Source organism: Eleutherodactylus coqui, chromosome 4 (genome assembly GCF_035609145.1).
Source record: "Eleutherodactylus coqui strain aEleCoq1 chromosome 4, aEleCoq1.hap1, whole genome shotgun sequence".
NCBI classification, from domain to species: domain Eukaryota; kingdom Metazoa; phylum Chordata; class Amphibia; order Anura; family Eleutherodactylidae; genus Eleutherodactylus; species Eleutherodactylus coqui.
Window position 1 is genome coordinate 267,780,507 of NC_089840.1, and position 144,179 is coordinate 267,924,685.

The 144,179-nt window shown below is 46.4% G+C and overlaps 1 protein-coding gene across 1 annotated transcript; it reads left to right on the top strand.

Annotated features, from left to right (window-relative positions):
* Positions 1 to 3,299: 3,299 nt before the first annotated feature.
* LOC136626336 (ovostatin-like) lies at positions 3,300 to 121,013 on the top strand. The gene is made up of 39 exons (XM_066601310.1): positions 3,300 to 3,447; positions 6,012 to 6,065; positions 6,644 to 6,685; positions 18,372 to 18,573; positions 21,695 to 21,851; positions 22,337 to 22,389; positions 23,482 to 23,502; positions 25,602 to 25,770; positions 31,047 to 31,131; positions 33,782 to 33,911; positions 37,226 to 37,340; positions 40,270 to 40,385; positions 41,277 to 41,435; positions 43,335 to 43,613; positions 46,937 to 46,994; positions 47,228 to 47,370; positions 48,202 to 48,351; positions 50,107 to 50,274; positions 52,861 to 52,969; positions 55,432 to 55,461; positions 57,087 to 57,156; positions 61,442 to 61,673; positions 70,292 to 70,415; positions 70,523 to 70,641; positions 72,538 to 72,589; positions 74,371 to 74,454; positions 77,391 to 77,567; positions 79,513 to 79,591; positions 79,990 to 80,143; positions 82,439 to 82,513; positions 86,138 to 86,300; positions 90,669 to 90,865; positions 91,197 to 91,412; positions 95,629 to 95,753; positions 100,860 to 100,950; positions 115,147 to 115,215; positions 115,309 to 115,414; positions 118,535 to 118,584; positions 120,689 to 121,013. Exons 1-39 carry the CDS (start codon positions 3,383 to 3,385, stop codon positions 120,695 to 120,697), a joined length of 4,497 nt encoding a protein of 1,498 aa, XP_066457407.1. The 5' UTR covers positions 3,300 to 3,382; the 3' UTR covers positions 120,698 to 121,013.
* Positions 121,014 to 144,179: the final 23,166 nt, after the last annotated feature.

Here is a 144,179-nt window from a genome sequence, read left to right on the forward strand (position 1 = left end):
TCTGACCCTGAGGAATGTGGGCGCAAACTAAAATGTAGTTTACAACTCTAACGGAACGCAAAAATGCCTTACGGTCACCAGAAAAAAAGTCAGGTAAAGTCGTCTTAGGTTCACAAATGGGTATGGGCCCTCGTGATACCATTGCTGAAGACCCCGCCACCGTCTGTTCCTGGTGCGAGGGACGAGTCGACAAGTCCTATACCACCTCAGTCAAATTCTGGACCTTTTTTAAAACTGCTGTAAAAGCCTCCATAATGCCCAGATGTTCGGGGTTCACCTTCAGCCCTGAATCTTTGCATAGCCGGTGTTTCTGTCAGGGTCGGTTAGGAACGGAAGACTGGCAGTCCCTACAACCAACCCTCTCCCCTGTCCCTACCCACTTGCCCCCCTGGGCAACAACTGGGCGGTAGTCCCTACTCTGCACTGATGGGGACCCCAGGACAAGGACAGGAGAGACCAACTAACCAGAGAGACAAAATGTACAAATAACAGAGGACTAGAGCACCAAGTAACCAACAAAGAAGAAACAAGGAACAGACTAAATCCAAGTCAGAGCAAAACCGGGTCAGCAGACTGGGGAGAAACCTGAGCGGGTGTTAGCTGGAGAACAAGCAAGCACTGGCAGGGACAGACAGTATTTGTGGAGCTAAATACCAAAAGCCCCGCCTAAGTCGAGGCGGGACTTTGTGACACGCTGGCCGGTAATGCATATAGACCGGCCCTCCTCCGGTCGTGCCCCCTAACAGGGGAACTCTGAGCCCGGCCGCAGAGGCCCAGCTCACAGCGCCGCGGACCCCACGCCTGACCCCAGACGAGATGCCAACCCGACCAGGCGACCTCCGGGCAACACCACAATGGCCCCCGGCGGTCCCGGGCACGCCACCATGCTAAGAACCTTGCATTTTTATGTGGTTAGTATGAACAAGAGTTGAGCAATTTTATTTAGATATTAAATGTGTGTGACTGCTGAGACATGTGTTTTATTACTGTAATGGTTGCAGCCATGCCTTATATACACCTTCTCTCCAGGGAGTCAGTGCCCGTGTGGTTCACTTGTGAGGTGCAGGGCAACCCCCTGGGCTGAATCATACGAGGTGTCATTAAAGGGGTTTTATAGGCAGCGCTCACTGGGATACACCAGGGTCAGAGTAGAGGCACAGTAGTCAAAAGAGGCACAGTGTCTTATTTTCAGAGGGGGTTTAATAATACTCACCTACCGCTGGTGTTCCGGTCCTCGCGCTGGCCTCTGTCGCTGCTGCAGGCTACCGCGTCCTCCTTCAAGCCGGCAGAGCAGTTCTTCATGGAAGCCGGGCTTGAATACCCTGCCTCCAGGAAGCTAATGCTCTGATAGGTTAATCGAGCGCTTCGTCAGTCAATAAGAGCCTAAACTCGATTAACCAATCACAGCCGTTCAATGACATAATTGAACAGCTGTAATTGGTTAATCCAGTGCCAGCTTTCATTGGCTGACGCGGCGCTGGATTAACCAATCAGAGCATTAGCTTCCTGGAGGCCGGGTATTCAAGCCAAGAGGCCAACAGCAATATTGAAGGCTCTGCAGGAGTTTCTGGCAAGTACTGGTTGTCTAGTCATGTGACAACCATCTCCCGTACTTTCCATATATCTGGGCTTTTGGGGTGGGGGTGGTGGGTGAGATGGAAGCCTTGGCTAACAAAGATGAACATCCAAGCCCGACTATGTTTTGCCAAAACCTCAATCAAGTTTGCCAGATGGAAGCCTTGTCTAACAAAGATGAACATCCAAGCCCGACTATGTTTTGCCAAAACCTCAATCAAGTTTGCCAGAAGTCTGTGGGAGAATCTGTTATGTCTGATGAGACCGAGGTCAGAATTTCAGAAGGGATGTTTGGTGTTAAAGCCAACACTGTGCATCACCAGAAGACCACCAACCCGCAGTGAAGATGGTGGAGGGGGCATTATGTGTAGGGATGGTCTTCCGCTGCTGGAACTGGGGCTTTAGTCAAGGTGGAGGGAATTATGAACAGTTCCAAAGACCAGTCCATTTTGGCACAAAAGCTTCAGGTGTCGGCTAAAAAGCTGAAGATGAATAGGAATTACACCTTTCCGCACAACGATCCAGCACAGACAGAAAAAAATCACCAAGCGAATAGCTTCAACAGGAGAATATCACAGTTTTGAATGGCCCAGCCAGAGCCGAGATCTGAATCCCATTGAAGATTTGTAGGTGACCTGAAGAGGGCGCTACACACGAGATGCCCTCGCAATCTGACAGGTTTTTTTTAGCACTTTTGAAGAGTGGGCAAAGATTGCCAAGATGTACCCTGCTGATAGACACAAACCAAAACAGACTGAATGCTGTCATAAAGTCAAAGCGTACATCAACAAAGTATTAGTTTAAGGCCCAATGTCCACAAGCGGCCTTGAATTGCGGAATCCGCGCAGAGGGTGATACACAGTTCAAGCCACCCATAGAGAAACATGGGCGTCCGCAGCTGAATTAAAGCAAGCTGATTTGTTTTGCAGACATTTTGGTCCAGAAAACAAATCACAACATGCTCCATTTCTCTGCGAATCCCACATAGATTGCTAATATTGAAGTCAATGGAAGCTGTCTGATCCTTAACCCGTCTGCAATTCAATTTCAGATGGGCGACGGATTCCGCGGAAAGCAGGGGCTTAAGAAAAAACCTCCACTGCATATGTGCGGCAGCAGTGAAGAAAATAGAAGACCCCAAAAGGCACGCAGAAGACTGGGACGGGTAAGCACTGCCCTCAGCCGCGGGTAGGGTCGGATTCCACTGCGGGCTCCCACATGCGGAGTCCGATCCGCCCATGGACATTGGGCCTTAGGGTGTGCATATTTATGCAACCACATTATTATAATTAGGTTTTTTTCTACCCGAAAGAATTTCAGTTTGCTTTTCAATGGAATTGTACAGATAACGGGTCACTGAGGGTGGAAATAAATCTAAAAGGATTCATCTTTGTCGGATATTTTAACATAACATAAACATGGCATTTTAACAGGGGTCTGTAGACATTCTTTATATCCACTGTACATGAGCCATCAATCTTTAGCAGCCTCTGTATTTCTACAGTAGACCTCTTACCTCACCAAGCTGCCCCCCCCTCCTGCTCTACACCAATAAGGAAAACAAAATCTCCTCAGCACAATGCTTCCTCGTTTGCTATTTACATTTATTGGCCCTTTGCATTTACTAAGTAAAAGTTCCTTATTGCATAATAGGCTGAACAAACACCTAACGTCTAATTTTGCCTGGGGCAGTTTGGCTCCTGGAGTGATGAAGTAGTGCGCAGATGTGGAAGTAAAGTCCTCAGGTAGGTCTATAAAAATCGACCACTCCATCAGGTTCGTTAGGCAGTGATCACCGGCTCTCAGAATGTGGAAGATGTGGCTTGTGAGCATCGCCCTCGTGAGTCTCATTGGCACAGCCAAGTCACAGTGGTAAGTTATACGCTGATATAAGATATTTAATAACCACATAAGAAATATTATGATTGTATACTGAGCACACAACATGCAGTAAGTAAACATAACCAATTTGTTTCTAGTTCACATTGACTAGGCCTGTTTGCACCTAAATGACGAAGCCAAATTTTGGAAATCCGACGTGTTCCTTTAACATAGAATAACTCTGTTAAGGTTTTGCATATCCCAGTGATTCTAACATTGTTTTTTTGCCACATGTTGTACTTCATTTAGGTGGAAAAAAAGAATTTGTGTATATTTATTTAAAAAGCTCCAAAATTGGGAAAATTTGGAAAACATTAACATTTTTGCACATTTTCAACTGCAATATATCAACTATGTTGAAACCTATTTTGATAAGATATATATTTCCTTCTGTTTACTTTATTCTGGACACACATTTGATTATTCACTGAGGCAGAGGATTCAGTTATATGCTATACACTTTTACTGGTCTGATCCCCTAAAGGAGCAATATATAAAATATAACTTTTATTAATTAATTATTATCCCCTTTCTTTAGAAAGTTTACTGAAGTTTACTACAGGGGTTATTATCATTATCCCCTCTCCTCGAAAGGGGATAATTATAACCCCTGTAGTAAACTTCAGTATCAGTCTCCTCCTACATTATGCTTCTATTCAATGCACTAAGGACCTGAGTACTGAAGTAACCATCTGACAAGTGTTCTTGCACTATAGTGTGTTCAACAATAGAATCTCACAAAATCACCGTACGATCACATGTGTATACACTCTTTATGAGAACTGCCTCGTTTTAATCAGTTCATGGGAACACCACACATTGAGGATGTTAACTTAGTGGGGGTGCATCATTACCCCCTACCAAAATCGATCCTGGGATTTTTTTCTTTATAGTGTTTATAGGGTTTCATGACTAGATATACAAGTATAGACTTTTCAGGTGTAGCAACATCAAAGCACCTGAGTTAAGGCCTCTTTAGACCCAATGATTCTCGCTCAAAAATCGCTCAAAGCTGTCTTTTGAGCGAGAATCGTTGGGTCTAACTGCAGGGACATCAAAATCACTGAGGCAGAGGGAACTTATATAGTTTTAGCCCTATTCATAGACGAAGATCCCTAAAATTAATTCTTTATTAGTATTCAATTAAAATTCTGGGCCATGGACTAACATTAAGGTAAACAGAGAAACAAAAATCAAATGTATTAATATACGTGTCTGTGTATCAACAATGGATTCTGCATATGGCTGTCTCAAAATCAATAACTCTTCATGCTAAATTGCTGGTAATACCCCCATTAATACCATATCATAACTCTCCTTAAGGGCTAAAGGTCAGACCACACTTTATCCCTAATCTTGTACCCAGATTATATAGTTGGGTCACCTCATGGAGAGGGGGAAAATAATAGGACCTGAGAGATCAGCCCACCTTAATGGAATAGTCTGGGCTAACCAGCTAGAGAGAACTAATAGAGCTAGCACTAGCTTAGCCTAAAGGAGTCAACCATTGGATAATGGTGATCACATGACCGGGGACCACTCAATGGAGCCTCCGGTCACTGCTTCAGGCTCTTGGCTCTTAAATTTCCCAAGCCCTCCCCAACTTCTGCAAATGCGTCCGCCAGTTTGCTGGTGGGCGCATAAGCAGAAGCGGGAAAGGTCCGTGGAGAATAACCACGTTGGGAGACAAATGCGGAGGCTTTCAGTAAGGGGTTTCATCTCCCCTCACTGATCTTGTCAATGAGGAGATGAAACTTTAATTTTTTTTTAACTTCAACGTGATCGCCGTTATCCGATAACGGTAATCACATGACTAGGGACCGCTCACCGTGGCCCATGATCACTGCTCCAGGCTCCTGGCTACCTTTTGCCGACAGGCACATGTGCAGAAGATGGGAAAGGTCTGTAGATAAAGATCCTGCCGGGGGACAAATCCAGTGGTCTTAGGTAAGTAATTTCATCTCCCATCACTACTAAGTCCCACTCTTGCTTTTATGTATTGCTAAGTTAAAATAAATTTCCTGTTTTAAGACAAAGGTCTGTCCCAGGCCAGAGGGGGAGGAGGGTACATTATCTGCAGTTGTTCTTCTCTGCTGTACCTCTGATTGGCCAGTTCCAGGCCCTGTTTTCAACTATCCAAAATAAATGACCAATGCAATCTTTAGATTACCTAAATCACACAGTGCATTGGTAGTGTTAGACTACCAATCTACTATACCTGCTCGCTGATTGGCCCAGAGTTGCTCACATGGTAAACACTGGCCAATCAGGGAGCAGGTATAGTGTGCATTAGGTAACTAGAAATTTGCTGTGGCCATCCTGGATGGCGAAAAATGGGATCCAGAATCAGTGGACTGGAGGAGCAGCAAAAAAGAACAACTGTACTTTATATTCCCCCTCAACCCCTTTTGTTCTTGGGACATAATTACATAATTTAGTAATGGAACCGGACAGTCGTTCTAATTAATATTCATTTATATTTAGAAATTCTTAAAATAATAACTATTTCTACAATTTTTTTTACTCTTTTCCTCAATTTTCCTTTCCTCTCTTAGGTCTGGAGAAGGCTCTGTGCCGGATTCATCGAATAATGAAGATGCAGTCCCCAGGTACGGTCATTGCCAAGCTTGGGGAGGGTTCTTTTTTTATTCTATCTCAATATCTATTGTGTATTTTTTTTGCTTCTGTTTTACAAAAATTGTGCAGTCAGCTTCTCTCCATCAGGCTCAAGTTATATACAGTGGGTGACACAGCCTCCAGTTCAAGACAATGTTTTTGGCAATTCAAAATAGCTGATGCAATCTTCTGACCTTGTAATGCCAACAGTGCATTGGTAGTATTTGGTTACCAATGCACTATACAGGCTCTGTGATTGGCCAGAGCTGCTTGTGTGATCAGCACTGGCTAATCAGAAAGCAATACGCAATGTACAGTAGGTAGTTAGAAAATACCGTGGTCATCCTGGATAGCCAAAAACAGGAACCCTCAATTGGTGGATCGGAGAGGTGGCGGAGAAGAACAACTGTGGTAATATCCCCCTGCCCACTCTCTCTTGGAACAGAAGTTTGTCCTGAAAACCCAGGGTTACTTTAATCAATATTCATTTTTATTGTCATGTCTTGAAATATTTATTATTTCTACAATTTATTTTTGCTCTTCTTTTCCTTATTTTTCTCTTCCTCTTTAGCTATGACTCACATTCATTTGGATGTGACGAAATCCAACCAAGGTACTGTATTTATTGGGTTTGGGGAGGGTTTTTTTTAAATTCTACCATCTTTTGTGTATTTTTCTTGTTTCTGTTTTACAAAAACAATCAACGCCCTTCTGTCCATTAGGCTGAAGTTACAGAAGGTGACATTGTGTTGCTATATGCAGTGTTGCAATGGTGCCAGACAACCAGTCATTGTTTGGGCAGTTACCATCATTTGCTTTTCCTAATGTAATGTATTGCTATATAAGAAAAAGAACTAACATCACAAACACAATGATTGTTTTTTTAATTATTTTATATTGAGCTTTATAACAGAAAGGTACAGAGACTGGAATGGGGGACACAGGCCTAGTAAACATTCAGCCATAGTACAACAAGTAAAAATAATAGCATAGGCTGAAATCTGATGCTGTATACCCATATAGTGTGTCGGTCAGGAAAAAACACTGATATGTTGGCGCAACCTTTTGGACACGTGTGCATTTGTTTGTGTTTTAAAAGGAATATCTCTTTTTCTCATAAAAAATCAGCATGAAACACCGAGCATCTGGAGGCACATGCGCCTCTTCCTCAGTCTCGCTGGACACACCATATACAGTTCACATTGTGATACAAGATTGTGAGGGCATAATAGTACATAATATGGATGCATAACTTGATAAATAAGTAGTAAATAGGAAATGGATATGAAACAAAAGGAGAAAAAGAACAAACACAGGAAGGGAAAATGAGGAGGAAAAAAAAATATATATATTGTATATACTAGGTATATACTCGGTATATTTTTGTGCTGAAAAAGCCCCCCTCGGCTTATACTGGAGTCAAGGAAGGCTTAAAAAAAACCTCCATACTCATCTCCCAGCCGGTGTCTGTGTCTACGGCGGCTGTGCGGTAGGCTGCTTGAATTCTCTCTGCTGTCAACCCCCGCCGTCCTCTTTGCTCGACTCTGTTATCCCCCGCCATCAGCGCTGTGTAAGTAAGAGCTGTGATTGGATCAAGCGTCAGCCAGTTACAGCCAGTGCTCGATCATTCACAGCCAATCAAGCTGCTTTAGAATTCTCCCCACTGTCATCTCCCTGCTCAGCTTTCAAATCCCCTGCTGTCAGTGCTGTGTAAGTAAGTGCTGTGATTGGATCGAGCACCGGCTGTGATTGGCTGACGCTCTATCCAATCACAGCGCTTACTCACACAGCACTGACAGAGCCAAGCAGAGAGGACGGCGGGGGACAGCAGGGAGAATTTAAGCAGCTTGTCGCACAGACGCCGGCCGGGAGGTGTGTATGGAGGGGTATTTTTTACCTAGTATATACTCGAGTATAGCTCGGCTTATACTCGAGTCAATAAGTTTTCCCAGTTTTTAGTGGTGAAACTTATTGTCTCGGCTTATACTCGGATCGGCTAATACTCGAGTATATACGGTATGTAAAAATAATAATAAATAAAAATAAATAAATGAAACATGAATATTAATTAAAAATAATAATGCATATGAAATAAAATTAAGCCAAAATCATAAACATCATAAATATTGAGGTATTTAGAGCTGAAAAGATATATAGAAAATGGGGCAGGAGGCATAGATAGTTAATTAAAATCTATTACCCGATAGATACATGTTTTAGGTGGGTATACGAATATGCAAATATTACTTTTTAGCTAAGCCTATGACATAACATTTACAGCATATCCATTTCCTATTTACTACTTATTTATCACTGTTGTTACTAACTTTATGCACCCATACTATGTACTATTATACCATCACAATCATGTATCACAATGTGAACTAGCAGTTGCTGTTCGGGTCCCTCCCGCTGGCCGCCGATGCTGCGGCAGGCTTTCGTGTAGTCGTCAATTCCGATGGAGCATCACTTGCTGGAGATGGGGCTTGAATACCCTGCCTCAAGCAAGCGATTGCTCTGATTGGTTAACGAGCATCGCCTCAGCCAATCAAAGCCGGTGCTCAGTGAACCAATCACAACCATTCGATGATGTCATTCAATAGCTCTCTGTGTTGTCTCCAAAAATCACCCAGAGTAGGGCAGGAGGTGAAGTAAACACAAATTTGGAGGGAAAACTCTCAGCCAAGCAGGGGTCAAAAGGTCAGCTCAATGCTAATTATGAAAATCCAATGCATTTTGTATGGTGTTTCCATATTTTTGTCCAATATATATAAGGACAAAGTGTAAACAGATGCCATTGGTCTGGAGAATCCTGTCAGTAACATGCCATCTGAAGGACGAAGGGGTTCTGACTAGAGATGAGCGAACACGTTCGTCCGAGCTTGATATTCGTGCGAATATTAGGGTGTTCGGGATGTTCGTTATTCGTAACGAACACCATGCGGTGTTCTGGTTACTTTCACTTCCTTCCCTGAGACGTTAGCGCGCTTTTCTGGCCAATTGAAAGACAGGGAAGGCATTACAACTTCCCCCTGTGACGTTCAAGCCCTATACCACCCCCCTGCTGTGAGTGGCTGGGGAGATCAGGTGTCACCCGAACATAAAAGTCGGCCCCTCCCGCGGTTCGCCTCAGATGCCGTGTGAGTTAGATGAGGGACAGTGCTGTTTGTACCGGAGCTGCTGTAGGGAAAGAATTGGTAGTTAGTGTAGGCTTCAAGACCCCCCAAAGGTCCTTATTAGGGCCACTGATAGCTGTGTGTTGGCTGCTGTTAGCAGTGGCAAATTTTTTTTTTCTCAAAATCGCCTCTGCAGACCGTTGCACCTGGCATTAGGGACAGAAGTGCTGCATAGGCAGGGAGAGTGTTAGGAGTGAGTGTAGCCTTCAAGAACCTCAACGGTCCTTTCTAGGGCCATATTTATCCGTGTGCAGTACTGTCCAGGCTGCTGTTAGCTGTGCTGCATTTTTTTTTGCTTCTCAAAATCGCCTCTGCAGACCATTGCACCCTCCATTGATACTGCAGGGAAAGAATTGTATAGGCAGGGCCACAACACAGTTATTATTCATAGAATATACTCAGTGCTGCCTTTTGGTGGAAAAAAACTGAAAACAAATCTATTTGTCCAGCCTCTGTCCGTCCTTACGGGCGGTGGACACGTGTGAGCTGCTTGAACAACATTGCTAAATCAGACGCACCCAGCTACGCTTTACTGCTGGCTTCGCCATTTGCTTTCCTTAATTGGGAAAAAAATACCTGCTCTCCAAGAGTTATAATAACTCTGCTACCCTCACGTTCTGTGACACATAAGCAGGGACACAGCACAGTTATTAAACTTCTCATGTTCATTAAATATACGCAGTGCTGCCTTTTGGTGGAAAAAAACTGAAAACAAATCTATTTGTCCAGCCTCTGTCCGTCCTAAGGGCGGTGGACACGTGTGAGCTGCTTGAACAACATTGCTAAATCAGACGCACCCAGCTACGCTTTACTGCTGGCTTCGCCATTTGCTTTCCTTAATTGGGAAAAAAATACCTGCTCTCCAAGAGTTATAATAACTCTGCTACCCTCACGTTCTGTGACACATAAGCAGGGACACAGCACAGTTATTAAACTTCTCATGTTCATTGAATATACGCAGTGCTGCCTTTTGGTGGAAAAAAACTGAAAACAAATCTATTTGTCCAGCCTCTGTCCGTCCTAAGGGCGGTGGACACGTGTGAGCTGCTTGAACAACATTGCTAAATCAGACGCACCCAGCTACGCTTTACTGCTGGCTTCGCCATTTGCTTTCCTTAATTGGGAAAAAAATACCTGCTCTCCAAGAGTTATAATAACTCTGCTACCCTCACGTTCTGTGACACATAAGCAGGGACACAGCACAGTTATTAAACTTAGATAATTCATTCACTAGAGGCAGTGGGGCCTTTCGTTTTCCAAAAAGGGCAAAAATTATATTTGGCCTGCAGTCTTGCGCCAATTTATTTCCTGCCTGTGAAATCAAATCACTGGTAATACAGCATGCTGAGGGGTAGGGGTAGGCCTAGAGGACGTGGACGCGGCCGAGGACGCGGAGGGCCAAGTCAGGGTGTGGGCACAGCCCGAGCTCCTGATCCCGGTGTGTCGCAGCCGACTGCTGCGCGATTAGGAGAGAGGCACGTTTCTGGCGTCCCCACATTCATCGCCCAATTAATGGGTCCACGCGGGAGACGGTTATTAGAAAATGAGCAGTGTGAGCAGGTCCTGTCCTGGATGGCAGAAAGTGCTTCGAGCAACCTATCGTCAACACGCAGTTCTGCGCCGTCCACTGCTGCAAATCCGAATCCTCTGTCTGCTGCTCCTCCTTCCTCCCAGCCTCCTCACTCCACTACAATGACACCTGCTCAGGAGCGGGAACACTCCCAGGAACTGTTCTCGGGCCCCTGCTTAGATTGGGCAGCAGCGGTTCCTCTCCCACCAGAGGAGTTTATCGTCACTGATGCCCAACCATTCGAAAGTTCCCGGGGTCCGAGGGAAGAGGCTGGGGACTTCCGCCAACTGTCTCAACAACTTTCTGTGGGTGAGGAGGACGATGACGATCAGACACAGTTGTCTTGCAGTGAGGTAGTAGTAAGGGCAGTAAGTCCAAGGGAGCAGCGCACAGAGGATTCGGAGGAAGGGCAGCAGGACGATGAGGTGACTGACCCCACCTGGTGTGCAACGCTTACTCAGGAGGACAGGTCTTCAGAGGGGGAGTCAAGGGCATCAGCAGGGCAGGTTGCAAGAGGCAGTGCGGTGGCCAGGGCCAGGGGTAGAGGCAGGGCCAGACCGAATAATCCACCAAGTGTTTCCCAAAGCGCCCCCTCGCGCCATGCCACCCTGCAGAGGCCGAGGTGCTCTAAGGTCTGGCAGTTTTTCACAGAGACGCCTGACGACCGACGAACAGTGGTGTGCAACCTTTGTTGCGCAAAGCTCAGCCGGGGAGCCAACACCAACAGCCTCACCACCACCACCATGCGCAGACATATGATGGCCAAGCACCCCACAAGGTGGGACGAAGGCCGTTCACCGCCTCCGGTTTGCACCCCTGCCTCTCCCCCTGTGCCCCAACCTGCCACTGAGATGCAACCCCCCTCTCAGGACACAGGCACTACCGCCTCATGGCCTGCACCCACACCCTCATCTCCGCTGTCCTCGGCCCCATCCAGCAGTGTAGTTCAGCGCACCGTTCAGCCGTCGCTTGCGCAAGTGTTCGAGCGCAAGCGCAAGTACGCCGCCACGCACCCGCACGCTCAAACGTTAACCGTCCGCATAGCAAAATTCATCAGCCTTGAGATGCTGCCGTATAGGGTTGTGGAAACTGAGTCCTTCAAAAGTATCATGGAGGCGGCGGCCCCGCGCTACTCAGTTCCCAGTCGCCACTACTTTTCCCGATGTGCCGTCCCAGCCCTGCACGACCACGTCTCCCGCAACATTGTGCGCGCCCTCACCAACGCGGTTACTGCCACGGTCCACTTAACTACGGACACGTGGACAAGCACAGGTGGGCAGGGCCACTACATCTCCCTGACGGCACATTGGGTGAATTTAGTGGAGGCTGGGACAGAGTCAGAGCCTGGGACCGCTCACGTCCTACCCACCCCCAGAATTGCGGGCCCCAGCTCGGTGCTGGTATCTGCGGAGGTGTATGCTTCCTCCACTAAAGCACCCTCCTCCTCCTCCTCCTCTGTCTCGCAATCAAGATGTGTTAGCAGCAGCATGTCGCCAGCAGTCGGTGTCGCGCGGTGTGGCAGCACAGCGGTGGGCAAGCGTCAGCAGGCCGTGCTGAAACTACTCAGCTTAGGCGATAAGAGGCACACGGCCCACGAACTGCTGCAGGGTCTGACACAGCAGACCGACCGCTGGCTTGCGCCGCTGAGCCTCCAACCGGGCATGGTCGTGTGTGACAACGGCCGTAACCTGGTGGCGGCTCTGCAGCTTGGCAGCCTCACGCACGTGCCATGCCTGGCCCACGTCTTTAATTTGGTGGTTCAGCGGTTTCTGAAAAGCTACCCACGCTTGTCAGACCTGCTCGTAAAGGCGCGCCGGCTCTGCGCACATTTCCGCAAGTCCCACACGGACGCTGCCACCCTGCGCACCCTGCAACATCACTTTAAGCTGCCAGTGCACCGACTGCTGTGCGACGTGCCCACACGGTGGAACTCTACGCTCCACATGTTGGCCAGGCTCTATGAACAACGTAGAGCTATAGTCGAATACCAACTCCAACATGGGCGGCGCAGTGGGAGTCAGCCTCCTCAATTCCTTTCAGAAGAGTGGGCCTGGTTGGCAGACATCTGCCATGTCCTTGGTAATTTTGAGGAGTCTACCCAGGTGGTGAGCGGCGATGCTACAATCATTAGCGTCACCATTCCTCTGCTATGCATCTTGAGAAATTCCCTGCAAACCATAAAGGCAGCCGCTTTGCGCTCGGAAACGGGGGCGGGGGAAGACAGTATGCCGCTGGATAGTCAGGGCACCCTCCTGTCTATTTCTCAGCGCGTACAGGAGGAGGAGGAGGAGCATGAGGAGGATGAGGAGGAGGGGGAAGAGACAGCTTGGGCCGCTGCTGACGGTACACCGGCTGATTGCCTGTCATCCTTTCAGCGTGTATGGCCTGAGGAGGAGGAGGAGGAGGAGGAGGAGGATCCTAAAAGTGATCTTCCTAGTGAAGACAGCCATGTGTTGCGTACAGGTACCCTGGCACACATGGCTGACTTCATGTTAGGATGCCTTTCTCGTGACCCTCGCGTTGCACGCATTCTGGCCACTACGGATTACTGGGTGTACACACTGCTCGATCCACGGTATAAGGAGAACCTGCCCACTCTGATTCCCGAAGAGGAAAGGGGTTCGAGAGTGTTGCTATACCACAGGACCCTTGCGGACAAGCTGATGGTAAAATTCCCAGCCGACAGCGCTAGTGGCAGAAGGCGCAGTACCGAGGGCAAGGTAGCAGGGGATGTGCGTAGATCGAGCAGCATGTACATCCCAGGCAGTGCAACAGTCTTTAAGGGCCTGGCCAGCTTTATGGCTCCCCACCAAGACTGTGTCACCGCTCCCCAGTCACGGCTGAGTCGGCGGGAGCACTGTAAAAGGATGGTGAGGGAGTACGTAGCGGATCGCACGACCATCCTTGGTGACGCCTCTGCCCCCTACAACTACTGGGTGTCGAAGCTGGACATGTGGCCTGAACTAGCGCTGTATGCCCTGGAGGTGCTTGCTTGTCCTGCGGCTAGCGTCTTGTCGGAGAGGGTGTTTAGTGCGGCTGGGGGAATCATCACAGATAAGCGTAGCCGCTTGTCAACCGACAGTGCCGACAGGCTAACACTCATCAAGATGAACAAAGGCTGGATTTCCCCAGACTTCTGTTCTCCACCAGCGGACAGCAGCGATACGTAAGCAATACGTAGGCTGCACCCGCGGATGGAAGCTACGTTCTCTCTCACCATCCAAAACGGGGACATTTCTGCTTCATCAATCTGTGTCTAATATTCCTCCTCCTCCTCCTCCTGCTCCTCCTCCTGAAACCTCACGTAATCACGCTGAACGGGCAATTTTTCTTAGGGCCACAAGGCTCACTCAAATAATTTTTCAGAACAATTTTTATAAGTTTCAATGCGCTTAAAAGCATTGGAACTTTAACTTGAACCAATTTTTCGTTACACTGGGCTGCCTCCAGGCCTAGTTACCACTTAAGCCACATTAACCAAAGCGATTAATGGGTTTCACCTGCCCTCTTGGCTGGCCATGGCCAATTTTTGGGATGTACATTAGTACTGTTGATACAGCAATTTTTGTGGGCCCTCGCCTACAGTGTAATCAAATTAATTTTTAGGCCACCTGCATTACAGCTGACGTTACCTCAGCTGTGTTGGGCAATGCAATGGGATATTTTTATGTACCGCCGGTGGGTTCCAGGGAGCCACCCATGCTGTAGGTGCACACTGAGTTTTTAATACATCTGTACACTTCTAAAGAACCCGTCTGACTGGGGCATGCAGTGTGGGCCGAAGCCCACCTGTATTACGCACGACATTACTACCTCAGCTGTGTTGGGCAATGCAATGGGATATTTCTATGTACCGCCGGTGGCTTCCTGGCACCCACCCAGGCAGTGGTTCCACAGGGAGTTTAACCTACATGTGTCCACTTGTAAAGAACCCCAGTCTGACTGGGGCATGCAGTGTGGGCCGAAGCCCACCTGCATTAAGCACGACATTACTACCTCAGCTGTGTTGGGCAATGCAATGGGATATTTCTATGTACCGCCGGTGGCTTCCTGGCACCCACCCAGGCAGTGGTTCCACAGGGAGTTTAACCTACATGTGTCCACTTGTAAAGAACCCCAGTCTGACTGGGGCATGCAGTGTGGGCCGAAACCCACCTGCATTAACCCTTTCCAGTCCACTGTGTGACCTGTGAAGACATTAGGGTTTAAGGCTGTACAGCTCCGTTGTTGGTAGACGTCCGTCGGGGTTCTCTTACTGTATATTGCCAGCCTCTCTGCTGTCGGAGCCTATCCTACGTGTCAGCTCATGCAGTACTGGCTTTAGCCAGCATATAGCGCCGTTGTATAACAGCAGAAAAAGAGTAAGCCCCCTAGGAAAACCATATACAAATTGGATTGGAAAGGGTTAAGCACAACATTACTACCTCAGCTGTGTTGGGCAATGCAATGGGATATTTCTATGTACCGCCGGTGGCTTCCTGGCACCCACCCATGCTGTAGGTGCACACGGAGTTTTTACTACATCTGTACACTTATAAAGAACCCCAGTCAGACTGGGGCATGCAGTGTGGGCCGAAGCCCACCTGCATTAAGCACGACATTACTACCTCAGCTGTGTTGGGCAATGCAATGGGATATTTCTGTGTACCGCCGGTGGGTTCCAGGGAGCCACCCATGCTGTGGGTCGACAGGGACTTCACAATAGGGAGTTGTACCTGCCTGTGTCTATGAATTAAAAAGCCCGGTCTGACTGGGGCATGCAGACACCTTGACAGAATGAATAGTGTGTGGCACATAGGTTCCCCATTGCTATGCCCACGTGTGCAGCTCCTGATGGCGGTGGCACAGGATTCTATTTCTCATTGCTACTGTACAGCATTGTGGGCTATCGCTCCGCCACTTTTAAAGAGGGTCGCTGCCTAGCCGTGCCAACCTCTGCAGTGTGTGCCTGCGGTCCCTCGTCATGGCAGACGCAATTCTAAATAGACATGAGCGTGGTGTGGCATGAGGGCAGCTGAAGGCTGCCCAGGGACACTTTGGTGTGCGCTGTGGGGGGGGAGGGGGGGCGGTTGGGCAGAATGTAACCCAGGAGAAGTGTCAGTGGAGTGTCATGCAGGCAGTGATTGTGCTTTGTTGGAGGTAGTGTGGTGCTTAGCAAAGGTATGCCATGCTAATGAGGGCTTTTCAGAAGTAAAAGTTGTTGGGAGGGGGGGGGGGCCCACTCTTGCCGGTATTGTGGCTTAATAGTGGGACCTGTGAACTTGAGATGCAGCCCAACACGTAGACCCTCGCCTGCCCTATCCGTCACTGTGTCATTCCCATCACTTTCCTGAATTGCCCAGATTTTCACACATGAAAACCTTAGCGAGCATCGGCGAAATACAAAAATGTTCTGGTCGCCCATTGACTTCAATGGGGTTCGTTGTTCGAAACGAACCCTCGAGCATCACGGGAAGTTCGTTCCGAATAACGAACACCCGAACATTTTGGTGTTCGCTCATCTCTAGTTCTGACATGTTTTCCCCAACAATAATGGGTTCATGAGAGAACCAATATAATAACATTGTCCAAAGATAGCGCATCACTAACATATACTGACTAAAGTGTTAACTGACGCTATCAGTGTAAAGCAATCTGCCAGGGAGAGTGACGTAATCACACAGCGTATTTCATTACGCTGTGTGATTACATCAGAGGCTTTCGTCACAGCTGCCAAAGACAGCATTATAAAGGGACAAAAAAGGGACAACACTTTGGGTTATTTCTGCTGAAGTCCTATTGGTTTATGACTTTCTTCTCTCCATGTGGAATTTCTATGCTGGATGTAGCCGCAGGGTGCATTTTTCAACACTGGTGGCTGTTTCTTACCCTATCCCTTTGTCTTGAGTTCAAGGGAGAATAGGGAGAGGTCATGAGAGTGGTGTTGCCCTTATCAGTGTGGTATCCCTGCTCAGGTAATATTGTATAAGGGATTTAATAGGTTTTTCCCCCCTAAGTTAAAAATTTTTAATCTTATAATTAAAGCTTAAGTTTTATGAATACAGAGGTTTTCCTTTCTGTTGGTATTTCTTATGTAAGAAAAAGGTAATAATGTAATGGTGTAATATTGGGACAACAGAATGGATCATGTGGCCCCAACTTCATGAAGATATTTGATGATATTAAATGATTAATATTCTGCTAGATATACAGCGCTATGCTTTCGTTTTATGCAGATGTGAAAAAATGCGGTAAAGTAAGAATGCTTTCGATTAAAAAATGCAAAGTGAATGAATAAAAGAGAAATCTAAATCAAATCACTATTTGGTGGGATCGCCCTTTGCCTTTAACCCCTTCCCGCTTCAGGACATACATTTACGTCATGGAGTGTTGAGGTATGCAAAAAGAGATCTCGGGGCGACCTCTCTTCATACAGCGCGGGTGTCCGCTATTTATTACAGCTGACACCCGCAAGCAATAGCCGCAATCAGCCGCGCAGCTGATTGAGGCTGTTAACCCTTTAAATGCCACTGTCAATTTTGACAGCGGCATTAAAATCCCCCAAACAATGTTCGCGGGTCTCGTACGGTCCCCCCGCAGTGAAATCGCAGGGAGCCGTATGGGTGTCATGGCAGCTGGGGGCCGTCTGAAAGGCCCCAGGGCTGTTTTTGCAGACTGCCTGCCAAGCCATCCCCATGGGGTGGCTTGATAGACTGCCTATCAGATCGCAGTATGATGTAATGCTATGGCATTACATCATGCTGCAGGAACGATCAAAGCATTGCTAATTGTGGTTCCCTAGCGGAACTAAATAATAAGTTAAAAATTAGATCGATAAAGTTTTACTAATTGTAAAAAAAAAAAGTAATAAAAATGTAAATCATCCCCCTTTTGCCATATGTATAATAAAAAAATCTAAATGATAAAACAAAAATACATATTTGTTTTTTATTCACAGAGCCAAAAAAGTCTAGTTAATATTAAATGCCCTTCACAGACTAGACTTATAAGCCCTGACCTACCATCAAGGCCAGAGGCTCTGTCTCTACCATCTGTTTTGTTATTTTGCTAGTTTTTTTGAGCGAGCAATCAGACCGGTGACACTATTGTCTCACCGGTTTTCAGTGCTATTCAATCAGTTGCTCTTATGCATGTTGACAGCACTGGCTTTGACAGTATTCACTGAGATAGTCAGTCCTGCAATTTTTTATGCAGACATCGTGCTATTATTTTTTGCTTGCTGTCTGATCTGAAGAGACATAGATTTTTATATGCATAACAGAACAGAACTATGACTGTTCTTCACTGAACGGTATCCATTTTTATTGCTATAAGCTTTTGGGGCATTTTGTGATTAACGAATATGAGTGTGAATCTTTCTAAGCAGATGATAGAAATAGAATAATATGTTCCTGATAATCCGCTGGCATGAAGAGGTGAAACGCGTCGAATAAGTGTGCCTACATGGTTATGACAGCGCTCCTTTCTTCCATGTCTTCCTGTTCTTTCATTTTTTCTTCACTCCTAGTTGGTGACTATGAGAAAACCCCTAACTTTACATTTTCTACTTACAGTGTCCCCAGCAAAGAGAAATCATGTAATTACATGTTGTCCATATTAGCCGTGCTGCGAAGTGGGGAAACAGGACAGGTCTGCCTCCAAATGCAACCTGAAGAGCCAGTACACGTGACTATAACATTTGAACACCGGCTCATTAGAACATCTGTTTTTGACAAAGACATCAGCTCCGACTTTTTTGGCTGCATGGATTTTTCAGTAAGTAATATTATATGATTTGGTAATACAGAATATTATTAACGGCTCTGCATACAATAAGAAAATAATTTAAGCTTAAAAATAAGTTCCACCTTCAAAGTGGTTTCCCAGGTCTGCGTTTTTCTAGAAACAGCGCCACACATATCCGTTGGCTGTGCCTGGTATTGCATACTAATTTATTTGAGGCACTGTACAACACCAAAAACAGCCCATAAACGGGTTTGGCATTATCTCTGAAAAAATTGGCTCTCTTGACAGAAAATGTAACTGTAGTATATACCGTAGCAATGTGATGTCAATGCCGCTAAGTTCAGTTTGTCAAAGACGCATAGGCGTGTTAGTCATGTGGGTCAGCATGCCGTGATGTGGTTTTAGCGGGATGGAAAACTAGGCAGTTTCCTAGTGTGCATTTCCTAGTGGCCTCCCGAGGATGCAACCTGACAATGGAAAGGGGAAATATTCTTCTGTGAGCTCTAATAGCCAGGCAGAGTGTTCTGTCCCACCATAGAGAGACATATATGGCTAAGCCAAAGCAGCTCAGTTCTCTTTGACTCTTACACTGCGCTGATTTGGTCAGTGCAGAAGAGGAAGAGCAGGCTGAATCTGACCAGCCAAAAATATATTTGTCCTGTTAGGCCACTTTCACACGGCCAAGAAAATCTTGCAAGATTTGTGGAATGCGAGATGCACAAATATCACATGGATATGAACCCCATTCTTTTGAATGGCGTCTTACACATGAGGGATTTTTTTCCCCACATTGCAGTGTGGGTTAAAAAATTGTGGCATGTTCTATCTTTGGGTGTTCCTTTGGAATACCTCTTATCGCCCATTGTTTTCAATGGGATCGGCAGAGTATCACACGGTGTGCGAGTTCGATGCAAGGTTTACCCATTGAAAACAATGGAAAACACTCTGCAATCCTCTTTAGGTTTTAGCTGGGGCGGAGGATCGCTACTGAAGTGATGCGAGGCGGTTTTAACCCAAAAACGCATCGCATCCGCGTAAACATCGCATGTTGCCGAGCGTGATATCGGGCCGAGTTTCACGGCTCAGTCTCCCACTAGCCCGTGTAAAATTAGCCTTACAGAGGAATATAACTAAAGCCTGGGCAAGGGAGTAACCACCAAATCACCGGGGATTTTACAATTAGCCCCCACACTTCCCTAGACCACCAGAAATTTAAAGGGAACCTGTCACAATTTTTTAGCAAAGTAAATCAATAGCAGCGCAACAATTATGAAGAGTCTGTCTTTCCTGCACTTATTTTGCTGTGCTGTGGATGAACGCAAATCTCAGTATTAGCAGTTTGAACATTTCTGGTGCTGCATATAAAGGAGACTGCTAGCTGCATGTTTTGGCCAAAGTCCACCCCTCTTGCCTTCTCTGAAATGGATGACATGGTAGGTAATATCCAAGCCCCATGAGGTCAGCTAATGGCCCATGCCCCGATAAACTGACCTATTTGTGAGAGGAATCAAGGTGGTCATCTGCCAGTTGCCGACCTCATGGCGCAGGCTCGAGACTTTGCAGAGGTTTATGGATGATGCCTACCACGTCATCCATGTCAGAGGAGGCATGAGGGATGGACCTTTGGCAAAACATGCAGCTAGCAAAGAAAGTCCAACCTCTCCCACCAGACTGCTCTCGCTCATTTACAAGAGGTGCCAGAAACTTTCAATCTACTAATGCTAAGGTATGCTGTTATCTACAGTGATAGCAAAATAAGTGCTGGAAAGACAGAGTCTTCATAAGTATTGCACTGCTATTGGTTTTTCTTTGCTTAAAATTGGTGACAGGTTCCCTTCAATTGCTGACCCCTACACTATCCTGGACATCAAGAGATTTGAAGGGGTTCTCCAGCTGTGAGCTAATGATGGTTTATCCTTGGGATAGTCCATCAATAGTACGTCAGCAAAGATCCTCCACCTGGGACCCCTGTCCATCAGCTGTTTCTGAGTCGGTGCACTGAGCTGATTTTTGCAGGAAGCGGACAGCTCTGTTCTCACTGCAGTGGCTCAGTTTGGCAAAGTTCCCATTTACCTCAATGCCTGCAATACCAAGCCTGGCCTTTGCAGTACAGTGATTCCCCGGGAAATAAGACCCTGTCTTATATATTTTTTTCCCTAAAAGAGGCACTGGGTCTTATTTTTGGGGAATGTCTTATTATACTTACCTAGAAGGCACGGTCGAGGTCCCTACCCCGAAAATAAGCCGTACCCTGATTTTCGGGGGGGGGTGGGGGGGACTTGAAATATAAGCTCTACCCCAAAAATAAGCCTAAGGGTGATTACCCACTACAGTTTTTTTTTTCACTGCGAAATTCGCAGCATTTTTTTTTTTTGCAGGGGTCTATAGGCTATGGGACTTGTAAAGCTAAAATCGCGATCGCGCAAAATTACCCTAAGGGTGACTACCCACTACATTTTTTTTCACTGAGAAATTTGCTGCATTTTTTCTTCTGCAGGGGTCTATGGGACTTCTAATGTTAAACTCGCGATCGCGCAAAATCGCAATTTTCCGCGAAATTGCGATTTTAACATTGCAAGCCCCATAGACCCCTGCAGAAAAAAAAAAACGCTGTGAATTTCGCAGTTAAAAAAAAAAACTGTAGTGGGTAGTCACCCTTAGCTACACTACTAAAAAAAAAAAGCAATATATTACCTAGCAGGCTCGTCCAGACCGCTCCCGTTGGTCTCCGGAGTTTCAGTATGCTTGCTTGCAGTTCTCAGCCACCGGCAGAAGATCGCTTCCTGGTAACGGGCTTCGTAAGCCCCACCTCCAGAAATCGATAGCTCTGACTGGTTCTTGAGCGCCACTGACCAATGCCCCCTACACTGCATGGACCACACAAGTTGTACCCATTGACCTTTTCACTGCCCTAGACCACTATTAAACTATGAATGCCTGACAGATGGGTATCTGGACTATATATATATATGTATATATATAGTCCAGACACCCATCTGTCAAATTATATATATATATATATATATATATATATGTATGTATGTATGTATGTATGTATATATATATATATATATATATATATATATATATATATATATATATATATATATATATACACACACACAATGAAACCTTTGTTCTGTCTTCCCAGGTCTCCAAAGTGAAAACAAAAGAATTGGCTTATGTGACCTTAATCATTACTGGAGAAACAATAGATATAAAGGAGCGTAAGAATGTTGTTATTGACATAATGCCAGAAAATTGTATTACGCAAGCAGACAAGAGTGTGTACTCACCAGGAGGCACAGGTGAGTAAAATGCCCAGACTCGACTTAATGTATACTTCCAGCCAGTGTTTCAGGCTCTACACTCAAGTCCAGAGACTAATTTTTGCCCCATCTTCTCATGACTTCCAACATGTTGGAATTACAAATCCTTCGCAGAGGAGCAAATGCTTCTATCGTAATCTCCGCTGGCCCAAAGATGCCTTCAAAACTTTTTTTCTGTTTAACACTTGTCTAATTTACGATGTACACAACATAGATGGAAAAATAAAATAAAAAATGTGAAAAATTAGAAGAAATGTGATATTCCAGAGACCTTGCCAACTTCATTGAGATTCTATCTTGGTACTTGGCTTTGGCCTTTGAATGTTGCAGTGAAGCCCAACATAAATGGGGTAGTGCTGGCCCATCTGGGTATCAGAGTTTGTGCTCCCTAGAGGGTCTTTGGATACTTTGCTCGGCCTGTCTCACTCTGAATGTTTTTATTAAACTATTGTCCTTCATTGCAGTGAAAGTCAGAATGTTTTGTATAGATTCCAATCTGAAGATGATTAAGCCAAATGTAAGTTTTCAGTTTTGTACTATTGAATCTTATTTCCCCGTATAATAGACGTTAAAGGGATTGTCTCGCGAAAGCAAGTGGGGTTATGCACTTCTGTATGGCCATATTAATGCACTTTGTAATATACATCGTGCATTAAATATGAGCCATACAGAAGTAATTCACTTACCTTCCCTGCGCTGGCGTCCCCGTCTGCATGGCTCCGTCTAATTTCAGCGTCTAATCTCCCGATTAGACGCGCTTGCGCAGAAGGGTCTTTTCCCTTCGGCTCGGTCCGGCAGCAGTGGCGTTCTGGCTCCGCCCCCTTCTACTCATCATCGCGTAGCTCCGCCCCGTCACGTGTGCCGATTCCAGCCAATCAGGAGGCTGTAATCGGCACATGTGACGGGGCGGAGCTACGTGATGATGCGTAGAAGAGGGCAGAGCCAGAACGCCGCAGCTGCCGGACCGAGCCGAAGGGAAAAGACCCTTCTGCGCAAGCGCGTCTAATTGGGAGATTAGACGCTGAAATTGGACGAAGCCATGGAGACGGGGACGCCAGCGCAGGGAAGGTAAGTGAATAACTTCTGTATGGCTCATATTTAATGCACGATGTATATTACAAAGTGCATTAATATGGCCATACAGAAGTGCATAACCCCACTTGCTTTCGCGAGACCACCCCTTTAAGTGTAAAATGATACTAGACTGCATGAGAATTTACATATTTGTGCTTATAACATGTTGAACTAAGTTTACCTACTGACTACTAAGGCAGAGATAATAGATGTTGCTGGGGTAAGAGCAGTGGGGTTGACGAATATATGTATGTATGTATGTATGTATGTATGTATGTATGTATGTAGTAGGAATATCAAATACTATTATAATACAGTTTGATATGAAATTTCAAGGTCTTTTTCGGAAACGTCCTGGTGCTAACTTATGGTTCTGTCTAGTACAAGGTTGAGTTGTGACCCTTGGCCTTGAAACAGGTTGAATAAAGAAGATAAATTGGGGAGTTACATATGAGACCCCATATAGTTTTTCATGGTTTTTCGCATTTCTTTGTGTAGATAGCTAATGATTTATTTCTTCTTTTCTACTTTGCAGTGTGACAAAATCTCCTTTATGGTAAGAGATGCATAACTGTTCTGGTCTGTTGTTATTATTTTCCAGGTGAAGCCCCTTGACCCCAATGCAAAAACTGTAATAGGACCCCAATTATCGTTTCTACCTTGGTACAATCCTTTTAAGTTCCAGATAAACCCTTTAACATGGTTTCCATTCTAGGTGAAAGCTTAGAAGTTAAATTGGGTATTAGCTAACCAGAGCCCCCTATCGGATGACAGATTTGTTTAGGTCTATTGTACCTTATTGGCAAAAGAAAAGTAGTCTGAAAAGCAGCCCTGGTTCCCGAGGGAGTCTAAAGGCCCCTTTGCAGAATGCATACTACTGCTCCACGCATTTCAGTGCAAGCACTGGAGACTGGGGAGTTCAGAAGCTCGACGGTCATCAGCAATCGCATTGTAGAGCAGCAGCGCGCATGCACAATTAGAACCTGATTCATGTGCGGACCTTCTGGATCCCAATTCTTGGGATCGGTGCGCGTCTCAACGCTCAGATGCCCACTAACCAGAAAGTTATCCCTTGTCCTGTGGATAGGGAATATCCTTCTGTCTTGGCACAACTTTTTAAAATATTGATGCCTTATACCTAGAATAGGTCATCCATATGAGATGGATGGGTGCGGATAGTCCAGCACCCCAGCCGATTAGCTGTTTGAAGAGGCCATGGTGAACTGATGAGTACTGCAGACCCCTCATCTTCTTCAACCTGTGATGGCATGTTTGTTGATCATCTCGTTTTTCTGCAGCTCAGTCCAATGCCATGACCCACTCAAACTGGAGTTGAACCCCCGTTGATCTGATATTGATGACCTAAGGATATCATCAATATTTGAGGGTGTATTCACACGGGCGTATGTGTATTCACGGTCCGTAGTATGCCGCTGCCTTGTATTTTTCTTCCTATCTACAGTCTTTTTACTCGTGTAAATACGAGTGCACAAAATCGCATTGATTTCTTGCGTAAATTCGCATCAAATACGCAAGTGTCCTTTGATTTCAATGGGCTTCTATGGTTCGTAATATGCATCAATATGCATGATGGGTTCGATAACTTGAGCATAATATTTTTTTTCACGTTCAAGTGATCGAACCTATTGAAATCGATATGTAATACAAATACAAATACGCTTATGTAAATGAGGCCTTAGTCCTGGAAAACCCCTTTAATGCATCTTAAAGGCAATCTTATTTGATTTGAAGGAGAGGTATTTACTTCTTACATCAAAGATAATTACCTGAACTGGAATCTCCTCCTCTTTTAAGTTGTCTATAACGCTCTTCAGCTGGTTCCTTTTTGAATCTGACAACCATAATTGATCCCATATGGGTTGCCACACCATTTTTAAAGAGGTTGTTCACGTTCAGTAATCTCTTTTTATTAGAAGGGTATTCCAATGAAAAAGTTGATCATAGATTATCCCACAATTGGGAGCCCCAGAGAACAGCTGAAATCTAGGGAAAAACCTGACTGTAGGCACAGGGTGAGACAAAAGTTTGGACACACCCTTTTAAGTGGTGTATTAATGAGAAAACTGATTTTCAATGTGTGAACATATTAATTTTTTTGGCGGAAGAGATGTTTTTGGCAGTCATTTTGAACTCCGCCCTCACTTAACTCCTAAATCAGTAAAGATAGAAACAAACTGGAAGTGTCAGTTTTGCCCTGAGTAATTCTGGCCAGTAAAGTCTCATATATCACATGGCGCCCTTCCCATTTGAAGCAACCTGAGCTGAATTCAATATGGCAGAGTTCAAAATGGTCACCAAAATGTCTTCTCTAAAAAATGCAACTCCCTCCAGATTAATACTTTCACACATTGCGAATTCATTTTATTCTTATTACACCAGTTAGAAGGGTGTGTCCAGACTTTTGTCTTACCCACTATTCAATTCACCTGCAGCACCACAGGATAAATAAAGTATTATACGACACCAATTCAAATCAGTAAGTGGCCCTTGTACTTAATGGATGTTTTTGGTCTTCCAGAGAGAGACGATCAATTCCAAGTTCTAGATGTTTTGTCATGTTGCAACAAGGTGCACAGATTGTGCATATAATATTTCTGCTAAGTGTATCTCATTGTTGACCTAAATCTTCTCTAGGACCCAAACGGGGCATGTCTTGCACAAGTATCGAATCCAGTTACCAAGAATGGTTTGGTAAAAGCGGAATTCACGATAAGTGACAACGCAGCTGAGGGATATTACCAGCTCACGTTTGCGAGAGGCTCTGATAATACAGTGTACAAATATATTGAAGTGAAAAGACACAGTATGTATTCATTATGTTCAGTATTCTTTAATTTTCATACTCTTCCACTTTGCAATTTTTTCCATCTCTTACTTCAAAATTACCCCTTAGCCAGTCCTGCAGCATGCTGTGTGTAGCGTGGTAATTTGTTTTATGTAAAGCATGCCTCTAACCCCATCCAATCCCTCCCAGTCCCCATGTGCCCCAACTAATAGTGCCCTTCCTTGTGTAAGACTCAGTAACGGTGCCCTCTTAGTGCTCTGACACACTGTCATGGTGCCCACAAACAGTAATACTGATGTAGAAGTTCTAACACACCCCACATTAGCACGTTTATAAGTCACAGTGGGGTGGCTAAGCTATTTGCATAGCGCAGCCAGATATTCACAGTGAATGTTAACAGCACCCACACTAGTTACATAGCGTGCCTAATTTCTAAATCCGCACTGCTACATCTGTAGCTTGTTCGCACCGTGATGAAGCTCTCTTAGTGCCCCCTCACATAAATGATGTCCTTTTTGTGCCTTCCGCACAGTAAGGATGTCCCCTTTGTGCTCCACACAGTAAGAATATCCTGTTAGTACCCTCAACACAGTAGTAATGCCCTTTCAGTGCCCGCCGCACACAGTGAAGTTGCCCCTTAGTGCTGCTCACATGGAAAGGCATGACACATGAGAGTCCCAGGGCTGCAGGAACAGGATGGAGAGGGGGTCCCCAGCCCAGCCTGCACTTTGCCTCTGCTGGCAGACCCCGGACATCACCACAAGTAAGATTGTGGTGGGCATGGTCTAGTGATGAGGGGCAAAGATGTGATGTGCTCAGCCTCAGCTGTGTCCTACCCCGCTCTGCCAGGTGAGGAAGGTGGGTGAGGGGGTCAATGGAGACAGATGCACGACACATAGGGGATATCAGAGGCTTAGTACTGTGAAGGGGTCAGCAAGAGTCCTTATTACTGTGAGGAGGTCACTAATAGATACTGTTACTGTGAGGGGCACTATTAGTCTGCCTTCACATGAGCGTGTATACGCAGCTATTTACCCATGTAAATACACCGGGCTGCATTCTACCTGATGGCCGGCGTATTTAGGCAGGTAAATAGCTGCGTATATATGCTTGTGTAAAGGTAGCTTTACTGCAAGGAGGTCACTAATGAGTACAGATAGTCCTCTACTTGCGAACGTTTGAGTTACGAACTTCACAAGATACAAACAACTTGTCCCCTGCAGTATGATGTAACGCTATGGCATTATATTATACTGCGTAGTGACTGGACAGGCATACTATCAAGTCGCGCCATAGGCACGGCTTGATAGGCACTGTGCACAGACAGCCCTGGGGCCTTTCAGAAGGCCCCCATTGCCGTGGCAACCAGACGGCGTCCCATGATCTTATCGCGGGAGGCCATACAGGACCCCCGAATGTCGGATGCAGACTGTTTCTGACAATTCTGACAGCAGCATTGAAAGCGTTAACAGTTCTGATGAGCAGCGCAGCTTGTCAGAACTGCTGCCGCTGGGTGTGGATGAGTGTCGGCTGTAAGAATCAGCCGGCACCCGACATTGTATGGAGCAGGATCCACCCGCCATCTCCTCCATACAAGCATTTGTTCGGACATGCGAACAAATACTCTTATGAACAGCTTCCTGGAGCGGAACCTGTTGGTAAGTAGGGAACTATCTCTACTATTAACCCTTTCCAATCCAATTTGTATCCTGCTTTTCTAGGGGCTTACTCTTTTTCTGCCGTTATACAACAGCGCTATATGCTGGCTAAAGCATGAGGTGACACGTTGTACAGGCCCCGACAGCAAAGAGGCTGGCAATATACAGTAAGACAACCCTGAAGGATGTCTTCCAACATTGAAGCTGTACAGCCTTAAATCATAATGTCTTCAGAGGTCAGACAGTGGATTGGAAAGGGTTAATGTGAGGAGGTCACTAATGAGTACTGTTACTGTGAGGGGCTCGCTGAGGGGCACTAATACTGCAAGGAGGTCACTAATCAGTACTATTACTGATTGGAGGTCATTAATGTATACCTTTATTGTGAGGAGGACCCTAATGGATACTGTTACTGTGAGGAGGTCCCTAATGGATACTGTTACTGTGGGGAGGTCATTAATGTATACTATTATTGTGAGGGAGACCCTAATGGATACTGTTACTGTGGGGAGGTCATTAATGTATACTATTATTGTGAGGGAGACCCTAATGGATACTGTTACTGTGAGAAGGTCCCTAATGGATACTATTACTGTGAGGAGGTCCCTAATGGATACTATTACTGTGAGGAGGTCCCTAATGGATACTGTAACTGTGGGGAGGTCATTAATGTATACTATTATTGTGAGGAGGTCATTAATGTATACTATTATTGTGAGGAGGTCCCTAATGGATACTGTTACTGTGAGGAGGTCATTAATGTATACTATTACTGTGGGGAGGTCATTAATGTATACTATTATTGTGAGGAGGACCCTAATAGATACTGTTGCTGTGAGGAGGTCATTAATGGATACTGTTACTGTGAGGAGGTGATTAATGTATACTATTACTGTGGGGAGGTCCCTGAAGGATACTGTTACTGTGAGGAGGACATTAATGTATACTATTACTGTGAGGAGGTCATTAATGTATACTATTACTGTGAGGAGGACCCTAATGTATACTATTACTGTGAGGAGGTCATTAATGTATACTATTACTGTGGGGAAGACCCTAATGGATACTGTTACTGTGAGGAGGTCATTAATGTATACTATTACTGTGAGGAGGACCCTAATGTATACTATTACTGTGAGGAGGTCATTAATGTATACTATTACTGTGAGGAGGTCATTAATGTATACTATTACTGTGGGGAGGTCATTAATGTATACTATTACTGTGGGGAGGTCATTAATGGATACTGTTACTGTGAGGGGCACGCTGAGGGGCACTATTACTGTGAGGAGGACCCTAATGGATACTGTTACTGCGAGGAGGTCATTAATGTATAATATTACTGTGGGGAGGTCACTGAAGGATACTGTTACTGTGAGGAGGTCATTAATGTATACTTTTACTGTGAGGAGGTCATTAATGTATACTATTACTGTGAGGAGGTCCCTAATGGATACTGTAACTGTGAGGGGCACTATTACTGTGAGGAGGTCATTAATGTATACTTTTACTGTGGGGAGGTCCCTAATGGATACTGTTACTGTGAGGGGCTTGCTGAGGGGCGCTATTACTGTGAGGAGGTCACTAATGGGCATTATAAATCTGAAGAAGTCACTAATGGATACAATCAGTGTAGGGAACACAAAGGACTTGGCTTTATATAAAAGGCCCTCTTTTGGTTGTTACAAAATTGGCAGTTATACTGACTGTGCCCACCCCTCTACGGGGGAATATTTTTGTGATACTTCATGTAGTGGAACATGCCATGATTTTACCTCATGGATTCCATATAATTCTGTAAGAAAAAATCTCCTTGTGCCTCCATATATTGCATGGGAGTGGTATTATCCATCATATATCAGTGTGCATGAGCCCTAAGAAACTCTTACTTTGCACTTTGATCGGCTTTGGATGCCATGACGTTATCTATCCCAAAGCCAAGATTTTAGGTGAACAGTGCCAATTGCTTGCCAACATTTCAGTTACAAATCATTTTCCAATTTTGTTTTGTAATTACTGCATGTCTGTATCCAGTACTATTGTAAAGTTCAGAACAGGTGCGAAGGATCAGTGCCCAGAGGCTTCAATTTGAAGGGCTTCTTTGGATAAATTGGGCATTGCTATGCCCAGGCCATGCTCAGTGTACAGCTCTCTTGTGGGTCCAGCCAGGACACATCCCAGGCTGAAATCTAAGAGGGAGGATGGATTAGGGCCATTGGCCATCCTACCTGGAGCACCGCAAAGTTGTAATTCTTGTAGTTGCCGCATTAAAGCATTTGAGGGCCACATGCTTATAGCATAAACTCCTCTTTATTGGTCGTTGGTTGACAATGTTAAAAAAACTGAACAGAAACACAATGCAGTCTTTTCTTTTGTTCAGAGGTCTTAGCCTGGTAAGGCACTCGTTGGACTCAGTAATGGTACCTTATGCACTAATGTCCTCCTTTGTCTGCAATAGTCTGATTGTCCGCTGCACAGATTTTGCAATACTCCAAGAGGAAAAGGGCAATCAACAGCCAGGAACTTTCTTCGTAACTAAGTCCCAAAGAACTCCTCCAGAGCATACATGGCCTTATAAGTCTCCTCACTCACCTTCTAGGTGCTCTCCTCAAGGAAAGACAATACCCCTCCTGACTCACATCCCAGGCCTCTCACCAGCCAAGCCAGAATCCTACAGCACACTGATGAAGGGCAAACGCCCCGAAACAGCTGTCTGTGTATTGAATCTGGATTGGTATTCAATTCCCGATCTTTGTTTAAGACCTGTATAAAGGGTTTGACATTGATATGAAGGAATGCTTCCATCCAATAGGTGGCACTGCAGAGGTATTGTTCCATCTTCCCTATTTGCATATTACCCAGAAGAGCATGAATGGCCTTATAAGTCTCCTCACTCACCTTGTAACATAGTAACATAGTAACATAGTATGTAAGGCCGAATGAAGACATTGTCCATCTAGTCCAGCCTGTCTATCCTACTGTGTTGATCCAGAGGAAGGCAAAAAACCCCAAGGCCAGAAGCCAATTAGCCCTTTTGGGGGAAAAATTCCTTCCCGACTCCCTAATGGCAATCAGACTGTTCCCTGGATCAACCCCTAATAGTTCCTACCTGCCTGTATACCAGGATTGACCCTTAACCTAATATTTATATCCTGTAATATACTTCTTCTCCAGAAAGACATCAAGTCCCCTTTTAAACTCCTCTATCGATTTTTGCCATCACCACTTCCTCCGGTAGAGAGTTCCACAGTCTAACCGCTCTTACAGTAAAGAACCCCTTTCTATGTTGGTGATGAAACCTACTTTCCTCTAATCGTAGCGGATTGTAGGTACTCTCTTCAAGGAGAGACAAGACCCCTCCTGACTCAGTTTTTCCTCCCACACTCACTGCTTCCCTTCTGCTTTCTGAAGCCATAGGCTATGCCCATAACACATGATACTCGCCAGCAGGCGCTCACCAGACCCATCCCTCTTAAAGCACTTAAACAGAAATGTTATTCAACAAGAACCCATTAAATGTGGGGAAGCAAAATAATTTGGGTGACTACCCCATCCCCCTTATACTATCACTATAAGCCTTTAACACTGTGTTGCCTTTGTATCATCTACATTATTGTATTCTTTTTTATCTTATAGTACTACCAAGATTTGACTTCATCCTCGAGTGCACACCTATTATTTCAGCCTCAGGCCCACCACCAGAAATTTTTGTATCCGCTCAGTATGTATACATTTCTTTTGTTTGGGGAGGGGGTCAGTAAGTCTGTTTCTCTTCTAGTGGGCTGTTGTCCTGTTCCCCCACAGTAGCCGGATTTCTCTCCCTGAGTTTCCTGCACTACATAGCCTATTACAGTTACTCAATGCAGTAGACCGTGTAGTGCAGCAGCCCAGTATCCCCATTCCATGAGCCCCAAAGCTCTTCCTCATCGTCAGACTGGGGGGTCCCCTATCATGCATTCTCCCCGGACAATGTATCAGCACAGCCGGCCCACATCCTTCATCCTATGTGAAGGCTCGGATTAATTCACACATAGTTAGATCTGCAGCAAGTCTGGAGCAAGGAACTTCACAAAGTTTATTCACGAACTCTCTCTACTAATAGTACTTTGTAAATCTATTTACCTGCCATGATTAACCCCTTCCCCACCAAGAACTATTACGGTCGTCATGCCATGACAGCTACAGACCTTCACGACCTGCTACTTATACCCCTTAGCTTGCAAGTTACTTGTTACTGTCTTAAAGGGGTGTTCCACAGGCCTCTCGCTAGCCAAGCCAGAAACTTACTGCACACTGATGAGGGGCAAACATCCCGAAACAGCTGTCTGTGTATGGATTCTGACTTGGCTTTCAATTCCCAGTCATCGTTACAAGGTATGTAAAAAGTGTCTAACATTGACTTGTAGGAAAGCAGCCTTCCAATATGTGGCACTGCAGAAGTATTGCTCCATCTCCCTTATTTGCGTATTACCCGGAGGAGCACGAATGGCCTTTTAAAGTCTCCTCACTCACACACCTTCTAAGTGCTCGCTCTAAAGAGAAAAATTAGTGTTCCTGACCCATCTTGTAATCTCATGCATATCCTTGGAATATACCCTTGGTGGGGGTCTGAACTCTGAGACTACCGATGATCCTGAGAATGAAAGAACTTCAGTGCTGCAATCCAACTGTACTTTCTTTCACTCCTGCCCATTCGTCCGTGTAAGGAACTGCAGTACAGTTATATCTGGGATCCTCATCTATCAGGAGAATGGGGGTCCATTCAGCCCCATCTAATTTCTTCCTAGTAATCGGACTTCACTGATCAGATACATATTACCTATTCTACAAGGTCACAAACAATCGACATTTACCAACCAAACCTCTGTGCTTTCAAATGCCAAGGCTGAATTTCAGTCCCAGTCCGGCCCTAAGGGCTGATTTACACGGCTATATTTACGCAGGCATTTAGCCACATTGGAAAACTCGCACATAAAACGCGACCTTCCGTGCCATTGGCTTTCAATGGGTTCATTCAGGCAAATGAAATAAAATGGCCAAAAATAGGACATATGTGACCGTTTTCAGTCGCCTTTTTTATACACTGCGGGAAAAGATAGCTCTTACCCTAGCTTTTGCCGAAATGCGCAGCAAGCTCCCATAGACTCAATGTTGCTGGAAATAAGGGAGGGGGAAGGAGATTGCCTGCGTACTAGCTGGGAAGAGAAGACGGCTCTCCCTGATTAGGCATTTAATTGCCATTCTAAGCCAGGGCAGCGGTGTAACACATGAGCGGATGAACAGGCATTTTGGTCACCAAAATAAACCGATCGGCGAGCGCGGGGGGATCAGCCTGCAACCTACTCCCGCCTCCCTTCATTTCATTTTTTGCGAATTTACGGTCCTTATGCTTGACTGCATTCACGCTTGTGTGAACGGTTTTAAATACGTAACTTCTACTAGAGACACTAGAGTGGCAAATCTTCATGACCGGGATAGGTCGGAGTCTCTCTGCTGTGACATCCCCCCAACCCATACCTGAAATAAACACTACTCACGGTCTGGATTTTAATTGGCCACAGCAGCCTTTTATTTAACAGTGCACAACAACAATTCTTTAAACATTTTAAACCTACGAGTGGAGGGTCCTTGGAGCCACACTATCTGGTGCATAACACATTTCCACTATTGTCCCCAACCGTAACTACCGGCTCGGGGAACCCCAGCCATCTTAACTGGCTGGTATTGCATAAACCCCAAAAGGCTTGGAGGGACTGCCCCCCCCCCCCCATAGGCCGTATCCCCCGCACCAGATAACCAGATACCATAATAGGAGGGAATACTAAAGGTGGGGCCGTACCCACCAGACTCCCCCCTCAACCACCATAAATCCGACTCCAAGGACCCCCCACCCGCCACCGCCATTGCTGCCATGACAAGCATTCTAGGTTACACATTCCTCACTAACCTAAAGGGAGGGTGGGTGGGACTCCTAAAACTTCTCACCTAAAATGGTGCCCTACTAACCCCTCCTACCCTTCTTATAGCCCCTAATTAGCCCTCCCCCTTCTTCTGCCTCCCCCCTGTATACTTTCAAATCCACCTATCCGTATCCTGCCTCCCTTAACTATTTCCACCCCAATTAACCCTTTCCTTTCCCGCGTTCCCCTACCACCCCTGTCATGTGGGGCCTTTACTTATGGAACCTGCGGTTCCCGCTCCGGCCCCCTACTTTCATGTGATTATATGATGCGTACGGTCGTGTGAAGGAGGCCTTAGAGGGATAATATTCTAGGTGGAGCCCCCTGGCTTCTGTGTATGTGAAAATACCAGATTATAGATTCTGAATATTAGTGATATAATGTTATAATGTTTCTTAACATTTCTTTCAGGACTGTATATAATCAGCCAGTACAAGGTAGAGTGATGGGAACGTGTACGAGGAAATTAAAACCCCTTCCTGTTAGAGCAAGAAATTGCTTGGCGGCCGAGGAAGATATTACGGTTAACTTCGTGGAAGATGTAAATATTTTGCTTCAAATGTTGAAATCAGCCTGCTTTCTTGATCGCCATTTGCAATCCTAAAAGCCATGAGCGCGGAGCTTGTATGGCGGCACGCAAAGCACCTTCTCTTCTGTATTACGGAGCAGTAGGCTGCGGGCATATGGTGCCTTCACACAGCCCTGCATGACCTCCAGGATAGTATGGGTGCTCCACTGCCACAATATGAAGCTGTAACACATGTGCATCAGGCCTGAGGCTGCGCTCACACTTGGCATTTTTTTGTTGGGGTTTTTAACTGCAATTAAAAAATGCATGCGTTTTCTTATGCGATTTTTAGCCCATCAATGCCACAGGAGTTAGGATTTTGTCATGGCATCATGGAACTTAGGGCTTATTCTGACGTGCGTATATCGAACGGGTTTTCACGCCCGGCTTATATACTCTGTTTTTTCTCTGCAGGGGGAGCAGGTGGGCCGGGAGCAGTGCACTAAGCTCCCAACCCCTCTCTGCCCCTCACCACTATTTGCAATGGGAGGGGGCGGGGCCTGGGCTTGACTTAGCTCCGCCCCTCCCATTACGAACAGTGGTGAGAGGCGGAGAGGGGACGGGAGCTCAGTGCACTAGGTCCTGGCCCGGCCAGCTCCTCCCCCTGCAGAGAGGGACAGCGTATATTGGCATGAAAACACAGCTGATATACGCATGTCGGAGTAAGCCCTTAACACTGCAGGACGCAGCTTCACGTCATGTGGATGGCGCAGTATCGGAAGTAAGTCCATGCCACCTGACAGTGGAAGCCGGCTTAAGGACAGTGAACCCCAGCGAATTGCAGAGGGCCGACGTGTTACCATGGCGACGGGACGTCAGATATAGGCGTCCTGCTTTGTCTTTGCCTATGATCTCTATTACAAGCAATAAGGCATTGCAGGACAGAAGTCCTGCAATGTCTTACCATAGCGCGATCATAGGTGCTGTGGTTCAGGTCACCTTTAGGGACATATACAGTGTAAAAAAACATTTGTGAAAAAAAAAAACAAAAAAAAAACCTCAAATGCTCATTTTTCCCTATGTGTATAAAAAAAAATTAAACATTTAGGAAAAACCCCACATGTGTAATATCATTGTGTCCATAACGACCTGTGCTATATTGTGAAAACACTATAAATCCTGCACTATAAATCCTGCGCTGCAAACCCCCCAAAATATGGAGGAAACGAATTTTGTTTGTTTTACTGACCTGAGGGCCTATTCATATGAGCCTATATCGGCCACCGTTTTCTCACCCTTCCCGGCTCTCTGCCTCTCTCCTCCCCTCTGGCTGTCTGCAATGGGAGGGGGCTGGGCCGGGGTGGGGAGGGGGTGGGAGTTTAGGTTTGCCCCAGTCCAGCTCCCTCCCATTGCAAACAGCCAGAGGGGAGGAGAGAGGCAGAGAGCCATGAAGGGGGGAGGGAAGGGGAAGACAGCTCAGATGGTAGTGTATATCGGCCGACCGTGAAAACAGAAGCTGATATACGCTTGTCTGAATGAGCCCTCAAAGTGATCAAAAAAGCCATATGCACTTCAAAATGGTACACATAAAAACTACAGCTTGTGATGCAGAAAACCAGCCCCCACAGAGCTGTCTATGGAAAAATAAAAAAGTTATGAGACTTTGAATGGAGGGATGTAAAAACAATTATAATTTCCTAAAAAGGGGTTTTATTGTGCAAAAATGGAAAAACATAAAACGTATAAAATTTTAATATTTTTGGTATCGTCGTAATCGTACGGACCCGCAGAAAAAATATATTGTGCCATCTAGGCTTTATTCACGCAGGCGTATATCGGCTGCGTTTTTACGCCCGACCATTTACCATCTGAGGCATTGATTTCCAATGCATTAGTTCACAGGGGCGAAAACACGGTGCGTAAAAACATCGAAAGGTAAATGGAGCATATGGGACCGAAATACGCGCCGACGTTTATACGGTGGGAAAAAAGATAGTAGAGGGAGGCAGTTTATCAGCGTCCAACGCAGCAAAAAAAGCTTACAGGTGCCTCTATGTGGGCTTTTGGAGGCATCCCAAGGATTTTTTTGCCGAGCGAGGGTTTTCCGGGGTGCAACATATTTTTTCGCTAAAAACGTCGCTCCTGGTCGACGAGAAAATGCTAATTATCTTTTGTCGTGGTTGCAGAATATTGTTCATTCATGCAAATATACGGCACGGATGTGAGAACATAAAAACGCATATGCTCACATGAAAGAGCCCTTATATATAGCGGTATGATTGACGCTATAAAAAACAATGGCAGAATTGATGGAAAATACCTCTACAGCGCCATCTGTTGGATGGCAGCATTCCTTCAATTCAAAGTGACCTTATAACGAGTCATTAATGATTGGGAATATTAAACCAAGCCTCTTCAGAGTGCAGTAGGTTTTTTGGCTTAGAAGTAGAGGTATTTTTCCATCCTTCTTATTTGCATATATTTCCCAGAGGAGCGTGCATGGCCTTATACGTCTCCTTACTCATCTTTTAGGTGTCCCCATATCACTTATGGGTGCTCTGCTTGGGGAGAGATTTTACTCCCCCGACCCACTCACCCCCTGGGTGTCTCCACACACTTTTTGGGGTGCTCTCCTTAAGGAGACAAGACACCGCTTCTGACCCAAAAATAAAAAAGTTCTGGTTTCTGAAAGGAACATCCCCCAAAAATCGTTGCTGACTTAGGGTAGTTGCACATGAACGTATGAACATATTTGCGCTACGGATAAAGTAGACTTATGCTTGTATTGGCACATTTTGCTGTACTTTTTGCCAAGGGGCACTACCCAATTTAAAAGGCTATTTATCCTAATGAGGTCCAGATGTGTATTGCGCATTGCGCATGCATTTGGACATCTCGTTAACGTTGCGTTTTTTTAACGCAAATATCAGTGGCACTTTGTAATGTTAAAAACGGATCGCAAGTTTGCGCTTTGCGATTTTTGGGCGAAGCGTTTTTAACATTAGAAAATCCTATTGACATTTGCGTTAAAAAATGCCAGTGTGTGGGAGCCCTTATGCTAACCCGGCCGATATTGTGCTTGGTATTGTGCTTTTTACACGGGGCATGTGAGACGTTTACCTGTCAAAAACGCCTCCCATCCCTTCAGTAAAGTTGCGATCCTCCGGTTTCCAGACGCGTCAGAGGATCGGTAAGTGTTTCCCATTGTTTTCAATGGCGGCACGGTAGGCCACCCAGAATGAAGCTGACTTTACGTTGATGGTGGGATGAAAATGTTGTCTCTAAATTATTTTGGGGTATCAAATATTTCTAGCGTAAAGACATTCTTTTATATCTTCCTTTTGTAGCTGGACCCCCGAGGACAATTAACGGTCGTATTGAACTACAGCAGCTATGAACGTATATCTAGCGAATACGAACAATTCGTCCAATGTCTTATCACCGTGGAGGAAGCTGAAACAAGTAATAATAACATATGGAAGGGCACTAAGGGGGTACAAGCCTATTGTAAGCAGTGACAGTGCAAGGAGCCGAGTATCTTCCCTGGAAACGGACATCCATGGTCTTCTGACAGGCCTGATCAGTCTCAGGGCACTTTAAGGGGGCACATCTATAAAAACTGTCTGAAGGCGGCATCACACGGCCGTGTTTGCACAACGTTTTTTGCGTGTGGAAAAATCCTGCAAGTAACGTGCAGAGAGTAGAACCCACTGGTTTCAATGGGTTCGTTCTCATAAACACATTTCACGCGCGAATTCTGTGCATGCGCAAAAAAATTGGTCCTGCTCTACCTACGGCTGAATGCCCACAGACGGATTATAGTTGCGGAAATCGCAACCCGACTACCACCATGGATTCTGCAGCAATGTCCGTCCATAGACATGCTGTGTTAAATGATTCTTTCCTGCCCACGAGCGGAAATCAACTGCGATTTTCCGCTTGGGGGGGGAGAGAAATCGCAGCATGTTCTTTTCTGTGCGGAAAAACGCATGGACGGCTTCCATTGCAGTCAATGGCAGCTGTCTGTCCCGTGATGCTTCCGCAGTGTGAGATTGTGGAAATATCGCGGGAATCCAAGTCACAGCCCAGCATCGGCGCGTCATGCTCTGCACTGCATATGCGCACTGGCTCGCCAGACGAAACACTCACGGCGGATCCAGAGAGGTGAGTATGGGGTCTCTGGGGGATGCCGGTTGCTTTAATCCCCAGGGATGTAAAAACATGCTTCCTCTGGGGATTACAGCCACGCGGGCTGTGGATGTTACAGATCCATGCTGTCAGTTCCCAGAGGTAGCCGACAACCTGGAGCTGTCGTGGTGGGCCGGGAGAAGCCCCTCCAGTCATGCGATTGGCGCTATCCAATGGACTGTCACATTAGCGGGTCAGAATTACATAATCCACTTGCAGAAAACAGAACGCAGCAGGTTCTATTTTACCGCGAATATTCGCAACATAGAACCCATTGTGCTCTATGGTCGCAGATATACCCGCAGTCCATACGTAACTACTGTGTATGGGCTGCGGGTACCTGCGTTATTGCTAAGCGAAGGCGCAGGAAATATAAACTAAAAAAGGTGTACAGAGTAAGTACACAGTGATCCACAGTACATTACGCGGCTGTATGCAGGGCCACAGCAGGGATCAAAGCTGGGATCTGCTGCAGGCCTCCACAAGCGGATCCCACATATGGCCGTGTGAGCTCGGCATTATTCAGATCGCTTGTTGAGCGCCTTCTGTGTGAGACAGCTGCATCTCAGCAAGCTTACGAAGCCTCACTGAGCGCCACTTTTTACACCCCATTCTTGCCACTTGGTGCGTCAAAATCGTTCATCGGAAAGAACCAATAGGAAACCATAGGTTGTTTTAGATGTGATTTTTTTTTTTTACATGCCTACTCTGCGTCAAAAATGACGCTCCTGTGAAGGAGGCCTGAAGGTCCAATTTTGGTGCGAGAAGACACACCAAAATTAGTAAGTTGTGATTTTGACTTTTTAACGGAAATGTGCAATGGAGGCTCCTGAAAGGAACCTTCAATGCAGATGTGAATGAGCCCTATGATCAGTCAATGTCAGCCAAGAAATATTGCATAGGAAACCATCCATCCATAAACCTTTCATATACACCACGTATCCCTGAAAATAAGACACTGTCTTATATTAATTTTTGCCCCAAAAGAGGCGCTAGGTCTTATTTTCAGGCGATGTCTTGTTATACTTACCTAGCAGGCTTAGTGCAGGTCCCTCCGGCTGCTCTCTGGGGCTCCGATGCTCTAAGCCACGGCATTGATTGGCTAATTCATAAATCCCGCCTCCACAACGTGATGGCTATGATTGATTATTTGACCGCTGCTCAGCCAATCAATGCAGCACTCGACAAACCAATCACAGCCATTGCATTGGTTCATCGAGTGCGGCATTGGCAGCGTTCGAGAACAAATCAGAGCCATTGCTTCCTGGTGGTGGGATTTATGAATCCTATAACCAGGAAGTGATCTTCTGTGGACGAACAAGGCCTGCAGGATGCACGGCGCAGCTCCGGAGAGCAGCAAGAGGACCCGAACCATGCCTGCTAGGCAAGTATTCCTTTTTTTCTGTGTAATGCAGCTAGGGCTTATTTTCAGAGTATGGCTTATATTTTAAGCCTCCCCCCAAAAAACAGGGTACGGCTTATTTTCAGAGTAGGTCTTATTTTTAGGGAAACATGGTCGCTATATAGACTCTAAGGGGTTATCTCGCCATAGGAAAAGTGATAAGTGTATGAACACTGGATGGGATGGGGGCTTCAAATCTCTCATTTCAAATGGAGTATTGGTCATTCACGATCATAACCACTTCCGTCATCTTTATGTAGAGAGAAGCAAGCACCGTACTTGACTATCCCTGTCAGTCCCATAGACAGTGGTCAACAATGAAAGCTGGACCTCTACCGATCTGATATTGATGGCCTATCCTAAGCATATCCAGGGCTAAATAAAAACATAAGGGCATGGCAACAGCTTTGACAGAAAAAGTTAGTAACCAAATAGGTGCAATCAAAATATGGATCATTGCGGTGGGGGTGGGGGCTGTAGAGATCAGCGTTTGAAAGGTGCAAACAGAACGCAAAAGCAAGGACCGGCACATCCACAAGAGGTGAAGACAAAACTAAAGGCCAAGGAGCAAACTTGACTTCTCTTGATGAATCCAGTGACGCATTTCACCTCGAGACGCGTCACATTTTTCTAGAGTTAATCCAGAGAAGTCATGATCGCTCCTTGGCCTCAAGTTTTACCCTAAAGGATGGGCCATCCCTACGGCAGTCCTGATAACCATTTTAAAGCAAAGGCATTCAAGCTAATATCTGTCTGAAGTGTAAATAAGCTTCAAATTACTGACTTCCCTTCATTTCACAGACATCCTGGAAAACAAAGTCTGTTTTATGAGCATCAGCATGCTGGAAGCCAATCTGCAGTTTGATTATTCCTCTTCTAACCCTAATTACAAAACCGGACTGCCTTATCCTGTAACAGTGAGTATGAATAATCTAATCCATTCTAGATATAACAGTAATTGTTATGTCTGGGTATATGGTCCATATACACTGACTGGATGCTTTATTAGAGCCCTCAGCCCCCTCACAATTGGAGCTTTACTATATGGAAAATATCCCCCCATGACCAGCGAGCGCAGCATAAAATCACTGACAAGTTTTCCATGGATCAGTTTCAGTGTGAATCCACATTAGATGGGAAAATCCAGCGATCGGAGCGACTTCCAACAAGGCCGCTGCCAGACTAGCCGGGGCCCGGATTTCCCTTGTGGGGTTTTCTTGTGTAACAGTGTGGAGAATATCTGGGAATGGTGTGATCAAGTTAAAACATCCAGAGAAATTGGATCCTGTGACTGGAAACATCTAACCCCCAAAGGGGTGAGAGGAGGATGTCAGGAATCTAGTGTTACAGTCAAAAGTAGCTAAATACAACGCTGGAGCTCCAGCTAACATGTCTGAATGCACAACTCACCGTTCCTTAGATGGGCTATAACCGCAGACAACCAGTTCAAGTCCCATTACTAAGAGAAACAAAAAGTGGACAAAAGAACGAAAAGTTGTATCACTGGGTTGTGGGAAAACATTGGCTGTCAGATGGATCCAGATTCCTGTTGCACTGTGCTGATGGGAGGTCAGCATGATCAATGACCCCTTCCTGTCAGCAGGTGCCGATATTCCTGCAGAACGATTTCATCACCGAGCGGAATCTATACTGTGATGAATTGCTGTGATTCTGAAGGTCAAAGGAGTCCAAGGCGCTACCATGGGGGTCTTTAATAAAGTGGCCATGCTTCGTGTGTTGTATTGGGATTGGCTTGTGTTTATTACTTCCGGATAATTTACATGTATTTTTCTGCCCCATTTCTTTAGGTCATGTTAACAAATCAAAACGGAGATCCAATGCCCAATGAGAATATTACCATAGAGGTTGATGGACAAGAAGTCATGACAGTAATGACAAATGCCCAAGGAATTGCCAAATGTAGGATAGATACATCATCATACTACAATGCAAATTATACCATTCGCGTATGTATATTATCATAGCAAAATCAGCTGTATGGTTAATTCTCCAATGTAATGTTCTCGGTATTGGGCAAGGATATCTTTGGTGTGAATTGATTCATGATAGCCTGCTCGGACGAGAATGCAGTTACTCCAGAAGAGCGATGCTCACTCCAGTAACTGCCTTATCCGAGCGTGCTCGCTCATCTCTAATGCCATGCCATACATAAGGGTAACACGGACTATAATGCAATGTTGGGTATGAGTGAAGGGCTTGTAGGTCTCTTGAGTCTGATATTCAATCCACAATGTGAAAATACTAAGAGCCATTATTGAATTTTTTTTAAAGAAGCACTAAAAACTTATAACATACACCCCAAAAATGTAAAAATAAACACCCGATTATTATTTCCCTAATCTCCTCCTCTCCCTTTCATACTGTGTTGTCTCATATTGCAAGTAAAATTGTGAGAAATACTCCTTATCCGTGCCTCTTACAAACCTGTGCCTGACTATAAGCCAACTGGCTGCAGCAGGAGCCTCCCCCCACAGCTCAGTTTTCAATAGAAGAACAGTAATGCTAAATGTTACCCGTTAGCTAAGATCTACTCCCTTGGTTGTCTACAAGACAATGTAAGGCACCCAGAGAACATAGGTGTCTATAGTCTTTGCAGGATCACTTGGCTACATAGACATGCATAAGGCCGGCTGCGCACAAACGGGTCAGATTCTGCATGCGGGATCCCACAGTGGAGTCTGACCCTGTGCCCGACTGGTGACCCCGCGTACCTGTCCGGCATCTTCTTAATCTGTACCACAGATAGTGTGATCGGTGCGCAGTACAGATTTTGCCATGCCCTCTCTAGGCAAGGATGATTGCGGAAGCGCCGCGGGTCAGACAGCTGCCATTGAATTCAATGGAGGCCGTTCACATGGAATCCGCCTAAAAATAAAGCATGCTGCAATTTTTCCTCCACTAGCGGAAAATTGCAACTGATTTCCGCTTGCATGCAGGAAATATTGCTTTTCCATTGCATGCTATGGGCAGTATTTGCTGCGGAATCCGGAGGTTAACGCCCGCAATGCAAATCCGCCCGTGTGCAGGTGGCCTAAATGCTCAAGGACTTGGCAGGCCTACTGCCATAAGCTTAAAGGGTTTGTCCCACTTCAAGCTGTTTTCCTGCAGGAAGCAGACCATCCTCTACAGGCCTAGTTTGGTACGGTGGGCTAAATTTCACTAAAGTGAATGGGACTCAGCCTGCAGTACTAACCCTGGCCACTGCGCAATACATAGAGCTGTCTGTTTCTTGCAGCAAAACAGCTAAAAGTGGGACAATCCCTTTAAAGAGGTATTTTAATCTCAGGCTTTTATGGCATATCCTCTGGCACCTGCATCTACCTTGACATAGGGCCCCCACCCTTAATGCTGTTGCCAGGTCTTTTTACACGGTACGACTGTCAGGCACATAAGCGCCCTACAGCCATCTCCTTTACACAAGAGTGATAGTCATTCAAGGGAATGGAGACAAGCAGCCGGGGGTGAGAACACCCCTTTAATGCATAATCTGTCATTTGGCTCCATGAACATCATATAATATTTGTAGAATTGGTTTTATCCTATGGAGAAGAAAGATATTTTTGGCCCGCCTGGATTCTCGGGCCCGGACATGACTGAAGCTTCTGCGTCCCTCCTTTTATAACCCTGCCAGTGTTACATACTGTATATGGATTATGTCAAACTATGCCACGATACCTTCAATATAGTCAGTCACAGCGGTGCGGGGGCAGTGTTTTAGATAATGTAATATACCACTATATCACACTATTACCCAGGTTAATATCCGCCATTCCCATATATAAATCGATGAGTTTAGAAGCGGTAGTCTTCCATTATACATCATGGTTTTATTTTCTGTTCCACAGGCCAGCTTTCAAAGTGAAGATCAATGTTATTGGACAGATCAGCAGCCTATATGGGGAGGTAGAAGATTTGCTCCAAATTATCCTCATTACTATCAACCTGATTATCCCACTGTGGAAATGACCGTTTATCGTACCTTCTCGGAATCAAATTGCTTCTTACAAATAGTAAAGTATCCAGGGCTAATCGCTTGTAACCAGCCCTTTTATGTAGAGGTGGAATATAAATTGACAAAAGCCGGATTGGGGAAAGGCAAAACTTCAATGACTTTCTCTTACATGGTAAGTGTAAGGTATGGACAGCCGTTTGATACGCCAGTCTTAACCCATTCAAGACCAGGGTAGTTGTTTCCCCCCCGTCTTCCAAGAGCCATAACTTTATTTTTATTTGCCCATCGACGTGGCTGAGGGCTTGTTTTTTTAACAGTACCATTTGTTACACCATATAATGTTACAAAAAGCTCACACAATTTTAAGTGAGGTGAAATGCACCACTTTTGGGAGGGGGAGTTAGCTTTTATGTTGTTCACGGTGCAGTAAGAAAAACACATGGAACACAGTTGATGGGAATTTGGATTATGGCAATACCAAATTTATATAGTTTTTGGTGGTTTTGCAATTTTTTTAAAATAAAGGACCTTTTTGTTTCCAACAAGCATCGCATTCCATTTCCTTATTCGGGTGCTTTCACACATCAACAGCTGCACTTTAGCAGTTTGGATTTTAGTGTTTAGTATTCTGGAAAAGGCATTTGAGCCTTCTGCCTCTATTGGGAGGTGAGTATCCAGCCCCCCTATCTTTGTCCTTTTACTGTATTTGGTAAATTTGGCCATTTGGTTCTGTGATTTTGCAAATTTCTCCCTTTTCCTGTGATATTTTAATTCTGGAAGAGGGTATATTTTGCAACGCTGCTGTGGAATATTCCGTCCCATCAGGGGCGTAGCTAAAGGCTCATGGGCGTGGGTGCAAAAGTTTGTCTTGGGGCCTAACAACTTCTTTTAATGCCTTAACGCAGAGCTCCTGGGCCTCACTGCAAAACCTGTAACAGGGCCCCTAACTATAATGCTTTGTTCATAGTACTTGGCTCCCTATATGGAGAAGAGAGGCCTTATGGGCCTCCTACGGCTCCTGAGCCGGGGTGCAACCATATCCTCTGCATCCCCTATAGTTACACCAGTGCGTGCCATATGAAAGCACCTTTCTGAGACACAGGACTGCATGATGGCTCATGTGGAGTGAGCTGTCGTTTTTATTAGAACCATTTTGGGGTACATACATCTTTTTAGTCACTTTTCTATTTTCATTCAATTTTTTTTGCCAACTAGGGTAACAAAAAAAAACAATGGTCTGTGTTCTTGCACACAGGCAGTGGCAGAAAGGAGAGGTCAGAGGTCACGCTGATTGCAACAGCAGCCCCGGGCAAGAAGTGACTTAAATGCTTGTCTGGTGGCTGGAGGTCCACTATAATGGTCACTATTTAGACTGGGGCTGCTAATGGGGGTCAGAATGGGGTTAAGGGCGAGCACCCACTGGCGTTTGCGTTTTCCGCGGGAAAAAAACGCAGCGTTTTCGCCGCGTTTCCCGCGTTTTTTCCGCGCGCTTTTCGCGGCGTTTTTCTCGGCGTTTTCGCGGCGTTTTCGCGGCTTTTCCATTAATTTCAATGGAGAAAAATAAGGACACATATGCAACTGACAGTTCCTATGTTAAAAACGCAAACGCAACGCAAAAAAAACGCCAGTGGACAGGAACACATGTTATCTCTATGCCTGTGCAGGAAAAACGCAAAACGCAAAACGCAAAACGCAGGTAAAAAAACGCCAGTGGGTGCTCGCCCTCAACCAAAATATGTGGGAGTACATTGCACGCCTCTTGATAAATGTATGAGTTATGAGCAGATGCAGATTTGCACCACTTTTTGTGCCATTTCCATTCTTTAGACATGACTGGCTGGAATATTTTTGTTACGGCCCGCCCAGTAACCCCAAATACTTTGCTGGAGGGAAGAGAAAAGTGTAAATGATAGCGTAAATATGGCATGTGCTTTAATAACTTGTTATAACCAGCGTACTTCTTTTTGTGACTCCTGACTTTTGACTCCCTGTTTTTAAACCTGACGTTGCCTTTGCCTGACCCTCTTGTACCGCGTACCCTCTCGTTGCCGACTCGGATAGTCTGACTCGCCTTGCTGCTGTTTGTTCCAGTGTCTGTCCGTTTGTTAGTCCCAGTGTTCCCCTTCCTTAGTGAGTGTAGGGACCGTCGCCCAGTTGTCGCCCTGGGGCTTAGCCCAGGGGGGGCAAGTAGGTAGGGACAGGGGTTGCGGGTATTTTCAGGGACTTTCAGTTTTCCGTACCCCAAGGGGAAAAATACTCTTCAAGGCGCTTCAACTCTCTATAAAGGACACGAAGCCCTTGAAAAAAGACGTTATTAGGTAGAGCGACCAACGCCAAGTCTGACCACTAAGACCTATTTGGACAGACTAGCAAGACGATTGCATGACAACTTGCAATTCTTGTGAGGGTAAATCTCACATGAACTGCCAACACAATTTCAATAAAATCAATGAATCTACAGAGCAAACACCGAATAGAGATTTTGAATCTTCTAACCTGGTGCTTTTATAGCACCAACCTATTTCTCAGTGCTGTACAAAGGTTGCCTTACTCATCAGTCCCTTTCTCCCACAGATCTCATAATCTAATTTCCTTAGCTCAAATTATCAAACTAGCCGTAAATGTTTGGATTGTGGATGAAAACCTACCCAAATGCAAGGAGAACATACAAACTCCATGCAGATGGTGTGTCCATTTTTGGATTCGACCCCAGGGCAACAGTGCTAAGCGATGCCCCCCAACCATCCTAGATTCTATGGCACAGTCCCAGATTTGGAACACTGTTACGCAATCCCGGGTGGCAGGAGTCTTGTCCCGCCTCCCACCGACGATTTAACTCCCCCTCCATTTAACTCACTTGTAGTTCTGGTCCAGTGACAGAGACCACCGCTGCTGTAATCAGTTCAACCCATGCCCGCCCTCCCTGCACACAGATGCTGGCGGGGAGGTCAGAGGTCTCACTGATTACAGCAGCAGCACTGCTGCCGCCGGACTGGTAGTAGAAGTGAGTTAAATGCTTGTTGGGTGGCTGGAGTTCCACTATCGGGGTTAACTATGGGGGTCACTATTACTACTTGGACCACTAATGGGGTCACTGTTACTACTGGGACCATTAATGGGATCACTTTTACTACTGTGACCACTATGGGATCACTATTACTACTGGGGCCACTATGGACATCGCTATTACTATTGGGATCACTGATGGGGTTACTATTACAGTTATGGGGTCACTAAGGGACACTATTACTGGGGGGTCACTGAAGGACACTATTATGGGATACAGAGGGTATGGATTTGCATAGAAGGTGTGTGGAATGTCATTAAGCATTTGCCGCATTCGCTACAGTTGTCCCTTTTTGCATTGTTAAAAAGTTGGGAGATATGCTAAACACAAGGACTGAGTATACCGGAGTAGTTTTAGATGTTTCTTAGACACCCATTTCGCTCACATTTTGGGAGGTAGATTTTTTACAAGTTTATTGTTTTTTTTAGGTCAAATCAAGACAACGCATTGTAATACACGGCCAACACACTGTTGACCTGCCTGACTGTGAGTATTCCCTCTACAGTTAGTATATAGTATATTCCAATCATTACTAGTAGCTGTAATCATCGATTGATGTATGGTACACCAGTATTTTGCCTGTTGTGTACCATAAGGTCACCGAATATCAAGGTGACATACAGAATATTACAAATAAAAAGTAGTCTGTCGGTCATAAACGGCCATATATTTTATAGGATTGTATATGGGACTATTACACTTGCATTCTTCCCTCACAGGCTTGAAAGGAACTTTCAAGGTCGAGCTGTTGATTACCCATGAATGTGCAAATAGTGCGGAATTCATAATTGTGGGATTAATGCAGAAGGAAATCATAACAGACTCCATGCAAATGAACGTAGAAAACTGCTTTAAAAATCAGGTAAGTACATTACAATACAATATATACAACAGGTGAGTCCATGGCTATGCCATACATACATTAGGTAGGTACACTGGTGTACTGTGCACATTAGACATATGTACTGTTGAACAAATTCTGGTTGCACTTACAAACAGCTAATAAAATACTTATTAGCTTTAATCCTTTCAAGACCAGAGATTTGGGTTTTTTTTTTTTAACTTTTTTTTGTCCCCGCCTTCCAAGAGCCATAACTTTTTTTTACCCATACGAGGGCTTGGTTTTTACGAACACTATTAATGACCTCAGGATAAGTCAACAATAGTTGATCACCAAGGGTCCAGCACTCCGGACTCCGGACGATCAGCTGATTGGGTGCCCGTTGTTAGTAGTAATAAGCGGAAGCAAATTGCTCCGACCGCTGCGTAATGACTGGTGCTCAGAATTGCTGTTGTTATTCATTTCAAAGGCGTTTTCCAGGTAAAATACTATGGATAGGTCATCAATAGTTGATTTCAGTGAGACTCCAGGCTTCAATTACAAGCACCGGCCACTATGCAGGGGTTGGAGCAACAGTTTCCACTCCAACCCCGTGTATTTACAGTGCTGTCAGCCGGCGCATGATCAGCCGGTCCGCCGGTGTCCCGGGTGGTGAACCCCGGCCGATGAACTATTGATGAGGAAACCTGAGGATAGGTCATCAATAGTATTTTTCCTGGAAAACCCCTTTAATTTCAAAGACAGACAACGTTGGCCAAGTATGGAGCGGGCTCAGTTTCTCGGCTTAATCTTTTATATATTTATACTGTATTATTTTGATTCTTCTTTACATATAATTTATCATGTTTTTAGGTTTCCATGACCTTCGCAAAATCAGTCGTAGAACCAGGTGAAGAAGTTCAGCAAAACATAACAGCGGCTCCAGGTTCCATCTGCGCAGTAAAAACGTGGGATATCAGTCTTGATTTACTAAACCCAAATAATGATCTCAACGCTGCTGATGTAAGAGCTCTGAATGAGCACACTTTATGAGCATGTCCATTATATACAACTCTGCATTAAAGAGGAGCGGTCATGTCCTTCGATCAGCGGGGCATAGTTTTGTAGCTATGGCCCCACTGAATCTATCTCTGTTCTTCTTTTCTTCTCATCGACCTCCATTATATTCACCCCCGATGCTTTGAATCTGTCTCCTCCACTTACTCTCAATGGGTGACATTGGTTACTGCAAACCCCGCAATGATGAGGAGACTGAATGGAACTCTGGTCGCGGAAAAAAACGTGGTGACGTTCACTTTTAATGGGGCTGACGGAAATACCTCAGTCATTCGCTGCTTGGGAATTTCCATCAGCTCCATTGAAATTAATGGAGCGTTGACCGCGCACAGTTGGCCAGCACTCCATTTATTTTGACATCACTGCGGGAGGAGAAGCAACCCCTGCAGTGACAGGCAGGGGGGGCACACGGGACCACCGTTTTTGACATAGATTAGAGTCTCGGCAGTGAGAGCCCCACTAATCAGTAAGTTATCTCCTATCTTGTGCATAACTTGTAGTCTTGGTCCAACCCCTTTAAGGGGATTGTCTCATGATGTTTACCTGTTTCAATGTATCCAATTAGAGACCTTTCACACGGGCCAGAAGTAGCCCGCAGGATGTAACGCAAGCCGAGGTAAATTCCGGATCAAAATGCACATGCTACCTGCGGCCTTTGATGCAGAATGGAAAATGGCTTAAAATCTGCCTACAATTCCGCATCAAAATCCATAGTTAGACCTGTAGAATTTGGTTGGAATTCCGCAGCTGCGGATTCAGGTGTGTCCTACAGGCTAAACCGGCCCATGTGAAGGCACCCTTAAGGTTCAACACAAGGATCGGTCCTCAGAGACTTCCAGACGGAGGGCTTCCTCTGACAAATTAGGCATACAGTGTTTCCCCAAAAATGACCCTGTCTTAAAATAATCTTTGCCCCAAAAGAGGCACTGGGTCTTATTTTCAGGGAAGTCTTATTTTAGTTACGTCTAGGTCCCTCACACCGCTCTCCAGAGGTCTGCACTGTTCTTCAGCCCCAACCATTTGTACATCATCACTTCCTGGTTACGGAATTCATAAATCCCGTCTCCAAGAAGCGATGGCTGTGGTTCTCGAGTGCCGTGCTCAACCAGTCAATGCAGCGCTCGATGAACCAATCACAGCCATCGTATTGGTATATTCAGTGCTGCATTGATTGGCTGAGTTGCAGCGCTCGAAGAACCAGTCAACAGCCATCGCATTATGGAGGCGGGATTTATGAAATGGCTAGCGAGGCATTTGAGAACCAATCACAGCCATCGCCTTCTGGAGGTGCGATTTATGAATCCTGTCACAGGAAGTGATGATGTATGAGTGGCTAGAATTGCGAGGACTACGGGAACAGCGCAGACCTCCCGAGAGTGGTGTGAGAGACCCAGAACGCAACTGCTAAGTAATGGGGTAGGGCCAAAGACAGGGAATCACAGATCTTCTCTGCAGCCCCCCCCCCCCCCCTTCCCGTTTGCACACAGACACGACAGCTTTGAATTCAGTATTCCAGACCCCACTTCAAACAGCTTGAAAATGACACCAAAAGCGTGCCGGTAGCACTGATCAAATGGTTGTAGCTCCGGTTCTGAGTCGAATGAGCTCATTTTGTCCAAATATATATATTTGCATTTCAGGGTGAATGTTTTTTATCCCCCAGTTCAGCTGCTCAGCGCTTTGTAACAACCTGTCTTACAGATATTTAGTAGCATTCGGTATTATATGTATAGGATGCAAATTGGAGACTTTGACTTAAGTGAACCTAAGATCCCTTGTGAGAATGGAAATCAAGTAAAGTTTCATGATGGAAGATATTGTGTGCCTACCAGCTCCCCTACGGATAGCGACGCAAACAGCATTTTCGAGGTGAGTGCAAATTACGGGTGAATCTGCATGTTGCACAGAATCGGAGACATTCAAGGTGCGGTGCTTAGAACACATTTTTCCTAAAAATATAGATAACCTGGCAGTAAGGGTGCATTCACCCTTCGGGCGCGATACGGGTCTGCGAAACTCGGATCAATGTCGTGCTTGTCAAATTGCATTGTTCATTGTGAGCGCAGTGCAATTTGCGTGAAAATCGCACGTATTTTCAATGGGAAAAGTTTAAAAATTGCACATGAAACTCGCATGTACGTGCAAGGGCAAAGCAATTTTTTTCAACGGGTGAGATTTCTGCAGACTTGCAGAAAAATAGAACACGCTGTGATTTTTCTATCGCTGCGAGATACAAAACCGTACATGTAAATAGACCCATTAAAAACAATGGGGTCTGTTTCAGTGTGATACCCAAATCGTGCCCGTGTGAATGCACCCTTAATGCTGATTTCACCCGGGTGAGTGCAATATTGGGCCGTGAAACTTGTTAATATCGTCTCGCATCACTTCAGGAAAGTTGCCATCCTTCGCAGCGGCGAAAAGGATTGCGGAGTGTTTCCTAGCACTCGCATCACACTCGTGTGCACCTTGCACGCAGTGTGATGCTTTGTCAGCCCTATTGAAAACAATGGGTGATCCGAAGGAACACCCAAAGATAGGACATGCCGGGTTAAAGAGTCGGCAATGTGTATGACCCTCTTCAAAAGAATGGGGTTCATATTTGTACTTCTCACAATGCACAAATCTTGCACAATTTTCTCGGCAGTGTGAAAGTGGCTTAAGGGCTCCTACCCACTATGTGGTTTTTTGAATGGGACTTTCTAATGTTAAAATCGCATCGCACAAAAATCGCAAGTTTGTACATGTGCAATTTTTGTGCCATGCGGTTTTAACATTAGAAAATCCGATTGAAAAAAAAAAACTGCGATATTGCAGTGTTAAAAAAAAACGCTCGTGGGTAAAAGCCCTAAGTGAAGCCTGTCTTAACTGGACAACTCTCTTAGCATATGTTATGAATAGCTGATGACTGTCAGGGTCTGCCACTCGGGATCCCCGCTGTACAGCTGATCCCTGTTCCCGCTGTCAGTGCAGACCGAAATGGAAACAAATAGCGCAGTTCGTATTGCAGCGGTCCAGTTTATTTCTGAAGGCATGGGAGCAGTTCCTGTAGTACCAAACTGCAGTGATGACCGCTCTGTCTTGCTTCCAGTGCTGTCCACACTGACAGCGGGCCGGGATCAACTGACCTGTGGCCATCCCAAGCAACGGACTCCGATGAAGACTGATCACCAAAAATAAATATCCAGAGAACCCCTTTAACCAATGAAAAAAATGCTGATTTTTGTAATTTTTTTGCTTCCACTTTTCAAATGTCATAACTTTTTAATGTTTTTATTAACATAGCCATACGATGGCTTGCTCTTTGCGGGTGAGATATAGGTATTATTGGTATCAAGTTGGGTTGAATATAATGTATTTTACAGGTTGATAAAGATGCTTCAGTGCCAATTGTGTATTTTTTTTCTACATCCCATTAGTTGACTTGAATCTGTGATCCTATAATCACTCATATAATATACTGCAGTACTTTTGTATTGCATTGTGTTATTCCCTATCTTTCACACTGACAGACATAAGAAGTCCGGAGTCTACTCATGGGCCTCTAGTCACTATGACAATGCATAGGCTTTCAGTGATGGTATTGTGGAGGACCGATAACATGAGGGAGGGAGGTCCTGCTTTTTTTGTTAACCATTTACATGCCAGATCAGCATTGTATGCTGCATTTAATAGGGTTGCACCACAATAAACTTTTATCACCTTCTCATGGGATATGTGAAAAAAGTCTGATTGTGGAGGGTACCACCAAGCCAAGATTGGGGGGTCCCATGTACGCATTTCCTCTTCACTGAGGGTCCACTGCATCCTTCACAGTGAGGAGGAGACTGAATAGGGCTGTACATCTGCAACGCTGGTCTGTTGCACTTTAATGCGACTGCTGGAGACCGCTGCTTGTACTTAGCTATTTTCATCAGCTCCATAGAAATGAATAAGGTGGTGCTGCTGAATTTTATCATATCTCCCAAGGGACCCTCTTTTGAAGGAACAGTCCCTATTTTTGACCCAAGTTGAAGAGGTAACATGTAATCGGTCCCATTTGCAACATTTATTGACCAGTTTCTGCTGTAAATTGCTTGATAAATTTGCCGCAATATACGGTTTGCTCTTAAAGGGGTTTTCAAAGCTAAAACTATTACTGACCTATCCTCAGGACAGACCGCCAATAACAGACTTTAAGACCTTTGATCCCAGATTGAGAAGTTATTAAAATTATTTATTACATGGCAGTTTCCAAGTAGAAACAGCAACGCACCTCTCCTATGGGTTGTGTCTGGTATTGCAATTCAGTTACATGCAAGCAAATAGGGCTGAGCCCTAATACCACACACGCCCTGTGGAGGGGTGCGGCGCTGTGTTTGGAGGGACAAAGCAAAGTTTTTCTACAATCCCTTTTAATATAGTAATTAATTCAGCTAGAATAAACTCACGTCTCGCCATTTCATCTCATTTCAGGAATCCAGCATGGTCACTGTGAGCAATCTCCGGTCACAAAAAGTACAAATCTGTGGAATGGAGAGTTACGATAGTCCCATATACATGTATGAAGCTTACGGTTTAAATGGTAACTATTAGAACTTCTACTCTATACCCCCGTCTCCCATTTGAACACATGTAAAATCTGTTCCGCGTGACACTCGCGGACTTTGCTGTCGAATCGTTGTTGATTTGCAGTGCCTTCCCAGCTAAAAAATCCCGCCACGTCTGAATGCGCCGTTCTCACGACCGTGTTTACACGCACAAAATGTGCGCTCTCAGAGCACAGAGAATAGAACCCATTGATTTCAACGGGTTTGTTCTCAGGGGCGGTTTTGTATGCGCATTTACAGCACAGAAGAAAGCAGAACCTGCGCTATCTTTCTGTGTTTTGCGCAGCAAAGGCCACCATAGAAATTTATGAGAGATGCGCAAATACTGAAAGGGAAAGCATGAAATCCTGTGCAAAACCGCAAAAAAAACCCACACATCTGGATCTTGCTAGGCTAATTAATGCACGTAAGGGGTGTGTCGAGCACGTGTGTGAACTGGACCTGCGTGCGCAAAAAGTACAGTATTATTTACAGACACGCGTGCAAATGTACCTCATCCAACCTTGTTCATGCGCAAATATGTTGTGCTGTGACGAACGTATTTACCCATACAGTTGTGTGAAGCCGTCCCTATTGTTAAAGGGGTTTCTCCAGCAGAGTTTTGCCAGTTTTCTGTGTAAATAAAAGCGTGAAGTTGGCGCAGTCACAATTTTGTGAGAAAAAAACTCAATTTCGTCAAAATTGTAATTTACGAATGTCAAAATTCTGGCATAACTCAGTTAACAGATCTTTTTCCCATAAAGCTAAAACGCCCCTCCAGTCCGGGATTGGAGGGGGGTATATTAGCTGCTGTTCTCTGCCGATGTCCTTCTGATCCCAGTTTGTGATCCCGTTTTCTGTCATCCAAGATAGCTACCCTCTGATTGGCCAGCCCTAATCACATGAGCAGTGCTGGCCAATCAGAAGGCAGGTATAGTGCATTGGTGGTCTAGATTAGAATCCGGATTAGGTAGTCTGAGGACTGTGTTTGCTGTCTTTGATGGCTGTAAATATGACCCAGAACCAGCAATTCAGAGGGGCATCAGTACAAAACACCAACTCCAGAATAGTATAACCGCCCCCCCCCCCTTCTCCCACCCTTCTTCTCCCACTCTCCCCCCGCTCCCAGAACAAAATTTTGTCCTGAAACTGGAGAGTCACTGTAAATGATAGAATTCTTTCTTCCTGTAGCCACCATCAAGGGTCGTATGCTGTAACCTCTGAATTTCCCTCTAATGGTAGATGCAAGCAACCAAATTGCATCATTCATGGCCGGTTGCACCAAAGCTTTGATCTGAGATCAACAAGAATTGAAAGGGGTTGTCCCATTACACAAGGTTTTGCTGCAGGAAGCAGACAGCTCTGTACACTGCACAGAGGCCCAGGTTTATAGTGTAGGCTGAGTCCTAATGAAGTGAATGAGACTTAGCCTGCAATACCAACCCAGGCCACTGTGCTATGTACGGAGCTGTCTGATTCCTGCATCAAAACAACTAGAAGTGGGACAACACATTTAAGCCAAGTTCAACAGCTTGTCACAGTTCAACTAAACCTGGATCAACAGCATGGTTGGTGCAACCAGTCCTTAAAGAAGCTTTTTTTTTGGACTAAAAAGAAAAATATTGGGGGACCGGAAAAGTTGCAAAATAAAGAAATAAACCATACTTACTTACTTCAGTGGACCATCTTGCAGCACAGCATCCCCATTCCCCACTGATCCGACCCGTCAGAAGCTCCTGGTCATGTGCTCTTTAGTTTGCACACGACTGCTATGTCAATCACATACTTCAACTATGATTCCGCCATTAAAATAACAAGTAACCGCAGAAGCCTGTGATTGGCTGAGCAATGAATGGCATGTGACCGCTGGAGTTTCCTCTGGGATCAGGGAGATGGGGACTGGGTCTGCTGAGCTGGACCAAGGAACACCGAAGCAAATGAGAATGTCAGCTTTTTTGATTTTCAATATTTCCAGCCCCTAAAATTTTATGTTTTAGTCCCTGAAAGTTGCTTTAACTTTAGGTCATTACTAGGAATTCGGAGCTCTATTTCAGAAAAATTGAGTTTGGACCTCTCTAAAAATATATTAAAGTGTAACTAAACATTTTAAAAGGTTTTGATATGTCAGACGTTTTGATTGGTGAGGGTCAGCATGCTGAGACCCCCACCGATCGCTAAAAAGAACTTTGCAGAAGTGCTCAGCAGTAGTGCCTGTACAGACTCTATAGACTCGCTATGGAGCCCATAGACCACTCCGAGCAGTGATGGAAACCGCTACAGAGATCAGAGGAGCACCTCAGAGATTGGTAAAAGCCTCAGTCCCAGCACCTCACCCATCAAAATCATTATCACATGAAAAACTGTAATGACTTACGGTAAATGAATTTTAACAAAATGCTCTGATTATGTAGTTTTTTTTCTTCTAAATTATGTTTTATCATTTTATTTCTCTCCTCAGCACGAACGGCCTTTGCTGATACTGCAGGCGGTAGGCCTTATATTTTGTACTGTACACTATACTGTAGAAATTGCACCTATATTGAATTAGGGCCCCCACGCTGAATATGGTGGGTAGATGTGATCAAGAGGAAATAGACAAGTGCCCTGTGCTATGCTATTTCCATGACACCCATAGAAGTCAATGGGAGTTGCACAAACAGCATAGTACAGCTAGCTGTTTTCATAAATGGGGAAATCAGTAGTGTTCCTATCTTGGCCATGTTTGGCTAACATGGGGATACTCCTTTGCTTCTGAGCCATGGTGGCATCAAATGGTGAGCACCAAGACACAAATAGGCAAGTTTATGTAGTAAGAATATAAAGTCGCTGTCACTATCAGACGTCTGGAAGGGAATGAACTGATTGTTATTACTATGGGCTTTGTACTAGAAACCCCCAGGTTGTGTCATTAGTGTAGTCCCCAATAACAAAAGCTTGCAGGTTAGGGTAGCAGAGTTAAACCAATATGGCTATGGGTTTGGGCAAGCGGCAGTAAAAAAAGGAAAGGCAGAAAACAGGCCGGGTCAGTTCAGATGTAGCAAAGGAAAATCATCTGCACACAAACGAGAACATATAGACCTTGTTGTTCAGTCAGGGTAAAGGTGGAAAAGATAAGGTTAAGTGGTTATAACTAACTTTATGCTTTTGGGACCCCAATTGTTATGCCATTGACCTGGGACAGTGATGCTGCTTTTTCAGATAGCAAAAAAGACTTGAATTTAAAGGGGTTGTTCAAATAATCCACAAGAAAATTCTGAGTTAATAGTGGGGTTCCCATGTTTATGGAAAAAGAGGGTACTTCTTGGGATGGCGGGACCACTCCCAAAATGTGGCGTGTTTGGGATGGATGGCAAGACTGAGCAGTGTAGATGTGAGGCAGAAAAAAAAACAGCTGCAGCATTGTCTTTGTTTGTATCTCTTTGCTCCAAATCATTGTTTCAAAGACCTGTGTAAAGGGTCGGACATTGATTTGCAGGAATGCTACCATCCACTAGGTGGCACGGCAGAGGCACTGTTCCATCTTCCTTATTTGCATATATATCGCAGAGGAACATGGATGATTTTATAAGACGCCTTATAGACGCTCTCCTTAAGGTGTGATTATACCCTTCCCAACCCACGTCACGGGCCTCTCACTAGCCAAGCCAGAATTCAACTGCACACTGATGAGGGACAAAAACCCCGAAACAGTTGTCTGTGTATGGATTCTGGCTTGGTTTTCAATTCCCAACCTGTGTTACAAAGTCCTGTATAAAGGATTGGACGTTGATTTGCTGGAATCCTGCCATCCACTAGGTGGTGCTGCAGAGGTATTGTTCCATCTTTCTAATTTGCATATCTCTGCTTCTCTCTCACTCCCTCCTTGCCATAGACTTCTATGGACAGCATGTCAGTAAACTGACTGATTTTAGTAGTTTATCAGGGTGAGTGAATATTGTAGGAAAGAGGAGGGAGAATGAAAGGTGCCTGAAAAGTGGATACAGTTTATCACAAAGTTTCTGATATTTGCCTGTATTATAGATTTATGCTAAGCGTGCTGAACTACAGTGAGCATTTCATAATAGGACAATTATGTTGCATTTCCTTACAGTATCTCATTTCTTCTCTCTTCAGGACCGGCTACCATTTCAACTGTTCGTATGTATTTTGATAGCGCATTTGCATTTAAGGAAACAACTTTAGGGTAACTATAACTACTCACTTAAAAACTTATACTAGACAGTGAAACCTCTTTGAGACAATTATCCAAAATGGTATTAAAAAATGGTGTTCTAGCTGGGGTGGCCTTCTCAAAGATGACCAGTGCGCTGAGTATATGATGGAGCTGAGATCTGGTTGAGATAAAGGGGTCTTTTGGAGACGTTTCACTATATTTTATGGAGTCACAAAATGCTGAAAAAACTAAGTTTTTTAATGTTTTTTGCTTGCATCTCGTTTATCATCACTGGCTGCATTGTTTTCTATGAGAGGATTTTCTCTGTCTAAGGCCTTTTATCCACTAGCAATATTTTTCCCTGCGATGCGACAGCGATGATTATGAAACCAAGGATTTTCAGTGGTTTCATACTCATTTGCAATTTTTCACTCCAGCTTCGCATCGCAAAGAAGAAATCTGCGATATCGCTCAGTCTTTTCAGTGGGGTCGGCAGCAGCGCTAGTCCCATTGAAAACATAGGGAGCATATCGCTGACTTCTGCCACAGCTGTGGCAGCTGTGGCAGGGGCTTCCTTCACCCCCGCGGGGACCGCGAGGATGAAGGAATCCTCTGCCACAGCTGTGACAGCTGTGGCAGAAGTCAACGATATTATACCATTGCTTTCAATAGGGTCAGCGCTGCTGCTGCCGACCCCATTGAAAGCACTGCGTTGTAGGCAACCCCCGCAGCATGATTTTCGAGGAAGGGCTTGAAATATAAGCCCTTCCCGGAAAATCATCCCTAAGTGGTGAAAAAACAAACAAAAAAAAATATTTACCTTTTCTCCGCTTAGGCGCATCCTCCGTCTGGCTCCCCTCCACTGCTCTCAAGCTCTTAACAGGCGGGGATTTAAACATCCCCGCCTCCTGAAAGGGCTGTGCTGATTGGCTGAGTGCTCAGCAAATTACAGGCAGCGCTTAGCTATTTATTGATCCCCACAGGGATGAAGGAAACCCCTGTGACAGCTGTGGCAGAAGTTTTCAATGCAGCTGCCGCTGGCCCCATTGAAAACACTGAGCGATTTCACTCGCTCTCACAGCGCAAGAAAAAAAAACGCTAGTGGGTAAAAACCCTAAGGGTGGTTTCACACGGGTGAGAAATTTGCGCAATTTACGCCTGCTGTAATAGTCAGTAAAAAAAGCAGATTATGAAATCAATGCTTTACAAAGGTTTCCTTCCCATCTGCGATGTTTTCACTGATGTGATGTTGAGAGAACAAAAAATCGCGGCACGCTCTACCGATTTTTTTCTGTCCTATGTTTCCTTATCAAGCCCGTTTCTTATCGCAATGCAATAAACTTTCAGAAAGTCTCATTGACTTTTGCGATAAAAGCAAGATTTTATCACGGGCTGCAGCATTAAAAAAAAGGGTGAAAAATCACAGAAACAAGGACACGATTTTGCTGTGGTTTTCTCTGATTTTTTCTATTATCAATAACACTCTGATATCTAACATTTACCCAATTGAAAATCCACTGAACTATTAGAGAATTGAAAAGACTGTCACCTAATTTTAGCGCTATAAGCTAAGCTTTTATACTTACCTGCCCCGTTGTTCCCTTGGTGTTGGCGCTGGAAGCCAGCGCTCAGTGCATTGAGCAGCGCTGCTAAGTACCGTAGCCCGCCCATCATACAATTAAAAGGGGCGGACTACTTAGCGCACTGCTCAATGCATTGAGCCGCGGCTTTCCACGGTAACACTGGAGGAACAACAGGGAAGGTAAGTATAATACTTCCATCTCTGGACTCAGCGAGTCACCTACTTTTAACCCATAAACTTAGTTTATAGAACTAAATGTAGGTGCCAGATTCCCCTTAAATCAAATCAATAACTTATCTATAAGCTCTTTATGTGAAGCTCTATCAAAGGCTTTACTGAAATCCATAGAGACAATTTCTACAGCACAGCCTTCATCCACCACTCCCCCCCGTCTGTCTGTGCACACCGTAGCATAGTTATCTCTGGGATACTCCCCTATCAGGAGAACCGGGATCCACTGAGCCCCATGCAATTCCCTCCCAGGTGCCCACTGATCGGATATTTCATAGAATCATAGAATGGTAGAGTTGGAAGGAACCTCCAGGGTCATCGGGTCCAACCCCCTGCTCAATACAGGATTCACTAAATCATCCCAGACAGATATTTGTCCAGCCTTTGTTGGAAGACTTCCATTGAAGGAGAACTCACCAGCTTCTGCGGTTACCTGTTCCACTCATTGATCACCCTCACTGTCAGAAAGTTTTTTTCTAATATCTAATTTGCATCTCCTCCATTTCAGATTAATCTCATTGCTTCTGGTCCTCCCTTGTACAAATGAGAATAGGGCTGATCCCTCTGCACTGTGACAGCCCCTCAGATATTTGTAAACAGCTATTAATTCTCCTCTCAGCCTTCTTTTTGCAAGCTGAACATTCCCAGATCCTTTAACCGTTCCTTACAAGACATGATTTGCAGACCGCTTACCATCTTAGTAACTCTTGTCTGAACTTGCTCCAGTTTGTCTATGTCTTTTTTAAAGTAGGGTGCCCAGAACTGGACACAGTATTCCAGATGAGGTCTGACTAAGGAAGTGTAGAGGGGAATAATGACCTCACGTGATCTAGACTCTATGCTTCTCTTTTTGGCCTTTTTGGCTGCTGCATCACATTGTTGACTCATGTTCAGTCTATGATCTATTAGTATACCCAAGTCTTTTTCACATGTGCTGCTGCTTAACCCAATTCCTCCCATTCTGTAAATGCTTTTTTTCATTTTTCTTGCTCAGATATAGGACTTTGCATTTCTCCTTGTTAAATACCATTCTGATAATTGCCACCCACCCATCAGCTTCTCTAGATCTTTTTGAATACTGTCTCTCTTTTCCCTAGTGTTAGCTATCCTTCCTAGCTTTGTGTCATCTGTAAATTTGATCAGTTTCCCATCATTTATCCCCTTTCCTACAAGGCCACAAACATATTTTATATTTACAACACAGTAAGTGAGCCTCAGTGCTTTTAAATGCCAAGGCCAAATTTCAGTCCCAGTTCGGCTTTGAAAAAACAGTCGGCAGAGAATTTCACTAGGAAAACAAGAATGTACTTCATTTTAACATAACTATACTTGTTCTTATGATAAAACAGATTTTATGTGAAACTAGAAAATTTAACAAAATCTCTTGAGAATATGTTCAATAAGCTACCCACCATGTTCGAGTGTTAACCCTCTCCTTTTCAACTCTTTCTGATGAACTTTTACCAAAATATTTTTTGATGCTAGCACAAGCATTAACAATTCTGTGTTTCAGATGAGCGACCGTATCTTCTCAGAGTAAACAAGTGCCTTGACAAAGGGGCATATGGGGAGAATGTGGTGGTCACCCGACTAGACCCTTATGACTAATCTACTTTTGGGGAAACTACACATTAAGATAGTCTCTGACAACATGTCCATAATGAGGCTGGAAATGTTCCATCCTCTGACAGCCACGAAGGCAACTCGTCTTAATTGACAACCTTTTTTTAACAGTCTGCTCTTAACATTCACCCAATAAAGAAAAGGACAACAAGTTGGGTTCCCTATAGACCACACCATACCAGTATCAGTGATTTTGATGGTTGACCTCACCATTCACAAAGACATTTGCTTCGTCGGTTGAACTTCACCTAATAGGGAAAACAAGGGTTTATCTGAAGTTGCTGTATCACCCATTCTGGGTTGTGCTCCATCGGGTATTGCAGCATTTGGATTTTGTAAGGATGGCATATATGCCTAGCACATATTTGCTGTACGGACACATGGCTAAGCCCACATTCTTGAGATGATGAGTTCAGTGCTACATTTTTCCTGGTGAAATTCATTGACAGTTTTCAAACCGCCAAACCATTTTCATTTATATGGGTGTTTCCACACTTTTGAGATATGCTATACCGCAAAAGAAACACATATATACCACTACAGCTCATCTCGATGTATGTCCCCGGATCCAAACCCCACTAATCATAATGCAAATCCTAGTTTAATTACCATAACAACCCCTATTCATATGACCTATAAGTCATATGCAGGTTATAAATGGAGGACCCTCGTATGGGACCCACCCAGCTGCCAAAACGAAGAAATAGGTCACAAGAGCAGTACCAGCTCTGGTGGATCCTATGCATTTCATGGATGGCCATTCATTGATAATCTTACATTGACTACTAATGTGTGTCTAAATTCATTGCTGGGTTGGAAATGCTGCACCCCTCGTGATCAACTTACTCAACATTGTCCTACTACATTTATAACCCTTAGGCCAGATGGTGAAGGAACCGTAACAGACAAGTGCCCGGACTCTATCACCAGTTGGAAGAGCTGTGTGTTTTGTATCTCAGAAAAGGAAGGTCTGGGTTTGGCCAATGAGACTCCAGAAATGATAACAATATTACCAATCTTCCTGGAAGTGGGATCACCAAAGTATTGCACCAGAGGAGAAAAGTTCTACATAGATGTAACTGTTGTAAACAACATGGACAAGTGCATTGAGGTAATACACTCTTTACACTATCTCAGGTCTTCAAGGTAGAAAGAGACTAGTATTTAAGCCGACTGCAGGGGCGAGCTACAATGCTAATGTAACAGGCATACGCAAAACGGCTAAAAGATGCACTATAATACAACAGACCACACAGGAGAGCCGACACCTCCTCTATATACTGCACCACACAGGAGAGCCGACAGCTCCTCTATATACTACACCACACAGGAGAGCCGACAGCTGCTCTATATACTACACCACACAGGAGAGCCGACACCTCCTCTATATACTGCACCACACAGGAGAGCCGACAGCTCCTCTATATACTGCACCACACAGGAGAGCCGACAGCTCCTCTATATACTACACCACATGGGAAAGCCGACAGCTCCTCTATATACTACACTGCACAGGAGAGCTGACAGCTCCTCTATATACTACACCACACAGGAGAGCCGACAGCTCCTCTATATACTACACCAAACAGGAGAGCTGACAGCTCCTCTATATACTGCACCACACAGGAGAGCCGACAGCTCCTCTATATACTGCACCACACAGGAGAGCCGACAGCTCCTCTATACACTACACCACACAGGAGAGCCGACAGCTCCTCTATATACTACACTGCACAGGAGAGCCGACAGCTGCTCTATATACTACACCACACAGGAGAGCCGACAGCTCCTCTATATACTACACCAAACAGGAGAGCTGACAGCTCCTCTATATACTACACCAAACAGGAGAGCTGACAGCTCCTCTATATAGTACACCGCATGTGAGAGCCGACAGCTCCTCTATATACTACACCTCATAGGAGAGCCGACAGATCCTCTATATACTACACCACATAGAAGAGCCGACAGATCCTCTATATACTACACCACACAGAAGAGCCAACAGCTCCTCTGCACACTATACCACATTGGAGAGCCGACAGCTTCTCTATATGCTACACCACACAGGAGAGCCGACAGCTCCTCTATATACTACACCATACAGAAGAGCCAACAGCTCCTCTATATACTACACCACACAGGAGAGCCGACAGCTCCTTTATATACTACACCACACAGGAGAGCCGACAGCGCCTTTATATACTACACCGCAAAGGAGCGCCAACAGCTCTACTATACACTACACCACACAGGAGAGCCGACAGCTCCTCTATATAGTACATCGCACAGGAGAGCTGACCGCTCCTCTATATACTGCACCACACAGGAAGGCCGACAGCTCCTCTATATACTACACCACACAGGAGAGCCGACAGCTCCCCTATATACTACACCACACAGGAGAGCCGACAGCTCCTCTATATACTACACCACACAGGAGAGCCGACAGCTCCTCTATATACTACACCACACAGGAGAGCCGACAGCTCCTCTATATAGTACATCGCACAGGAGAGCTGACCGCTCCTCTATATACTGCACCACACAGGAAGGCCGACAGCTCCTCTATATACTACACCACACAGGAGAGCCGACAGCTCCCCTATATACTACACCACACAGGAGAGCCGACAGCTCCTCTATATACTACACCACACAGGAGAGCCGACAGCTCCTCTATATACTACACTGCACAGGAGAGCCGACAGCTCTACTATATACTACACCACACAGAAGAGCCAACAGCTCCTCTATATACTACACCACACAGGAGAGCCGACAGCACCTCTATATACTGCACCACACAGGAAGGCCGACAGCTCCTCTATACAGTACACCGCATGTGAGAGCCGACAGCTCCTCTATATACTACACCTCATAGGAGAGCCGACAGATCCTCTATATACTACACCACACAGGAGAACCGACAGCTCCTCTACATACTAGACTACACAGGAGAGCCGGCAGCTCCTCTATATACTACACCAAATAGGAGAGCCGACAGCTCCTCTATATACTACACCGCACAGGAGAGCCAAAAGATCCTCTATATATTACACCACACAGAAAAGCCAACAGTTCCTCTATATACTACACCTCATAGGAGAGCCAACAGACCCTCTATATACTACACCACACAGGAGAGCCGACAGCTCCTCTATATACTACACTGCACAGGAGAGCCGACACCTCCTCTATGTACTACACCACACAGGAGAGCTGACAGCTCCTCTATATAGTACATCGCACAGGAGAGCCCACAGCTCCTCTATATACTACACCACACAGGAGTGCCGACAGCTCCTCTATATGCTACACCACACAGGAGTGCCGACAGCTCCTTTCTATACTACACGACACAGGTGAGCCGTCAGCTCGTCTATACACTGCAGCACACAGAAGAGCCGACAGCTCCTTTATACACTACACCACACCAGAAAGCAGACAGCTGCTCTATATACAACACCACACAGGAGAGACCCCAGCTCCTCCATATACTACACTACACAGGAGAGCCGACAGCTCCTCCATACATTGCACAACACAGGGAGTCGACAGATGCTCTATATACTACATCGCACAGAAGAGCCCAGAGCTCCTCTATATATTACACCTCACAGGAGAGCCGACAGCTCCTTTATATACTACACCACACAAGAGAGCCGACAGCTCTCTCCATATAATACACCACACAGGAGTGCCGACAGCTCCTCCATATACTGCACCACGCATGAGAGTCGACAGATCTTCTATATACTACACCACACAGGAGAGCCGACAGCTCCTGTACATACTACACCACACAGAAGAGCCGACAGCTCCTCTATATACTACACCACACAGGAGAGCCAACAGCACCTCTATATACTACAGCACACAGGAAGGCGGACAGCTCCTCTATATACTACACCACACAGGGGAGCCGACAGCTGCTCTATATACTACACCACATAGGAGAGCCGACAGCTCCTCTATATACTACACCACACAGGAGAGCCGACAGCCCCTCTGTATACTACACCACACAGGAGAGCCAACAGCACCTCAATATACTGCACCACACAGGAAGGCCGACAGCTCCTCTATATACTACACCACACAGGGAAGCCGACAGCTCCTTTATATATTACACCGCACCGGAGAGCTGACCGTTCCTCTATATACTACACCACACAGAAGAGCCAACAGCTCCTCTATATACTACACCACACAGGAGACCTGACAGCTCCTTTATATACTACACTGCACAGGAGAGCCGACAGCTCCGCTATATAGTACACCGCATATTAGAGCCGACAGCTCCTCTATATACTACACCTCATAGGAGAGCCGACAGATCCTCTAAATGCTACACCATACAGGAGAGCCGACAGCTCCTCTATATACTACACTACACAGAAGAGCCGACAGTTCCTCTATACACTACACCACATAGGTGAGCTGACAGCTCCTCCATATACTACACCACACAGGAGAGCCAGCAGATCCTCTATATTTTACACCATACAGAAGAGCCAACAGCTCCTCTATATACTACACCTCATAAGAGAGCCGACAGATCCTCTATATACTACACCACACAGGAGAGCCGACAGCTCCTCTATATACTGCACCACACAGGAGAGTCGACAGATTCTCTATATACTACACCACAGAATAGAGCCGACAGCTCCTCCATATACTACAACACACAGGACAGCAAACAGCTCCTCCATATACAGCACCACACATGAGAGTCGACAGATCCTCTATATACTACACAACACAGGAAAGTCAACAGCTTCTTTATATACTACACCACACAGGAGAGCCGACAGCTCCTGTACATACTACACCATACAGGAGAGCCGACAGCTCCTCTATATACTACACCACACAGGAGAGCCAACAGCACCTCTATATACTACAGCACACAGGAAGGCGGACAGATCCTCTATATACTACACCACACAGGGAAGCCGACAGCTGCTCTATATACTACACCACACAGGAGAGCCGACAGCTCCTCTATATACTACACCACACAGGAGAGCCGACAGCCCCTCTATATACTTCACCACACAGGAGAGCCAACAGCACCTCTATATACTGCACCACACAGGAGAGCCGACAGCTCCTTTATATACTACACCACACGAGAGCTGACCGCTCCTCTATATACTACACCACACAAGAGAGGCGACAGCTCCTCCATATACTACACCAAACAGTAGAGCCAACAGCTCCTCCATATACAGCACCACACAGGAGAGCCAACAGATACTCTATATATTACACCACACAGAAAAGCCAACAGCTCCTCTATATAATACACCTCATAGGAGAGCCGACAGATCCTCTATATACTACACTACACAGGAGAGCCGACTGCTCCTCTATATACTACACTACACAGGAGAGTCGACAGCTCCTCTATATACTACATCACACATGAGAGCCGACAGCTCCTCTCTATAGTACACCACACAGGTGAGCCGTCAGCTCCTCTATACACTACACCACACTGGAGAGCCCAGAGCCTCTCTCTGTACTACACCACACAGGAGAGCCAACAGCTCCTTTTTATACTACACCAAACAGGAGAGCCGACAGCTCCTCTATATTCTACATCACATATATGCTACACCATACAGGAGAGCCGACAGCTCCTCTATATACTACACCATACAAGAGAGCCAACAGCTCCTCCATATACTACACCACACAGGAGAGCCGACAGCTCCTCCATATACTGCACCACACAGGAGAGCCGACAGCTCCTTTATATACTACACCACATAGGAGAGCAGACAGCTCCTCCATATACTACACCACACAGGAAAGCCGACTGCTCCTCTATATACTGCACCACACAGCAGAGTCGACAGATCTTCTATATACTACACCACACAAGAGAGCCGACAGCTCCTCCATATACTTCGCCACATAGGAAAGTCGACAGCTTTTTTATATACTACACCATACAGGAGAGCCCACAGCTCTATATACTACACCACACAGGAGAGCCGACAGCTCCTCTATATACTACACCACACAGGAGAGACGACAACTCCTCTATATACTACACCACACAGGAGAGCCGACAGCTCCTCTCTATAGTACACCACATAGGTGAGCCGTCAGCTCCTCTATACACTACACCACACTGGAGAGCACAGAGCCTCACTCTGTACTACACCACACAGGAGAGCCGACAGCTCCTCTATACACTACACCACACAGAAGAGCCGACAGCTCCTTTATACACTACACCACACCAGAAAGCAGACAGCTGCTCTATATACTACACCACACAGGAGAGACCACAGTTCCTCCATATACTACACCACACAGGAGAGCCAACAGCTCCTTTATATACTACACCAAACAGGAGAGTCGACAGCTCCTCTATATTCTACATCACATATATACTACACCATACAGGAGAGCCGACAGCTCCTCTATATACTACACCATATAAGAGAGCCGACAGCTCCTCCATATAGTACACCACGCAGAAGAGCCGACAGCTCCTCCATATACTGCACCACACAGGAGAGCCGACAGCTCCTTTATATACTACACCACATAGGAGAGCAGACAGGTCCTATTCCAGCCCCTCTATGCACTACACCACACAAGAGAGCCGAGAGCTCCTTCATATACTGCAACACACAGGAGAGTCGACAGATCCTCTATATACTAAACAACACAGGAGAGCCGACAGCTCCTCTATATACTTCACCACACAGGAGAGCCGACAGCTCTTCTATATACTACATCACATATATACTACACCATACAGGAGAGCCTACAGCTCCTCTATATACTACACCACACAGGAAAGCCGACAGCTCCTTTATATACTACACCACACAGGAGAGCCGACAGCTCCCCTATATTCTACACCACACAGGAGAGCCGACAGCATCTCTATATACTACACCACACAGGAGAGCCGACAGCTCCTCTATATACTACACCATACAGGAGAGCTGACAGCTCCTCTATATACTACACCACACAGAAGAGGCGACAGCTCCTTTATATACTACACAACAAAGGAGAGCCAACAGCTCCCCTATATACTACACCACACAGGAGAGCCGACAGCTTCTCTATATATTACACCACACAGGAGAGCCGACAGCTTCTCTATATACTATACCACACAGGAGAGCCGACTGATCCTTTATATACTACAACAGACAGGAGAGCTGACAGCTCCTCTGTATACTACACCACAGAGAGAGCCCACAGCTCCTTTTTTATCCTACACCACACAGAAGAGCCAACATCTCCTCTATAAACTACACCCCACAGGGGAGCCGACAGTCCCTCTATACACTACGCCACACAGGAGAGCCGACAGCTCCTTATATACTACACTAGACAGGAGAGCCGACAGCTCCTCTATATACTACACCACACAGGAGAGCCGACAGCTCCTCTATATACTACACCACACAGGAGAGACGACAGCTCCTCTATATACTACACCTCACAGGAGAAGCGACAGGTACTCTCTATAGTACACCACACTGGAGAGCCTACAGCTCCTCTATACACTACACCACACAGAAGAGCCGACAGCTCCTTTATACACTATACCACACCAGAAAGCAGACAGCTGCTCTATATACTACACCACACAGAAGAGCCGACAGCACCTCTATACACTACACCACACAGAAGAGCCGACAGCTCCTTTATACACTATACCACACCAGAAAGCAGACAGCTGCTCTATATACTACACCACACAGCAGAGACCACAGTTTCTCCATATACTACACCACACAGGAAAGCCGACAGCTCCTCCATATACTACATCACACAGGAGAGTCGACAGATGCTCTATATCCTACACCGCACTGGAGAGCCGACAGCTCCTCTATATACTACACCACGCAAGAGAGCCGACAGCTCCTCCATATACTAGACCACACAGGAGAGCTGACAGCTCCTCTATATACTACATCACATCTATACTACACCATACAGGAGAGCCGACAGCTCCTCTATACACTACACCACACAAGAGAGCTGACCGCTCCTCCATATACTGCACCACACAGGAGAGTCGACAGATCCTCTATATACTAAACAACACAGGAGAGTCGACAGCTCCTCTATATACTACACCACACAAGAGAGCTGACAGCTCCTCTTTATACTACATCACATATATACTACACTACACAGGAGAGCCTACAGCTCCTCTATATACTACACCACACAGGAAAGCCGACAGCTCCTTTATATACTACACCCAAACAGGAGAGCCGACAGCTCCCCTATATACTACACTACACAGGAGAGCCGACAGCATCTCTATATACTACACCACACAGGAGAGCCGACAGCATCTCTATATACTACACCACACACGAGAGCCGACAGCTCCTCTATATACTACACCATACAGGAGAGCCGACAGCTCCTCTATATACTACACCACACAGGAGAGCCGACAGCTCCTTTATATACTACACCACAAAGGAGAGCCAACAGCTCCCCTATATACTACACCACACTGGAGAGCTGACAGCTCCTCTATATACTACACCACACAGGAGAGCCGACAGCTTCTCTATATACTACACCACACAGGAGAGCCGACAGCTTCCCTATATACTACACTACACAGGAGAGCCGACAGCATCTCTATATACTACACCACACACGAGAGCCGACAGCTCCTCTATATACTACACCATACAGGAGAGCCGACAGCTCCTCTATATACTACACCACACAGGAGAGCCGACAGCTCCTTTATATACTACACCACACAGAAAAGCCGACAGCTTCTCTTTATACTACACCACACAGGAGAGCCGTCAGCTCCTCTATATACTACACCACACAGGAGAGCCGACAGATCCTTCATATACTACAACAGACAGGGGAGCCGACAGCTTCTCTATATACTACACCACACAGGAGAGCTGACAGCTCCTCTATATACTACACCACACAGGAAAGCCAACAGCTCCTCTATATAGTATGCCACAGAGAGAGCCCACAGCTCCTTTATTTGCTACACCACACAGAAGAGCCAACATCTCCTCTATAAACTACACCACACAGGGGAGCCGACAGTTCCTCTATACACTACACCAAACAGGAGAGCCGAGAGTTCCTCTATATACTACACCACACAGGAGAGCCGACAGCTCCTCTATATACTACACAACACAGGAGAGCCGACAGCTCCTCTATATACTACACCACACAGGAGATCCAACAGCTCCTCTATATACTACACCACACAGGAGAGCCGACAGCTCCTCTATATACTACACCACACAGGAGAGCCGACAGCTCCTCTATATACTACACCACACAGGAGAACCGATAGCTCCTCTATATACTGCATCACACAGTAGAGCCAACAGACCCTCTATATACTACACCACACAGGAGAGCCGACAGCTCCTCTATATACTACACTATACAGGAGAGCCAACAGCTCCTCAATATACTACACCACACAGGAAAGCCAACAGCTCCTCTATATACTACACCACACAGGAGAGCCGACAGCTCCTCTATATACTACACTGCACAGGAGTGCAGACAGCATTTTTATATACTACACCACACAGGAGTGCAGACAGCATTTCTATATACTATGTCATACAGGAGAGCCAACATCTCTTCTTTAAATTAAATGTTATATAAAAACATAGCAAAACTGTAAAGTACTATTACTTTAATGTCAATATTTTTGCTTCTGCACAGTTTCAGATAAGTTTTAACATTTCTGCTGCCTGTGAGGTGATGTCCTCCAGTGACGATGATGTGACCTGTATATGTAAAGGGAAAAGGACCACTAAGCATTTTCTAATCAAATGCAACACAATAGGTGAGAATTCTGTTATTTTTTTACCATTAAGATTCTTTTTGCACTTTTAATTTTTTTATATCATGGATATTTCTGATTCATTCAGCTGGTCACTTCTGTCATTAAAGGTGATGCGAAGATCATAGTATCTGCATACACAAAAACTATTTCTGACAAATGTGGTGGGCCCGATGATGTTTCTGTGTCACGTCGTCAAGACACCGTTAAAATGATCTTTATTGTAGAGGTAAGGGCTGTGTGTTCTGTTTCAACTACAGGCCCTGATTGTTACTTTTGCGTTTTATTTTTCCAGAAATTAATTGTGCGTGTGAATACATTATATGTTTTAAGATATCTTAGAACGGCTTTCAGGAACCTGTAGTTCTCCTTTCTCTGCCTAGTAGGTTTCTTAAAATATTAAGAAACCTCCTCAATCTCTAAAAATTGTACCTAGTGTAAATCAATAACTGAAAAACAAGGAGGAAAGTAACATAGTATGCTTGGCTGAAACAAGACAAGCGTCCATCCAGTTCAGCCCGTTTGCACCTCCCTCCCACTTGTTGATCCACAGAAAGGCACAAAATCCAAGTGTACAGAAGCCAATTTACCCTCAATCTGGGGGAAAAAGTTCCTTCCTGACTCCATAATGGCCGTCAGAGTAATCCATGGATCATCTTTTTAGATTAACAACCCTTCTTGTTATTTAATGTCTATATGCTGAAATATCATAGCGCTCTAACAAGTCATCTAGTCCCCTTTTAAACTCCTCTTTCGATTCTGCCATCACCCCTTCCTCAGGCAGAGAGTTCCACAGTCTCACTGCTCTTACAATAAGGAACCCCCTTCTGTGTTGGTGATAAAACCTTCTTTCTTCTAGACGTAGCGGATGCCCTCTTGTTACCGTCATAGTCCTGGGTATAAACAGATCATGGGACAGATCCTTGTATGTAGCTGCAGCTTCTCATGCAATGTTTCATGAGTGATGGACAGGGAAGATGGAGCACCAGACATAACACCCCACCCTTCAATATCTCTGCATTCAATCTGTAAATGGAAACATAAATAGTCCTGCTGACACAGATGTTTGACTTATTAAAGGAGAAAGTCTTGGAGGGTTTCTCCAGGACTTTTACTATTGATAACATATCCTCAGGTTAGGACATCAATAGTTGATTGGCTGGGGTCCACCACTTGGGAAAGCCGCTGATCAGCAGATCGCCAGGCCCACTGTCAGTGCAGACAGCATGGGAAGTAAATAGTGCTGTCATTACTGCAGCAGCCTGGTTTGGTACTACAGGCACAGCTCCCATTGAGTTCAATGCCAACTGTGTTTGCAGTACCAAACCAACTTCCTATGATATGGAAAGCACTATCTGCTTCCAGCACTGTCCGCGCTAACATCGGGTCTGGTAATCAGATGATAGGCAGCAATCCTGAGTGGCAGACCCTGCTAATCAACTATTGATGACCTATCCTGAGAATAGGTCAACAATAGTAAAAGTCCTGGAGAACCCCTTTAATGCACTCTTATGAGCTGTGTAATGCTGTCAGCTGGACATGGTCTGGCCTGGTTTTTAGTCTTCGTAGAGAGCAAATTGACCTTAAAAAACATATATATTCACATCTTAGTGTATGGCCAAGGTTTCCAAGGTGTTATAATGGAATTGAGTTTAAAGAATGGCTTTGGGGATTTGCTTGTATTCATCCACCAGAGCAATAGTTACTTTATACACTGAGCCTCATATAAGCTCAGTGTTGATAAGACTGATGTTGATATGCCTTATGGGGTAATATGCCTCTGATGTAATCTAATAATGAAGCACTCCCCACCACCCACAATGACAATGGGAATCGCTCACGGTCATCTTGGTTTTGAGTGCTAATGCTCCCTCGGGAAACCTCAATCCATAAAACTTTTTGAAAGTTTCTTCTACACTCATTTTGAACTTGTCGTGTTCTTTGACTACTGCTTCCTAAAGAAATGATGCTGTTGCTTCTACACACCAACACTTCACAATAACAGCACATATTGTTGACCAGTAAGCTCTAGAGTTCCTTTTAAACTAGGTATGAAGATGATTTTTAGGACGTTTAGCATTTATTTTAATTCATACTTAAGTATACTTTTCCATTCTTTAACAAGTCTGATGGAATGCCAAGACAAGACACCATCAGTTGGCTGATTCTAGCGACAAGTAAGAACATAAATATGGGTAATATGAGTTTTGCTGAGATTTTCAAGAATGTGTAAAGGGGATATAAGACATACTAGCTTATATACCCGGTGTTGCCTGATAGTCTTGCTGCCCTTGATTCACTCTCTCTGTATTTCTCTTTTTGAATTCAAGGTTGATTCTGTTCTAAGGTCTCTGCGTTTTCCTATGGAAACAGCCTCACATCCCTTTATCCCCGCCGCGGCTGTCACAGCCACGGCAGAAGATCGCAATATTCTCCCACCGTCTTCAATGGGGCCGCCGCCGGCCCCATTGAATACATTGGGCGATATCGAAAAAAAGGAAGGACATGCTGCGATTTTGTTTTTCCTGCATAGCATCGCAACGCAGTGCCACGCAAAAACATTACAAATGTGAATGAACCTATTCAAAAGAATGGGTTTCATATGTGTGCGAGATTTATGTGTCACACGACGCACAAATCCCACACGATTTTCTTGCCAGTCTGAAGGCGCCCTTACAAGATCACATGCCATCTTCCATTTACCAAGACTGCCAGGCTAGGTTTTAAATATCCAACAAAGTTTTTTTTTTTTTTTTAGATCAAAATGGCCATTTTATTTCTCTTTGTTTAATCCACAAGTTCATTAAAGGGGTTCCCCAGGACTTTTACTACTGATGACTTATCCTAAGGATAGGTCATTAATAGCTGATCATGGGGGGGTCTGACCACTCAAGATCCCCACCAATCAGCTGATTCCTGGGTGTGTTGTCAGTATCGACAGCGCTGGAAGCAGATAGCGTTGTCAACATTGCAGCGGCCTATTTTAGAACCGCAGGCACAGTGCATTGCATTCAATAGGAACTGTGCCTCCAGCGCCAAACTGGTCCACTTCAATACGGACAGCATCATCTACTTCCAGCACTGAAAGTGGGCCTGGAAATCAGCTGATTGGTGGGGATCCCAAGCGGCGGACCCCTATCCTGATGAGACGTCGTTAATTGTAAAAGTACTTGAGAACCTCTTAAACCCCTCTGCACCCTATAATGTACATGTACGTCATGGGAAGCCAGAGGTTAACATGAAATGCCATATGTGACTGACTACGACTGACAGACAGCTTCCCACTGAAACAGCAGGAATCAGTGAGAACACCTTACATGCTGTAATCAGTCTTCATCACGGTATGCAGGATGTTAATAGAGGGAGGACACTCCATCTGCAATGTCATCGGCCCTAATACGCTGCAGTACAGAAATACTTACCTGAGTGATCATGAGATCGTAAGGTCAAGTCCCCCGCACGGACATAGATTAAAAAAAAAAAATAAAAAAGATAAAAGAAGCCATAAAAAAAGTTTTTAAAAACTTTTTGTGCATTTTTCTCTATTGTGTTTTAATTTAAAAAACAAACAAACACATTTGGCATTGCTGCATCTAAATTGACTGCTACAATAAGCTGAACACAATTTTTATACCACACGGCAAACGTTATAAAAAGAAGAGCCACAGTGCTTTTTTTTTTTCATTTCGTCTTTCAAAAAAGCCAATAAAAGTGATCAAAAAAGTCATCTACACCTGCCAAAAGCTACTGATATAAACTAGTACCTTGTCACACAAAAAAGAAGCCCTCACAGAGCTGCTTGGAAAAAATAAAAAACTTCTCGGACTTTCAATGCTGCAATGCAAAAGAAAGTAGAAAAAAGCTATTGTCAGAGTCCTGGCAGCCAGACCCCAATCCCTCAGGGAGGTATGGCATACCCTAGCAAAAACGATTTTATAACAATGTTTTTTTCTTAAAGATTCAGGTGTTGAAAGAACACAATCCTATTCCATTCCGTCTGACATCGTGGACGGTAGTGGTGTAAAGATACTCCAAATTATAGGTGAGTTCATTTTCACAGTTTTCCTCATTTGTTTCCATCTTTGGAGAATATGATAAAAATGCAGTTTTTTCTTTTAATAACTTTTCTGCTGTTACTTGTATATCACTAATATCCTCCAGACTTACAATTTAACTTCCTCATCTCAAGAGTTTGATGCCATTTCTGGTCTGGAGTGTCACCTCAGATTCAGAACACCCGTCCGCAGTGCGAACTACCAGATCACCCTTCTGCCCATATTCCCTATTGCCCATGGGGGGTTTCTGGTCTATAAAGTAAATGGGGATGAGCTTCAATGGCAGATGCAACCTAAAGATAAGAGGGGTGTTGTCTGTTTTTAGATCCTAAAAGGGCTGGTGATTCAGCGCTATGGGGACAATTATTGTACCTGGCATACATATATATATATATCCATATACCTATCCATAGAGATAAAGAGTGGTCTTTTTCTGCAGTATGTGCGCAGTTCTCATGCAGTCACTGGTGCAGAATAAATGTGCAAGTGAACAAAGGTTATCCCGGTAATATTGTTGTTTTTTTTTCTAATGCGTCTTCCTTTATCTAAACTCCATTCTTATGCTGAAGTTTCAGGTTTGACTATACTTAAAGGGATAGCCCCAAACAACATTTATCACCTACCCATGTTCACTGTTTGAATAGAGTGATAGTCGCACATGCACCCTACTGCTCAATGCAAAGTCTACAGGACTATTTGAGACAGCCAAGTACAGCATTTGGCTTTCTTCATAAGTCCCATGGATTTGAGAGTAGCAGCAAGAATGCACCTGAAGGGTTAAACAAGCCGGTAATTGACTCAATAAATTCCCTTTTGTCAAAAAATACCTGCCCTCCAACCGTGTTATGGGACCATCAGAGAGCAAATATCTTTCCAGATTGATAAGGTGGGATGATAACATGAATAAAAGCCCATGTTAATCCTCCACTAGATCTTCCTCCTCTTCCTGCATACTGTCAGCACATCATCACTGGCCCAGTTTCATTCTTCACATGGGTTGAAGAGAGCTGCAAACATATGCAACTCCCTCCCACTCAAGTTAAATGGCAGCTTGAGCTGTGGTCCTGGACTAGTTTTAAAGGGGTTGTCCCACTTCTGGCTGTTTTGCTGTAGGAAGCAGACAGCTCTGTACGTTGCAGAGTGGCCCGGGTTGGTACTGCAATTTTAAGATCTGGAAATACTGGGGGAAGAAAAACCCAAACACATTTGTTTCAGTGGTCCCTGGTCCAAGTCAGGAGACCTGAGCCCATATCCCTAATCCCAGAAGAAGCTATGTTGGTCACATGCCATTCATTGTGTAAATGACTGCTCAGCCAATCACAGACTTCAGTGGTCACGTTTTTTTTTATAGCAGAATCACAGGTGAAGGGCTTATTTACACGAGAGTATATAGGTTGGGTTTTTACGCCCAGCTGATATACGCTTCCCTCTAAGCAGTTCCTCTCTTCCCTCCCCCTCTCTGCTTCTCTCCTCCAGTCCGGCGTTTGCAATGGAAGGAGGTGGGACGGGGGCGTAACTAAGCTCCGCTCTGTCCCGCCCTCTCCCATTGCTTGCTATGGACAAGGGGCGGAGAGGGGAGGGAGCTTAGCTCCGCCACTGTCCCGCCTACACCCATTGCAAACTGAGGGGAGGAGAGAGACAGAGAGACGGTGAGTAGGAGAGAAGGGGGGGGACTGCTCAGATTGAAGCGTATATCGGCCGGCCGTGACAACGCTCGTGTAAATAAGCCTGAATTCTATGATTGACTAAGTGTGTCCTTACCATGAGTTGTACATACTGCTGGTAAATGTTCATGCACGAGGGGGGGGGGGCATTCAAATGTTGCTATAGGGCCCAAACATTTCTAGTTACAAGGGGTCTCGAGAGCTGTGTTGGAAGAGGGACCACTGAAGCAAGTGAGTATGGCTTATTTCTTTATTTTTACAACTTTCGCTGTCCCTAATATTTTTCTTTAGTCCCCAAAAAGCTGCTTTAAGGACTGGTTTTACCAACAATGCTGTTGATGCAGGCTTGGTTAAACTGCGATCAGCTGCTGAACGTGGTTTAAAGGTCTCCCACTTCCAGCTGTTTTGCTGCAGGAAGTGTACAGCTCCATATGTTTCTCAGTGGCTTAGGTTGGTACTGCAGGCTAAGTCCCATTTGCTTTAATAGGACTCAACCTACAGTATCAACCAGGGCCATTGCGCAGTGTACAGAGCGGTCTGTAACTAAAACAAAAAAATAAACAAACTCACTTGTTTCAATGGTCCCTGATCCAGCACAAGAAACCCGATCCCCGCCTCTCCGATCCTAAAGAAGCTTCGTTGGTCATTTGTCATTAATAAACACCATTAAGAACACAGAAAAATAGGTTTGTGAAAGAGGGTCTTGAATGGGCTTTCCAGAACTAAAATACAGATGATCTATTCTCAGGATAGAGTTAAGTAAAAAAAAAAGTCTTTTTGGACTACACTCAGGATAGGTCATCCATATCCAATTTTTGGGGTCTAGCAATCGGAACCCCTGCCAGTGAGTTGTTTGAAGAGGCTGTGGCATCGAGTTGCCTCTATTCGGGCCAATGAGGTCACGTTCTTTCATCACTCGGCCATTCAAGTGAAAGGGATTGAGCTGCTATACTAGGTGCCGTCGTTATGAAATGTACGGTGCTGTGCCTCGTATGCAGTGAAGAGTCCCAGAAAGAAAGTATTATATATGTATTTGGGGGAAATTATGTTTTGGACAAATTTTAATCGAAGGCAAGAGAATCCCTAAAGGGAATATCTCATCTTTGAGATTTAATTTAGAACAGTCACATTAAACACGACAAAATCCCAAATGACATAAGCCATAATTTTTCAGTGATACTTCCCCTTTAATTCGTGATGAAGTATACTGAGAATGATTTCTGTTCTAAGCAATGTGCTTTTCTTTTTAATATGTGCAGCTAACCTTTTGGGACTCGTTGATGATTTTGTGAATGTGCTGACGCAACCAGCCGGCTGCTGTGAACAGAAGATGGCAAAACTGTGTCCCATTCTAGATTTCCTAGACTATTTTACGTCTATAGGAATTTTAATTCCTGATGAAGTTCATAAAAAAGCAGTAGATGAGCTCAGTGCTGGTAAGTGCCTCTAAGATGTTCTGCCACGGATGCCTCCATTATTATCATTTGCAAGGAATGAATAGCACAATAACTATATGGATTTAGTCATAGATGTCTATACAGTTATATATGATGTCTGCGGTCCCATACAGACGAGATCATTGGACAAGTTCATCAAAATCTGCAGGTTTGGCTGACTTTGAGTTCACATCTAAGCAAGATTCAGGGCTGATGCAGACTGGCTTAGAGCCTGTACACCGCTGTGTGCAGCCTTATGGCCTCTTTCATACAGTGCTGTGCAGCCACCACACGCCACTTTGCAGGCTTCATTGGACTGCCCATGTACCTCTTTCCATATGGAGTCCAATGGAACATAGTATTATTTTTTCTATTAGATTCCAGATGAAACTTCCATATAACTCAGAAATCAGAGTATTGGACCTGTATTGAAGTCCTCTTAAGCCTTCATAGAAAATAAAGCCATACTATGAACATGTAGGCATCAGCCCCATTGAGTGTATACCAACAGTAGAAGTAGAATTGTACCCTTGCGACAAGTAAAAGATTTCTCGGTAAATGTTGGAAGAAAGCTGAAGATTTGATATTGACTTTAAATGGTTTTTCTCTGGAGATAGCAGAGTCTACTATATCTACTAGTCCCACTGAAGTGAATGGAACAGTGGTGCACATGCATGGTCACCAGTTGCCATTCAGTTCGGGACTGAGCCTAGGCAAGGGTGTCTGAGTAACAGGTAAAACCCGTAGTGAGGCGACCCCTTTAAAGAGAACCTATCATCACGTTAAACTATATTATGGGGCTCAAATGTGAGGAAACGTCAAGTCCGGAGGGCAGTCTTTGATACTCACCGGTTGCTCCGTTCCTGCACTTTGTCACACAGTGTGACTCTTTTCAGTTTGCGATGTCCCATTCATCATATTGGAGGGTGAACACACACAGCCGGCTGAAAAAGGTCACACTGTATGTGCGTGGCAACTTTGCAGGGACACAGCGATGAAACGGGGCAGCCATTGAGTATCCAACAACACTCCCTGGACTCTCCGTTTGCTCATGGTTGAGCCCAATGACATAGTTTATCATGCTCAAACATGTTGACCAGTTCCCTTCAGGCTTTGCCATGTCAATGTTCCCTCCCTCCAACACTAACATAAATGGGGTTCATCCATGAAAAATATTTGTCATCCATCTGCAAAGCTGATAAATGTACGATCGCTTTAACCCTCTTTGAGCACTACAACTGAGGTCCCGAGCCTTCATTCCTTCTCGCTCCAAAAGTACTGTAAAGAGGAGATTCAGTGGATCTGTGGTCATGCATGTGCGCAGCTCCTCCATTCATTGTCTACGAAGACAACCATAACAGCCATGCTGTAGTTCTGTTGTCCTTGGCAGCTCAATAGACATTGAACGGAGCGGCAAAGTGCATGCATGACCACTGCTTTACTCAAACTCCTCCTGCCTGTCCATGGATGTTGCAGTATCTTGCGGCGGATCTCCGCCGCGGGAGCCACCGCCCGGGAGCAGGAGCCAGCAGATGGTTCTCCGCTGTCAGCCTATCTGACAGATAGGCTGACAGCGATGAATGCTGCTATTTGCCGGCCGTGAGTGGAGAATCGCAATGATTCTCCGCTCGTAGACAGGTGGGAAGAGCTCTCCATAGCAACACTATGGAGAGCTTTCACTGTGTTCCCCGCGGCGGGGAACGCAATGAAAACCCGCTCGTGGACAGCAGCCACTAGTGGGGGTCTTTCCTTTCCCTTTACTGTGGTCTTGCAGTGAAGGGAAAGGGAAGACCCCTACTAGTGAACAAAGGGGTCCCAGTCGTGGGGAACCCAGCAATCATACAATCAACAATAAAGACAATGACATCAGCAATCATTTCTTAGTGAACACCAGTTGTTAAATGAAATTGAAGCTATGTTTTAATCAGTCTTTTTTTATTTGTAGGCTATCAACGTCTACTTGGGTGCAGAGGGTCGGACGGGCAGTTTTCTGTCTTTTCTAGGTCATTCGTGCCGAATTCTTGGTAAGAGCAGAGTCATACATTTAGCGTAATGTCAGTGGGCTGCATCAAAAGGGTCAGGACTTCATTGATGATACATTGTGAAGACCAAGGCAATCAGTTTAGAAACAGAAATCTGGTTGTTATTGCAGGACCTACTTTTTATCCACATTAGGCCAGTTACATATGAGTGCATTATGCACCCGTAATACGGACGAGTCTCCTGGCCCGACCATAGGTCTACTGACCTAAATCTAAATATCATAGAGATCTATATTACTCTGAGTTCAGCTTAGTAGATGCATAGTGCTCCCGGGACAATTGCCCGTAAGATGCTTGTGTGGAGCTGGTTGAAATGAGGCTCTTAGGTACATAAATAGGAGTTTTTGGGAAAATAAATAGCAGCGTTGTCTTTGTTTCAGGTTGCATGTAAATATGCTGCATGTGTTTGCGAGGATGCAAGAATATACTTATGTGGATAAGAACTTACCACCAGCGATGCTGGCACAACTGGCGCTACATCAAAATTTGTCAACGGGCTGTATGACTCCAGTTGGGTCATCATTTAACTATCAGGTAAGGTTCTGCAGACTTCACACAGTGGGGAACATATTACTAGCTCTGGTTACGCATAAGGTGTCCCAGATAGGTGCTTACTGTATGTATGAACTTAAACACTTCTATTATGTGACTATCTATTATATTGCATGTAATTAAATCTAAATTTCCTTAAAGCGTCCACCCGGTTTTGGGACAAAACTTTGTCCTGGAACAGAAGGAGGAGGGTGGAATATCACCAGAAGTTGTTTTTCTCTGCCACTCTTCCGATTCGCCAGTTCCAGACCCAGTTTTCATCCATCCAGGATGGTTGCAGCAGTCTTCTAGCTACCTGAGGCTGCCTGTCCATGGGCTTAATTGCATTGCGTTATGTGCAGTGATAATCGGGCCGCGGATAACTCAGTGCAAGCTTTCCATAGTGTTGCTATGGAAAAAGCAGCCCTGCTGTCCACGAGCGAAGAATCATAGTGATTCTTCGCTCGCGGAACTCAAATTGTGGCATGCCGCGATTTGCCGTGATTCTCCATGTTGAGCCTGTCAGCTCTCCCCTGCTTCCGGGCGGCGGGTCCCATGGCGGCGATCTGCCGTGGGATATCACTACGCCCATGGACAGGCAGCCTAATGCACACTCTCTGATTATTAGCTAGTGCTGATCACGTGAGCAGCTCTGGCCAATCAGAGAGCAGGTACAGTGCATTGGTAGTCTAACATTACCAATACACTGTGGGGTTTAGGTAGTCTGAAGATTATGTGGGCCATATTGGATGGCTGAAAATGGGACCTGGAACTAATAGATCAGAGGGAGGGCAGAGAACTACAATTGCAGGTAAACCTCTCCTTTTCTCCGGGACACAATTTTGTTCCAAAACTTGAGGGTCGCATTGAAGAAATGGTGCGCTGTTTTCTTTTAAAATCAGCACCACGTCTGTACATGGGTTGTGTCTGGTGTTCAGGCTCTGCTCAGGGGTGTAACTATAAGGGGTGCAGAGGGTGCAATTGCACCCAGGCCCAGAGGCCTTAGGGGGCCATCAGGCCTCTCTTCTCCATATAGGGAACCCAGTACTATGAATTAAGTTTTGTAGTTGGAGCCCCTTTATAGATTTTGTACCGGGGCCCAGAAGTTTCAAGTTACGCCTCTGGCTTCACTCCATTAAAGTAAATGTGGCTAAACTGCCGTATCACTGTGGACAGGTGTAGTGCTTTTTTAGGAAGAAAGCAGCAATATTTTTCAACATTCCTGTTCAAGGAAATGTAAAAACTCAGACTACATGGGCTGACAGACTGTGTGCTAGGCCATCAATATGGCGACCTGAGGGTGTTACTACCTAGTGCTGAAAATCAGTTTACTACGAACCAATTTATAATCCTGAAAACAACACTTGATCAGGAAGTGGGTCAAGGAGCCCTCAATCTCCCTAGAACAAACAGAGCTCTTTGGGCTAGGTCACAAGGGTGAGCATAAGGGGTGTAACTAGAAATGTTTGGGCCCTATAGCAACATTTGAATGCCCCCCCCTCGAGCATGAACATTTACCAGCAGTATGTACAACTCATGGTAAGGACACACTTTCCTGCCGAATCATGTTCAAAAGAGATAAGTTCTGTGATACTTCTGGTGGGCATGTGAGAATCAGCTATTGTTTGTAAAGTTATTAGGGTCCAAAGTTAAAATAGTTGCCCCTTTTTTGATTTTGTTATAGGAACCCTACCTTCTTAGTGTACTACCTTGGCCCTTTAAAGGGATTTTCCAAGTAACCCTAATTTCGCTGGGCGATGGGGGTTGAGATGGGAGGGGGTGGACACCTTCAATATAAAAAAATAAGAAAAAAGCCTGCCACTACACGCTGCCTCTCCACCGCTGCTCACGTCTTCTCTGGTCTTGTGCTTTCAAGCGCTGCAGCAGTCATGTAAGTTGTTTATGACCGCTGCAGCCAATGGGACACCAAACAGGGACTTTACTGATGACGTCATGTAAACCGGCCGGGGGCTTCTGCATTAAAAACCCACGTGACAGGTTTACAGGATGTCACTAGGACTTCTATTCTGGCCAGGTGATCTCACCTGTCAGATGCCCTGGTGCTGGAACACTGAAGCGGTGGCCTGCCACCATGATGAGTACATTGAATTGATATAGTTTTGGCATTGGGAGCCCAAAACTATATAAAATCAATAACTCAGAAAGTCCCTTTAAGAGCCCTATTATGAAACTTACCTTTTTATCCATGCTAGGAGTAAAGAAGAAATTGAGATCTGCTACAATATGTGGATATTTGGTGGTTTGCTTAATGTTACAATAATATTTTTCTTCTCACAGTTTAAAAATGTGGAGGTCGCCTTTACGGCCTTTGTGATCACGAAGTTATTAGGAGCTAAGCTAAGAAACGAAAGTGTGAGTAAACACAACAATATGTGTAACGAATGTATTAGAAGTGTTCTTAAAATTTTTCTCAGTTTTTGAGTTTTTAATTTTTTTTTTTTAATTGTAAAATTTAATGGGATGAGGACTGCAGCTTACGATCATCTATACCATCTATACCAGGGGTCCCCAACTCCAGTCCTCAGGGACCACCAACAGGTCATGTTTTTAGGATATCCTATAGTAAGAACACCTGTGGCAATGTCTGAGGCACTGACCATAATTACATCACCTGTGCAACACTGAGGAAATCCTGAAAACATGACCTGTTGGCGGTCCCTGAGGACTGGAGTTGGGGAACACTGACTATACTATATCTGATTTTGTTATCTTCTTCTCACATTTTAACAACCATCTCTCCAGTTACATTCTGCTGATCACAGTAGGATGATAAAGTACTTCCTGATGATAGTTTGAGAACAAACGTTGCACCCACTTGATCACCAAAGTATTCTGACAGCTCTAGAAATCATGGACCAGATGCAGAATAGTTTTTTTCTAAGGGAGATTGCTATGAATGAAGCTCAGCAAATATAGTAGCAGACATAGCATCAGAAAATGATACCAATTTGCCAATCCAGTAGCAAAACATTTAACAGGGAGCAAGCTTGTGGGGACACCCTGCTGGAATGAGGCGTAGGCCGTTGGGTGTCCTTCACTGGATCCTTACCTTTCTCTTGCTCATAGTGGCCTGGTAGAACATCTAGCAGTGGACTAGTACTTGGGAGCCCCAGTGATAGGCCCACTCCCGTTGAGATTTTCCATAGGAGCAAAAAAAATTGCAGTTGCAGACCATAGGGCAGTGATGGGCAACCTTTTGAGCTGGATGTGCCAAAATTCGCCAAAAAACCGAGCATAACTCGCAATATTTATAGTTTAAATAACAAAAAAAATGTATAATTGTAATGTATAACTGTATTTAGTAAACCTAAAACACCCATAGCACAGGCCCTCACCTCTCCCAGCCTCCCCCTCACTCATCTTAGTAATGATGACCCCCAGCAGTGACAGTGGCCCCCCCCACAGCAGCCCCCAGCAGTGACAGCGCCCCCAGCAGCGGCCCCCCAGCAGCGACTTCGGACCCCCCCAGCAGCGACAGCTGACCCGCCCAGTAGCGACAGAGGCCTCCACAGCGGACCCCCCAGCAGCGACAGCGGACCCCCCCAGCAGCGACAGTGGCCCCCACAGCGGACCCCCCAGCAGCGACAGTGGCCCCCACAGCGGACCCCCCAGCAGCGACATTGGCCCACACAGCGGACCCCCCAGCAGCGACAGCGGACCCCCCAGCAGCGACAGTGGCTCCCCACAGCGGCTCCCCCAGCAGCGACAGTCGACCCCCCCAGCAGCGACAGTGGCCCCCACAGCGGACCCCCCAGCAGCGACAGCAGACCCCCCAGCAGCGACAGTGGCCCCCCACAGCGGCTCCCCCAGCAGTGACAGCAGACCCCCCCCAGCAGCGACAGCGGAACCCCCCAGCAGCGACAGTGGCCCCCACAGCGGACCCCCCAGCAGCGACAGTGGCCCCCACAGCGGACCCCCCAGCAGTGACAGCGGACCCACCCGCAGTGACAGTGGCCCCCCACAGTGGCTCCCCCAGCAGCGACAGCAGACCCCCCCAGCAATGACAGCGGACCCCCCCAGCAGCAACAGTGGTCCCCACAGCGGACCCCCCAGTAGCAACAGTGCCCCCCACAGTGGACCCCCCAGCAGCGACAGTGGACCCCCCAGCAGCGCCCCCCCCCTCAGCAGCGACAGTGGACCCCCAGCAGCGGCCCCCCCAGCAGCGACAGTGGCCCCCCACAGCGGACCCCCCTAGCAGCGACAGCGGACTCCCCCAGCAGCGACAGTGGCCCCCGAGACCCGCGTACTCACCCCATCCACGTCCGGAAAGCTCCGCTCCTCCGCTGGCCTCCGCGCCCTCCAGCAGCGATGATCGCACACTGTGACGTCAATGTGTTGCAGGACGCCTTCTCCCCCGGACGCTCCCGCGGAACCAACAGGTAGGAGACGTCGGGGGACGGGGGAAGGAGGATCCTGGCTGCACACTGACATCACAGTGTGCGCCGGGATCAGCGCTGGTTAGTGAATACCAGCAGGGGAGCCGCGGTGGCCCCTGCTGGTATTCACTAACGGGGTGAACGGCCGACATCGGCCGCGTGTCAGCGACTATGGCCATGCGTGTCAGTGCTGACACGCGTGTCATAGGTTTGCCTTCACAGCCATAGGGTATTGCCTGTCCGGTGTAGAGTAACATTCAGATCCACATCACATACTGCAGTTATAGTGGCATTATTCTTAGCAACAGTTAAGCAGAAATCACAATAGATATGGCTCGTCTGAATCCTGGAAGGTAGGACCTTGTTCTCTGGAACCCCAAGAAGATTCACCTATTACCTACTTTGGTACACGGCTGTAGCCATCAGCAGCAGAGCTGGCAGTTCTTTGCAACCTTCTACACAAAGGGGTCAGTCAGAAGAAGCAGAAGTAGGGTAGAGCGCCTTTCAATTTTGGGGGCTCAGATTAGGGTTTCAGGCAAAAATTCAGCATATTTGACTAATCAGCTGCTTGTTAGGTGTTTCCCGCCCAGTACGCTGGCTGACCATATGTGATAATGGCATAGCTAAATATGATGGGAAAAGATAAGAGGGATTTAGGCTTTGGAGCAACCTCTTGTTGGATATTGTATATCGATGGAATTAAATCAATAAATTAAATCTGCACTTTATTAGGAACCAGCAAGGAACACGTTTCGCGATATGCAGACCCCTTCATCAGGCAATTGGATTACTGTTGTGCAGAAAATGCAAACTCCTCAGAGTCCCGTTAGTGTGAAGAAATAAAACCATTAGTGGCAAGTGGTGGCCTCTGACTTATGCTCCCAGCCATCCTCTATGACACTGCTAGCCACCAATGGTTTTGTACAACTTTCAGGTTGTTTTCTCACATTTTCTGGTTCATTATCCAATAACAGCTTACGCCCAAGTCTATACACCTCTCGCCCTTTCTACGCAAAGGGTTAGAGCTCACTCAGGTGCGTCCTCTCGCCTCTCTAGCTCTTGCACTGTGCCACCACAAGATGGCACCACTCCTTCCTTTGAACCATCCACGGTTACTTAATTTAAAGAAACTTGACCCATTACCCCCTGCAAGCAGTAGAAGTAGAAAAATAAAGAGTCAGGAGTAACTCTGTTCTACACCACTTCCCTCATTCTATTGAAAAGTACTAGCTGGGCAGCGCAGTGGCCGGGACCGAAAGGCAGTCATAGTTTTTACTCCAATACCAGCCCAGTTTGAGTGGATCCTCAGAAATATTCTCATCTCGTAAAGTAAAAATGCTAGATTTCTCTCTTCTGTCCTAAAGTCCAGGGACCTAGACAACAGTCCCCTTTTTTTACCGGATTGAGTCTCTATGAATTTATCGATTGTCACCTCCCCAGTTGGATGCAACTTCTGTTGTTTTCCATTGTATGGTATGGGTTGAGGAGAAATACTCATGGTTAGCGTTCACCTTCAATGTTAACTAGCTGCAAAATTTCACTACATACCACATCCGGATTATCAGGTTGGATCTCATATCATATCTTATATTTCTTATAGGAACCATTATTAGAAGGTGCTAGAAGGTGTCTACAAGCTGTTGATATAAAGTCTGCGGAGACATTTACACTTGCTCTCGTGTGCAATGCTGCAGCAATGGCTGATCTAGGAAATATTTCCAACGGAGCATTTACCGAACTGAAAGGACGGGCCATTAAGAAAGGTATTGTAAACCTATGCCATTATTTTTCTTTCTTTCTGTGGCCCTATATTAACACCCACAAGTGATATACACTATGACGTCAGCCAGGTATTGTATCATTCCTCTATTACCACTGCAAATATAGGAATACATTAACAACTAAGTGTTACCATTTCTCTTCTCAATAGTATTGATTCCTACCATTCTGATGCTGTCAGCACTCTTTCGACAGTAACTGTATAACAACAAACCCCATTGACGAGAAAATTGCTCACACCTAGTTGTCAATTATACAGTTCCAGGAGGGATAACATAAGAGTGGCACAATGCAGAGTTCTAAGAAAAGAAGCTCCAGAATGTTCAATGTAGTCAATGGCGGAGTCAGCCTTAGCCGGGCTCATACAAGCGGGTTGGATTCCGCATGGGGGAGGCCTGCAGCAGATTCTGGCTGTAAGCCCGGCAGGTGGCTCTACGTACCTCCAATATCTGTACTGCGGATAACTGCGGAGGCTTGCTGGCGGTCATGTGCAGTACAGTTTTTTTTTTTTTCTTTAGTGTTTGTATATCCCGTGCCATCGCTTAGGTTGGGGGCCATAGCCGCTTTGGTGGCATTAAACCAAGCTTTCACGTAAATATTAATAATAAACAAACAATTTTGGTCTATTCCATTCTTTTCCACATCATTCATAGGAAACTAATCCCTAAAAATATACATTTTTAGTGAATAAATGATTTTGGCCATCCACCTAGCATGATGAATGGCACCAGGTACCCTGAAAGAAATTTCTTCAGTAATACATCCCCCCAAAAATTAAACCTAATTCGAGAAATTCTTTATAGTCATCCCTGGGTTGCTGCTGTTTTAGCTTGAAATTAGAGATGAGCGAGCACTCTTGTTTAAGGCTGATGCTCGAGAGAGCGTCAGTCTTTTCGAGTAACCGCTTACTCGTCCAAGCACCATGCGTGGGGGGGAGCGTCGCGAGGCGTCGGGGGGAGAGAGAGATCTCTCACTCTCCCCCCGCTCCCTCCCGCCACCCCCCCGCATGGTGCTTGGACGAGTAAGCGGTTACTCGAAAAGACCGACGCTCTCTCGAGCATCAGCCTTAAACAAGCGTGCTCGCTCATCTCTACTTGAAATCTCTTCAGGATCATTTGTTTTTAGTATATCTATCCTCAATACCACTTTTGTACTTTCTTTTGTCTATCTTAGACCACGTAGCTTGAAACTTTTTAAAAATATCTGGCTGAGGGCCAGCGGTAGAGCCAATTTTGCAATCGAACACTGCCTTTAACGAGGCTTCTAAAATGTGCTGACGACATGCCAGGTATAGAAGATTTCTCCCAAACATTTGTTGTAACAGAACACACGTTCCTCTGATACAACCTGCGTTTACAGCAGTGGTATCCAAACACATCGCCTCGATTTTTCCAACTGCCTCCCACTCTTCTACTTCAGAGGATACAGCTTTTGCTTTAGTGATCCCCATACTATTTTCCAGCTGAGGTACTGCTATCAATCGATCTTCTTTCCCACAGCTAATGAGAATGGCTAGCTTCTCTACACTTTCTCTATTCAAAATATCTGGAAGCAATTTCCCATCCCAGTGTAAGACAGCCGCCTCTAAATCAGAATTTTTAAGCCTACTTTTAATTAGCTGGGCCCTTTCCTGCTGAAAATGTTGTCTAGCAAGTCGCACTGTACTCCTACTTAAGGCTCAAATGTCTACATTTTCACCTAATGCCTCATCAGTAGCTGATATATTTGCACTGTGTCCCTTTCCAAAATATTACATCTATCCAACAATAACGACAACTTTTTGGTAATAATTTCTTTACTTCCTCGAGAGTGCTTCATTTTCTTTGCACTTGGCTCCTCTTCCTGATGTGTTCCCGGGATGTCCTCAAATTCATCTTGTGTCGCTCCTCGTCTGATGAGGAGAAAGTCTAAGGCCTCATGTCCACAGGGACAGATCCGCAGCGGGTGTCCCGCACGCGTGATCCGCGCCCCATAGGCATGCATTAGACACCTGCAGGTAGTTAAATACCTGCGGATGTCATTTTCCCTTGTGGCGCGGATTACGTGTGCGAGAAATCACCCGCAGCATGCTCCATTTTAGTGCAGGGCTCCCACGGGGACGGCTCCCGTAGGCTTCTATTGAAGCCTATGGAAGCCGTCCGGATCCGCGGCACACCCGCAGCTTCATTCCTGCTCTCCGGCGTGGGAGAGCAGGAGTTCAAAAGAAAAGGGTGCACGGCGCATGCCGGCGTGCCGAGCACATCCACCGGGCCGAAGAAAGAAGATCCGTCGCGACGGAGGGAAGATCCACAGCGTCCGGACAGGTAAGTAAATCTTCTTTTTAGGCCTCATGTCCGCGGGAAAGGAGGGACCGGCTTTGGGATTCTGCATGAAGAATCCGTGGCAGGCCTGATTTTCCCCGTGGACATGAGGCCTAAGTCTACTTCTTTGTCGCCTGAAAAATAAAAACAGCAAAAATAACCTATTAGTATCTCCCCTCTAATAAAACAACATTCAATTAAAATATCTGAAATAACTGTTAAAGTACAGATTAAAAAGGAAATATTAAAAAGAGAGCAAATACGCCTACTTGTTGTGAATTGTCCAATCTTGCGATCGGAGCTGATTTCCTCTCTTCTCTTCGTTTTCCTGCTCGCACAAATACCAAGTGAACTCCTCCCATGCAGCCAGGACGTCCCTTTTGTCTCTGGAGTAAAAAAAAACGCCCTGTCTACTTCAGTCGTATCAGTGAGTGCATCCTGATAGGCAACATCGAAAAGGTCATCAAGGGTTGACTTGAAGGCTGCCACCTTTTCATTTTGAGCTGCGCTTGAAGTTCTGCCAGCATTTTTTTTGCAGTTTTCTTCACTTTCCATAAAGTCTTTCAAGCTTTGCAAAGTAATCTTTTAAGTGTCTTGTTGGAATCTTAGATTTCTCCCAGAAAATGTATACTTCTTGGATAGTACGTCTTGAAGCTTCTTTGATGCTCAGTTTGACTTGGCACATTATAAAACAAACTTGGCAACACTTGAAAATTTGAGGGTAAATTACTACCAGTAATTTGAGATGCGCAGCCGATCAAAAAAATCTTCTCTTTATGCCTTGAACTCATACTAGCTGCTGCTTTGGAAGACGGAGATTATGAATCCATTTTTACTCAAAGTCAAAACTGAAAAAAGAAAAACAATACAAAGTTTACCACTTTAAATTCAAATATTGACTGCGCTTTCTGCCATTCGCCACACAAGTCCCCACCCCAAGAGCAGAAGGGAAGTTATCTGGTAGGGTTGTTCCCTTTGTCCTTTTAGAAAGGGTCCCTTCCCTAGGAACAACAAGTAGTCTGTGACAAAAAGTAAGGCCTCAACTCACATCCATCATACCATTCATTTGCAGACCTGAAACATGCAAGGCCCTGATAATTGCCTAATATCTATAAATATCTTCAAATCCATGAGTCACACCTAAAAAGTGGGTAATATTTGTAAGCAAGAACATTATCAATAAAATGAGACCATGATCAGGTTTCTAGGAAAAATAGTTTTCATTTTATAGAAGAAGAACTGTTATTTTTTTTAACAAAAATTGCCCCAAAATCATAACTTTAAAGGGGTTGTCCCGAGGCAGCAAGTGGGTCTATACACTTCTGTATGGCCATAATAATGCACTTTGTAATATACATTGTGCATTAATTATGAGCCATACAGAAGTTATAAAAAGTTTTTTACTTACCTGCTCCGTTGCTAGCGTCCTCGTCTCCATGGTGCCGACTAATTTTTGGCCTCCGATGGCCAAATTAGCCGCGCTTGCGCAGTCCGGGTCTTCAGCAGTCTTCTATGGAGCCGCTCGTGCCAGAGAGCGGCTCCGTGTAGCTCCGCCCCGTCACGTGCCGATTCCAGCCAATCAGGAGGCTGGAATCGGCAGTGGACCGCACAGAAGAGCTGCGGTCCACGAAGACAGAGGATCCCGGCGGCCATCTTCAGCAGGTGAGTATGAAGACGCCGGACCGCCGGGATTCAGGTAAGCGCTGTGCGGGTGGTTTTTTTAACCCCTGCATCGGGGTTGTCTCGCGCCGAACGGGGGGGGGTTTAAAAAAAAAAAAAAACGTTTCGGCGCGGGACATCTCCTTTAAGGTTGATGAGGCATGGGTTAATGGTATGCAACTGACCTGAAGCTTTGGGATCCTCATTTTCTTACCAATTGGTAACTTTTAGGAGGGTCCCCCAAAAGATATCGCAAGAAAATGTTTTCCCATATACCCTGCAACCACCCTAGACTGCGCAACCAGCAGTAGTATGATGGGAATTCCATTCGGAAAAGGGCATTTATGAATGAAATGTCTTGTTTATACACATCTTCTATTGTCTTGTCTATAGATGGAAGAATATATTGGTCGAGTGAAAATGTACCAACAGGACAGTCGAATGGCTGCTCGTCAGCTGAGGTGGACATGACCGCACAGGTTCTAAGTTGCTGCGTTCAACGCCCTGAAGTAGACATGGATTATTGTGGCATGATAGCAGCTCATCTGTCTTCATGTAGGAACTCCAAAGGTGGTTTTGTCTCTTCACAGGTAATCAGGGGTCTACACAAAGACCCTTTCTGAATAATATACAGTCGGTAAAGATGTAACAAATGTTAACTACATACCTAATACATGTTCAACGCACATTTGCAGCAAACCATAACTTGATTGATGGCTTTATTTGTGTTAAGCATCAATTTTGGCTGTTTCTGTTCTCCCTACCGTGTACAGAGGGGTATTCCCATCTTGGCCCTGATTCATCAAGATGGGAATAACCTTTAAAGTGTCAGGCTAACACTTGCTCTATCTGTAGATGTATTTTCATTCCCCCTAAAGAACCAGATCAGAACAGTAAGCCAATGTTGTTGTTTTCCATTAGGACACAACATCGGCCAGCGCAGCCATGACTGAATTTGGTAAACGTATCCACGTCAAGAAGACCAATTGTGAGGTTGTTGTGAGTCACAAAGGTATTGAACAAGTCCGCATAGATCTAACAGAGAATAACAGATTTCTGGCCCAAAAACACACCCTGCCTTTTACACCTGGTGATACCAAAGTTTTCGTCAATGGAACATGTGCCCCCTTGATACAGGTAAGATTATAATCTAAGTGATTGAATGTTCATACCTTCATTTCTATATGACAGGACTGCCTCCAGAAATTCCCAGGTCCCATATTGTTAAAAGGTTGGGGGTCCTCTGTATGTCTTGGCCCAACATTGTGCCTCGTTGATGGGTTAGCTGAAGACAAGCAAAGGACTATGTTGGTTTGCTGTAGCTTTCCCTATCGGAAATGTTCTAGAAATCATGACATGTCAGAGCGTTATTGAAATGACAGCGGCCCTTTAACCCCTCAACTGGCCATGATGTACATGTATATGTATGGTGATCACACAGGTACAGAAGTGGGCCAGTACGATCAATAGTGGTAGCTGATTTTAAAAGCTCTTAGATGCTGCAGTCAATATCGACTACAGCATCTAATGTTTTTAAAAGACGGGAGATGTTCTATTTTTCTGCTCATGTGCGCTCCACGATTTGATGGGTTAATATGGAAGCCAGGGTGCCTAACAAAGGACTCCATGCTTGCCATCAGCATCTGCCTATTAAGTCATACCAGTATGGCCTAACAATTTGCGCTACATAACTAGTGTAGAGCATAAATAGTGTAGAGCACCAGCTACACAGTTAACGGCTCCTACATCTGTACCCCCTGATGTGTAAAGTGTTGTGGAATATGTTGGTGCCATAAAAACAATGATTATTATTTAACTCATTCCCAATGTCTATTATATGTATATACAGTTCAAGTCGCAAGGGTGTATATGGAGCAAGCTCAGGAGCTGAGCCCACTCCATACACAGTGGGTATATTACAGCTTACACTCTGCAGTAGTGACCATGATTGGAGATAACTCCTATCCTGGGTGTTTAACCACTTAGATGCTATGGTCAGGCCTCCCAACTGTCGTGGATTTGGAGAGACAGTCCCAAATTTGGAAATCTGTTTTGCTGTCCCAGGATACCTGATGTATGTCCTGAGCTCTGCTACCAGAAATGCTCTGCATCTGCTGCTGCAATGATTGCTATGTACCTCATACCACTGCCAGAGTAAAGAGCTGATAAAGAGCATTTCTACAGTGGGGTCAAGATAATTAATACAAAAGAGGACAATGTGCGGCTACAAATGGACCTGGATAAGCTCGGGGCTTGGGCGGAAAAATGGCAAATAAAGTTCAATGTTGATAAATGTAAGGTTATGCACATGGGCAGCAAGAATGGATGTTACCAATATTCACTTAATGGGGTACCGCTAGGGAAAAGTGAAATGGAAAAAGACCTGGGAGTACTAGTGGATTGTAGACTAAACTGGAGCAACCAATGCCAGTCAGCTGCTGCAAAGGCAAATAAAGTTTTGGAATGCATTAAAAGAGGTATAGGGGCGAAGGATGAGAACATTATCCTCCCACTATATAAGGCACTTGTCAGGCCCCACATGGAATACTGCGCACAGTTCTGGTCACCGGTGCTCAGGAAGGATGTTACGGTATTGGAGGGGGTTCAAAGAAGGGCAACTAAACTAATACATGGAATGACGGGACTGGAATACCTAGAGAGTCATCAAAATTGGGATTATTTACTCTAGAAAAAAGAAGGTTAAGAGTCGACCAAATAACCATGTATAACATGAGGGGACAATACAAGGATCTATCCCAGGATCTGTATATACCCAGGACTGCAACGGTAACAAGAGGGCATCCGCTACGTTTAGAGGAAAGCAGGTTTCATCACCAACACAGAAAGGGGTTCTTTACTGTTAGAGCAGTTAGACTGTGGAACTCTCTGCCTGAGGACGTAGTGATGGCAAAATCCTTAGAGGAGTTTAAAAGGGACTTGATGTCTTTCTGGAGAGGAAGGATATTACAGGATATAAATCTAAGATTATTTGTTTATCCAGGTATACAGGCAGGTAGGAACTATTAGGGGTTGATCTGATTAGGGGAACAGTCTGATTGCCATTTGGGAGTCGGGAAGAAATTTTTTTCCCCAAAAGGGCTAATTGGCTTCTGCTCTTGTTTTTTTTTTGCCTTCCTCTGGATCAACAAAACAGGAGGCTAGACAGGCTGGACTAGATGGACATTGTCTTCATTCAGCCTTACGAACTATGTTACTATGTTACTATGGGTCAATGTAACTGGGTCTACAGAGGGGACCGCTATGAGACCACACGGATGGTCCTATAGCTTAGTGGGACCACAGAGATGGCATTATAACTTAGTGGGGCACTATTAGTAAGTTCATGTCAAAGAGAGGACATTATTACTTTGTTGGGACACTAATATTATATGCACATTGAGAGGTTCATCAAGGGTAGCGGCAGGATGGGGCAAATGTGAAGAGGTGAGTTATAATTATAAAAAGTCTTCATGGCGATCTGGGCCTGGAGAGAGAAGAAAAATACATAACATCAATCACTAGAGGTTAATGCACCGTATTCTCCATCACTGTATGGCAGGGGTGTCAAACTCATTTTCACCGAGGGCCACATCAGGCTTATGGTGACCTTCAAAGGGCCGATTGTAAGGCCGCCTGCAGACGTCCGGGTTGGATCCCGACCCAAGCCCCTGCAGGGACCAGCGCGGCACTCACCTGCTCCCGCGGCTCCGTCTCTGTGATGTACCGGCTGCCCCGCACAGTAATAGAGCATGCTGCGATTTGGCAGACAAATCGCAGCTGTCTGCATAGGATTGCATTTTCTAACGCAATCCTATGGCAGCTTCCATGGGTGGAAATTCTGCGGGAAATCCCACCGCGGAATTTCCGCCCGTGTGCAGGGAGCCTAAGACAGTACAGTTAGGGGTTGTTCACACAAGCGTATTTGCGTCCATACTATGCAGTGAATAGAAGCCATTGATTTCAATGAGTCATTCACATGATGTATATTTTCACACAGCATAACCTATTTTGTTGCGTACTATGCACCCCAATAGGCCATTGTAGTGAATGGGCCGTGCAAATATGTGGTGAATGCGCAGGAAACCTATGTATTCACTGCATATTTGCTCACCATTTCACTGGGCCCACCTGCATTCCTTTTTACGTACGCAAATATACAGGCATAAGCCATTTTCGATTGCGCAAATACGCAGTGTATTTGTGCGACCAAAATAAAATTACACCCGTGTGAACGAGCCCTAATAGTGACCCTGATAGTGGCCCCAGGAAAAATAACAACTCCCAAAGTGGCCCAATTAGTAATATTAACCCCCATAGCAACGTTATAATTATAAGCCCACCCCCCAGTAATAAGCCCGCCCCCCTCAGTAATTAGCCCCTACCTCAGTAATAATAATAAGCCCCCTAAGTAATAATAATAAGCCCCCCTCAGTAATATGCCCCCACCTCAGTAATAATAATAAGCCCCCTTAGTAATAAGCCGCCCCTCTGTAATAAGTCCCCCACCTCAGTAATAATAATAAGCAGTCCCCCCAGTAATAAGCAGCCCCACCCTAGTAATAAGCAGCTCCCCCAGTAATAAGCAGCCCCCCCAGTAAAAATCCCCTCCACAGTAATAAGCAGCCCCTCCTCCACAGTAATAAGCAGCTCCCACCCCCGTAATAAGCCCCCCCAGTAATAAGCAGCGCCCACCCCCAGTAATAAGCAGCCCCCACCCAGTAATAAGCAGCCTCTCCCCCGTAATAAGCAGCCCCCACTCCACAGTAATAAGCAGCCCCCCAGTAACAAGCAGCCCCCTCCCTCAGTTATAAGCAGCCCTGCCCCCGTAATAGGCAAGCCTCCCCTCCCACAGTAATATGCAGCCCCCACACCATATACTTACCTCTTCCTTCCTGTCAGCGTCGCTCCCTCTCTGCTTGCCCTGAGTCCGGATGCACACTGACATCAGTGTGTGCGCCCGGCCCGCTTTCTCCCCGAGTCCTCTCCTGCGGAACTGATGAGCAGGGGACTTAGGGGAGGAGGATCTTGGCTGCACACTGACGTCAGTGTGTGCCGGGATCAGCGCGATTACCAGCGGGGAGCTGTGTCACCCCAGCTGGTGATTGCGTGAGTGGTGAGCGGTGTCGGCACGCCGCGGGCCACATAACACAAGGCAGCGGGCCCTGATTCAGCCCGCGGGCCTTGTGTTTGACACATGTGCTGTATAGAGCTGGTATCTGACTGTTATTTAGAGGTATACTATTACTGGGAGGGAGTCACTGAGGGGCACTGTTATTGTGATAGAACATAAAGGGCATGAGCTAATGTAAAAGGAGAGACCTCTTAATCTAATAGTGACCATATGTTTCTGTAGATAATAAATACCTACCACACCGAGATAAGAAATGAAAACAGCGTGTTCACACTGACAGTAACTCCACGGGCCGACCGCTGTACTGGAGGCGTAGCTAAAGTCATCAACATGGATTTCTGCATGACGTAAGTCCTAGCTGGCACAGTTCTTACTCTGTTCGGAAACACTGTAATACTGTATTAACTAATGTACACCAGTTTTCTGTTGTACATTAGTCACAAATTTTGTTTAGTCACAAAAGTCACAAATTTTGGTGCGAGACATAATTTGCAATATTTTACTTTTTATACTGGCATCTGCCACTTTTCTAAAAGTGAATGGTGTCAGGTTAAAAGGGGGTGTGGCTGCAGGTGGCCAATCAGATTTATCAGAAGTTAGTGCAAATTATAAGCCACACTTACTTCAGCTTGTAGCTGGCGTAGGTTTCACAGGCTTGAGTCACCTAAAGTTACCCGCCGGTTTCAGGACAAAATTCTGTACCAGGTCTGGAGGGAGACATAGTCACCGGTTCCAGATTTCCTTTTTAGAGGCCAACAAAATCTTCAGACTACCTAATTAACACAGTGCATTGGTAGTGTTAGGGTTCACTCACATGGGTATATTGTCACTGTGTATTGCATGCGTATTTTTCACTCATGTAATACGTGGTGCCATTGACTTCTATTGGGCCACTCACAGCTGTCCTAATACGCTATGGGTATTTCAGTGGGGCAGAATCACAGCCTGTAATTCCAAATCTAAAGGCCTTCACAGCATAGACAGCATAGATAAAACAAAGAAATGTTATTAATACATTTTTAAAATAGGGCTGACAAATTGCAGCCGTCTGCATAGGATTGCATTTTCTAACGCTATCCTATGGCAGCTTCCACGGCGTAAATTCTGCGGGAAATCCCGCCGCGGAATTTCCGCCCGTGTGCAGGGAGCCTAAGACAGTACAGTTAGGGGTTGTTCACACAAGCGTATTTGCGTACATACTATGCAGTGAATAGAAGCCATTGATTTCAGTGAGTTCATTCACATGATGTATATTTTCACACAGCATAACCTATTTTGTTGTGTACTACACACCCCAATAGGCCATTGTAGTGAATGGGCCGCGCAAATATGTGGTGAATGCGCAGGAAACTTATGTATTTACTGCATATTTGCTCACCATTTCACTGGGCCCACCTGCGTTCCTTTTTACGTACGCAAATATACAGGCATAAGCGATTTTCGATTGCGCAAATACGCAGCGTATTTGTGCGACCGAAATACAATTACACCCGTGTGAAAGAGCCCTAATAGGGACCCTGATAGTGGACCCAGTAAAAATAACGACCCCCACAGTGGCCCAATTAGTAATATTAACCCCCATAGCAACGTTATAATTATAGTTATAATTAAATATAAAGCCCACCCCCCAGTAATAAGCCCCCACCTCAGTAATAATAATAAGCCCCCCTCAGTAATAAGCCCCCCCTCAGTAATAAGCCCCTACTTCAGTAATAATAATAATAAGCAGCCCCACCCCAGTAATAAGCAGACCCCCCAGTAATAAGCAGCCCCCCCACAGTCATAAGCCCCCCCACACTAATATGCAGCCCTTCCCCCACACAGAAATAATCAGCCCCCACCCCCAGTAATAAGCAGCCCCCACCCAGTAATAAGCAGCCCCCACCCCCAGTAATAAGCAGCCCCCACCCCCAGTAATAAGCAGCCCCGCCAGTAATAAGCAGCCCCCACTCCCAGTAATAAGCAGCCCCCACTCCCAGTAATAAGCAACCCCCACCCCCAGTAATAAGCAATCCCCACCCCCAGTAATAAGCAGCCTCCCCCCCCAGTAATAAGCAACCCCCACCCCCAATAATAAGCAACCCCCACCCCCAGTAATAAGCAGCCTCCCCCCCCGTAATAAGCAGCCCCCACCCCCCAGTAATAAGCAGCCCCCACCCCCCAGTAATAAGCAGCCCCCACCCCCCAGTAATAAGCAGCCCCCACCCCCCAGTAATAAGCAGCCCCCACCCCCAGTAATAAGCAGCCCCCACCCCCAGTAATAAGCAGCCCCCACCCCCCAGTAATAAGCAGCCCCCTCCAGTAATAAGCAGCCCCCCAGTAATAAGCAGCCCCCTCCCACAGTAATAAGCAGCACCCCCACAGTAATAAGCAGCCCCCACCCCATATACTTACGTCTTCCTTCCTGTCAGCGTCGCTCCCTCTCTGCTTGCCCTGAGCCCGGATGCACACTGACATCAGTGTGTGCGCCTGGCCCGCTTCCTCCCCGAGTCCTCTCCTGCGGAACTGAGGAGCAGGGGACTCAAGGGAGGAGGATCCTGGCTGCACACTGACGTCAGTGTGCGCCGGGATCAGCGCGATTACCAGCGGGAAGCTGTGGCACCCCAGCTGGTAATCGCTTCAGTGGTGAGCGGTGTCGGCACACCACGGGCCACATAACACGAGGCAGCGGTCTGGATTCGGCCCGCGGGCCTTCTGTTTGACACATGTGCTCTGAATTGTGGCATAATATCGACCATGTATGAGCTACTGAGAGAGTCTAAAGTAGGGCCACTCAGCAGGCAGCTACAAGGGTATAGGAGAGTATCCACTCTATTTAAGGGGAGGCACTCGCCCTGGGGGCCTAAGAGAAAAAAGTATAAAACCGGGCGTATGCTTCAGAGATATTGCATGAGCAGATGCTCAGCCAGACCAATGGCAACAGTAAAAGAATTCTTGTCAATATCTGTTCAAAGAATATGTTAATTATACCTATTGTAGTAACTGAGCAACCGGTACATATTACAAAGCTACCAGGTTGTCAAAGGATTCAAGTAATCAAGTGAAATCAACTCCGTGGTAGAGCCTAATAGACTATGGGGTGAGTTTTTGATTCCCGAATTCCTAATTAGTCTAGGTTCATAGGTAGGGATTCTTCAGTGAAACGGTAATTTGTCCTTAGACTATGAATTCAATATATCTACTGATCAGCACTGGCCAATTAGAGAATCACTGTGTGTATTAGGACTCACGCCCACGTCTGTGTTTTCACCGTGCAACACATGTGCGTTGCATGGACGCGTGATACGCGGTGAATGGAGTCAATGAAGGTCAATGGACTTTCATTGATCCATGGACATGTGTGTGGACGCTGCGTATCGATATGTAAGAGAAATACATCGCAGCATGCTCTATTTCTCTGCATACCACACAGCATGAGCCCTATACATTTGTATGGGCTGCGTATGATACACTGCCCATACCTAATATGTTGTGCGTGGGCAGCATTGTCATACGCATCCCTGTTCTAAAACAGAGCAGGGATTTAGAAAAAAAGTTGTACCGTACATGTCCGTGTGATACTTGGGCAGACAGCATTTAACTTATACGCCCGTGGGCATGAGCCCTTAGGTAGTTGAAAAATTCAGCAGTCATCTTGGGCACCGAAACATAGGGCCTGGAGCCAGAAGATCGGAGGGCTGGCAGAGATGAACAACTGCAGGTCATGAATCCCCTGCTCCTCTGGTCTCGGGACATAATCTTGTACAAAAACCAGAAGGTCGCTTTAATACATTTGCCACATTTACGCTTGGTTCATATTTTACTTAGAACAGAATATGAAAAGCCAGCTTAAGTAAATATGCCCCATTGTATTTAAAGGGCTTCTCCACTTTGAACAATTCTCTTTTGTTGGACGGTTCCCACATATAAATTGGCCACAGTGTTTAATTATCGTGCAGCACCCCCACAGGGAAAATAAATAATTACATGAACTTCAATTACTATCTGTCTAAGGCCTCTTTCACGCGGGTGATACCAGGCCTTGAATCATGCCCTCACCATCCATGTGAAAGCCCCGGGCATGAAGGGATCCTCCGGCACAGCTGTCGTAGCTGCCGCAGAGGATCGCAGAGTTCTCCCATTGCTTTCAATGGGGCCAGCGCTGCTGCCGCTGACCCCATTAAAAACAATGGGTGATATAGCAGGAAGAGTTAACATGCTGCAATGTGTTTCTTGCATCATCTCACAACGCACAAATTTTGAAGGTGGCCTAATGCACGGATGCGCTGAGTCCTCCAGATGCTGTATGTAGCTGCTCCCTGCTCCTGTTAATGGGAGATGGTACTGGGCATGGGTCACAATATGCAGTATATGTTTTTTAAGTCATATCTTAGATTGCTGTTTTTTTGTCTTGATCCTGACTAGAGATGAGCGAGTATACTCGCTAAGGCACATTACTCGAGCGAGTAGTGCCTTAGCCGAGTATCTCCCCGCTCGACTCTAAAGATTCGGGGGCCGGTGCGGGTGACAGGTGAGTTGCGGGGGAGAGCGGGGGGAGAGAGGGAGAGAAAGATCTCCTCTCTGTTCCTCCCCGCTCTCCTCTGCTGCTTCCCGCCCCCCGCCGCCCCCCGAATCTTTATAGGCGAGCGGGGAGATACTCGGCTAAGGCAGTACTCTCTCGAGTAATGTGCCTTAGCGAGTATACTCGCTCATCTCTATTCCTGATGTTTAACGGGTCCCCGATTGGCTAAAACATAATAAAGAGCTGATGCCCATCTCTCTTCCCGCAAGTCCCCTGACAGTGGCTCCAGGTCTCTGCTTTGATGTAAAGTTTACGAGCTGCAGCAGCCTGCGTACGGTACATCACAAGGCGCTGCAGCCAATGATTGACCACTGAGCACAGGCTGTAAACAAGTCAGTGAGGAGACTTGGAACTGCCAGCAGGGGAACAAAGAGAGGGGAGTATTTTATTATGTTTCAGCCATGGGCGACCCGTTTGCACAAAAAAAAAAAATTATTTCGGACAACCCTTTTAATTGGATTCTTCTATTACTTTGCAACAGGGTCTATACAAGTCTATCAACTTTCTGTTAGCAAAGGTTGGAAAGGTTTTGATAGCCCAGTATCATAATGGTGGGCCCATGTTGAATTTGCTATAAGCTTTGTTCTCTTCCGTGTTTGCGATTGCTCTAATTTGTCACACATTCTTCAAATTGAAGGTTGAACCAAGAAGATGATGGCTGGAATAGCAGTATTCATAGATCTGGTCAGGGTCAGAAGTGGATTGTGAAAGTTAACAAAAGTTAAATATTCGATTTTAGGACTTTCCCTATAGGGAATGGTATAAGTTCCATTTGTAACCCCAGTTTGCTGCACAGTTTCCATGGCCATGAAACCCGAAAGCTCATTTTCAAAAAGTCCATAATAGATAATAATTCTCCCATTTTACCTCACAATTTTCATTTTCTTTTCAGTTATCTTGGGGGTAAAGCCGATTCCCAAATGGTATTAATGACCGTTAAATCATTCACCGGGTATTCGGCTGACCAAGGATTAGCCTACAAGGTGAGTGTCAGGAGATGAAGGTAATGAAAGCCCTGAAGTTTGATACACCCTCAATTTATCTGTATACAGTAAATAATAATAAAAACCACAATGGAATTCTGACATTATTATGAATCAGTGGGGCCGTTTTAGCATTAGCTAGGAAAAAGTTATGATTTATAGGAGAGTGATGAATTGCACGTATGAGACTGGGGACAGTATACCGGGCTTCACTGAGCATGTGCCCCATGCTGCTAGAGATAAATCTCAATGTATTGTCACACTGAAATGGCCAATAGTCACAGGGTAACCCCATCTGCACAATGGCATGCTGCTGTTTTAGTAGACCAAAGGCTACTGCCAATTGCCCTTTAACCCCTTCAGTGGCACGCCCGAAAATTTTCCGAGACGAGCTCCACTGCCCATAGCGATATAGCCCGGAAGATTTCCAGGCTATGTTTCACTATGAGACCTGCAAAGCTGTGGCATTGTGCTCTGCCTGCACAGTCCCATAGAGAACAGTGCAGGACTTTAAAAAAAGAAGCAGGAAGATAGAACCAATCTACCGCCAACTTCTCGTTTCTTTTTCTAAACTCCTGTATTGCTTTGTTTACAGGTTGCCACGGAGACCTTTGGCTTGTCAGAAGCCATCTGATGGTCCCTGTGGCAGGGAGAGCTGATAGCCGGGCATTAGCTCTTAGGGCTTTTACGCACTAGCGTTTTTTTAACGCTGCAATATCGCTGCGTTTTTTTCTGCAAATGTCAATGGGACTTTCTAATGTTAAAATCGCATAGCGCAAAAATCACAAGTTTGCGCTTCTGCAAGTTTTGTGTGAGGCGATTTTAACATTAGAAAGTCCGATTGACATTTGCAGAAAAAAAGACGCAGCGATATCGCAGCGTTAAAAAAACGCTAGAGGGTAGAAGCCCTTACAGGGGAGAATGGAGAAACCCCTTACATCCCACGGTCTGTGCGACCACAGCATGTAGAGGGCTGTAACCATCGGACCCCGCAATGTGATGAGTCTCTGTGGAAGTCCCCTAAAGGGACAAAAATTTTAAAAAGCTAAAAAAAAAAAAGTAAAAAAAAATGATAAAAAACTAAAAATAAAAACGCCAAAATCCCACCTTTCTCCCTTTACTTTGTAAAAAATTAAAAACAAAATGACACATGTGGTATCCCTGTGTTTGTAATGACCCAGAGAAGGAAGTTAGTACATTATTTAAAGGAGATGTCCCGCGCCGAAACGGGTTTTTTTTTTTTTAAACCCCCCCCCCGTTCGGCGCGAGACAACCCCGATGCAGGGGTTAAAAAAACCACCCGCACAGCGCTTACCTGAATCCCGGCGGTCCGGCGTCTTCATACTCACCTGCTGAAGATGGCCGCCGGGATCCTCTGCCTTCGTGGACCGCAGCTCTTCTGTGCGGTCCACTGCCGATTCCAGCCTCCTGATTGGCTGGAATCGGCACGTGACGGGGCGGAGCTACACGGAGCCGCTCTCTGGCACGAGCGGCTCCATAGAAGACTACAGAAGACCCGGACTGCGCAAGCGCGGCTAATTTGGCCATCGGAGGCCGAAAATTAGTCGGCACCATGGAGACGAGGACGCCAGCAACGAAGCAGGTAAGTATAAAACTTTTTATAACTTCTGTATGGCTCATAATTAATGCACAATGTACATTACAAAGTGCATTATTATGGCCATACAGAAGTGTATAGACCCACTTGCTGCCTCGGGACATCTCCTTTAACCCCTTAATAACGCGGCCCCCTTTATTTTTCTCCTTTTCGTTTTTTCCTCCCCCCTTTTAAAAAATCGTAACTCCTTTATTTATCAATCGACGTCGCTGTATGATAGCTTGTTTTTTGTAGGACTAGTTGTATTTCTCGATGGCTCTATATAATGTACCATATAATGTACTGAAAAACTTTTACAAAATCCCAAGTGGAGTAAAAGGAAAAAAAAAACCCGACATTCCGCCATCTTTCAGTGCATCTTGTTTCTACGGCACACAAGCTGCAACAAGAATGACAGGATAACTTTATTCTATGTGTCAGTCCGATTACTACGATACCAAACTTGTATAGTTTCTTTTTTGCTGTACTACTTTTATTTTTTTTCAAAGACATTTAATTTTTTTAAATTAAATTACTGTGGAAAATTAGCGAAAAAGAAAAAACGATTACAATTTGGTATTGGCATAATCGCACTGGCCTGTAGAATTATACTGCTCAGAGAATGCAGTGAAAAATAACAATAGAAAACATGCCAGAATTACAGATTTTGTTAATCTTGCCCCTAGAAAAAACGAAATAAAAAGCGATCAAAAATTTTCATGTTCCTAAAAATTAGATAAATGAAGACTGGTGTTCATCCAGCAAAAAAAAGGCCTTCTAGAGCACTGGCAGTGGGAAAAAAAAATAATACGGCTCTTGGAATGTGGCGACACAAAAGCAAACCTTTAAGAAAAAAAAATGTTTTAAATGTACAAAAATAGCAAAACATAAAAAAACTGTATAAACTTGGTATCGCCGGAATCGTGCTGACTAAGAATAATGTTATCACACTACTTATTCTGCACGCTGAACGCCGTAAAAATGAAATCCAAAAAACAAATGGCAGGATTTCTTTTTTTTCCCCCTAATCTCCCTACAAATTTTTTTACAAATGTTATGCAATACATTATATATACCCAAAATGATGCCATCAAAAAGTACAACTTGTCCCGCAAAAAACAAGCCCTCATATGGCCGAGTCAATGGAAAAATGAAAAGGTTATGGCTCTTGGAACGCAACTGCAAAATTAGTTGAAATTAAATGATTGGCCCTTTTCAAAAACCTGCCTTGGTGGGTCTGACAGGGGGGTAAGAAACCCGCCACTCAAGGGGTTAAGCTTTATTGCCAAGACCTGCCATACATTTGCTATCCTATTAAAAAATGTAATTAGTATCATTAAAAGATAGTTGGAACACAGAGTAAGTTCACTTCTAAGAAGTTTCTTTTTCATTTGTCTACTACCAGCCTACGAACAAGCACTTCTCCATAGCACTTTACAACAGCACAGTGCATAAACAGCAAATCTACACTGGCCGTTTAGTCTTTTACTAAACATATACCGTTTCTCTCTAACAGCGAGGCCTAGCACCTCTTCACATAACTTCACAAAAATACGCAGGATGAGTCTCCCACCCTTTCTTGTAACAAAGTCACTGCCGTACAAATCCAACAGATCTTTATGCACAGCTCGCACGTGTTCCAGAATGAGAGCCACAACCTTGTTCATGAGTAGAGATGAGCGAGCATACTCGGATAAATCAGTTACTCGAGCGAGCATCGCTCATCTTGAGTAACTGCATACTTGTCCGAGCATATGCTCAGTGGTGGCAGGGGGGAGCGGGGAAGAGAGTGAGAGAGATCTCTCTCCCTCCCGCTTATCCCTGTTCACGGCCGCCGCCCCCGAGCATATGCTTGGACAAGTATGCAGTTACTCGAGACGAGCGATGCTCGCTCAAGTAATTGACTTATCCGAGTATGCTCGCTCATCTCTATTAATGAGCCCTCTCAGATGGAACATAATCACACAGCTCAAAGGTAGAGAAAACCCTTTATCTACCAACCATTCTGAACTCTGTCCCACTTGTGGCTAATACTTGCCACTACAGTGGTTCCTCTGCCACAATATCTCTGTATACATAAAGGTGAAAGCCCTCACTGACTGACTGACTGGCCACTAATTCTCTAACTTCCCAGTGAAATGTAAAATTTAGCACAACACTTCTTTAAGTCACAATTCGATTACTCAGTTGTAAATGCAAAAGCAAGTGACCCCCTATGTTATGTACCTACTCTAATTCTCTAACTTCGGGTGTTGTACAAACTTGAAATTTGGCACAACCATTCTTTAGGTCCCAAATAGGAAAAGCAAAGGGATAACAACTTAATTATTCAATTCTAAGTGCAAAAGTAAGTGACCCCCTATGTAAAGTAACTAATAACACATCTGTACCACACAAATGTGAAATTTGGCATGACCATTTTTTATGTCTCAAATAGGTAGGTAAAATGTGAAGTCTTCACAACTTCAATATTCAATTCTGAGCGTGAAAAACTGTGCGAAAATCTATGATACATGAGATTAGGTTCTTTTCTCAAAAACCATAAAGACTGAGTTTCTAATGAGATTTCTGGGTGTGGAACTCATTGTCTAACCAAGTGTATTCCTGCGAATACCCCTGTTGGGGGCTATTAGCCCTCATCCCTGTTCCGGGAAAAGTAATAATTTTTTTTTTCTTACTGTTTGCACTACACCTCGCGTGATATAAATTTATATATATATATATATATATATATATTTTGTTCCCCTCTGGCTTCCTACACTCGTTCATTACAGACTATTGTGACTGAGGCCGATTGTGTAAGGCGCAATAGTTCTGTCCGAAGTGTCACAAATTTTTTCCCTCTGGTTTTGTACGCTCTTGCTTTTCAGACTATCATAAGGAGTTGACATCTAGCCACCTGTACAAGCACTTTCCCTCGTCCGTCTTGGCTGCCCCCGTACCCTGTTCGTGTTGGCAGTCCAGGATGAACGTAACATACTGAGAATCTACCTCACCTCTATGTGTGTATATACTGAGGAGAATCTACCTAATCTCTATTTGTATACACTGAAAGGCTGTAAAGTACATATGGAAGCGGCCATGGACTGCAGGGATGGAATATGCCTTTAAGGCTAAGAAGGGGCTGCAACCTCCAGTCTGGGGGTAAATTTGAATAAAAAGGGCGTTACTAGAGATGAGCGAGCACCAAAATGCTCGGGTGCTCGTTACTCGGGACGAACTTTTCGCGATGCTCGAGGGTTCGTTTCGAGTAACGAACCCCATTGAAGTCAATGGGCGACCCGAGCATTTTTGTATTTCGCCGATGCTCGCTAAGGTTTCCTTGTGTGAAAATCTGGGCAATTCAAGAAAGTGATGGGAACGACACAGCAACGGATAGGGCAGGCGAGGGGCTACATGTTGGGCTGCATCTCAAGTTCACAGGTCCCACTATTAAGCCACAATAGCGGCAAGAGTGGGGCCCCCCCCCTCCCAAAAACTTTTACTTCTGAAAAGCCCTCATTAGCATGGCATACCTTTGCTAAGCACCACACTACCTCCAACAAAGCACAATCACTGCCTGCATGACACTCCACTGCCACTTCTCCTAGGTTACATGCTGCCCAACCGCCCCCCCTCCCCCCCACAGCGCACACCAAAGTGTCCCTGCGCAGCCTTCAGCTGCCCTCATGCCACACCACCCTCATGTCTATTTAGAAGTGCGTCTGCCATGAGGAGGAACCGCAGGCACACACTGCAGAGGGTTGGCACGGCTAGGCAGCGACCCTCTTTAAAAGGGGCGGGGCGATAGTCCACAATGCTGTACAGAAGCAATGAGAAATCCAATCCTGTGCCACCTCTATCTGGAGCTGCACACGTGGGCATAGCAATGGGGAACCTATGTGCCACACACTATTCATTCTGTCAAGGTGTCTGCATGCCCCAGTCAGACAGCGTTTTTTTATAAATAGTCACAGGCAGGTACAACTCCGCAATGGGAATTCCGTGTGCACCCACAGCATGGGTGGCTCCCTGGAACCCACCGGCTGTACATAAATGTAACCCATTGCAGTGCCCTGGACAGCAGAGCTAACGTCAGATTAAATGCAGGTGGGCTTCGGCCCACACTGCATGCCCCAACCGGAGCAGGGTTTTTAATTCATATACACAGGCAGGTACAACTCCCTATTGTGAAGTCCCTGTGGACCGACAGCATGGGTCGGTGCCAGGAAGCCACCGGCGGTACATAAATATATCCCATTGCATTGCCCATCACAGCTGAGGTAATAATGTCATGTTTAATGCAGGTGGGCTTCGGCCCACACTGCATGCCCCAGTCAGACTGGGGTTCTTTAGAAGTGGACACATGTAGTTACAACTCCGTGTGGACCCACAGCATGGGTCGGTGCCAGGAAGCCACCGGCGGTACATAAATACAGTATATCCCATTGCATTGCCCATCACAGCTGAGGTAATAAATTCATGTTTAATGAAGGTGGGCTTCGGCCCACACTGCATGCCCCAGTCAGACTGGCAATATGTACCTTAACAGTAACCACGTTGGTGGTAATGTGGTGGTGACTGCGGACCTAGTAGCGCGGCTTTATTTTGTTGGTTTTCGGAATGTGGCCAGGATTAAGTGGGCCGTGGCGGGGGATGTTTTGGAGGCACTACGTGTCCTCTCCACGTGTCCGTGGTTATATGCACCTTAACAGTAACAGCGTTGGTGGGAAATGGCCTCGCCGCCATCATGTCTTTGGGAAGCCTCTGTTTCCACACCCCAGAGACATACCATTAGCAGTGGTATAGGCAGAGCCCAGAATTAGTAACATTTCAGCCGTAGCATTAGCGACAGGCCCCACTAACATATCACTAGCAGCATTATAGGGGGAGCACAGTCTTAGTTCCATTTCAGTAATAGTAGCAGCCTACACAGGCCCCAGTAATAATTCCGAAGCAGCAGTATAGTGGGGGCGCAGTCTTCGTTCCATTTCAGTAATAGTAGCAGCCTACACAGGCCCCAGGAACAATTCCGAAGCAGCAGTATAGGAGGAGCATAGTCTTAGTTCCATTTAAGTCATTGTAGCAGCCTACACAGGCCCCAGGAACAATTCCGAAGCAGCAGTATAGGAGGAGCATAGTCTTAGTTCCATTTAAGTCATTGTAGCAGCCTACACAGGCCCCAAGAACAATTCCGAAGCAGCAGTATAGGAGGAGCATAGTCTTAGTACCATTTAAGTCATTGTAGCAGCCTACACAGGCCCCAGGAACAATTCCGAAGCAGCAGTATAGGAGGAGCATAGTCTTAGTTCCATTTAAGTCATTGTAGCAGCCTACACAGGCCCCAGGAACAATTCCGAAGCAGCAGTATAGTGGGAGCGCAGTCTTAGTTCCATTTCAGTAGCTGCAGTATAGTCAAGGCCCAAGTTACATTTATGTAGCTAAAGTGTAGGCCAACCCCACACACACTTCTGTACCATGAGTGCAGGCGAAGAACATACAAATTGCTATGATTACACTGTAGGTGAGGGCCCCAAAACATTGGTGTACCAACAGTACTAATGTACCTCAGTAAAAATTGGCCATGCCCAACCAAGATGGCAGGTAAAACCCATTAATCGCTTTGGTTAATGTGGCTTAAGTGGTAACTAGGCCTGGAGGCAGCCCAGTTTAACTAAAAATTGGTTCAAGTTAAAGTTTCAACGCTTTTAAGAGCATTGAAACATATAAAAATTGTTTAGAAAAATTAGATGAGTGAGCCTTGTGGCCCTAAGAAAAATTGCCCGTTCAGCGTGATTACGTGAGGTTTCAGGAGGAGGAGCAGGAGGAGGAGGAGGAATATTAGACACAGATTGATGAAGCAGAAATGTCCCCGTTTTGGATGGTGAGAGAGAACGTAGCTTCCATCCGCGGGTGCAGCCTACGTATTGCTTACGTATCGCTGCTGTCCGCTGGTGGAGAAGAGAAGTCTGGGGAAATCCAGGCTTTGTTCATCTTGATGAGTGTTAGCCTGTCGGCACTGTCGGTTGACAGGCGGGTACGCTTATCTGTGATGATTCCCCCAGCCGCACTAAACACCCTTTCCGACAAGACGCTAGCCGCAGGACAAGCAAGCATCTCCAGGGCATACAGCGCTAGTTCAGGCCACGTGTCCAGCTTCGACACCCAGTAGTTGTAGGTGGCAGAGGCGTCACGGAGGACGGTCGTGCGATCGGCTACGTACTCCCTCACCATCCTTTTACAGTGCTCCCGCCGACTCAGCCTTGACTGGGGAGCGGTGACACAGTCTTGCTGGGGAGCCATAAAGCTGTCCAGGCCCTTAAAGACTGTTGCACTGCCTGGGCTGTACATGCTGCTCGATCTCCGCACCTCCCCTGCTACCTGGCCCTCGGAACTGCGCCTTCTGCCACTAGCGCTGTCGGATGGGAATTTTACCATCAGCTTGTCCGCCAGGGTCCTGTGGTATAGCAACACTCTCGAACCCCTTTCCTCTTCGGGAATGAGAGTGTGAAGGTTCTCCTTATAGCGTGGGTCGAGCAGTGTGTACACCCAGTAATCCGTAGTGGCCAGAATGCGTGTAACGCGAGGGTCACGAGAAAGGCATCCTAACCTGAAGTCAGCCATGTGTGCCAGGGTACCTGTACGCAACACATGGCTGTCCGCACTAGGAAGATCACTTTCAGGATCCTCCTCCTCCTCCTCCTCCTCCTCAGGCCATACACGCTGAAATGATGACAGGCAAGCAGCATGGGTACCGTCAGCAGTGGGCCAAGCTGTCTCTTCCCCCTCCTCCTCATCCTCCTCATGCTCCTCCTCCTCCTCCTGAACGCGCTGAGATATAGACAGGAGGGTGCTCTGACTATCCAGCGACATACTGTCTTCCCCCGGCTCTGTTTCCGAGCGCAAAGCGGCTGCCTTTATGGTTTGCAGGGAACTTCTCAAGATGCATAGCAGAGGAATGGTGATGCTAATGATTGCAGCATCGCCGCTCACCACCTGGGTAGACTGCTCAAAGTTTCGAAGGACCTGGCAGATGTCTGCCAACCAGGCCCACTCTTCTGAAAAGAATTGAGGAGGCTGACTCCCACTGCGCCGCCCATGTTGGAGTTGGTATTTCACTATAGCTCTACGCTGCTCATAGAGCTTAGCCAACATGTGGAGCGTAGAGTTCCACCGTGTGGGCACGTCGCACAGCAGTCGGTGCACTGGCAGATTAAACCGATGTTGCAGGGTGGCAGCGTCCGTGTGGGACTTGCGGAAATGTGCGCAGAGCCGGCGCACCTTTACGAGCAGGTCTGACAAGCGTGGGTAGCTTTTCAGAAAGCGCTGAACCACCAAATTAAAGATGTGGGCCAGGCATGGCACGTGCGTGAGGCTGCCGAGCTGCAGAGCCGCCACCAGGTTACGGCCGTTGTCACACACGACCATGCCCGGTTGGAGGCTCAGCGGCGCAAGCCAACGGTCGGTCTGCTCTGTCAGACCCTGCAGCAGTTTGTGGGCCGTGTGCCTCCTATCTCCTAAGCTGAGTAGTTTCAGCACGGCCTGCTGACACTTGCCCACCGCTGTGCTGCCACGCCGTGCGACACCGACTGCTGGCGACGTCCTGCTGCTGCTGACACATCTAGATTGCGAGACAGAGGTTGAGGAGGAGGGTGCTTTAGTGGAGGAAGCATACACCGCCGAACATACCACCACCGAGCTGGGGCCCGCAATTCTGGGGGTGGGTAGGACGTGAGCGGTCCCAGGCTCTGACTCTGTCCCAGCCTCTACTAAATTCACCCAATGTGCCGTCAGGGAGATGTAGTGGCCCTGCCCGCCTGTGCTTGTCCACGTGTCCGTAGTTAAGTGGACCTTGCCACTAACCGCATTGGTGAGGGCGCGTACAATGTTGCGGGAGACGTGGTCGTGCAGGGCTGGGACGGCACATCGGGAAAAGTAGTGGCGACTGGGAACTGAGTAGTGCGGGGCCGCCGCCGCCATCATAGCTTTGAAAGCCTCCGTTTCCACAACCCTATACGGCAGCATCTCAAGGCTGATAAATTTGGCTATGTGGACGGTTAACGATTGAGCGTGCGGGTGCGTGGCGGCGTACTTGCGCTTGCGCTCCAACACTTGCGCTAGCGACGGCTGGACTGTGCGGTGCGAGACATTGGTGGATGGGGCCGAGGACAGCGGAGGTGAGGGTGTGGGTGCAGGCCAGGAGACGGTAGTGCCTGTGTCCTGAGAGGGGGGTTGGATCTCAGTGGCAGGTTGGGGCACAGGGGGAGAGGCAGCGGTGCAAACCGGAGGCGGTGAACGGCCTTCGTCCCACCTTGTGGGGTGCTTGGCCATCATATGTCTGCGCATGCTGGTGGTGGTGAGGCTGTTGGTGGTGGCTCCCCGGCTGATCTTGGCGCGACAAAGGTTGCACACCACTGTTCGTCGGTCGTCAGGCGTCTCTGTGAAAAACTGCCAGACCTTAGAGCACCTCGGCCTCTGCAGGGTGGCATCGCGCGAGGGTGCGCTTTGGGAAACAGTTGGTGGATTATTCGGTCTGGCCCTGCCTCCACCCCTGGCCACCGCACTGCCTCTTGCAACCTGCCCTGCTGCTGTCCTTGCCTGCCCCTCTGAAGACCTGTCCTGAGTAGGCGTTGCACACCAGGTGGGGTCAGTCACCTCATCGTCCTGCTGCTCTTCCTCCGAATCCTCTGTGTGCTCCTCCCTCGGACTTACTGCCCTTACTACTACCTCACTGCAAGACAACTGTGTCTCATCGTCATCGTCCTCCTCACCCACTGAAAGGTCTTGAGACAGTTGCCGGAAGTCCCCAGCCTCATCCCCCGGACCCCGGGAACTTTCCAATGGTTGTGCATCAGTGACGATAAACTCCTCTGGTGGGAGAGGAACCACTGCTGCCCAATCTGAGCAGGGGCCCGAGAACAGTTCCTGGGAGTCTTCCCGCTCCTGAGCATGTGTCATTGTAGTGGAGTGAGGAGGCTGGGAGGAAGGAGGAGCAGCAGCCAGAGGATTCGGATTTGCAGCACTGGACGGCGCAGAACACTGGGTGGATGATAGCTTGCTCGAAGCACTTTCTGCCATCCACGACAGGACCTGCTCACACTGCTCATTTTCTAATAAAGGTCTCCCGCATGGACCCATTAATTGGGCGATGAATGTGGGGACGCCAGAAACGTGCCTCTCTCCTAATCGCGCAACAGTCGGCTGCGACACACCTGGATCAGGAGCTCGGCCTGTGCCCACACCCTCACTTGGGCCTACGCGTCCTCGGCCACGTCCACGTCCTCTAGGCCTACCCCTACCCCGCAGCATGCTGTATTACCAGAGATTTCCAAGCCAGGAAAGAAATTGGCGCAAGCCTGCAGCCAAAATAGAATTTTTTCCCTTGTTTTTCAAAGGACAAGCCACACTGCGTGTATTCAATGAATACTACTAAGTTTAGTAACTGTGTTGTGGCCCTGCAAATGTGTCAGAGAACTGCAGTGATGCAAAGTTATTCGCTACAGCGGATCAGGGATTTCCCATGCAGGAAAAAAATTGGCGCAAGCCTGCAGTAAAACGTAGCTGGCTGCATCTGATTTTTTTTAACGTTCTGCACGCAGCACACACGTACCCAGAGCCCTGAGGACTGTCAGAGGCAGGCGAAATAGAATTTTTTCCCTTGTTTTTCAAAGGACAAGAAACACTGCGTGTATTCAATGAATACTACTAAGTTTAATAACTGTGTTGTGGCCCTGCAAATGTGTCAGAGAACTGCAGTGATGCAAAGTTATTCGCTCCAGCAGATCAGGGATTTCCCATGCAGGAAAGAAATTGGCGCAAGCCTGCAGCCAAAATAGAATTTTTTCCCTTGTTTTTCAAAGGACAAGCCACACTGCGTGTATTCAATGAATACTACTAAGTTTAATAACTGTGTTGTGGCCCTGCAAATGTGTCACAGAACTGCAGTGATGCAAAGTTATTCGCTACAGCAGATCAGGGATTTCCCATGCAGGAAAAAAATTGGCGCAAGCCTGCAGTAAAACGTAGCTGGCTGCGTCTGATTTTTTTTTAACGTTCTGCACGCAGCACACACGTACCCAGAGCCCTGAGGACTGTCAGAGGCAGGCGAAATAGAATTTTTTCCCTTGTTTTTCAAAGGAAAAGCCACACTGCGTCTATTCAATGAATAATGTATGTCTTCTAGCCCTGCCTACACAATTCTATCCCTGTAGTATTAATGACGGGTGCAATGGTCTGCACAGCCGGTTTTGAGAAAAAAAAAAAAAAATGCAACACTGCTAACAGCAGCCTGGACAGTACTGCACACGGATAGATGTGGCCCTAGAAAGGACCGTTGGGGTTCTTGAAGCCTACACTCACTGCTAACACTCTCCCTGCCTAACCACCACTTCTGTCCCTATTGCAGGGCGCAATGCTCTGCAGATCCAATTTTGAAAAAAAAATAAAAATACAGTGCTAACACAGTACTGCACACTATTAGATGTGGCCCTGAGAAGGACCGTTGGGGTTCTTGAAGCCTACACTAACTCCTAACGCTCTCCCTACAGCAGCTCCAGCACGATACCACTGTCCCTCAGCTAGCTCACAAGGCATCTGAGGCGAGCCGCGGGAGGGGCCGACTTTTATACTCGGGTGACATCTGATCGCCCCAGCCACTCACAGCAGGGGGGTGGTATAGGGCTTGAACGTCACAGGGGAAAGTTGTAATGCCTTCCCTGTCTTTCAATTGGCCAGAAAAGCGCGCTAACGTCTCAGAGAGGAAACTGAAAGTAACCGGAACACCGCGTGGTACTCGTTACGAGTAACGAGCATCCCGAACACCCTAATATTCGCACGAATATCAAGCTCGGACGAGTACGTTCGCTCATCTCTAGGCGTTACCCTTAAGAGTAAAAAGTGGGGAGAGTGGGAGGGGTGGCACATTCTGCAGAGGCACATTGGTCCATGCCGTCTGAGGAGAATCTAACACTACTGCTGACTACACCCAGTTATATGCCTCTTTCTGTGACATCACAGCAACATTCCTCCAGAACGCCACCGACTGTCTGTCCGCTGTCTCTAACACTATGCCCTCTCTCTACCTAAAACTGAACCTCTCAAAAACTGTCCTTCTCCTGTTTCCACCCTCTGCTAACCAACCTCATCTTGACATCTCCATCTCAGTGTGTGGCACCATAACTCCCAGCATGCCTGCTGCCTTGGGGTTATATTGGATTCCAATCTCTCCTTTACCCCCTATATCCAATCTTTGGCCCCAATATGTCAGCTGTACCTCAAGAACATGGCAAGAATCCGCCTTTTTCTCACTGTGGACATGCTAAAAACGCTCACTGTTGCCCTCCTGCATTCTCGGCTCGATTACTGCAACTTGCTGCTGATCGGCCTCCCCCGAGCCAGACTCTCCAATCCATCCTAAATGCTGCAGTCAGGCTCATCTTCCAGTTCAGCCACTACTTGGGCGGCACTGCCCTGTGCCACTCACTGCCCTGGCTACCCGTTAAATACAGAATTCAATTTAAACCCACGACTCTCATCCACAAAGCTCTCCAAGGCATCGCACCGCCATACATTGCCTCCCTCATCTCAATTCACTACCCAGCCCGCGCCTTCTGCTTTGCTAACAAAATCAGGCTAAGTGCCCCGTTAATTCAAACTTCTCATTCCCGCCTGTGAGACTTCTCCAGAGCAGCACCAGTCCTCTGGAATACGCTACCCCAAACTATCTGAGCAATCATTGCCACACAAAACTTCAGGCGTGCTCTAAAAATGCACACCTTCAGGGGGGCATGCCGTATACCCTAAACCAAACCCCTCTGTACTCTGCCTGATAACATGCTCCCTGTCCTACCGACTACAATCCCTGCTAGCCGTAATCAAAGGCCCCCTGCAGTCATACCGATTCAGCCATCACACGGCGTAAGTCTGACCATTGTTCATGTGTATAGCATCCCTCGATGTCAACCTCACCATACCGGGCACATCTCCAGCCCCTTTACCTTCTGTTTCACCCCATTATCTGTAGTATGTAAGCTCGTTGGAGCAGGACCCGCACCCCTACTGTCTCCATCAATTGTTTACTTCATGTAACCATGGTTTTGTTTTTATTCCCCCTGTCTTGTAAGCGCTGCAGAATATGTTGGCGCTATATAAATGAAGTTTATTGTTATTATTACTCCATGTGTATACATATTTAATTCCTCGGTTTCTCTGAAGTAACTATGACTTCATAAAATTGTCCATGCGAACAACGGGTAAAACACCAGTACCAAATTAACTCAGGTGAAGTCGGGTATATCAGCTCATACAAGTCTCGCAATAAACAGAAAAAGAAAACCTGTCAGAATGGTGGCTTTATTTATTTTTTTTGCTCCCAATTAAATTAATAATGGAATGTTAACATATACTGTACATAATCCAAAACAGGGCATGTAGAAACTGCAACTTGTCCTGCAAAAAAAACAACCCTCCTCCCATAGTACTGTAAAAAAAAAGTTATTAGTTCGAAGTGCTAAGATGAAAAATCAAGTGGGTGGTTTTTAAAAGGTTTTTGAAATAAGAGAGTCAATGAAAGTATTTCATGATAACCCTTGCTAAAACTCCATTACGTTTTCTTCTTTCAGATGGTGGACGATGGGATTGTATCACACGTTGAAAATGACGGCAATTCTATGAATTTATACTGGGAGTCTGTGAGTATTTGACATTTGCCTCTCCTCTGCCTTTTTTTTCACGAACATGGATGTCACTGAATGGCATATGTAACCCTCATCTCATTTGTACAGCTACCATATAACGCTAAGAAATGCTTCACCATGACCTTCACCCAGGAAAACCGGGTTATGGAGTATCGGCCTGGCCGCGCTACCGTATCGCAATATTATACAACAGGTAATGTCTCTAACTTTATATAGATGTGAAAAATTAAAATCTCTCTATTAGGTTACAATATTGGTTACAATCTCTCTATTAGGCTGCAATATTGTCAGCAGCTTACTTAGGAACTGGTTTATTTATCAGAATCTCCGATCTTCCATATTTAGCAGTATAGTTGTAGCAAACGTTAAATGGCTGTGAGAACTTATTGCAACAAGTTATCTTATCTTAAGACACTGGAAAGTCATTGCTGTCTTCATACAACACAACCCATAATAAAGCTATTGAAAAGGCAAATAAACATTGGTGCAGAAAGCTATCTTAATGCATTGAAACAGGTTGCAGGTGCGCATTATGACGCTGGTTATGGAGAGGCTTGACACTAGTTCAGCTGAACAAACAATGCTTTACTGAATGTTACATAAAGAATAATAAGGCAATAACATCCGACACGATTATATGGATACAATTAGAGATGAGCGAGCATACTCGCTAAGGGCAATTACTCGAGCGAGCATTGTCCTTAGCGAGTACCTACCCGCTCGGAAAAAAAGATTCGGGTGTCAGCGGGGAGCGGTGGGGGAGAGCAGGGGGAACGGAGGGGAGATCTCTCTCTCCCTCTCTTTCCCCCGCTCACTCCCGCAACTCACCGCTCACCCACTCCGGCACCCGAATCTTTTCTTCCGAGTGGGCAGGTACTCACTAAGGACAATGCTCGCTCAAGTAATTGCTCTTAGCGAGTATGCTCGCTCATCTCTAGATACAATACAAACAATGCTAACGCTCGAGCACTATTTTTCAGTTCGTACCCTATGCATAGGATTTTCTTAATATCGTGCGGGATGTGTAGAATTGACATAGTGAATAAATGGTTTACCAAATACCTCCAAATATGCCATTTGAAAATAGGAGTCTCTTCTGAAGTAACTTGGCGTTTCAGGAACTTCGATTAATTAAATAACTGAAATATGTAGTCACTGTCCCTTGAACAGATTACTGGCATAGTATCTGTGGGAAGGCAGTAAAATGATGAAGTCAAAATACTCCATTTTACTGGTGAAGAGCCTGGGTGATGGTTCTCACGATTATGCACCACCGAAATTTGAGTATCTGGAGAATGGCTGTTGGTCTCTTTGCTGCCGCTGGTGATCTCTTTCCTGGTGACAGCTCAGCACTTGCGTTCGGTAATTGCAGATAACATTTCCTCGGACGATCAGCAGACCTGCCTTTAACACACCTGTTGCAACTGCTGGGTAGAACCAGTCCAGGAATCTGATTTTCCCTGCCTCTCTCCCGTACAGGAAAACCCAGCTCTCCAGTTGCACTGGGGCAGCTCATCCCTCACAAGGCTCTCTGCTTTCTGCAAAAGTTGCTGAGCAACAACCTGACTCGGCAACAGCACCTGCCGTTTATACACAGCCCATCAATCAATCAACAGGCAACTCAAGTCCTGTTAATCCAAAACAACAAAGTTAGAGTGGAAAAACAGTGAGATGACCTCTCTGAAGGTTCTAGCAGGAACATATATAAAATCAAGCAATAATGCGCATAGATATATATGCAAGGTTATTTAACCCCTTACAAAGTCCATTTAAACTTTAGTACATCTGTAAATCTACCTGGATTGAGCAGTGGCAGTCAGGGTGATAAAGGACCACCAGAATAATAGAGAATCCTCCAGTGGCCTCAGGCTCTGACACAATAGCCATCCCCCTACAGTCAGACCCCAAAGGTCCAGCAGAACACAACCCCTTTTGTAGGTGACTTTGGAAACAGCTAGTGTCTATGATTTACAAATAACCTACTAGATTTGATTGATGGGATTAATGTCATGTATGTACAATAAATTACAACAAAGATTAAAACTTAAACCTTTAACCCATTCCTAGCATCTGCTTTACATGTACAGTGGGTTCCAGAAGATGCTTCTCTCAACCCACTGTACATGCACAATGCGGTAATTATACACTTGTTCTACCAGCATAAGGTGTCAACTGTATCACACAGTTATGTTGTAATGTTACAATGGCCAGGATCAGAGAACACCAATCCCCGTCATTGCATCTAAGCGGTTGGAGAGAGAAGGCTATCTCTGCCCCCTGTGATGGGATCTTTGGGTTCCAATAAGTTGACATTGTAACTAAAGGCCTAGTAATGGCCCTCAAATCTGCCATCTTAGTACACTTAGTAAGCCCTTCCAGAGGAAGGGCCTAATACGAGGGCTGTCAGCTTTATGCTTTATAATACACTGCAGTTTAGAAGTATTGCAATGTATTATAGCAACAATTAGGGGATTACTAAAAAAAAAAGTTTAAAAATGTTAATATAAAAACGAAAAAAATCCTTTTCAATTAAAAATGCTTTATGTCAGAAATCCAGCGGAAATAAAAGTACACATAATTGGCATTACTTCAGCCATAGCAGCACATACTATATAATTATTAGATTTTTTTTACCTCTATGGTGAAAAAAATTATTCTAGAATTGCTGTTTTCGTTAATCTCTCTTTGCTAAAAATTAGAATACAGAATGATGAAATAGTTGCATGTACCCCAAATTGGGACCAATGAAACCATCAAGCCATCTCCCCAAAAAAAGCTCTCACACAGCAACATACAGTTATGACTTTCAGAATCTGGTGACACAATAACCATATTTTTTCAACTGCTTTCATTGAGCAAAAGCAGTAAAACGTATTAACTATAACAAAACCATATCTATATACATTTGGTGTCACCGTCATAGTACTGAACCAAAGTAGAACGTTAACATGACTTTTATACCGCATATAAGGTCAAAACTAAACAAAAAATTTAGGGAAATTGCAATTTTCTTTCATCTCTCCAAATAAAAATTAAAAAGTTTATCAATACATCATATTTACTCCAAAGTTATTGCTTTAATAACCCAACTGGTCGCGCAATGAAAGAAAGCTCTCATACGGCTACGTTGGGAAGGTGGGAGTAAAAAGGCAGAAAAAAATTGCTGCATAATGAGGGTGAAAATTAGCTGCTGTATTAAGAAGTGGATGTGGACATGTTCTGTGCAGATGAAGGGTGGGTTTCAGATACATTTTATCTCATGGGTCCAGTAATCACATGTTTTTAAGAACATTTTTATGTTTTTTCTTTACAGGTGGAGAGGCTTCTGCAATATTCTATCACCCCTGCTCACCTAAAGATGTGGTAAGAAAATAAAGAATGTCTTTAGAAGCCCTTTCCTTCCTTTAGACATGCCCAAGTCATGTAAATGCCATCTAACTATAGGAATGTTGGAAAACGTCTGGTGGTGTCAATATCAGTAGGTTGCCTCCATAAGTCTTGTTATTTTGGTAATCTGATTGATCCTTAGAGTCACAAATAAATCCTTACTTGCGATTTTTGCAGCAGTCAGTTCACTTGAGGTTTACAGGTGGCAACATTAAGGTGGTGCCTGCTACATTCAGAAGGAACCAATTTTCTAAGATCTATTCTCAAACACATGTGACTTATGGCATTAGTGTGAAATTGTAACAGAACCACGAGGTCCACGCGGCCTGGGTGGGTTATAAACCAGAATTTCTCACATTGATGATACAAGAGTAGATAGACAGAGGCAGAAAGTTCAGTTAGCTCATTTCTTTACTTGGTGGGTACAGTCTTGTACAGACTCCTAGTGGTTACGTCACTGCATTCATAGGACATTTCAACATGGCAGTTATGTTCTCACTAGATACTAGAAATGGTTAAGAGTCCATTCATTCACTCGATATTGAATACACTAGACAGCTGTATGCTACTTCATCACGTTACCCATCCCCTGATTACTTATGTAGAGATACTCAGACTGCCACTTTCTCTGCTCCACTATCATACTTGCCCTTCTCGCACCAGGCTTTTGCTCCTAGACAGTCCACTGGCAGCAAACCGACAAAATGGGGGAAATCACACCAGCCTACTGTAAAACTTAGACTGGGAGACAGCTCACCACACTTGCACTGTCAACCTCTGCACTTGACTGGCAGGATCTCCACTTTATATCTGGGCTTATGCTCCACCTACTCCTCTATTCCTCTCTCTACAGTTTCAAGGACCTTTTCTGCATGGTCATGTGACTTAAAGGGGTTGTAGCACAATTGCAAGTTATCCCCTAATCACCGAGTAGGGAATTTCTTGCTGATGGGTGGGAGTGAAACTGCTGAGACCCCCGCCAATTTTGAGAATGGGACTCCTGTGTCCAGCTTGGGCTGTCACCATGGATGTTGCTTCTTCCCATGCAGTGAAGTCACTAGGAATGGAGCGCTGGCAGAACTTTTGTGGTCAGGGCTCCATTCATTTCAATGGGGCTGAGGGAAACACCCGAGCGGGTTGCACTTGGGTTTCTCCGCAGTTCCATTGGAAGTGAATGGTGTGTTAGTGTTCTTGAGCGACCAACATGCCATTCATTTTCCTTCTCACAGCAAGGGGTGCAGAAACCCTGCAGTGAGGAGGATGGGAGACACAGGACCCCCTTTGGGATCGGCGAGGGTTTCAGCAATGAGACAACTGCCGATCAGCAAGTTATCACCTATGCTGTGGATAGGAGATAACCTGCAATTGTGGTACAAGCCCTTTAAGATCCTGAATATGTTGCTGCATCTTCTTATCATTAAACATGACAGTCCCCACTTTAATCAATTTAATGTCAAATTAACTGAAAAGGGCTGCTCTGCTCCTCACAAACTGATCTTTAATGGTCCAATTTGCAAGGAAAGTAACAAATGGGGTGTATTACGTAGAGCATCCACCCTTTCCCATGACTTTGGTTAGAATTAAGGCACTCAAATGGCATAAAGATTACAGTACTCAAGACATACCGAGAAGAATATAATGGAGAGATGGGTGTTCAGGCAATTTGGGGTTGGACAGATAGAGGTTTGAGGCATCAGGACTAGAACGTGAGCAAAGTTGGTCAAGCCACAGATCTGGTAGCACAAGCAAAGACGATGCAGCACTGTAGGGAGAAGTGCAGTAGAGTTGTCAGTTAAGCCAAGGTTTCGCTAATAGGAATGTAGAAGAGCTAGGTATGTGATACTAGTAAGAGTAGTGCAGTAGAGTAGACCATTGAGCCAACACATTACAGTACTGGCTTGCAAGGCGATGAGGCGTACCTGGAACGAGGCAGGTTGAGGGTATAAGATGATCACAAATTAATTGATATGCAATTTGTTACCAGTTTTGTTCTTTCGTATGCTAGTAGATATATGTGGACCATACAGAATAAGATACCACTAAACCGCTTGACAATAACTGCTTGTATTTCCTTCTCCAGAAGGAGTAATGGGGACTACCGTGCAGGATCACATAAATGGATGGATATTAGGTGTCCATTATAACATATAGAGTTATCGTAGATTTTAGATTGCATACCGCAAGACTGAAAGATCATCTACAAGCACCGAACAGATGGAATGAACCCGAGAACATCAATGCAACCACTATCAGAAGACTCACGGCATTTATCGTCGGGTTGTTTCTATGCATTTCGTGCTTCAAGGAAATCAGTTTGATTCTTTTATGAAAATTTGATTCTTCTCAATCTCTTTAGTGATAATCATTCTTCACGAAATAAATTTAAATCCTTTCAGTCTTCACAATTGTGTCCATCTTATGTTTGCGTCAATCAGCCATAAGAAAACTCTCTAGAAACATATGACAATGTCTATGGCTGCCTGTCCACGGGCGATTGTTCATTGCATTACCCGCGGCGATAATCCGGCCGAGGGTAACGCAGTGAGCGCTTTCCATAGCGTTGCTATGGAAAGCGCAGCCTCGACGTCCACGAGCGGAGAATTATAGCGATTCTCCGCTCGTGGAATTCAAATCTCAGCATGCCACAATTTGCCGCGATTCTCCACAGCGAGCCTATCTGTCACCACCGCCCCCCCCCCCCCTCAACTGCGTCCCCACAGTGGAATATCGCTAGCGATATTCCGTCACGGCCGTGGACAGGGGACCTATTAGTTGCACATCTGGACTGAACTTACTGGAAAATATTGAGTTAGCTCAAGGTAAGGGCTCCTACCCACTTGCGTTTTTTAACACTGCAATATCGTAACGTTTTTTTAACGCAATTGTCAAGGGGACTTTCTAATGTTGGCAACACATCGCAAGTTGGTGCTTTGCGATTTTTGTGCGATGCGTTTTCTCAGGTCACCCCACTGCTAGGTCCTCTGTGTCTGAACTTTTACTCTACTACACTGTTTGTATCTTTGCCTTAACTGTATGTGTGTCCATTTCCTTCCTGTTTGTCCATCTTGCTCTTCTCTGTTGCAGTGTTTCTGTTTCAGTGTTTCATAAAGGCCTTGCTTGATGCATATGGCCCGTGATTCCCATTGCCATTAGACAGGTAGGGACATCTAGGTACCAGGGTCAGGTAAGATGGCCTGGACCTCTCCACCACCAGGGGTACCTCAAGGACAGGGACACTTAATTCACCTAAATCCATGGTTAGGTCCTTTTGTCATTGTACTGAGTTCTTGCATTGTGTTTTGCCTTCACCTTGTCAGCTGTCTCTCCTGCCGGCTGGTTCCATCTGGCAGGGACACACAGTGGGTCCACTAAATCTGCAAAATCTCTAACACATACCAAGAAAGATCTTTGAACTAATTATTAAACAGCATGTATGCAAGTACGTGGATGAGAATGGAGTAATTAGCAAAAGCCAGCATGCTAAACAAGTCATGCCAGACTAATCTTATTTCCTTCTATGACAGAATCGCCGACTGGGTTGATCAGGAAAATGCGGTAGATATATTATATCTTGATTTTTAGTAAAGAATTTCACAAAGTATCTCATACCATACTTATTGAAAAAATGACCAAATATGGGATTGACAAGACAACTGGCTGAGTGATCGTACTCAAAGTGGTCATAAATGGCTGCACATCCAAGTGGAAGAATGTATCAAGTGGGAACCACAAGGCTCTGTCCAAGGCCCAGTGTTCAACATTTTTATAAATGATCTGGAGGAGGGGATTGAGGGGAAACTGATCAAATTTGCTGATGACACAAAACTAGGAGGGAAAGCTAACACTAGGGAAGAGAGAGAGTACTCAAAAAGATCTGGAAAACCGGGTGGCGACTAACAGAATGGTATTTAACAAGGAGAAATGCAAAGACCTACATCAGGGCAAGAAAAATGAAGAAAGCACATACAAAGTGGGAGGGACTGGACTAAGCAGCAGTACATGTGAAAAAGACTTGGGTATACTAATAGATCATAGACTGAACATGAGTCAACAATGCGATGCAGCAGCCAAAAAGGCAAACACAATTCTGGGATGTATTAAAAGAAGCATAGAGTCTAGATCACGTGAGGTCATTATCCCCCTCTACTCTTCCTTAGTCAGACCTCATTTGGAATACTGTGTCCAGTGCTGGTCACTTGTCATGGTGGCATCTACCAGGCTCCCTCCCGGAAAGACACATGTAGCCTCGGCCAAAGCAGCGCTGGACCTTTTCTGGACACCCCTTAGGAGAGGGATGGACAATAAACATGAGAACAGGATATAAGGTTGTCACGAGTGACGCCACCGTTCCGTTACCCACCGGAATGACCCTTGGCGGTAAATAAATAAAGGAGCCGCAGACAGTATTAAAGTACCTCAAGTCCCTGGGAACGGTCAGGGCCTGGCAAAACTTTACTGGTAGAAAACTTGGAACAAGGCACAAATTGCAAATTGCAGGTAAAACGGCAGGTTTGAGGTCAAGGAGGAAAACACAGGATTACAGCGGTCCTGCAGTCTCAGTTGTCTGACAGGAACCGCTCCTGGCATGGGAACTCTCCAGAGGAGGATAGGGGTAGAGTCACTCCACAGACACTCATGTAGGTCAGTACCTCTGCACGGTGATCTCGGCTCTTTCTGGACATGCTCACTCTAAATCTCTCTTACTTTTCTTTCTCTCTCTTCTCCACAATTCCTAGTATATGGACCCTCAGGAATCGCTACTCTTCTTCCATACTTCACCACAAGAGGGTTAAAGGTACCCCCATGTGGCTGCCACTCTGATTACTCAGGAACCCAGAAGATGAACTCCTTTCCCGCTCTCAGACACTCATACTTATGAACTCTCACAAACCAAATGACAGGACATAAATTGATACATTGCAGGCATTTCCCAGTCTCATGCAAACATTAATCTCTCACTTGCTGCAGCTGTGATATACAAACAATAAAATGACTAGACAACTTTGCACAGCGGACATACAAAAGACATGACATTTATACCATTCATGGAGGGGCCAGGAATATGCATTCTGGGCCAATACACTACAACATTTCTGTACTATACCTCTGTGTTCATGTGATAAGTTGGATCATGCTTACTAAGGTACAGAATAATGCTGTATTAGGCTGCCTGCCCACGGGCGTAGCGATATCCCGCGGCGGGATACCGCTACGGGAGCAGGAGACAGCTGACCATTCTCCGTGGTGAGCCTATCTGACACATAGGCTCACTGCAGAGAATTGTGGCAAATAGCAGCATGCTGCAATTTGAATCCCGCAAGCAGAGAATCGTTATGATTCTCCGCTCGTGGACAGCAGGGCTGCGCTTTCCATAGCAACGCTATAGGAAGCTTGCACTGTGTTACCCGTGGCCGGATTATCGCCACAGAGCACAATGCAAAAACGCCTGTTCACAATGTCTCCTTATAGATGTGCACTGGTGAGATTCCTCATCCCCTGGTGAGTGTACGTCATCTAGCAACAGCTCCTGGAGCATTCAGTCAGGGCCAGTAAGAGAGAGGGCCTTGGATTGGCAGCATAGAACCCCTTTGCAGGCTGGGTCAGAGTGGCAGGAAAAAGCAACGTGTGGGTGGAGCTATATGCCGTCTATCAGTCTAGTCCAAAGAAGCCTGAGATAGAGATCGGGAATAGGAGAAAGCCTCTGCCAAGTCATTGCAGACTATCCAGTGCATTGGAAAGGAATAAACATCTAAAGTGTGAGTACTCAACAGGAAGAACAGTACATCAGTCAAATATGCATGAATATAATGGTTGATGGGTTTTATTGTATCTTGACGCCATCGGAAGTTAGGGGTTTGACAGCTTCCTATAGGGTCAATAGTTTAAGGTCCTGGAAGGTGCTAAACTGCTGTAATGTGAGGCGTACTATGTGGTATGTGAGTGAACAGCCCTCCACAGGTAAACGTCTGTCCCCCGGCTGCGGTGCTGTGGGCTCCCAGCTGTCCTCCCCCTGCTGCTGTATGCGGGCGCAGCCTCTAACCCACATTCCCCCACCGCTGTAGGCTCCCTGCTGTGGTCTCCGAGCTGTCCTCCCCCTGCTGCTGTAAGCGGGCACAGCCTCTAACTCACAGTCCCCCGCCACTGTAGGCTCCGTGCTCTTCTCATGCTGTGTGCGGGGGACGCATGTAAGGGACAGTAGCGCACTGCTGCCGGCTCCGTGCTGCTGTGGTGCTCTGTGTGTGGACAGGGTGTGGCATTTATGGGAGGGTCGGTGCTGTGTCTTCCCTGTTGTCCACCACAATCTTACACCGGGGGGTGCCTTCTGCAACGGCACTGTGTCTTAAGTCATGGCGACTCTGCTCTGTGCTTCAACACAGAGCGAGATGCTGTCTTCTGGTCCGCCGCCGGGTAAGGGGTTTTCAGCTGGCCATCAGCTGGGAAGCCTCTGCAGTTAAAAACAGCGGGGGTGGCTCCTTCTTCAGCTCTGGCTGCGGGGAATGCGATTCCTGATGGGGGTATGTGTATGCGCAGGAGTGTGTGAGTGAGTGCTGCCTCTGATTGGCTGAGTGCTGGGACCAATCAGAGGCAGCTCTCAGCTGTCATTCAATAGCTGAGAGCTGCCTCTGATTGGTCACAGGGCACAGCCAATCAGAGGCAGCCCATTCAGCATGCGGCAGATGTGTTCTTCATCCCCACGGGTAAATGGCAGCGGGGGGCAGGTAAGTTTTTTTTTTCTTTTTGTGTTTTTTAACACTAAAATTGTTGTTTTTCAGGGAAGGGCTTATATTTAAAGCCCTTCCCTGAAAAACAATTCGGGAGCGTCGGCAGACCATTGTCTTCAATGGAACCGCTGGCAGCAGCCGCAGCTCCATTGAAGACAACGGTGCATTATTATTATTTCTTTTCTTTTTACACTAAAATTCCGTTTTTTTCGGGGAAGAGCTTATATGTAAAGCCCTTCCCTGAAAAACAATTCAGGGGTGCCAGAAGACCATTGCCTTTAATGGAGCCGCCGGTAGCAGTTGCGGCTCCATTGAAGACAATGCACGGACTTGCATTCACGCGTCTTTTAGCACGTACATGGGATTGCACGTATGTACGCACCTATGTATGTACAAAAACATGCTCGTGTGAAGTCACCCTTAGCAAGGAAAAAACAAAGTCCAGAAAAACAAACAACACTCTTTTTAGCTCACAATAATGGGAGTCTCTTAACACTAGGTAACTTTTCTCAACACCGGTGGAACCAATGGTTCTTCAGTTTCAAAATCTGTGCTGAACCCAGTGGGAGTGGACATGCTGCTTCAAGAACTAACGCCAATAGAAGAACCGAGGGATGGGCTTTGGCATAGAAAGGTCCTTACCTCAGTATCCTGAACTTGTTCTGTGTCCCGGGGAGAAGCAGTGGCAGGTGGGGATCTGGTAAAAGGTTTCCGCATTCCTGGCGGGGGTCCTTGATTCTGCCACTTGGTAAAATACAGCCGAAAACCTGGGTCCTTAAAGCCCCTATTGAAGGGTTGCAACCCTGGTGGAATAATGGCTCTGGCCTCCATATTCTCTTGATGGATCACTATTAGAGATGAGCGAGCACCAAAATGCTCGGGTGCTCGTTACTCGAGTCGAACTTTCAGTGATGCTCGAGAGTTCGTTTCGAGTAACGAACCCCATTGAAGTCAATGGGCGACTCGAGCATTTTTGTATATGACTGGTGCTCCGCTAAGGTTTTCATTTGTGAAAATCTTAGCAAATCACCAAAGTCATGTAAAAAACTCAGAAATGGATAGGGCAGGCGAGGAGCAACATGCAGGGCTGCATTTCGGGCTCCGAGGTCTCACTATTAAGCCACAATAGTGGCAAGAGTGAGACCCCCCCCCCCCCCCCGCACTGTCAGCATAACGATCGTTCTCCTCTGCCACAGCTGTAACAGCTGTGGCAGAGAAGAACGATGTTAGCCCATTGAATTCAATGGAGCCGGCAATACAGCCTGCTCCATTGAAAGCAATGGGCTGCCGGCGAGCGCGGGATGAATTTTCGGGAAGGGCTTAAAAATATAAGCCCTTACCTGAAAAAGAAAGATTTTAGTGTAAAAAAGAATAAAAATGCAGGCATTCTCTTCAATGGAGCCGCTGCTGCTGCTGGCGACTCCATTGAAGACAATGGTCCGCTGGCACACCTGAATTCTTTTTCAGGGAAGGGCTTTACATATAAGCCATTCCCTGGAAATGAATTAAAAGTGATTTAAAAAACAAAAAAATAGATACTCACCTCCCTTCAGCTGCCGGGGCATAGCCGAGTGTTCTCTTGCTGTCCCCTGCACTGTGGTGCTGAACTGCTGTCATTCAGCTGAGAGCTGCGCTGAGCCAATCAGAGGCAACACTCACTCACCCATTCATGAATTCATGAATGGGTGTGAGTGAGATCTGCCTCTGATTAGCTCAGCGCTGAGCCAATCAGGGGGCAGGTCTGACTCACACCCCCTTCACACCCACTGCAGGCCAGCCGCGCTGAACTCCATCTACCGGGACAAGGTGAGCATATATATATTTTTTTATTTTTACACATTTCTGGATGAATTGCAGGGAAGGGCTTATATATTTAAGCCCTTCCCGACAATTCATCCCGCGATCGCCAGCAGCCCATTGCTTTCAATGGAGCCGGCTGTATTGCTGGCTCCATTGAATTCAATGGTCAGTGCTCGTTTAATCGAGACAAGTACCGCGTGGTGCTCGTCTCGAGTAACGAGCATCTCGAGCACCCTAATACTCGAACGAGCATCAAGCTCAGACGAGTATGCTCGCTCATCTCTAATCACTATCTATAGCACAAAGAAAGACCCTCTTTCTTCAGCAGCGGGTCCCTGTTCTTCCTCTGATGACGAAGAAGTTAGGAGAGTCCTTGTTCTGGTGGGCCTCAGATTCCTAAGTCGGATAGAATCCCACTGGGAAGTCTCTTTGAGGCACCTCTCTGGCAGAGGAGAGAGGGGATAGCAAGGGCATCACCAACTCTTATAGCACTGGTTCATCGCTCCAGTAAAGCCTGGGTTAAGATGGTGGAAATCTGCCTGGCAGGCAGTGTAAGGTAGTATAGGAGGCCATGTTTCCTCCTTCCTTCGTGTCCTTGTTGGTCTGCTGAGACAAGTGGCTCGCTGGAAGCAGAGGAAGTCTCCTCCTCTGGGCAGTTCCCAGCTGCAGACTGTTGCTCCGTGGTGTGGGCAGCCCCCCCGCCCCCCCCCCCCCCCCCTAATTTTTCCTCAGCCTTGGCTGAAACAGTTTGGCAGTAAATTTTCATGGGCTGAAGATTTGTTAATGAAGAACATGAGGGCTGGGCGCCATCTTGACTCCGTATACAGTCAAAGTCCATATTAGTAACCGGCTGCTCAGCATGCAATACAGGCAACTACACACGGTCTGGTAATACAACACAATCCTTCTTTAACTTGTAACACATTCTTGCTGTGTATAAACTGAGGTCTTCTTTCTGCATTTCTGGCAGATGACTCGGTTTTTCACCACTATGGTAAATGTGCTTAGGCTCAGAGGAACCGCGATTGTGTTTACTTTAATTCCTGGAGGCTCAGAGAAATCGCAACCATGTCCTGATACTTGCTGCAGGCTTAGTGGGTTGGAGGGATCCTGTCCTTGACTATTTAAAGTAACTCAGAGGATCGGATGGATCTTCTCCTGGACTTGTAGAAAATCTCACAGGGCCTTCGAGCCGGAAGTGATTCTATGTAGCTGAGACATGGGCAAAAATCTTCCCCGACTGAAAAAATGTCAGAAAAATGTCTTTTTGGCAGCTTCTTGAGAACAGGCACATAAAATTCATCCTGTTCGTGATGCCATTATAGCTCCGCCCTGCAACATCCGAAGAGCGAGCCTCAGTCTAGGAGACAGCGGGATAGAGTTTGGGCCTTGTCATGGTGGCCTTACTGCCTCCCACCCAGAGGGTAACCAGGGACATGTCTAAGGGGCCAATGGCAGGCTATTAAACAGGGAAATCCAATGATGGATTACCTTAGTCCTTTGTGTCACGCGTGACGCCATTGTTCCATCCTCTGCGGTGAATCCAGTTGTTGTTAATAAAGAGACTACACACAGGAATTTAACTTTCTGAGCCAAACCGGGAACAATCGGTGAAGCTCGTTTACTTGAAAATAACTTGATGATACACACTAGCAGGAAAACAGTGCAAAAATGTCAAAGTGGTGTGACAGGGAGGATTCACGGGTGGACAGGAGAAAACCACAGTCCTGTTATCTGTGAGTTCGGATCCCAGCAACACACTCTCTTCTCTCCAACTCTCTACCGGTCAACACTCACATTCAGGTAAAGGTGCGCTGCATGGCGGTTCTTCATTCTCTCTCTTAGCATTGAAGGGGTACTTTTACATCTCCTGGGTATAGTAAAGCAGGCTGTAGTTTCCTTTCAGCCTCTTCCATTCTGGGCCACACAGGCTGAACGCGTCTGTGTGGTCCTCTAGCAGCACTTCCAACACTTCTCTCTCTTGCAAGACCCGAACAGAACTTACTTGTAGACACCTTGCAATCACAGATGTCAAGTAGGGTCAGGTGACCACTAGACATGAGTAAGTATACTCGCTAAGGCTAACTACTCGAGCGAGTAGTGCCTTAGCCGAGTATCCTCCAGCTCGTCTCTAAAGATTCGGGGGGTGGGGAGCGGCGGGGGAGAGCGGGGAGAAATGGAGGGGAGATCTCTCTACCCCCTGCTCACCGCTGCAACTCACCTGTCACCCGCGCCGGCAGCCGAATCTTTACAGACGAGCGGGAGGATGCTCGGCTAAGGCACTACTCGCTCGAGTAGTTGGCCTTAGCGAGTATACTCTCTCATCTCTAGTGACCATTAACTCACAACATAAAATGATACATTTCCAGACAGACAGCTCTCATACCAGACAGTTAACTCTTTCAGTGCTGCAGCTATGCAATACACACCAATCATGCAAAACAGAAGGGACTGACATTACAGTGGACAAATGCATACACACTATTATGGAGAGGCCCTATTGTTCTGGGACACTTCAGGGGTAGAACTACAGTACAGGAGCTTACTTTCATACTCTGTGGGCACATATGCCTATTTCAAAGATGACTGCCACTTTTCAGTCACATTAGGGAATGAGGCTTAGCCTTCTCACTCTCTCCTATCTGGGAGTAGAGGAAAAGATCCTTTGCACTGTGTCAGAGTATAGCTCAATTAAATCATCTGATCTTCGTGGAAGGTCCTTAAACACCTGAATAACTTAAAGCAACCCTCCAGTTTCAGGACAAAATTCTTTCCCAGAACCGAGGTGCAGGGGGGTAAGTTACCTGCAGTTTTTCTCCTCTGCTGCCCCTCTGAGCTGCCAATTTTGGATCTTGTTTTCAACTGTCCAAGACAGCAGTAACAATTTTCTGCGAGTGGCGCTATTTCACCCTGTTAAGATGTCAGAATACTTGCCAGAAATTGAACAGACCCCCATTATAGTCAATGGAGGAAGGCCATTTGGCACTATCCAGTCCCATCATAAGATGGAGACGTACAACCAGGGGGTGCCGTTTTCCTGCTTCCAGAATGAATTTTTCCTAATGCAGTGTGAACGAGCCCTAACTATAACCTCCAAGTCCTTTTCCATGTCAGTGTTACCCAGTGGTTTCCCAATTAGTGTGTCATGGTGACATTTATCAGATTCAAACCTCATTTTCAGCTTTTCAGCCCCCATTTTATCCAGATCCATATGTAATCACATTTTGTCCTCTCTTGTGTTAATATCTTTACATTGTTTTCTATCATCTGCAAATATTGATATTTTACTGCACAATCCTTCTACCAGGCCATTAATAAATATATTAAAAAGGATAGGGCCAAGTACTGCCCCCTGTGGTACCCCACTAGTAACAGTGACCTTTCCAATACTGCCCCCCGTGGTGCCCCATTTAGAATGCTGATCCCTACAACACTGTCCTCTATGGTACCCCACTAGTACTGGTGATCCCTCCAATATTGCCCACTACAGTACTCCACTAGTAACAGTGATTCCTCTAATACTGCCCCCTGTCATACCCCACTAGTAATGGTGACCCATTTATAACCCTCCTCTGCTTTCTATCACTGCCCAGTTACTTACCCACTTCCACACATTCTCACCCAGACCAAGCATTCTCATTTTATTTACCAACCTTTTATCCGACACAGTATCAAACGCTTTGGAAAAGTCCAAATACACAAGATCCAATGTGACAGATCAGCTAGTAGCTGGTTACAGTAGGGAAAGCAGCCACTAGAATCCACAGCAATTTCAGCATGCTCATGATTTTTTGCCAAGAACTGTTAAAAAACATACATAAAACTGTCTCCAGGTGATATCATCATGGTTTAGTTAATAACTAGAGATGAGCGAGCACCAAAATGCTTGGGTGCTCGTTGCTCGAGTCGAACATCCTGCGATGCTCGAGGGTTCGTTTCGAGTAACGAACCCCATTGAAGTCAATAGGCAACTCAAGCATTTTTGTATATCGCCAATGCTCTCAAAGGTTTTCATTTGTGCAAAACTTCAAAACCCAAGAAAGTGATGGAAATGACACAGATACTTATATGCTGGGCTGCATCTTAGGCTCCCAGGTCCCACTATTAAGCCACAATAGTGGCAAAAGTGCCCCCCCCCCCCAACAATTTTTACTTCGGACAAACCCTCATTAGCAAGGCACACCTTAGCTAAGCACCGCACTTCCTCCAACCAAAAACAAGCACTGCCTGCGGGACACACCGCTGCCTCTTCTCCTGGATTACATGCTGCCCAACCCCCCTGCATGACCCTGCGTCCGCAGCGCACATCAAAGTGTCCCTGCACAGCCTTCTGCTGCCCTCATGCAGCTGGCTGCATAGCCAAACCACCCTCATGTCTATTTATAAGTGCGTCTGTCATGAGGAGGAACCGTAGGCGCACACTGCAGAGGGTTGGCAGGGCCAGGTAGCGACCCTCTTTAAAAGGGGCAGGGCAATAGCCTACAATGCTGTAGGGAATCAATGAGAAATTGACATTTGATCTTCATTTCAATAAAGTGCCAACCTCCGTCAGGAGCTGCAAACGTGGGCATGAGTTACATAGCTATGGGGAATCCATGTGCCCACACAGTATTCATTCTGTCCAGGTGTCAGGTAGTTTAATCGACACCACAAGGGGAAAGCCATCTGCACTCTGCACCCTACCCAAGTTAGTCAGTGTTAGACAGGTCAAACACCGCGATGGGAAGTCTGTGTGCACCAACAGCATAGGTGGGTCCAACGCAACCCCAGACATGAACAATAAAGAAATCAGAGTGGCTAAACATGGCAGACTTACACTGCGCCGAAGACATAGGCCTCGGGCCACAGCTTCAGCAATCGTAGGCATGAAGCAGACTTCAATGCTAGTACACCTGTGAAGGTCTCATTAATCACTTACATTTTCTTTCACCGCTCCAAAGACTGGATTAGCCAGGAAAAAGTTCCACAGGCCCAACCTGGCGCCGTTGCAGTTCCCCCGGGATATAGGCCTCAGCCAACAGCTTCAGCAATCGTAGGCAGGAAGCGGGCTTCGATGCTAGTACACCTGTGAAGGTCTCATTAATGCTGTTACGCTCCTCTCCTGTGGCCAAATGAGTTTCTTAGATAACTGTGGTAACACAAGAGAAAATACATGATGCGCAATGCTGACCCCCTGATCCCAAGCAGGAGGAGAAGGTGGCCTCACAAGGCCAAGAAACCATGACCAGGACCCGCTGTAGCCTGTGATGAAAAGATGTGAGCGGGCCCTTGGCCAGGCTCGGTCCCAGCAAACACCTTGTGTGGCCCAAGGTGCTGCGAGTGACATAGCAATGGGAAATCCATGTGTCCACACACTATTCATTCTGTGTAGATGTCGGATACCTCATTGACAACCCAAGGGCTAAACCATCTACACTCTGCACCCTACCCAAGTCTGTCAGTCTTTTGAGGACAGACAGGTAAAACACCTCTATGGGAAGTCTGTGTGCACCAACAGCATGGGTGGGCCCAAGGAACTTAACGACAGTACTAGAGATGAGCGAACGTACTCGTCCGAGCTTGATATTCGTGCGAATATTAGGGTGTTCGGGATGCTCATTACTCGTAACGAGTACCACGCGATGTTCGGGTTACTTTCACTTTCATCTCTGAGACGTTAGCGCGCTTTTCTGGCCAATTGAAAGACAGGGAAGGCATTACAACTTCCCCCTGTGACGTTCAAGCCCTATACCACCCCCCTGCTGTGAGTGGCTGGGGAGATCAGATGTCACCCCAGTATAAAAGTCGGCCCCTCCCGCGGCTCGCCTCAGATGCCTTGTGAGTTAGCTGAGGGACAGTGCTGCTGGTGCCGGAGCTGCTGTAGGGAGAGTGTTAGTAGTGAGTGTAGGCTTCAAGAACCCCAACGGTCCTTCTTAGGGCCACATCTATCCGTGTGCAGTACTGTGGAGGGTGCTGTTAGCAGTGTTGCCCATTTTTTTTTTTCAAAATCGGCTGTCTGCAGAGCATTGCGCCCTGCAGTAATACTACAGGGACAGAAGTGGTGGTTAGGCAGGGAGAGTGTTAGGAGTGAGTGTAGGCTTCAAGAACCCCAACAGTCCTTCTTAGGGCCACATTTAACCGTGTGCAGAACTGTGCAGGCTGCTGTTAGCAGTGTTGCATTTTTATTTTTTTTTTTAAATCGGCTGTGCAGAGCATTGCGCCTTGCAGTAATACTACAGGGACAGAATTGTGTAGGCAGGGACAGAAGACATATATTATTGATTGAATATACGCAGTGGGCCTTTTCTTTACCAAAAAAAGGGAAACATTCAATTTGGCCTGCCTCTGACAGTCCTCAGCGTTCTGGGTACGTGTGTGGTGGGTGCAGAACGTAAACAGAAATCATACGCAGCCAGCTACGTTTAGCAGCAGGCTTGCGCCAATTTCTTTCCTGCCTGGGAAATCAAATCACTGGTAATACACCATGCTGAGGGGTAGGGGTAGGCCTATAGGACGTGGACGCGGGCGAGGACGCGGAGGCCCAAGTCAGGGTGTGGGCACAGGCCGAGCCAGTGCGGTGGCCAGGGGTAGAGGCAGGGCCAGACCGAATAATCCACCAACTGTTTCCCAAAGCGCCCCCTCGCGCCATGCCACCCTGCAGAGGTCAAGGTGCTCTACGGTGTGGCAGTTTTTCACAGAGACGCCTGACGACCGACGAACAGTGGTGTGCAACCTTTGTCACGCCAAGATCAGCTGGGGAGGCACCACCAACAGCATGCGCAGGCATATGATGGCCAAGCACCCCACAAGGTGGGACGATGCCCGTCCACCGCCTCCGGTTTGCACCACTGCCTCTCCCCCTGTGCCCCAACCTGCCACTGAGATCCAACCCCCCTCTGAGGACACAGGCACTACCGTCTCCTGGCCTGCACCCACACCCTCACCTCCGCTGTCCTCGGCCCCATCCAGCAATGTCTCTCAGCGTAGCGTCCAGACGTCGCTAGCGCCACAGTTTGAGCGCAAGCGCAAGTACGACGCCACGCACCCGCACGCTCAAGCGTTAAACGTGCACATTGCAAAATTGATCAGCCTAGAGATGCTGCCGTATAGGCTTGTGGAAACGGAGGCTTTCAAAGGTATGATGGCGGCGGCGGCCCCGCTCTACTCGGTTCCCAGTCGCCACTACTTTTCCCGATGTGCCGTCCCAGGCCTGCACGACCACGTCTCCCGCAACATTGTACGCGCCCTCACCAACGCGGTTACTGCCAAGGTCCACTTAACAACAGACACGTGGACAAGCACAGGCGGGCAGGGCCACTATATCTCCCTGACGGCACATTGGGTGAATTTAGTGGAGGCTGGGACAGAGTCAGAGCCTGGGACCGCTCACGTCCTACCCACCCCCCGAATTGCGTGCCCCAGCTCGGTGGTGGTATCTGCGGGGGTGTATGCTTCCTCCACTAAACCACCCTCCTCCCCCTCTCCTACGCAACCTCTGTCTCGCAATCAAGATGTGTCAGCAGCAGCACGTCGCCAGCAGTCGGTGTCATGCGGCGTGGCAGCACAGCGGTGGGCAAGCGTCAGCAGGCCGTGCTGAAACTACTCAGCTTAGGAGATAAGAGGCACATGGTCCACGAACTGCTGCAGGGTCTGACAGAGCAGACCGACCGCTGGCTTGCGCCGCTGAGCCTCCAACCGGGCATGGTCATGTGTGACAACGGCCGTAAGCTGGTGGCAGCTCTGCAGCCTCACGCTCGTGCCATGCCTGGCCCATGTGTTTAATTTGGTAGTTCAGCGCTTTCTGAAAAGCTACCCCCACTTGTCATACCTGCTCGGAAAGGCGCGCCAGCTCTGCACACATTTCCGCAAATCACACACGCACGCTGCCACCCTGCGGACCCTGCAACATCGGTTTAATCTGCCAGTGCACCGACTGCTGTGCGACGTGCCCACACAGTGGAACTCTACGCTCCACATGTTGGCCAGACTCTATGAGCAGCGTAGAGCTATAGTGGAATACCAACTCCAACTTGCGCGGCGCAGTGGGAGTCAGCCTCCTCAATTATTTACAGAAGAGTGGGCCTGGTTGGCAGCCATCTGCCAGGTCCTTGGAAAATTTGAGGAGTCTACCCAGATGGTGAGCGGCGATGCTGCAATCATTAGCGTCACCATTCCTCTGCTATGCATCTTGAGAAGTTCCCTGCAAAGCATAAAGGCAGACGCTTTGCGCTCGGAAACAGAGCCGGGGGAAGACAGTATGTCACTGGATAGTCAGCACGTTCAGGAGGAGGAGGAGGAGCATGAGGAGGATGAGGAGGAGGGGGAAGAGACAGCTTGGCCCACTGCTGACGGTACCCATGCTGCTTGCCTGTCATCCTTTCAGCGTGTATGGCCTGAGGAGGAGGAGGAGGAGGAGGAGGAGGATCCTGAAAGTGATCTTCCTAGTGAAGACAGCCATGTGTTGCGTACAGGTACCCTGGCACACATGGCTGACTTCATGTTAGGATGCCTTTCTCGTGACCCTTGCGTTACACGCATTCTGGCCACTACGGATTACTGGGTGTACACACTGCTCGATCCACGGTATAAGGAGAGCCTTTGCACTCTCATTCCCGAAGAGGAAAGGGGTTCGAGAATGATGCTATACCACAGGGCGCTGGTGGACAAACTGATGGTAAACTTCCCATCCGACAGCGCTAGTGGCAGAAGGCGCACTTCCGAGGGCCAGGTAGCAGGGGAGGCGCAGAGATTAGGCAGCATGTACAGCGCAGGCAGGGGAACATTCTCCAAGGCCTTTGCCAGCTTTATGGCTCCCCAGCAAGACTGTGTCACCGGTCCCCAGTCAAGGCTGAGTTGGCGGGAGCACTGTAAAAGGATGGTGAGGGAGTACGTAGCCGATCGCACGACCATCCTCCGTGACGCCTCTGCCACCTACAACTACTGGGTGTCGAAGCTGGACACGTGGCCTGAACTAGCGCTGTATGCCCTGGAGGTGCTTGCTTGTCCTGCGGCTAGCGTCTTGTCGGAAAGGGTGTTTAGTGCGGCTGGGGGAATCATCACAGATAAGCGTACCCGCCTGTCAACCGACAGTGCCGACAGGCTAACACTCATCAAGATGAACAAAGCCTGGATTTCCCCAGACTTCTCTTCTCCACCAGCGGACAGCAGCGATACCTAAGCAATACGTAGGCTGCACCCGCAGATGGAAGCATCGTTCTCTCTCACCATCCAAAACGGGGACATTTCTGCTTCATCAATCTGTGTATAATATTCCTCCTCCTCCTCCTCCTCCTCCTGCTCCTCCTCCTGAAACCTCACGTAATGACGCCGAACGGGCAATTTTTCTTAGGGCCAAAAGGCTCACTCATATAATTTTTCTTAAAAATTTTTATACGTTTCAATGCTCTTAATAGCGTTTATTTTAACTGGGCTGCCTCCAGGCCTAGTTACCTCTTAAGCCACATTAACCAAAGCGATTAATGGGTTTCACCTGCCCTCTTGGTTGGCCATGGCCAATTTTTTTCAGGTACATTAGTACTGTTGATACAGCAATTTTTGTGGGCCCTCGCCTACAGTGTAATCAAATAAATTTTTAGCCCACCTGCCTTAAGCACGACATTACTACCTCAGCTGTGTTGGGCAATGCAATGGGATATTTCTATGTACCGCCGGTGGCTTCCTGGCACCCACCCATGCTGTAGGTGCACACAGAGTTTTTACTACATCTGTACACTTGAAAAGAACCCCAGTCTGACTGGGGCATGCAGTGTGGGCCGAAGCCCACCTGCATTAAGCACGACATTACTACCTCAGCTGTGTTGGGCAATGAAATGGGATATTTCTATGTACCGCCGGTGGGTTCCAGGGAGCCACCCATGCTGTAGGTGCACACTGAGTTTTTACTACATCTGTCCACTTGTAAAGAACCCCAGTCTGACTGGGGCATGCAGTGTGGGCCAAAGCCCACCTGTATTAAGCATGACATTACTACCTCAGCTGTGTTGGGCAATGCAATGGGATATTTCTATGTACCGCCAGTGGCTTCCTGGCACCCACCCCTGCTGTGGGTCCACAGGGAATTATAAATGCATCTGTTTCCACTTGTAAAGAACCCCAGTCAGACTGGGGCATGCAGTGTGGGCCGAAGCCCACCTGCATTAAGCACGACATTACTACCTCAGCTGTGTTGGGCACTGCAATGGGATATTTTTATGTACCGCCGGTGGGTTCCAGGAAGCCACCCATGCTGTCGGTCGACAGGGACTTCACAATAGGGAGTTGTACCTGCCTGTGTCTATGAATTAAAAAGCCCGGTCTGACTGGGGCATGCAGAGACACCTTGACAGAATGAATAGTGTGTGACACATAGGTTCCCCATTGCTATGCCCACGGGTGCAGCTCCTGATGGCGGTGGCACAGGATTATATTTCTCATTGCTTCTGTACAGCATTGTGGGCTATCGCCCCGCCCCTTTTGAAGAGGGTCGCTGCCTAGCCGTGCCAACCTCTGCAGTGTGTGCCTGCGGTTCCTCCTCATGGCAGACGCACTTCTAAATAGACATGAAGGTGGTGAGGCATTAGGGCAGCTGAAGGCTGCGCAGGGACACTTTGGTGTGCGCTGTGGGGGGGAGGGGAGGCGGTTGGGCAGCATGTAACACAGGAGAAGTGGCAGTGGAGTGTCATGCAGGCAGTGATTGTGCTTTGTTGGAGGTAGTGTGGTGCTTAGCTAAGGTATGCATTGCTAATGAGGGCTTTTCAGAAGTCAAAGTTTTTGGGAGGGAGGGGCCCCACTCTTGCCGCTATTGTGGCTTAATAGTGGGACCTGTGAACTTGAGATGCAGCCCAACATGTAGCCCCTCGCCTGCCCTATCCGTTGCTGTGTCGTTCCCATCACTTTCTTGAATTGCCCAGATTTTCACACAAGGAAACCTTAGCGAGCATCGGCGAAATACAAAAATGCTCGGGTCGCCCATTGACTTCAATGGGGTTCGTTACTTGAAACGAACCCTCGAGCATCGCGAAAAGTTCGTCCCGAATGACGAGCACCCGAGCATTTTGGTGCTCGCTCATCTCTACTCAGTACAATGACAAAAGGACCTAACCATGGATTTAGGTGAATTACGTGTCACTGTCCTTGAGGTACCTGGTGGTGGAGAGGTCCAGGCCATCTTACCTGACCCTGGTAGCTAGATGTCCCTACCTGTCTGATGGCAATGGGAATCCAGGGCCATATGCATCAAGCAAGGCTGATATGAAACACTGAAACAGAAACACTGCAACAGAGAAGAGCAAGATGGACAAACAGGAAGGAAATGGACACACATACAGATAAGGCAAAGATACAAACAGTGTAGTAGAGTAGAAGTTCAGACACAGAGGACCTAGCAGTGGGGTGACTTGAGAAAACGCATCGCACAAAAATCGCAAAGCACCAACTTGCGATGTGTTGCCAATAGAGATGAGCGAACGCGTTCGTCCGAGCTTGATATTCGTGCGAATATTAGGGTGTTCGGGATGTTCGTTATTCGTAACGAACACCATGCGGTGTTCTGGTTACTTTCACTTCCTTCCCTGAGACGTTAGCGCGCTTTTCTGGCCAATTGAAAGACAGGGAAGGCATTACAACTTCCCCCTGCAACGTTTAAGCCCTATACCACCCCCCTGCTGTGAGTGGCTGGCGAGATCAGGTGTTCGCCTAATATAAAAGTCGGCCCCTCCCGCGGCTCGCCTCAGATGCGGTGTGAGTTAGATGAGGGACAGTGCTGTTTATACCGGAGCTGCTGTAGGGAAAGAATTGGTAGTTAGTTTAGGCTTCAAGACCCCCCAAAGGTCCTTATTAGGGCCACTGATAGCTGTGTGTTGGCTGCTGTTAGCAGTGGGATTTTTTTTTTTCTCAAAATCGCCTCTGCAGACCGTTGCACCTGGCATTAGGGACAGAAGTGCTGCATAGGCAGGGAGAGTGTTAGGAGTGAGTGTAGCCTTCAAGAACCTCAACGGTCCTTTCTAGGGCCATATTTATCCGTGTGCAGTACTGTCCAGGCTGCTGTTAGCTGTGCTGCATTTTTTTTGGGCTTCTCAAAATCGCCTCTGCAGAGCATTCCACCCTCCATTGATACTGCAGGGAAAGAATTGTATAGGCAGGGCCACAACACAGTTATTATTCATAGAATATACGCAGTGCTGCCTGTTGGTGGGAAAAAACTGAAAACAAATCTATTTGTCCAGCCTCTGTCCGTCCTAACGCCTGTGGACACGTGTGAGCTGCGTGAAAAACATTGCTAAATCATACGCACCCAGCTACGCTTTACTGCTGGCTTCGCCATTTGCTTTCCTTAATTGGGAAAAAAATACCTGCTCTGCCAGAGTTATAATAACTCTGCTACCCTCACGTTCTGTGACACATAAGCAGGGACACAGCACAGTTATTAAACTTCTCATGTTCATTGAATATACGCAGTGCTGCCTGTTGGTGGGAAAAAACTGAAAACAAATCTATTTGTCCAGCCTCTGTCCGTCCTTACGCCTGTGGAGACGTGTGAGCTGCGTGAAAAACATTGCTAAATCATACGCACCCAGCTACGCTTTACTGCTGGCTTCGCCATTTGCTTTCCTTAATTGGGAAAAAAATACCTGCTCTGCCAGAGTTATAATAACTCTGCTACCCTCACGTTCTGTGACACATAAGCAGGGACACAGCACAGTTATTAAACTTCTCATGTTCATTGAATATACGCAGTGCTGCCTGTTGGTGGGAAAAAACTGAAAACAAATCTATTTGTCCAGCCTCTGTCCGTCCTTACGCCTGTGGAGACGTGTGAGCTGCGTGAAAAACATTGCTAAATCATACGCACCCAGCTACGCTTTACTGCTGGCTTCGCCATTTGCTTTCCTTAATTGGGAAAAAAATACCTGCTCTGCCAGAGTTATAATAACTCTGCTACCCTCACGTTCTGTGACACATAAGCAGGGACACAGCACAGTTATTAAACTTCTCATGTTCATTGAATATACGCAGTGCTGCCTGTTGGTGGGAAAAAACTGAAAACAAATCTATTTGTCCAGCCTCTGTCCGTCCTTACGGGCGGTGGAGACGTGTGAGCTGCGTGAAAAACATTGCTAAATCATACGCACCCAGCTACGCTTTACTGCTGGCTTCGCCATTTGCTTTCCTTAATTGGGAAAAAAATACCTGCTCTCCAAGAGTTATAATAACTCTGCTACCCTCACGTTCTGTGACACATAAGCAGGGACACAGCACAGTTATTAAACTTAGATAATTCATTCACTAGAGGCAGTGGGGCCTTTCGTTTTCCAAAAAGGGCAAAAATTATATTTGGCCTGCAGTCTTGCGCCAATTTATTTCCTGCCTGTGAAATCAAATCACTGGTAATACAGCATGCTGAGGGGTAGGGGTAGGCCTAGAGGACGTGGACGCGGCCGAGGACGCGGAGGGCCAAGTCAGGGTGTGGGCACAGGCCAAGCTCCTGATCCAGGTGTGTCGCAGCCGACTGCTGCGCGATTAGGAGAGAGGCACGTTTCTGGCGTCCCCACATTCATCGCCCAATTAATGGGTCCACGCGGGAGACGGTTATTAGAAAATGAGCAGTGTGAGCAGGTCCTGTCCTGGATGGCAGAAAGTGCTTCGAGCAACCTATCGTCTACCCGCAGTTCTGCGCCGTCCACTGCTGCCAATCCGAATCCTCTGTCTGCTGCTCCTCCTTCCTCCCAGCCTCCTCACTCCACTACAATAACACCTGCTCAGGAGCGGGAGCACTCCCAGGAACTGTTCTCGGGCCCCTGCTTAGATTGGGCAGCAGCGGTTCCTCTCCCACCAGAGGAGTTTATCGTCACTGATGCCCAACCATTCGAAAGTTCCCGGGGTCCGGGGGAAGAGGCTGGGGACTTCCGCCAACTGTCTCAACAACTTTCTGTGGGTCAGGAGGACGATGACGATCAGACACAGTTGTCTTGCAGTGAGGTAGTAGTAAGGGCAGTAAGTCCCAGGGAGCAGCGCACAGAGGATTCGGAGGAAGAGCAGCAGGACGATGAGGTGACTGACCCCACCTGGTGTGCAACGCTTACTCAGGAGGACAGGTCTTCAGAGGGGGAGTCAAGGGCATCAGCAGGGCAGGTTGCAAGAGGCAGTGCGGTGTCCAGGGCCAGGGGTAGAGGCAGGGCCAGACCGAATAATCCACCAAGTGTTTCCCAAAGCGCCCCCTCGCGCCATGCCACCCTGCGGAGGCCGAGGTGCTCTAAGGTCTGGCAGTTTTTCACAGAGACGCCTGACGACCGACGAACAGTGGTGTGCAACCTTTGTCGCGCAAAGCTCAGCCGGGGAGCCAACACCAACAGCCTCACCACCACCACCATGCGCAGACATATGATGGCCAAGCACCCCGCAAGGTGGGACAAAGGCCGTTCACCGCCTCCGGTTTGCACCCCTGCCTCTCCCCCTGTGCCCCAACCTGCCACTGAGATGCAACCCCCCTCTCAGGACACAGGCACTACCGCCTCATGGCCTGCACCCACACCCTCATCTCCGCTGTCCTCGGCCCCATCCAGCAGTGTAGTTCAGCGCACCGTTCAGCCGTCGCTTGCGCAAGTGTTCGAGCGCAAGCGCAAGTACGCCGCCACGCACCCGCACGCTCAAACGTTAACCGTCCGCATCGCAAAATTCATCAGCCTTGAGATGCTGCCGTATAGGGTTGTGGAAACGGAGTCCTTCAAAAGTATCATGGAGGCGGCGGCCCCGCGCTACTCAGTTCCCAGTCGCCACTACTTTTCCCGATGTGCCGTCCCAGCCCTGCACGACCACGTCTCCCGCAACATTGTGCGCGCCCTCACCAACGCGGTTACTGCCACGGTCCACTTAACTACGGACACGTGGACAAGCACAGGCGGGCAGGGCCACTACATCTCCCTGACGGCACATTGGGTGAATTTAGTGGAGGCTGGGACAGAGTCAGAGCCTGGGACCGCTCACGTCCTACCCACCCCCAGAATTGCGGGCCCCAGCTCGGTGCTGGTATCTGCGGAGGTGTATGCTTCCTCCACTAAAGCACCCTCCTCCTCCTCCTCCTCCTCTGTCTCGCAATCAAGATGTGTTAGCAGCAGCATGTCGCCAGCAGTCGGTGTCGCGCGGTGTGGCAGCACAGCGGTGGGCAAGCGTCAGCAGGCCGTGCTGAAACTACTCAGCTTAGGCGATAAGAGGCACACGGCCCACGAACTGCTGCAGGGTCTGACACAGCAGACCGACCGCTGGCTTGCGCCGCTGAGCCTCCAACCGGGCATGGTCGTGTGTGACAACGGCCGTAACCTGGTGGCGGCTCTGCAGCTCGGCAGCCTCACGCACGTGCCATGCCTGGCCCACGTCTTTAATTTGGTGGTTCAGCGCTTTCTGAAAAGCTACCCACGCTTGTCAGACCTGCTCGTAAAGGCGCGCCGGCTCTGCGCACATTTCCGCAAGTCCCACACGGACGCTGCCACCCTGCGCACCCTGCAACATCACTTTAAGCTGCCAGTGCACCGACTGCTGTGCGACGTGCCCACACGGTGGAACTCTACGCTCCACATGTTGGCCAGGCTCTATGAACAGCGTAGAGCTATAGTCGAATACCAACTCCAACATGGGCGGCGCAGTGGGAGTCAGCCTCCTCAATTCCTTTCAGAAGAGTGGGCCTGGTTGGCAGACATCTGCCATGTCCTTGGTAATTTTGAGGAGTCTACCCAGGTGGTGAGCGGCGATGCTACAATCATTAGCGTCACCATTCCTCTGCTATGCATCTTGAGAAATTCCCTGCAAACCATAAAGGCAGCTGCTTTGCGCTCGGAAACGGGGGCGGGGGAAGACAGTATGCCGCTGGATAGTCAGGGCACCCTCCTGTCTATTTCTCAGCGCGTACAGGAGGAGGAGGAGGAGCATGAGGAGGATGAGGAGGAGGGGGAAGAGACAGCTTGGGCCGCTGCTGACGGTACACCGGCTGATTGCCTGTCATCCTTTCAGCGTGTATGGCCTGAGGAGGAGGAGGAGGAGGAGGAGGAGGAGGAGGATCCTGAAAGTGATCTTCCTAGTGAAGACAGCCATGTGTTGCGTACAGGTACCCTGGCACACATGGCTGACTTCATGTTAGGATGCCTTTCTCGTGACCCTCGCGTTGCACGCATTCTGGCCACTACGGATTACTGGGTGTACACACTGCTCGATCCACGGTATAAGGAGAACCTGCCCACTCTGATTCCCGAAGAGGAAAGGGGTTCGAGAGTGTTGCTATACCACAGGACCCTTGCGGACAAGCTGATGGTAAAATTCCCAGCCGACAGCGCTAGTGGCAGAAGGCGCAGTTCCGAGGGCCATGTTGCAGGGGATGTGCGTAGATCGAGCAGCATGTACATCCCAGGCAGTGCAACAGTCTTTAAGGGCCTGGCCAGCTTTATGGCTCCCCACCAAGACTGTGTCACCGCTCCCCAGTCACGGCTGAGTCGGCGGGAGCACTGCAAAAGGATGGTGAGGGAGTACGTAGCGGATCGCACGACCATCCTTGGTGACGCCTCTGCCCCCTACAACTACTGGGTGTCGAAGCTGGACACGTGGCCTGAACTAGCCCTGTATGCCCTTGAGGTGCTTGCTTGTCCTGCGGCTAGCGTGTTGTCGGAGAGGGTGTTTAGTGCGGCTGGGGGAATCATCACAGATAAGCGTAGCCGCTTGTCAACCGACAGTGCCGACAGGCTAACACTCATCAAGATGAACAAAGGCTGGATTTCCCCAGACTTCTGTTCTCCACCAGCGGACAGCAGCGATACGTAAGCAATACGTAGGCTGCACCCGCGGATGGAAGCTACGTTCTCTCTCACCATCCAAAACGGGGACATTTCTGCTTCATCAATCTGTGTCTAATATTCCTCCTCCTCCTCCTCCTGCTCCTCCTCCTGAAACCTCACGTAATCACGCTGAACGGGCAATTTTTCTTAGGGCCACAAGGCTCACTCAAATAATTTTTCAGAACAATTTTTATAAGTTTCAATGCGCTTAAAAGCATTGGAACTTTAACTTGAACCAATTTTTCGTTACACT

Bases quoted from the DNA above. Each gene is read 5' to 3' on its own strand.
- LOC136626336 (XM_066601310.1), top strand. From the start codon at position 3,383: ATGTGGAAGATGTGGCTTGTGAGCATCGCCCTCGTGAGTCTCATTGGC. The intron at 31,132-33,781 runs GTATGTATACAT...CATTTCTTTCAG, and splicing joins GAAATTTTTGTATCCGCTCA to GACTGTATATAATCAGCCAG. The intron at 46,995-47,227 runs GTGAGTATTCCC...CTTCCCTCACAG, and splicing joins CACTGTTGACCTGCCTGACT to GCTTGAAAGGAACTTTCAAG.